Source organism: Urocampus carinirostris, chromosome 7, assembly GCF_059441175.1.
Source record: "Urocampus carinirostris isolate Australia breed hairy pipefish chromosome 7, RoL_Ucar_1.0, whole genome shotgun sequence".
In the NCBI taxonomy this organism is placed as follows: domain Eukaryota; kingdom Metazoa; phylum Chordata; class Actinopteri; order Syngnathiformes; family Syngnathidae; genus Urocampus; species Urocampus carinirostris.
The window spans coordinates 21,359,575-21,503,753 of record NC_142355.1 but is presented as its reverse complement, the minus strand read 5'-3'; the positions used below and the strand labels follow the sequence as shown (position 1 = coordinate 21,503,753).

The following is a 144,179-nucleotide window of genomic DNA, read 5'->3' as shown; positions in this document are numbered from 1 at the left end:
ATATTTACAATTGGTGACAGGTTCAAGGACTTGGTGGTTGGATGATGTTTGTGGTGGTACCTTGGGGGTTGTTGGTCATTACTTTTACTTTTTCTGTGCTGACCTCCATCCCATACTGGTTGCTGCTTTGTCTAGGCGATTGACTAGGTCTCAGACTTCCTGTTCTTCAGCAAGTCTGTCAATATCATCAGTAAAACGGAGGTTAGTGACGGTAAGTCCCCCCTTTGACTATACCTTCGGTTTGGACCAGGGCTTTGGTTATGATCCTCTCCAGAACGATGTTGAATAAAGTTGAAAAGAGAATGCAGCCTTGTCCCACACCGACTGTGGTTTAAAACCACTCTCCAATGGTTTCAACGATCAGTACCGCGCTGTTGGCATTGGCATACAGCTGTTCAATGTTGTGAACTAGTTCCTGGCCGACGTTGTACTTCCACAGGGTGGGCCACAAGGCGACTAGCTATACTGTGTCAAACGCCTTCTTGAAATCAACAAAATCTAACAGAATGCACGGATTAAAAATCTGTTTAGGGTTTCTTGTTCCCTCCCTGAAACCTGCCTGCTCTTCAGCTCGGATGTTTTCAGCCTGTGGTTTTAGTCTGTTAAGTAGGACCTTTAGTATAACTATACTTGCATGGGTGACAAGACTGATGGTTCTATTGGTATAAAGGCTGTTCTTTTAACTAAGTTTAGCTAAATCACTTTTTGACGTCTAAACCAAAACTAGGTTCATTGTCTTCTTGTATACAACAACTGTCATCTTCCACAGCCAAAATTAGCATTGTCTGTCTTCTTCCACGGCAAGAATTAGCTTTGTCTGTCTTTGACAAAAATATTATTGTCTATTTTTTTGTTTAAAAGGGCAGTGGTTCTTAACCTGGGTTCAACCAAGCCTTAGGGGTTGGCGAGTCAGTGTCAGGGGTTGAGTTGAGTCTCTGTTATGGAGGTCAAGACCCATTGACTCATCACATCCATACGCAATGACATGCCCCGCGTTCGACGGATACTTGCCTGCACAAGACTTATGTCCAGGATGGGTGAAACAGCAATTCAAGTTTGACCTTAAAGCAGAAGTCATTGATGGAAACCTTGACTAAATCATTGAAAATCAGCAGAACCAGGTTCAACGGTAACTCTTCATACCAAAAACGCTCTAGTCTAACCAATTTGCTGTCAACAAATAGAAAAATTTACAGTTAGTGCCAAGAAAGCCCAGAGTTAAAGTTTGTTATACCATTTGTTTTAACATATCTTTGAAAACAATTCTTTTTGAGGATGCTGGTCATGAAAACCAAGAAAAGAAACATAATTTGCTTTGAAAATAGCATGAGAGTAGCACAATGAACTGGTTTCAAAAAGGCAACAACAGAGGTCACGCAGATTTACAGTTATGTAATTTTCAAGATCATACACTGTGTTGGTTTTGTTGTGCATGGTTCATTTTGAGCACCAGTAGAAAAAAATCTGTATATTCAATCTGAAAATAACATCATCCAGTAAAACGCTACTGTAATCTGGATTCAAATGGACCGGGAAAATTATGCAGATTATCCGAGTATCCCGCTCAGCCGATGTCTGGTATTCTCAGACCCCCTGACCTCAAAATGATGTTTAGTCAAAAATACATTAAAAGCTCATCTGGTTTTGATTGAACATGAATTCCTGCATTTATATTCACGAGATAAAATTAGAATATCTATGAAACGTACGTACCGCGTTTTTCAGAAGATCTGCCAGTGTGAAAATATACCGCAAAATCGTTCTTTTTCATGCCAGTGTGATCAGTACAGTATTGTATCATCTTTAATTTTTCTTCTAATGTCCGGTCCTTTCGACTCCTCTTCTTCACTGACGCAATGATATGACACTCAGTGTAATCTCCTTCGGTGTCATTTAGCACAAATATATCACATCTTGAATCAAAGCCCAATGAGATAGAGTCAGTCAGTGATAACCGGGAAGACGTCCCACAAAGACGAACGCATAGAGAAATTAGTTTGTCAATGGACAAAAGGATGGCATACAATTTCTGGAAAAGTTGCGTCATCCAGCCTCTTCGGGGAAGGGACGTCAAAGACTGCATCTTGAGTTAGAATACGACTCCGGAATAGACATGGCAAAATGCATAGGAACAGATACCAAATGATTAGGATTTTGATCCGGAATAGCTGAAGATCTAGAATATGAATAGATTTTTCGTGAGAAATACATTACAAAATCATCCGGATGTCACGGTTGCCATGGCGCCCAATTTGCCCCACCTGTGTGGCGCAAGCTGCAGCTTGTTGACAGATTGTCTTTCCCACTATTTAAACCCTGTCCTGTCAATCCCCTGTTGTCAGTCTGTCTGCGAACCTCTGTTTTTCATGGCATCCTTTTTCGAACCCTGACTCCCGCCTGTCCAGTTTTTGCTCCCATTTGTCTCCGACTATGACCCGTTTTGATTCTGACCACGTATGCTCTCCCGTCTCGACTTACAACCTGTTTTGATCCCGATCACGTCTGCTCTCCCGTTCCGGCTTACGACTCGTTTCCGACCACGTTTTTGCTCTACAGACCAATTTTCCCTTCCCTGACACTGCCATCGCTTGCTACGGAAGATCCACTTCCGTGTTCGGATCACAAGCCGAGTACGAGAGTGACCCGCGTCCAGCGAAAATCGGATCGTGGGCGCAGCCCTTCCTCGTTTCTTCAATAAAACTTGTGGTGAACGTTACACAAGTGTGTCCTGTTTTCGTTCTGGTCCTGACACCAGACCAAACTTTTTTTCCGTACTTTGCAAAGATCTGGACAAATCGAATCCGGATCATCTGAGTCTTACTGTATTTTGTTTGGCATTTAAGGACGAGTTCGATGTTCGAGCATATGCAACTGGTAGGGTTCGGTAGCCCCAACAGGGTTAAGAACCACCGCTGTAAAGCAACTGAAAAAGTAATGAAAACGATTTGTTTAGTAGTGCTAAAATATACTCCTAGTGAGTACTAAGTTGTAGTGGAACTTCGACATCTGGCTATCGTCCGCAGCTCAGCGGCATGAGGCGACAGGCTGATTCAGTAAATGCGGGATCTTCCGTCACGGCTCCGACGGAGGAATTCAACAAGATCCGTCGGGCCACCAAGCGAGCTTTCGGCGCACAAATTTGTGTTCTCTCTCAAAAGGGAAAAAGAGAAGCAGTGGCGACGCTCTTCCACACATCTTCTCTCCAACTTCCCTTCCCGCCCTTGGGTAATTACAGGCTGCAACAGGGGCCTCTCTGACGTACGCAAAGGATTTATTTTTGTGAGTTTCCACAGAGGTTAAAAGAATGCCACAGTGTGAGTGCACGAACACACACAGAATAATCTGATGTCGTTCATCTAGAGAAGGGGTCGAGATGTTGCGGTCCGGGGGCCAATTGCGGCCCTCGAGATGATAGTTTGAGAAACCAGTCACAAAGTGACAAGTATGTATTATTTCCCCCACTAGATGTCACAGTAGTGTGTCGTGCAATCGAAAACAAGGGCTAAAAAGCACAAGGAGACTACGGAGACTCAAAGTGACCAAATTGCACCTTATTATTCTTAAAAATAAGATAAATAAGATGACAAAAAGTCACCTTTTGCATCAAAAATAGCCGGAAAGGGAAACAATTTAAAGAAAGGGGAAAATTAAGAGAAAAAAGAGAAAGAACAAAGAAAAAAGGAAAATAATACAAAAAGAAACAAGAATATAAATATGAGCACAAAAAGAGAAATGAAAGAAAAGGAAGAAAGAGATCATAAGAAAGAAAAGAAAATGGGAAGGAAGGGCAAAGTAAAAAAAATGTTAATTTGTTATGAGAATTTTGTATTTATGTGCCACAAGAAGAGGCCCAGGGCAGCACGGCAGCGCAGTGGTTAGCGCTTGTGCGGCACAGTTCATGTCATGGGAACCTGTCGTGGGTTCAAATCCAGCTCCAGACTTCCTGTGCGGAGTTTGTATGTTCTCCCCGTGCTTGCGTGGGTTTCCTCCGGGCACTCCGGTTTCCTCCCACGTTCCAAAAACATGCATTTCAGGTGAATTGGCCGGTCCAAATTGTCCCTAGGTGTGAATGAGCGAATGAGTTGTCTGTACCCGTGTGCCCTGCGATTGGCTGGCAACCAGTTCATGGTGTCCCCTGCCCACTGCCCGGAGATGGCTGGGATGGGCTCCAGCCCCCCCACGACCCTAATGAGGATAAGCGGTACGGCTAATGAGATGAGAAGATGAGGCCCACCTACAGGGATCTGAGATGATTTCCTTTCATCTTGTGTTTTTTTTTTGCTCATTTTTACTTTATACTTTTCATGTATTCATATGTCTTTCTTTTGTATTTTTTCCTTTCTTTTTTTGTTTTCTCTCGCTTTGTTTTGGAATTTATCTCCTTTTCTCTTCATTTTTTTGTCTTTTCTTGTTTTCTTTTTTTCTTGCTCTTTTCTTTGTTTTCCATTTACGTTCCTTTTTTCTTTTTATTTCATTTTATTTTAAGTTATGCTTTGGTCACTTTGAGTCTCCAGTTTGTATTCTTTTTTGTGCTTTGTAGCACTCATTTTCTACTGCATGACACAATAGAGCGACATCTAGTGGTCAAATAATACACATTTCCTTTTAACGTTCATATTAAGGCAAGGGCCTCAAAATATCATCCCTAGGGCTGCAATTGGACTTTGGGCTGATGTTTAAAATCTTTGTTCTAAAGAGCCAAGAAGAGATCCACAGGTTTGAGAGCGTTCTCCATTCGGGCCCCGGTGCTGTGGAATGCTCTTTACCCTGAGATTTGATCCGCAACCTCAGTGGAACTGTTTAAATCTAGGCTCAAAACACACTTCTATTCTATAGTTCAAATTGACAATATCTGTGTATTATTTGTTATTGCAACATCCATTGCAGCCTGGTCATCCTGGAAGGGGGATTACCTCATGTGTGGTCCCTTCTCAAGGTTTCTTCATTTTCCTCATGTTGAGGATTTTGAGTTGTCCCTTGCCCTCATGTAGGTTTTAGACCAGGGGATGGTGTAATAATAGTCTGTGGTTTGCAATAGTTCATGGTCTGTGCAGCCCTTTGAGACCCCTTGTGATTAAGGGTGTCACAAATAAACATGGCTTGACTTGACTAACAGTGCAATATTTTTATCAACACTTTTCTTTTTTTGTGGAAAACCTGTTTAGTCCAACCTCACCTGGACCTAAGATCCAGCGGCCCCTAATTCAATCTAGTTTGAAACCCTTGATCAAGAGCACATTACCATGTTTTGTTCTCTACATGCGAGCACAACGGGCTCCTTTGTTGTGCGGAATTATGCTGCAAAAATGTGGCCGACTTTTCGCAAAGAAAAAAAAAGGAAAAAAAGAAAAGGAAATCCAACTTTCTGCTCCTCCTGAATCCTGTTGTTGACCTTCCGGGAGTCCGGACGGGCGCCTTTCTCCCATTTCTCCAACAATTCAATTTGCTTTGAATCACTCTGTTGCAGAAACTGCTTTAATTGTGTTAACTTGCAAAGGACGCCTGCTCATTTTTTTCCGCACGTTTGCACAAAAGGAGTTTTACTGAGAGATGCGTGTGTGTGTGATAGTGTGTCAAAAAGGCCCCTGTAATTTATAGGATCCTTTAATAGAGCTACTTTACAGGCTATAATCAAACCTTTTCCAGACCCTGCTATCTAAATTGTGAGGTAATGGCACATGAACGCTGCCATTCTCACAATTATTTTGCTTGTGGGCATTTTTTTTTAAATGGGAGGATGTTTTTTGTGCACTCTTGTAAAGTACTGTTTAATTATTGCATTTGTAGGGTGAGTTTTGAGCTTGGGAACAAGACAGTGTGTCACTCATTGTCTCTAAATCAACTTCATTCATTATTTCAATGTTGATCATATTAAATATATATATATCTAAATGTAGCACGGCAGCGCATTGGTTAGCGCGTGTGCGGCACAGTTCTGAGGTCAAGAGATTGAACCTTCCTGTGAAGACTTTGCATGTTCTCCCAGTGCTTGCGTGGATTTCCTCCAGGCACTCCCGCACGCTAAAAAACATGCATGTCAGGTTAATTGGCCGGTCCAAATTGTCTCTAGGTGTTAATGAGCTAGTAAGATGCTAGGGGGTAACTAATACACACCCCCTACTCTGAACTTATTTGAGAGTATTGGATCTTTTTTTTTTTTTTTTTTCATTTCACTGTGTTTGTTTTTGAAGATTCATGTTCTCACTTTATTATTTATTTTGCAGGGCAGAACTGCAAGAATTTAATGAAAAATTCTGAAATGAGCAAAACAATATTCAAAAAATAAATATATTCAAAAAATAACTTAGTTATCTAGTGAGATATTTACATTTCATTTGGAAAATTGATTTATTTGATGAAAATTGCCAGTTTTTCGCACATTTGTTTGCAGTTGAACCTGGGTTAAAATGTATTTTAAAGCAGTTCAGTTTTGAATTCTAAACTTTTGAAGAATAATCCATCCATTATTCCCGTCTCAAGGGACAGACATATTGTCTTTTGACAAGTTGTTGGCTTCACTCGATTAAGTGGCAAAATGGCCGCCTTAGTGCCTTAATCCTGTTGACTTCAGATCAAAATGACCTGCCATCATGTTGTTAAAAACACAGAGAAAAAAATCCCCTAAGTGATATTTTATTTAACTTTAAATGTTTGGACTTTTCCAAGATTGATCCAAACAGAAGAAAAAAAAAGCTATTACCGTAATTTTATTCACATTCTCATGTGAGCTGTACAAAAAAGTAGAAAAATAGTCCTTAAAAATGAGGACAACACCAGGGTTAAAGTGATGGTGTGTATTATTTAGCGCCTCCTATAAGTAAAAAATATTCATTAAATAAAAATACATATACTCAGGACATTTGAATTCAGTTTAGATACCACCAGAAGGAGTTAAGTCAAGTCAAGTCATGTTCATTTGTATAGCCCTTAATCGCAAAGAGTCTCAAAGGCCTGCACGGATAAAAGACTATTGCAAACTACAGACTATTATGACACCAGCCCCTCATCTAAACCTATATGAGGGCAAATAATACACATACTATCATCATGAAATATAGTTATTTCATATGCTATGGAGTAGAAGTGTGTTTTAAGCCTGTATTTGAGCAGTTCCACTAAGGTTACAGATCAAATCTCAGGGGGAAGAGCATTCCATAGCACCGGGGCCCGGATGGGGAACGCTTTCAAACCTGCGGATCTCTTCTTGGCTCTTGGGATCACTAGCCTTTTAAAGGATGAGAGCTACTTTTTATCACTACTGACATTTAACATTTACCATTGTCCGCCATCTTGCTGCTACAGTCACCCCAAAACTTAAAAAAGGCTAGGCAAAAAAAGAGAAGTAAAATGGTGCCATTTGGTTACTCTGGGTCTCTGTAGTTTGTATTTCTCCCTGTGCTTTTTAACACTCATTTTAGGTTGCACTACACCAGAGGGCCCACACTTTTTTTAAGGATCAGAGCTACTTTTTAATCACTACTGACATTTAACATTTACCATTGTCCACCATTTTGCGGCTACAGTTACCCCATACCCTAAAAAAGGCTAGGCAAAAAAAGAGAAGTAAAATGGTGCCATTTGGTTACTCTTGGTCTCTGTAGTTTGTATTCCTCCCTGTGCTTTTTAACACTCGTTTTTGGTTGCACTACACCAGAGGTCTCCACCCTTTTTGAAGAGCTACTTTTTATCACTACCGTTTGATATGCATATCTATACAACAATCTTCATGGTATTACTATCTCGTAACTATGTTATAACCAGGTTAATTGTTGGAATTGGGTTTTAAATAGACTCAGTCAACCACTAAAATCAATTATTTTACTAGAAAACTACTATGACCCAGCACTGGTGAGCTATTTTCAGAACCGGTCTGCCAGTTACTCAGCTGTCCTTTTGGGGGTACGAATGGAGACCCCTGCACTACACCATACAGTGACATCTTGTGGACAAATAATACACACTGCCCATTTAACACTTAAAGAGGGGTTCTAATTCACATGTATAAAACCTAAATAATGCCTAATTTCGACTAGTAGAGTGCATACAGAAGATGTGATTGATATTTGATATGGTAATGCTTTGTGTTTTCTATTCATCCGTTTCATTACCTTGTTGTATTTCTCTTTTTTTAGCGACTCCACAGTAGTTTGCTACTTTGGCTCTCGTGGGTTCAAAGATGGGAAGCTCCTTTCCAAGAAATCATAAAAGAGAAGCTCGAAGACCTCTGCCCCCTTTGCCTCCTCCTCATCCTCCGGCTAATATGTTCCATATTGTGAGTTTAAATGGGGTGGATTCAGGAAATGCAGTCACACTGCCTTGCTTTCCAAGCTTCCAGTCTGAGGTTTGGCTTGCAGCGCCAGCGGTCGAGCGCAAGGCAGGGCTGATTCGATTCCGCTCAAGAAGCCGTCCTCTTTAGTCGTTTTCCCGTTTTCCTTTGCAAACATGTCCACGTCACCGCTTTCAGTGTTGGGAGTAACGTGTTACAAAGTGACCTTGTTACCTTTTTCGGTAACTTGTACTGTAATGCGTTATTAATCAACATCTGCACCTCAAACTTCGACACAACACAATTCAAGAGAGTCAAGATTCTATTTATTGTCACCCACAAAGTTTTCAGCTGGTTCAAAAAACAGCTGCGAGAATTTTGACCAAGACATGAAAGTTTGACCATATCACTCCTACATTAACTTGGACTGGCTCCCAGTCCACTGAAGATCTGACTTAAGAGTTCTCTTACCAACTTACAAATGTTTGAATGAACTTGTCCACTTTTATCTCTCTGATTTGATTCAGAAAATGTTTGTCTACTTGTGACTCCAAGAGCCAAGAAGAAATATGCAGGCTAGAGAGCCTTCTCCATCCGGGCCCCGTTGCTGCGGAATGCTCTGCCTTCAAGGATAAGCTCTACAACCTCAGTGTGCATTTTTAAATCTAGACTTAAGACACACTTCTATTCTATAGCTTATTATTGATGCACACCCCATAGATTTCAGGTTTTGAGTTTTTATTTGTCGGCATGTTGTTTGAAAATCAATGGGATAGTGTAGTTGTGGTCCGTGCAGTCCTCTGAGACATTTTGTTTTTAAGGGCTATACGAATAAATGTGGCTTGACTTGTGACATGAAATGCTAAGAAAACTTTCTTTGCAACCCCGGTGTACATTGTTAGGAATTAAATATTAAAAATGTATCGTTTACCAAATTGTTCGAATTAGTTATCTGACTCCATTAACCAAACACAACTTACATTCTCCTAACAATGCGTGCTCGTTTCTTGAAGGAAAAGATGGACAAGAGGCCGGCATTTCCGCACGGGGGCATATTTAATTTCTTAAACAATTTAACCAAGTGAACTCCATTGAATTAGCCAAATTAGCCGAATTAGCGTTGCTCGAGTCTCCGTCAAGCCTCCTCTCTCGATCTTCTGCTTCGGCCCACGTTTTTTTCCGTAAGCTGGTGTGCTGGCTCCTCCCATGGGCGTGCCAGGAAAGCCCCCTCGCCTCGATGTCTGTAGAAACTCAAAGCAGCAGAGCGTTTCTATGTGATCAGGGCCTTGTTCTCCAAACATCACCTGTCGTCCCCCGTCAGAGTCCTGTTATCAAAATTCCCCAGCCAAAACATTCCGCATTTAGGAACAGCGTGACCTGAAGCCCACTCAGTGAAAATCTTCATTGCACTCGATAAATGTAACTTGTATTTAATCGTATAAAATCCTTTATAGTAAAATGTATAAAATCCTTCAACATCCATCCATTATCTGCACCGCTCATCCTCAGTAGGGTCGATGTGAAGTTGGAGCCCATCCCAGCTGTCCTTGGGCAGTGGACATGGGACACCCTGAACTGGTTGCCAGCCAGTTGCAGGGTACAAAGAGACAGACAACTCACTCGCTCATTCACACCTAGGGACAATTTGAACCGGCCAATTAACCTGTCATGCATGTTTTTGGAACGTGGGAGAAAACCGGAGTGCCCAGAGAAAACCCACGCAAGCACGGGAAGAACATGCAAACCCCGCACAGGAAGGGTTGGATTTGATCCCACGACCTCAGAACTCTGCCTCGGGCGCTCTAACCACTCAGCCGCTGTGCTTCTAACAAAGATGCAAAAGGAAAAAACTATATGCATACAGTATCTTTTGTGTTGCAGTGGCGGCCTGTGAATTTCCCCTCTAGGCCTCTAGCTTTTAAAATTCCAACCATCCATTATCTGCACCGCTTAACCTCAGTAGGGTCGCGGGGGAGCTGGAGCCCTTCTCAGCTATCTTCAGGCAGTGGGCAAAGGACACCCTTAATTGGTTGCCAGCCAGTATTAGGGCACAAAGAGATGACGATTCACTCGCTCATTCACACGTAAGGTCAATTTGAACCGTTCAATTAACCATGACATGCATTTTTTTCAATGTGTGAGGAAACCTATGCAAGCACGGGGAGAACATGCAAACTCCACACTAGAAGGTTTGATTACATGACCTCAAAACTCTGCCATGCACGCGCTAACCACTGCGCCGCCGTGCTGCTCTGGCGTTTACAATTGTTTAGTTAAAAACAGTTGAACATTCTAGAAAATACATGTTTCCAAGAAAACTTCTGAAAAAACTGCTCTTTTGAAAGACTGTATTTCAAGCAGAACTTTAAGAATGTGCTTTTTTGTATTTGTGATTCCTCTAATATCTAAACAATGCTTTTTATAGACACAAGGTCAAAACAACAACATTATATTGCAAGAACACTAAACTTATGCATGAACGATGCATAAACTTTGCAAGAACTTTTTAGTACCTGATTTTTCCGGTGACGCGATCACACGATTTCGGTCACTCAGGGGTTGATCACACACTGCAAATCGCTGGCAAGCAAAGCAACACCACTGAGTGGGGGCTCCACAATGTGTGGACAAATATTAGATCAAAGCCATTCCTGGCATCTAGTGGTGACTAGCGAAATAATTCCCAGAGGCTTGATACTTATTTATCAGCAATGCCAAAGCTATTAGAATAGTTTTTTAAAAAAACAAACCATATTTTTATGCCACAATACTCCCAAAAACGTATTTAGAGTGGGTTCCCTTTAAGAACCTTTTTTTTTTCCTTGTGGTTTGTCAATATGCATTTTTTTTTCAGGGATACTATATTTTTTACCTTAAATTTGTATTAAAGAGTTTAACATAGTTTTTTTAGTTTATCCTTTTTTACATCTGTAAATAATTCAATGTACGTTTTCTGTGTTCACAGGAATATTGTGTTTTACAAAATAAATGTAAGTTTATTCTTTTGTTTCATAGTTTATGGAAATGTGTTATTGTTACACTGAAAAGTCAATATTTTTCATCAAAATTTTGTTTTGGGTGTTTTTAGAGTCAAAGTTTCTTGACATTAAAATTGCTTAATATAAAAACGTTAAAATGAGATAAAAGTTCATTTTAGAGTTAAAAAATAAATGCTATTATAATTCAGTAGAAAATTTGATTTTAGACTTTAGTGCAATATTGCATCCTAGCTGACGTTTCTTTATGCCCAGAAGAAGGCCTTGATGTGGCCAACTCTAAATCTAATTGCAAAAAAACCAAGTTTTATCAAACACTGATGTTATATTTCAGGGCCTTCAGAAAGACTTGTCAGAAGTGTGTTACTTTCTACTTATTAAAAACGCCATTTAATCGGTACATGTTCCCCCTTCACGCAGGAGGAATTATTTAATCCTTTGTCTGCCAGCATCACAGCACTAAACATGTTGTAGAAGCAGAGTTGGTATATTGACATTGACCTGTAATGTCCAATTCAATAAAGTTACAGTGGTACCATCTCAAGCAGAGTGCAAGAATTTCTTCCGAGTGATATTCTCCCTACTTTGTATACTTACATCCAAGCTGTGTTTACAACTATTAAATAAAATACCAAAAACCGGGGTTAGCTTAAATGCAAATTTGATTGTGTTTTGCCAGTGGCGAATGGTAGGCAGGGCGTGGGAAGGTGGCGTGGCTTATTCAGTAACAACAAATCAATAGAAAATTAATGGGTTGGAATCACAAGGACAGAATTTACGGCAAACGTGTTTTGAATTTTGGTCTTTTTATTTGTAAAACTAGTTTTGCAATACACCATGAAAAAAAAGGTTTTGAATGGGACTCAGTAACGGAGGAGGTAATCTTCGAGTGTTTTGGAACCCAGAGACAAAATGGATATGGGGTGTCTCGCCTAAGAATTATGGTAGACTTCACTGCCTCCACAGGTTGAAGTTTTATTCTGTTTCTTTTATTATGTGATTTCCTTAAAGCAGTTTATGGGGTTGGCTTCAATGCAAGGGTACACAGTAATTTGTAATGAGCTACTTTTAGGTGTCAGTAATCCCAAGGGTAAAGGAATTCGTTTTTAAATTAAGGAACTAGTAATGGTAACTAATTAATTTCTTTTAGTAATGCACCCAAGACTGGTTGCTTCTCTCCAGCCTGGGTTTTGTAGTTTGCTGTCTTCTCCTTCAACTTGCGTTTCCATCCTGTTGCCTTATGTCAACTTGTCGTGTACAAGTTCTTAAGGGAAGGTTAGAATTTAGAGGGACTGGGGGAAAATCCCTCCCCACATGTCTCTTTTTTTTCCTAATGATTAAAACCACATTTAACGCTAGGGTTTGTTTAACCACGTCAGCTCTTTAATTAACCTGTTTGTATTATTTTAATTATCTGTTGGTTGCACTTAGTCATTTCCTGCTGTGCAGTTAAATCATGACACACGCCACAAAAAACGCAACAGTGCCCTGTAAGGGATTTTTTTTTTTTTAACTTTTGTTGAAGTAAACTGAAGTGCTTTTTTAGCAGATTCTAGCCTCAAAAATATTCTCTTTTTGTTCATCAAGAATAATGCCTTTGAGTGTCATCTTTAACTTTTATGAACAATGTGTACTGCTTCCAGGGGAGAATGGTCTTCACATAATTTACATTTTGGTTTATATGAAAAGGCATCAACATTCACAGTGTTAGGACTAACGCCATTACAAAGGAACGTGTTCCTGGAACACAATTACTTTTCTCTGTAACAAGTACTGTAACGCATTATGAATAACATTTGTAATGCTAATGTCATTACTACATAGTATGTTACCACGTTATCCCATACTCATACTGAAAAGGTAGGCGTGTAGATATTTAAAACTGAGTCTGAGTATGGAAGCACTGAATTTCTCATCATGGAGATATTTTCTCTACCCTATATACTCGCATTTAAGCTGAATTTACAACTATAAAATAAAACACTCTAATCAGGAGGTCCAGTTATGTGCACATATTTGGTTGTGTGTCACCAGAAGCGAATGGTAAGCAGCACATGTGGAAAGGGTTGTGCCTTAAACAAGAACAAATAACAAACCAAAAAGTAATAGGCCAAACTTAAGCACAGAATTTATAATAAACATGTGCTGAATTTTGGTCTTTTGATTTGGAAAATGATGTTTGTGATAAACCATGCTACGAGAAAAAAAAATAAAGGGTATTGAACAGTACCCAGAAATGGAGGAGATCTTCAAGTGGAACAAAAAATGACATAGTTGTAATACTGTTTTTCTTCATTAAGCTTAGACAAAATATGGCATCTGAAGAAAAACAACCCAAATGAGACGACCAGATGCCTTTGAGTGTCGTGGTTTGAAAGTAGGCCATGGGAGTTACTTCAGCGCTGGCCATCGCTTGTTGTTGCGAGCCGCATCTCGGAGAAGGCAGAAGATGAGCGAGGAGGCGCCATAGGTCAGGTTACACATTCCACAGCCGCGCTCTACAGCCTGTCTCCACGCTAGAATACCTGCTAAGTGTGTGAGAATGCGTCAGTGTGGGGTCTGGAACGTCTGTTTGTGCATACATGGATGCAAACATGCAAACTTTGCTTAAAGGGGATACTTAAATTCTAAAACATGCAATATGTGAGACGATGGTAAATGTTTTTTGCAAAATATCTATATATATTAAATAAGTATATTCAAATTATTTTCCGAGATAATCCATTTTGAATACAGCAGTCTTGTCTTTGACTCCCTGACAAAAAAACATGCCGTAAGGAGCCAGGCTAACCGGGAACCGACAACGAAAAACGGATACGGCAGCAAACATGAAACAAGCCGGAAGTAAATGAATGGACATGGCAGGCTAGTTGGCTGCTAACTGGGGCTAACTGGTACCGATCAGCAGAAACACAGGAAGCTTGGTCACAGTAAACATACAGTAAGCCGCCAGGCTAACCGGCAACCAGCAATGAAAAGCGAATACAGCAACAAACATGAACCAAGCCGAAATAAACCAATAGTAACGTCTGGGCGGCTAGTAACGGGGCTAACCAGGACCAAACAAAACACGAAGCTTTTGGCAGGCTCAATGCTAAAGGGAAGCTAGACATATTATACCAAACGCAACACACATGGCGAAAAACATAGAAGAAGAGCCACAAATGAGGCGAAGGCAAAATAAGGAATGAACATTGTAACGGTGGTAGGAACACTTCCTCACGCAGATATCGGAGGTCGAAACACGCAACTCGGACAAAACAGTCACAAGTCCCCCAGTGACACAGTAAGCAAAATTTCAATTTCTTTAAGCATAAATGAGCGCTATGCAATCGCTATTCACTACAATCACTGTCTGTTTTGGAGCTTCCCCTTATGTTGTTAAGAGTCTTGTTTTCAATGGTGTCACAATATACTTTCTGTGCCTAATTAAAAAAACATTGGTCTTTTAAAATCCCTTTATTAGGACTCTCAGATATTAATATAGCATTAGCGTAAACTACAAAGGTAATATGAGCAAACAAACACTGGGATTATACGAGAATTTAACCAACATTAAAATCAGGAATTTGAAACATACAAGTTTTAAGATCATTATTTTGATAGGACCTGTTCACAAACGATTACATCATGGCGACCAATCACTGTTCCCGTATTGTGAAGCAGTGCTCTGATTTGTCATGATGCCGTCTTCAAATGAGAGCAATTCTCAAAAGGGTCACCTCTAGACAAAGACAATTTTGCTGCCTAATTTATATTCCACGAAATAATAACAATGATGCTGTGTTCAGAAATATAGAACATTAGCAGAAAGAAAATGTATTTGTTTATAGCTTGTATACCTCAAAGTTCTAGGGGATGAATAAAGTATCTATCTATCTATCTATCTATCTATCTATCTAGTCCTTTTGGAACAACACATGTTGTTTTACATCAAGTCAAATCAAGTCATGTATATTTGTATAGCCCTTAATCACAGAGAGTCTCAAAGGGACGCACAGATCAAAGACTATTGCAAACTATTTTTACAGAATATTAACCTACATGAGGGCAAATGATACACATATTATCAACATAAAGTACAGGTTATTCATATGCTATAGAGTAGGTGTGTGTTTTAAGCTTAGATTTAAACATTTCCACTGAGGTTGCAGATCAAATCTCAGGGGAAAGAGCATTCCACAGCACCGGGGCCCGGATGGAGACCGCTCTCGAACCTGCGAATCTCTTCTTGGCTCTTGGGATCACTAGTAGAGCAGCGTTTTCAGAGCGAAAGCTCTGGACCGAAACATAGGGGGAAATTAAATCTGAAAGATATGAGGGAGCAAGTCCATGTATGATTTTGTATAATACCAACAGAACCTTAAATTCACATCTTAAGCTAACAGGGAGCCAATGCAGGTTAGCTAAAATCGGGTAATGTGATCAAACGTTCTTGTCTTAGTTAAAAGCCTCGCTGCAGCATTTTGTACCATCTGAAGGCTATGGATTTTGGACTTCGGGAGACCGGAGAGTAGTACATTACAGTAATTGAGACGGTAGGTAACAAACGCATGAATTATAATCCCCGCATCTGACTGAGACAGCAAAGGACGAATTTTAGCAATGTTGCGAAGATGGAAGAAAGCTGTTTTAGTAATATTCTTCACATGTGTTTCAAAGGACAGATCGGGGTCAAATATGGCACCTTCATTTTTAACTGAGTCACACTGGGGGATATTACATTTGTCAATGTTAAGAGCTTTTTTTGAGAACAAGTTACCGCATTTAGATGGACCAATAACTAACATTTTGGTCTTTTCAGAGTTAAGGGGTAAGAAGTTGAGTGACATCCACTCTTTTATCTCAGTGAGGCAGACCTCAAAATTTCCACAATTTAGTGTGGCAGATTCCTCTATCGGAAGTTATAGTTGAGTGTCATCTGCGTAGCAATGGAAACTGATGTTATACTTGCGAATAATATCACCAGATGGAAGCATGTAAAAGCTGAAAAGAAGGGGGCCAAGTACTGAACTCTGCGGAACACCACAGGTAACACAAAAGGGCTCAAATGTCATTTCACCATATTTAACACAGTGCGTCTTATCTGAGAGGTAGGATCTGAACCATAAGAGGACGATTCCTGAGAGACCAATCAATTTTTCCAACCGTTCTAGTAAGATATTATGGTCCACAGTGTCAAAAGCAGCACTAATATCCAGCAGCAGCAAGAGTCCACTAGTGTGTCCTTACTTGTTTGTAACTTTAGTATGTCTTGCAATAAATTACTATACATTTAAAAAAATGAGCTCTGTTTCTAGAATCTACAATGCTGTTCATTAGTCATTTTTATGTATTTATTGCCTTTGATTCAATCTATGCTTCCATTTATTATAACCCAAGCCAGTGTTAGGAAATAAACTATTAAAAATGTATTGTTTACCAAATTGTTCTAATTAGTTATCTGACTCCATTAACCAAACACAACTTACATTCAGCTAACAATGCATGCTCGTTTCTTTATGAAAAAATGAACAAGAGACCGGCATTCCCACACAGGGGCAGAGTTAATTTCTTAAATAATAAACCAAGTGAATTCCAGCGAATTAGCCGAATTAGTGTCGCTCTTTGTCGAGCCTCTCTCTCGATTGTCCCTCAATCTCCTTCCTTTCTCCCGGCCCATGCCTTTTTCCCAAGCTGGCGTGTCGGCTCCTCCCATGGGCATGCTGACTCCTCCCATGGGCGGGCCGACTCCTCCCATGGGCGGGCCAGAGAATCCCCGCGTGGCCCCCACCTCGTCGCCACCTCGTCGCCTCGATGTCTGGACCGGTCTAAACATCTCCGCGCGTTTCCACATCATCAGGGCTTTGTTCTCCAAACATCGCCTACCATCTGCGTCAGAATTCTGTTATCAACAGAACTAAACAAAACATTCGCATTCGGACCGATGTGACCTGCACTTGAACTAAAGCCTTCTCTGTGAAAAATCTTCATTGCATTCAATAAATGTAACTTGTATAAAATCCTTTATAGTAAAATGTGTAAAAATCTTTCACCAGTCTCTAAACACTACGTTGTAAATATAGTTTCATATTTATCCCGACAGTCTTTTATCTTATTTTTCTCTTCGAAATCTTGATTACGTATTTAGCTTGGAATGTCGTGTCTAATTTCTTTGCATATAAGTGTCACAACGTTGTTGTGAATGACAATAAGATGACAAGATCATCGAGTGCTGGTGGAAAACATCGAAGCGCACAGGGAGCGCAGTTGCTGTGTTTTGCAGAAACGTGGCTCACGTTTAGCATTCCGGACGCTAACGTGTAGCCACCCGGAGCTACCCGGAGCTATCCGGCTTCAACGCCGCTAAACAGAGACACGAAATCCGGGGGGAATCGGAGAGGAGGCGGACTTGCTAACACGAGGTGGTGTATCCCTGGATTTTCACAAAGAAAAGTTTTCCATCTGCCGCAGGGATGTCGAACTTTTGGACTGGCGTGACGTCATCCATTCCGCTACAAGCACCCCTAGGGCATCATGTTAATCTGTTAATAAACAACGGGGTAGACTGCTGGAAGTGTGAATTTCCCTACGGGGATGAATAAAGTATCTATCTATCTATCAATAAAGCCAATTGAATATGCATGGCTTGCCTTGTTCACACTAGCGCTAAGCTAAGTTTCTGAAACTTTACCCCCCAAACTACACCAACCGGTAAGCTAAGCTTTATTCACTTACTGCTAACAGCTCAATCGAATACTCATTTCAATCATAATTAATGTCAGCACTTATATTTCAAATTTGAAGTCACACACACTGTACCCAGACAAAAGATAATAATTAATTGTTTGCGCTAGGCTGTAAAACCTAGCGAGATGCAATAAAATGTACATTAGCCAAAGCTTGTGTTTTGAGTTTCCTGGGATGTGTCATGGTCTCAGACTTCAAGGGAAACATTTATGACGCTAACTCAACAGCGTGCCGTAAATCATCATCACGGTCCGCAGTAAACTTTTACGTTTGCTCGCTGCCTGGGAAGACACATGACCGCTGAAGGTTCATGAAAAAGCCAGCCTTTGCATATTCTGAAAACGTATTAAACACTAAGTGGCAGGATCTTGGCCTTTAAAGTGTTTCGCAGGAGACGTGTTTAGTCCCCCTGGGCGCGGGGATTTAGCAGGGAGGCCCCTTTAAGAACACAAGTGTCCCTCGAGGGCCGCCCGGCCACGGAGAGCAGCCGTTCCTAATAGTGCCTCTTATTCCCAGAGGGCCGAGCAACACGATCCCTGCGTTTGACATTCTTTCTGCTTTTGTTGGCCTCCGTCCTCACCGCCTTCCCTCCCTTGTCCCGTGCCGTCCCGTACCCGATGTCTTAATCTGCTGCCGTCTCTCATCTGTCTTCTGTTAAAGCCCGAGCGGAGAAATTGGGAATGTTAATATTGACCGCTAGATGCCACTCTATTGTCTAATGCGAACCAAAACCAGTTCCAAGAGCACAGCATAGAAGCAAGATGCCAGACAAACATGGTGGCGGTAGTGGTAGGGATTCTGCTATGTAAAAGAAATACAAATTTCTCGTCCTATGATTTTTTTTTATAAAAATTAACATCAGCATAAAAGTTCATGTGTTTTTGCCTAGCATTCAAATCAATAATTTTTACTGGATGAAAGTTCTTTATTGTCATGATTACTGATGCGACTCAGCTGTGCCCGCTCATTTGGCGCCAACCGCCGCGGGTTCTGATTGGCTTTCTGTCACTATTTGAACCCGGTCCTGTCAATACTCTGTGGTCAGTCCGACTGCGAATCTCCGTGTATACAAGGCAAGCCTTTTTCGACCCTGACCCCCGCCTGTCCCGATTTTGCTCCTATTTGTCTCCAACTACAACCCGTTTTGATCCCGATCACGTCTGCTCTCCCGTCCTGGCTTACGGCCCCTTTTTGTTCCCTATTACGTCTACTCTCCCCTTCTGGGTTACGATTCGTTTCCGACCACACCTTGTTCTCCCTGTCCCGGTAACCAACCCGTTTTTTCCGTCCCTGACACCGCCATCGCTTGCTACAGAAGATCCACTTCCGCGTTCGGAGCACAATCCGAGTACAACAGAGACTTGTTTCCCGCGACCACCGGATCGTGGGCGCAGCCCTTTCTCTTTCCTCCAATAAAACTTGTGAAAAATATAACGCAAGTGGGTCCTCTTTCTGTTCTGGTCCTGACATTTATAACACAAGGAAGCACTTAATAATGCACACTGTCACTTTAAAGATTAAAAAACGGCTTCTGTTTTAAAAATACTTGTAGGTCGAGAAAATGTGCAATCATTTTATATATCATGAGACTCACCAAGACGGGGATGACATAATGACAATCATGGCGGCAAATTCTAGGTAGGGATTTCACTGGGTAAAAGGATTACAAATTTCTTGGCCTATGATTTTTTTTTTAATGAGAATTAACATTGGTATGATAGTTTAGGTATTTTGCCTAGTACTCAAATCAATGTTGTTGTTTTTTTTTGACTGATTAAAGGTTTTTTTTACCACTAGGAGGCACTAAATACTACACACTGTCCCTTTCATTTCCGCCAGTGCTTTGATGAGAGCAAGGGCAGGGGGAGTGCGTATTCTGAATACGGGAAGAGGCTGGGAATGAAAAACTGTTCGTTTGGGAAGAATTTCATTTTGCTTGTTGGACTGGTTACGTTGGAATAGAGGGATACATCTTACCCGCACTTGTGTATCGTGCAAAACCCTTTTTTGGATTAAAAATCGGTATGACATTTTGTTTCACTTTATCTAAGCTCAAACTGAGCATTGCAAGTGACAAATGTTGAAATCGGTAATTGACAACATAGCCTAAACTATAAACACAATACCAACAGAAAAGTTACAATGGCTATATTTAATGTCCTTCAAAGTCCGATTCATCATCATAGACAGTAATAGTTGTTTCCCTCGTCAAGTTTTTTTGCGTTCATTTATATCTTTCAAGATGACTTTCTGTTTCCCTGAATGAAAATGGTGTAGTCATTTTCAAGTCATTTTTATTTGTATAGCCCTTAATAACAAAAAGTCTCAAAGGGCTTCACAGGTTATTACACATGAGAAGTTTAGGTTATTCATATGCTATAGAGTAGAAGTGAGTTTTAAGTTTAGATTTAAACATTTCCACTGAGGTTGCAGATCGGATCTCAGGGGGAAGAGCACTCCACAACATCGGTTAGAGAACGCTCTCGAACCAGCGGAACACTTCTTGGCTCTTGGGGTCACCAGAAGACCGGCGCTCTCAGAACGAAGGCTTCGGGCCGGAACATAGGGGGAAATCAGATCTGAAAGATATGAGGGGGAAAGTCCATGTATGATTTTGTATAATAATAAGAGAACCTTGAAATCACATTTTAGGCTAACAGGGAGCCAATGCAGGTTAGCCAAAATTGGGGTCAGACTTTTTTGTCCTAGTTAAAAGCCTCGCTACGGCATTTTGTACCAGCTGAAGACTCTTGAGTCTGGTCATCGTAAGACCGGAGAGCAGTGCATTACAATAATCGAGACGGGAGGTAACAAACGCGTGAATTATAATCTCCGCATCCGACTGAGACAGTATAGGACAAATTTTAGCAAAGTTATGAAGATGGAAGAAAGTGTACTTTTGGAATAAAGTTCAATGCCTTTTTTATGTCATCCATATAACTGGTGTTCTAATGATTCAGTGGCATACAATGTTAGGGCGCCCCAACACGGTCCTAAAGATCCTTGCGTCCACCCTGGAAGACAAGCGAGTAGCCACCAGCTCTCTTCAAACACCACCACCATCAGTCAACTACCATCTAGCCACTACCTTTGTCCGTGAAGGGGCTAAGGTACCCAAGGGCAGCTCCAAACCAACTGAGCAAGGCTAGCTACATTTGGCCTGGGGCTGGAAGATGCTAGCTGACCGCGGCCGGCAGCTTGTGTTTCCTCCAGAGATCGCTATAACCACCCTGAGACCGGACTAGGTGTTGTGGTCGTCTTTACAGAGAAAGGCCTTCATCAGAGAGCTCACAGCATCCTGGGAGGACTCACTGGATGAAGCTTACAAGAGAAAAAGCCTATGCTATGCCGAGCTTGCAGCTAAAGCACAACAACGTGGCTGGAACATTGAGGCCGCCCAGTGGGGGTAGGCTGCAGAGGCTTCGTCGCAAGATCTACCATCAAGTTATTGGTTGACCTGGGAATCCGGGGCCGAAGCCTGCGTAAAGCCATTAAAGCGGCATCAGAAGCAGGGGAAAAAAAGCAGCCAGTGGCTGTTCACCAGGAGAAAAGACCCCTGTTGGGCCCCCAAGTAACAAGTCAGGAGGTATGCGCTCAGCTTTGGCTTGACTCAGGGAAAAGGAGGTCCCTGCCATGCATAGTCCCATGAGAATTGTGCTGCCCCAAAAAAGAAACTCTCATGAAGGACAAGCTTGGGACCGACACCCCGTGGCTGGCCACTCCTGGTGAAGGCGTTTAGTGTTGTGGCCAAAACTGATGATGCGTCCAAACTACAACTTAGTCATCCACCATTCCACCAGTAACCATCAATAAAACACTTTCAAGTATGTGCCAGCACAAGGAATCAACATCCATCCTGTGTTCTGTAAATTGGTCAGCGATATTTTCGACTGATCAATTCTTGCACAATTACGGTAAAATACTAATGTAAAATGTCGTGTTTAACGCGCAACCAAACTTTGAATTCCTTTTTAGGTAAGAGAAAATAGGTGTTACACATGATTAAATACAGTAGGATGTTTTTAAGGATGATTTCTCTCATTTTATTACGTTTTTAACATTTTTCACCAAATAAAAAGAGCAAAAATATTCGTATGTTTTAAAGATTATTTTTCAAATTTTTTTAGGTTTAAAAAAAACATTTTTAAATATTTTTTTATCTTGAATCGAGAAAGAAACTTAGAATGAATATTTTCTGGTGACGGAGTTTTTTGTTTGTTTGTTTATTTATTTAATAATGTATTTCTCTTTTGTCACGGGTCCACTGTGCAACTTCTTAGGGGCCGGTCACACAGCCGTTTGCGGCTGAATCACGGCTAAAATTTTGAGTTTTTTTTTTACCCGTGGTTGCCCGCGATGGAAAATGCGCAAAATTGGCCAACCCGCTGTTCATCGGTGGTATGCCCGCAAAACAGACGCCGGCGACTGTTCCGCTTCCTCATCGCGTCATTTCTGCGTCATTTTCTCGTGTGGACCACGGGTATAAAAGCTCCCGAGCCGGTGTTGTGCCCAAATCCAAATTCCTACGCAACACCCACACCTCCCCACCCCCTCGCGTGACTTTTTCATCCGCGTTAACAAACGCAATTTGTAGAATACAATCGCACTTTATTGTTTAAATAAACGCGTTATATAGACTAGGATCTCCCAATTGTTATAATTAGCTCGCTTTATTGTTTTAATAAGCGTTTTATATAGAATACGATCGCTTTCGTTGGAAGCGCAGCAGAATGCGCGTTCACGCGAGGGGGGGAGGATTTACCGTTCGATTACGTTCACAACAAAAACAAAGACGGAATGGTTTAAGTTGTAATATATTTCCAACAAACGCAAGACGAAGTGGTTTCGGTTATATATTCGCCATTACATTCCCTAAAAGTGAGTTAAAACGAGGTAAATGTGGTTGTAGTAGCGAGGGGATGCAAATCTCGGCACCGGGATGTAGAAATCATAACCGCACAAGACACAGTCTCGTGAAAATCAAGATTTCAAGCTATGGCATCATTTTCATTTTATTATCTTGAAAAGAAATGTCAAGAAATAAAATTGGATTAAGAAGAGGTCACTACGCTGACGGGGGGGGGGGGGGGGGGGGGGGGGGTTAAGAGTTATTGGTCTATCTTCTTTATTCATTATCCATTATCGATCAGTTCATAATACGCTACAAAGCTTAGGAGCTGGAACTCTTACTCTCAGCCAAAAGGCCAAGCTAAGGTCCTAGCATTAAAGCCTTGCTGTGACCATTGCGAATGCACCGAAAGATTTATTCGAAATGAAGAGAAACTACGCTGACGGGGATCCATGTTCACCCCCTTGACGTCACAAGCACAACTGACGTGTGCTCGGCATTCGCGCTGTTTATACGCGGAGAAAGGCGTTTGACTGTCACACGCGTAACACGCTAATTTCACGTAATAACACCGCGATACAGGCGCAGAACATGCTATTACCATGCTCCACCCACGATTACCCGCTGAAATTTCCCGTCCTACCCATGTGTAAGCACGCCATGGCCGCGGCCAGAGCACTTCGTTCCGCGTCATTTCCGCGTCATTTCCTCGGCTGTTTACATAATGAGATTAATTTCTCAAAAACTAAAATGTCTGTAAGCCCATTAGTACCTAATCGAAGGGCTACAAACACTGTGGTCAGTACCAGTATCAATAACCGAGTGCGAAACCTCAAAGTATCAGGCGGATAAGCTCCCTGATATTGATGCTCGCCTATGTACTGTATTAATCCCCCCAACATGGGTAAACTCCTAATGGTACCATGTTTGTGACATGTTCTACATGCCACTTGATTCCTCTTATAATTCTTTTAATACAACGCTTAATCCTCTCCATCACTACATAGATCTGTGTGTTGCCCCTGCAGCCATACCTGAAGATCAAATCCCTATCGTCATCGTATCTGACGTTGAAGTGAAGCGAAGCAGCTCCATTTCTTATCTCCTTTCTTATCATCCCTCTCATAAATTCTCTGGCAGGTTTATGCGAGTAGACTCACCCCCACCCCCAAACTCACCTCGTGTCGGCCTGTGGCGGCAGGTCCAAGTGTCAGAGTCTCTCATCTTCTTGGAGTGGCTCGTGTTCTTACAGCCATTAACACGGCTGCCTGTTGCAAATAGTTGGAATAAGCCCCCAGGTGGTTGCGGCGGGGTCATTTGGAGCACAGTCAACGTGTCAAAGTTTTTTTGGTGTTGCACAGCAACGTAAGTGTGAAAGTTAAAGGAAGTTAAATGGCTAGGTAACACTTATAAATAAATAGGACGATATGAATACATCACAGAACCTGAAGGGGATCCCTAGTTAAGGGGTACTCACACTTTGTCATCTTTCGAGCTACTTTAAAAATGATCAACTCAAAATGATCAAGTCAAAATGATCTATCAATAATGAAAATTGCTAATCATCATCACTTAGAAGTTTCTATTTACATTCTTAAATTAGACTAAAAACTGACTCGAACAAATGATGATTCAAGAGCAGTCTGCATCGAAAAAAAAAAGTGTATTTTGTGTTATTAAAAGCTGACATAATTTCTCAGGGCAAGCCTACAAAAATAAAATATGTTCATTAAAACAAAACAGCAATTGTAAAATGTGTCAAGTCTTATTTTCAAATCCGATGAAGTTGCAAAGAAAAAATACTACTAATGTACTGCTAACATGCTGCATTTGACTGCTATATGTCGGCATGTCCCTACTCATACGAAGCACTCAATACAATTTCCCGTAATCTACCAGAACTACTTCCGGCATCCACCAGTAGATCGCAATCAATGTAACAAGCACCTCCGCCCTAGATCATGTTCAAATAAACCCCTAGTGGATGAGTAAATTATAGATTATGACATTACTGAGGGGCAACACGGCAGGGCAGTGGTTAGCGCGTGTGTGGCACAGTTCCGAGGTCGTGGGATCAAACATTTCTGTGTGGAGTTTGCATGTTCTCCCCATGCTTGCGTGGGTTTCCTCCGAGCACTCCGGTTTCCTCCTACATTCCAAAAACATGCATGTTGGATTAATTAGCTGGTCAAAATGAGCGAGTGGATTGTCTGTCCGTGTGTCCTGCGACTAGCTGGCAACTGGTTCAGGGTGTCCCCTGCCCACTGCCCAAGATAGCTGGGATGGGCTCCAGAACCCCTGCGACCCTACTGAGTATAAGCGGTGCAGATGATGGATGGATGGATGGATGGATGGATGGACATTACTGAGATTTATCCACTAGCAAAAGAGAAAAATCAAAATCAAAATAATATAAAGAGCTACAGAAATATTCCAAGATTTATCGTTGGACCTCCCAGCGATATTATTGCCCACTAAAACTAAATAGCACCCTTTTTTAACTTTTCTTCTATATTTTCTGATTTGGTGCAAATTTATCATCTTTGTTCTTTTCTAATTAGGTAATAACTAGCATAATTTCCCTTTGTAAATAAGTATCCAAGAACTAGTCAAATATGTAAATAATGAGTAACTATTTTAGTGAGTATTTAAATTGTCTTTGTTGTAATTGATACAATGTAATGAGCATTGTTTATGACGATTAGATGTAGGACTCCAGGATAAACATGTAATGAGGACTTAAGATAAAAAAATAAGATAAAAATATTGCAAGGATAAATAAAAAAATATTTACAAGATAGTGCTTGGAGACTGACCCAAGATGCAAATGCATTAGGAAAAAAGTGCAATTAAAAGTAGAACAATGACTTTTAGCAGCAACATATTTTCAACATGGCTTAGGTTCCATGAACTAATACTGAGGATAAGCAGTGCAGATAATGGACGGTTGGATGGATGGATATTTTCAGCATAAGTCGAGAAATGAGAAATAAATACTAATTTTTCTATACTTGGGCAGGATAAATGTTAGATTCTAATCCTCCAAATCCTTGGAATTTTCCACCTTCTTAAATATTTGCGGAAATACATTTTCCTGGTTTAGCTTAAAAAAATGGTCTCAATTTGTTTGATATCATATAATGTCCTAGTTTCATGATATGAATCTGCCGAAAAGACTGGCTGATAGTTTAGCAATCTATTCACCCTAATCTAAATTTAAAATGATGTTTTATTGGTGGAACAAACATATATAATTTATTCATGTATTCTGCATTTATAATTTAAAATTATGTTCTTTCTTTAATACTACAATGACTCAAATGGAGATCTTCGTTGTGATTAGACTGATGGAATTGGAATATTGCCAGGATTCGGATTGGGTAAAGCAATATAAACACACACAGAATTCTTAAGAAGGTCTTATCCAGGCTGTTAATATTCTGATTGAAATGGTTGGGTTAATCCTTTCATTTTCTCGTTACCCGTGCATGTATATGCATTCGACTATTCTGATTGCTGGTGTGCATTTGTATGCATGCGAAGTTTCCTTAACCCGGAATACAGTATTTTTGACGCCGCAAACAACTGTGGACTTGTAGTACTGAGACGAATGCTACTCTGGCAATCTCGCGAAAATGATTCATGTGTATTGGTTGATTTGATCTGGACAATTAAATTTTACCTTCTAATCCCAAATCAAAAAAGCTACAATTCTTAGATAGTAGATGCCACAATTGCATCCATATTTATCATAAGTCTTTGCTTGCGTACAAGCACACCATGTACTGTATACTCAATTGCAATTGAGTTAACTTTTAGAGCATGGAGAAAATAAGCAAAGTAATTTGTTGATTTTGGTCAGTAGCCTCAAGGAAATTCTTCTTTATTTGATGTCAAAAGCTAAACACGGAAGCTGTGTCTATTTGCGTTATAACATTGGTTAAAATCTACCCTTGTAATCTGAAACCAGTACTTGCGCACGTCATGTACATTGGGGTTTTTCGTTTGTCGCTAGGCATCTAAATAATAAGTTCGTATCTCTCCAAAAGAACAAATTCTGATCCCATTTGGACCGTGCCCTGCACGTTAACGTATTCATTGATCCAACTATAGACTTTCAGATGTTGATGTAGAGTTATAGATAAACAGATATATATGATTGATGGCACCAATAGATGGCACCATTCTTTTTATTCATTAGTTCTAGGTATGTTTTCCCTTCAACCCAGCATGCATGTCTCCGCATTCCATTCACTTTTGACAAGCTAATTGAAATTTCTGGCACTTGGAGAGTGGCTCCTTTGACCTGCTCTGACAGAAAGGGATGATCCCAAGGAATTAATACAAACGCACTAATAACTTTCCCGCAGGGTGCTGCTAATCAAAATAATCGCAGAGGCGCCTTGGCAAGCTCGCTAAAAGACAAGTTTTTGTGAACATGCGACGGCTTGTCGCCGACACCGATCTTAACACTACTGCACTTCATTCCACAACATATGCAATCTTAATGAGGGGTTTGGCAGGTACATTTTATAGCCCCCTGGTGGTTTGCTCTCAATTCTCAGGTCTTTTTTACTATTAGACAGTGTCTGGAGTAACGTGTTACAAGGGAACACAATTAATTTCTCGATAATGAGTACTGTAATGCATTATTATTTACATTTTATAACTCAACTATCGTAACAACACGGTCTTGTTACTCCGCTACTTTTTAAAAGCGGACAAAAATTACAATGAATTTTTTCTTACGGTCCCTGCTCAACAAGCCAGCAACACAACGCTGAAAACAACATCCGAAAGGGTTGGGAATGTTTATTACTGTGTACAAAAGACAAATGAATAAAGTTATAGTATTCAAGCACAGATTACGAGAACGTGTAATTTCTCCTTATTGATATTCTGACATTCTGCCTATTATATAAACTCACATCCAAGCCAAATTTCACAGTTCATGGATCCCTTAACCACCCAGGTCGTACAATCCCACTTCCTGTGGTATGTTTTGGGCAAGTACAGCATGGCCGTGTCCATCCCTGTTCAGGTCGATTTTTTTGGTTTGGGGTTTGCTCTCACACATAAAACACATAGTACTGGCTTCCATGGTTACCAATAGAAAGGTAAGTCTCCTGATCTGACTCAGATACAGCACCTTTGACAACTGGTCTCATTTAATTTTCAGGAAAAGCGTGCTTATCGTGCTCTTCAGAGATTGGCCGGATCTTCACATTAAAGGGCAACTTCATTCGCATGGCAATACTGATACTAGATCCTACATCGCTGGGGAAAAACAATTTCATTTAGAAATTTAGAGTAAGCCTGTTTAGGTCATTTTCACATCATACAATCCTGATATTAGATCCTAAATAACTGAGCAAAAACGCTTTTGTTCCTATTTTTACTTGCAGGCTACCTGAATTTTGTTGTCAGGCCATTGTATTTATGAATCGTTACAGCTGGCAGCTTTGTGTTACACAAGTGCCTTCAGCACACGTGCGGTCTGTACGCAAGCCCAAGATTTACCACATGACAAGCCAGAAATCTGCTGGATTTTTTTCCCCGCGATAAATATTGGCATGTCCATTATGTGGTTCCATTTACAGGCTACAAGGTTTGACAGACATTATGAATTTGTTTTCATCCATTTTCTCTCCCACTCATCCCTCCCGGACTCGGCACCCCCAGCAGACTTTTCATTTCAAAGTGTTCTTTCTATCAGAAATCTCAAACTCAAAGAACTCTTTTGTTCGCTTCTCTTTCTGCAGCCAGGAAAAACTTGTCAGCCCCTCTTTAGCAACAGAGCAAGATGAAAAGAGGTGAAGGGGAATCCACACGGCTACTTTACCACATACCAAAAATGTTGTGTGTGACAGTGAATAGAAGACAAAATGCATTCTTTTTGCTATTTGATACTTATCATGCTTGGACTGGACATTAATTTTGGATTTTTCATTGTAGTTGTTGAGTGTGGTTTTTTTTCTTTCTTTTTAAGGAAAATGTGTATTGTTGAATATTTCCGAGTGGTGAAGTAATACTTATTTTTATTTATAAAAGCTACAACTTATCAGAATTATTTTGATTAGTTCATATATCTATATACCCCCGCGACCCTACTGAGGATAAGCGGTGCAGCTGATGAGATGAGATGAAATATATCTATATACTATGCTTGATTGACCTTTAAATTATCTGTATCAAATGACAGTGACCAAACTGCACCCCTAAATAGATTCAGGCAGTTCTTTGAGAAGCAAAAATGTTTCATTTAAGAATGTGTTGCCTCGTTGGTGTCCAGTAGCTGGGTTGATCAAATATGGAATATCAAACCTAAAGTCAACCTTTAAAAATACTAACAAGGGACTCGACAATATAGCCTATTTATGTTAGCTTTTGATGCACATAAAAAAAAGTTCATTTGGCAAATCATTTTGCATATTTGACCAAGCATTTTTCCTGTTTTATTTGCGGAAATATTAAAATGATCCTTAAATGAGCAAAATTTTGTGAAAGATAGTAAACAGTTTTGTAGATTTGCTTTTCTTATTTCAGTAAAAAAAGTTTGTAAAAAGAAGTGACTCTTCAAAAGGCATTGTTACATAAATTTGCTCATTTGAAGGATTGTAGGGAACACCGCAACAAATACATTTCCCCTAACCTATTTCAACCACTGACTGCCAACGCAAAAAGAGACTCTTATTCCTCACACAAGCCCTTCATTTACAGGAAGAGACCAGCCTCTCTAGCTATTTAATAAAGTTTTGAGCCCCTAGGGAGTTAATTTGTAGTCAAAAGATTATTTATGTGCCTATGTATGTTGTGATGATTCATGTCAGAGATCTATTTTGTTGCGTGCCTGTTAATCAACCAGTCAATTATAGAACTTTATTTTGAAAAGCATCAACACGAAACTTCAACCGGAAACCAATGGCGCCATTAACATTTGAAAGGGCGGCTCGAACGCCTGCTCGTCGTCTTTCTTTGCCCTCCTGCTTCAAGGACAGTGGCCCGAAGGGGCGCCCTGGCTAGCCTTTGCCCCTCAGACGATGGGGAAGAAGAAGGCCTTGACCCCTCGACGAAGAAGCCTAGTGCACTCCAAGCACGAGGCTTGGCTCGTCAGTGGTTCGTTCCCCCCATCTCGATCCGGTGAAAGCAGCAGCTACATGGGAGAAAAGTCTTTCATTTCTTCTGGGGGGGTCATACTGCACCCCTCCCCCACGAGATCCTATCTCTTACCAAAAGGTAACCCAATAAAAGATTTTTCAACAAACCGTTATGCTAGGCATAAATAATATCATGCTGACACGGTATGATATAAGGCTGCAAGATTAACCGAAATCTAATCGACATTGCAATGAGACGTAGTGCGATTGGCAACTCGTATGTCACCTCAGTTTTTTCAAGGATGTATGTACATGAACCCTGTAAAATTCTCATAAACTCTCAATCCAAGACATGTCCAAAATAAATTGAATGCTGTTTTTATAACTGTTTGAAGAATCTGCACCATTTTGGTCTCTTTCTAAAGGAATGGTAAATGGTCTGCATCTATATAGCGCTTTTCAAGTCAATGAAGACCTCCCAAAGCGCTTTACAATGTGCTTCACACTTACCCATTCACACACACTCACACACCAATAGGGAGTCAGCAATGCAAGGCGCCTACCTGCTTATTGGGGGGATTAGGGATTCAGTGTCTTGACCAAGGACACTTCGACATATAACACGGACGTCCGACTAACATGGAATAATCTGAAAAAGACCCCATGAGTTGATATTCTTCAAAGTCTTTAGAAATAAAAAAGGTGCAATCCTGTCATATTGCAAGTATTCCTCATAAAACATGTGTATGATATGATGCCATTGGTATTTTTCACCACTAATTACTGACTCCACTCATGGAAGAATGTACGTACTGGAAGATCATGCATTCAAAGGTTAAGTGCTTAAAAAAATAACAAAATAGCACAGAAAATGCACTTTTCTTTTAAAATTGAAAATCGCAGTACTGGTCTGAAAAATCTACTACTACTATGAAGTAATTGCTAATCAATGAAATGAATTTATAATCTCAAAATCTGGCTTATTGACCCCCCCGCCTTTCTTTGCCAACGTGAGTTTTTTTTGTCAACAATGGCTTTTGTTTTTTTTGTTTGTATTGTAAACAAATCTTAGTTTGTAGAACCAAACTACGATTTATTGTTTGTGTTTCTATATTTTTGCATAAGATTGATCAATCATTATTAATAGCAATGAACTTCTGAAATCAATAATTCAAAGCTATAATGCAATATGTTAGGAGACTTGCTTCCTTCATGATACTGCGGAGTCAAAAAAAGGATATTTTGGACTATTTCTGGGTTTGCCGGTCACCTGCAAATCCAATTTTAATTTACTGTTCTTTTTTCAATTAGAAATATGTTAAACAGAAAGTCTGATATGAAAACTAATTTTAACATATTATTTTTGTTCAATTTAATACATTTCTTATTTTGTTAGAATAATGAGTTAAACATATAGTAAAATAAGTTACAAAATGCCTTTTTAAAATTCATATTCATTACGTTTCTTTTTTTTGTTTGAAATAACAGCATTTTAAGAAAAATGTACATGAAAAAATATATATTTTTATATCTTGTAAGAACATGTTGCTTAAGTTTAGAAAAAAAACATACTAATTCTTAAAATTGGCAAGAATTATCTGACATATAATGTTCTCTCTAGCTTTGCTGGCTGCTCTCCGCTAGCCTCTCTTGGTAGGTACTGTAGCATTCAATAGTTAGCCGCTAATTTGTGACTAGATGATTCTAAATACCACAAAATGTAGAGGATCCCTGGTTTGAATTTTGCTAACAGTATTTGTTTACCTGAAGAAAAAGCGTGTTTTATCTTTAACGTCATGATTCAATGCCAAGGCAAGCAATGTGTCATCTAAATAAGATCATCAAGCAGATTACCATATTGACATTCCTCTTTGGTCCTGCATAGACAATGAGATGGGGGTCAACGTTTTAGCAGAGAGAATATTCTTCAAGTGGGTCACCACATCAGCAGAATATTTGTGTGCGACAATGGACTGCATGACGCCTGTGACAATCTTTTACCAAACTAAGCGTCAACTTGAGTATGTTCGTCTGTTTCCCTCTATGAGATGAGCCGGGAATGAACGTTAACATTTCCTTTTGATGTAGACCAAGAAAACGCAACGTGGTGGCTGGCGAACATCTGAGGTACCAGATGTTGCTCGCTAGTTCGAGCTTTGTCCCGTCATGTTGTAAGCATATCGAGCCGGGCCGGCTACCGGACACACTTGAAGGATCTGGGCGACAGATGAAGACTCTGAGCGTGACAGCTAACAGGCCAACTAATAAGCCTTGAGAAGATGCAGAGGAAAATATTTGCTTCCATCAAAGAGGAGTGATGCAAAGGATTATGTGGAGATAACTTTGATATTTCACTTTCAACGTGAAGCTTATTCAATAGGATGTGACACTGTCAACAGTTTGTGGTGAATTCATGATGCCTTCAGATCTGGCCTGAGGCAAAGATAATTGAAAGTCTTGATAATATTTTTTCAATGTTATTAACTCAACTAGTGCCATAATCTGATCAGCAAGTATCTATCCTCTGGAAATGATTTCAGTCGGATAAATCACCACTAAATGGCAGAAACGGCGTTGTTGAAATTTTGGACGACACATCGAGGAGATCCTCTTTTACCATCGGGCGGTCGATAGTGTGTTGTTGTCCCCTTAGTAATTGAAATCGTGTGATCATGTCACTGGAAACACTAGGTTCTGTAAAGTTCTTGCAGAGTTCATGCATGGTTCATGCATAAGTTCAGTGTTCTTTCAAAATACCCTTGTGCAGTTTTTAGATATTAAAAATGTTGCAAATGCAAAAAAAAAAAAAGCATTGAAGTGAAAGTTCTGTTTGAAATGCATAATTTTAAATCAAGTCAGGTTTTTTTGTATAGCGCTTAATCACAAGGAGCCTTGAAGGGCTGCACGGACCAAAGATTATTTCAAACTAGACTATTATTACATCATCTGATCTAAAACCTACATGAGGGCAAGGAAAAACTTAAAAACCTCAGCATGGGGAAAATGAAGTACCCTTGAGAAGGGAGCGCACGTGAGGTAATTCCCCTTACAGGAATACCAGGCTGCAATGGATGTTGCAATAATAAATAATACACAGATATTGCCGACATAAAATATAGGTAATTCATACGCAATAGAAATAGAAGTGTGTTTTAAGCCTGTGGTTATTGAGTTTTTCCCTGCCCTCATGAAGGTTTTAGATCAGGGGATAGTGTAGTCTGCAGTTTGCAATCGTCTATGGTCTGTAGAGCCTTTGAGACTCTTTGTGATTAAGAGTTATGCAAAAAAACATGACTTGACAATTTTCTCGAAAGTTTTTGGGGAAACGAGTATTCTCAAAAATCTTAGCAATGTTCAACTGTTGTTTAATAAAGAATGGAAAAAGCTAGAAACATACTATTTTACTAAAGATGAGGATTCAAGCAGTCTTTTTATGTGTCCTAGCCTATATAGCCTCAGAGCTAAATTCTCTTTATGTCTTTTAAAATGAGTCAAAATGGCAAAAATTGGCTGGGACCCGGACGTCGCGTTGAAGAAAAATATCTGTCATTGAATGAATTAAAATAAAAAAATATCATAAGTAAAATACAGTAATAATTATTTGTACTGGCCCGCTTTCCTCCTGCTCTAACGTTGTTTTGCATAGTTCTGTATTTTAAAGCTGTGCCTTGCAAAATAAATTGATTGCAAATATGAAGAACGTTGTGGTGCATTTACAAGTTATAACATGAATGCACCAAGTTGTAAATCTTAAAGTAATTTCGACCTCTAAGCATCTTTTAAAGTTGTAGTTAATAATAAAACAAGAGTTAACTACGGTACTGTACATACATGTTAAGTTTCAAGTTTGATAGCAAAATATGGAGAGAAGGCATCAATGGATTTTGAACTCTCAAGGAGAACATGGGGAGCCCACACATCTGATAAGAATTCCCAACCTATTCAAAAGGCCCTCCCCTGAGCCCTTTTTTGTATTAAAACTCATAGGTCAGAAAAGTACCTTAAATTATGTGGATATTAAAGAAAATCAACATGATTGGCCTATAGTAAAAGTGATGAAAGATTTTCATAATAGTCAGATAACAGACAATAGCATGCAATGATTGTCAAAATAACAAACTTGCATCTTTTGCGATCTGCTTTGCGGGTGTCAAATATTGAAAACAGATTGCAATTATCAACACAACAAAATAACTACATCCACTCTAGATATTCATATGGCCATACACCTTTTTCAAGCCTAAATTCAAGGACGTTAAAAGCCTATTTTCGAATTTCTCCAGTACCATCAAAAAAAGTAATCCAGTGTGAAACACGAATATAGCTGCGATTCACAGATGCAAGTGTGTTTTTATTAAGACATGTGATTTTTAGATGTTGAGTAAATCGCAAATATCTTTGTGGATCTGAACAGTACATGCTAAGATATTGTTGAGCCAAATCTCTGGGTAAAAATGTGGTATGTAGCCCACATTTTCAGTTGCAGGAAGTTCTCCCCATTACAATCTAATACTGGAAAACGCTAGCTTTATTATTTGCATGGACCATAATAAATGTCCATAATGGATATGTAATCCTTGCACTAATACACGTCTGAAAGTATTTTCACGACCATAAGGTGTACATAAAAGATTTTCTTCAAATTATGTGGTGCGCCGTATCAAGCAGTGCGCCCTAAATCTCGTGTAAGGCAGCAGTAAGAAACCAGCTCGGTGGTTTTAGGGTCAATCTATGAAAAAGAAGTCTGTGTCATCAAATGTTATCACGGGTTTCCTTCTTTTTTATTTGTGGAGTGTACACTGTGTGTGGATGCAATGACACTTCCCCTTGGAGGCCAAAAACCGCCAGTAGTTGTTTCTACATGCTTGCAATGTTTTTCCTGATAAATCATATTTAAATCTGAGTTTCAAAGATGTTTCTTAGAAGACAGGGGGTTATCACCATAATTTCGTTCCATGTTGATATAGGCTAAGATGACTGCTTCAAGGATCTTAGTATTACATCCTTTTGAGCACCAAAACACAATACAGCAGTACCTCTACTTACAATTTTCGTCGTTCTGGGAGTAGCTTTGTAAATGCACTAACCATTACAAGCACTGCAAAAGTATGGCATATTTTTTTTAAATAAAACATAGAAGGGCACCAAAACATGTAACAAATACATGTTAAAATTAGATTACCGCACAAGAAACATAAAACGAGATATTCATGTACCTTTTTGCCTCGCATTTCTTGAAAAGGTGATCCAATGACATCTGCTTTTCCTGGCTTGGAAATCTGCGAGACAAACATAATCATGAACGATAGCCTAACTCGTCAAAACCTTTTCTGAGTGATTCATTTTCACAAATCCGGAGATTTCGTACAATTTTGGTAAAATGTCTTTAATTTGGGCTGCGTCCTCCTCCCCGCCATCTTGCCGGAACCCCACCTCCCACTTATTTCTAAAATCTGAACTGTGACGGTGAAACAAAGAGCATGCTGGGACACACGCAGGCACACCATTTGCCAGGCAGCGCGTACCGTACTGTATTTTTTACTTTAAATCCTGTAACGACTTTTTAACTAGAAGCAATATTTTCCTGTTTAGGTACTTCATAACCTGAAACTTTTGTATGTAGAGACATTTGTAAGTAAAGGTACCAATGTACTCTCTAAGGAAGCAAAATTAGGCACTGAGAAATGGATATAAAATGAAGGAGATAATCTTGGGTAACACAGTATAATGTTTTTTGCTACCCTTTAGCACTGTAATCACAATGAAATAGAAAACAATAAGGTTCTGGACCTGGTTTGGCATAAACATAACAAAACTTCAAAATCTATTGGATCATCTCTCAGTCTTATTGCTGTGACTTGGCCTGTATGGTTTTAAAGTTGGCAGGACACCGCGAAACATTCTTGTCCGATGAATCCCCTTCTTGAGTGTATTCAAAACTTTCGTGTCCTCTTTTGCCCAGCGTCTTTTTTTCCCTTTTTTTCCATTTAGTCAGGGAGAGAGAAGTTTGCTTGTTTCCAGTTCAACCGTGTTTGCGTTTGACCTTGTGTTACACACTGAATCACAACTTGAACTATTTTGAGACCCTCAACACGGGGCAAACACTCCACCCTGCGGGTTACGTAATTTAATTCACGTAAAAAGTTTCTTTTTTTATGAATGGAAAATAATTTCCCGTGGGCCACATGTGGAGGCTTCTGCTGGCAAGCCAGACTAAAGAGCAAGCAGACGAGTGGAAGTCTTCTGTCATGGTTAAACACCACCGCCTGGTGCTGATTAGAGACCATTTGTTTCTGTCAGAATACAAAGCAATAGCCTCCTCTCCGAATGATAAATAAGTTGCTGGAATTGAAGTAATGGGGAGGATGAAAGGGGCATGTTTATCAATGAAATATTTAGATGATGGGAAGTCTTGCTTGCCGCTGTGAAAAAAACGTTTTTTTCCCCAAAAGTAATCGTCGTTAGTTATATGTTTCTGTCTAGAGAAAACACAAGTTTTGAAATTAGGTTTAATTGTAAAATCAATCCAAGTTCAAAGGGGGACCTCTGGAGGTAACTAAAAACAAGGTAATATCCGTGCCAAGCTTAGTTAGAACATTTGAGCTTACAATGTGTTATTCTAGTTAGCATTTGCACATAATTTATTTTGGGGCTTTTAATCATTGATTAAATTTTTATATCGTATTTTCATAACTGTTAGGCGTACATATAAGTAATTAATCTTCCTCCTAAAGTGTGGCGCGCCCTATAGTGCGATGTGCCCTGTGTGTGTGATGAGAACCTAAAAGGGGAAGTGTGGAAATTGATTATATATGAAATAACAGGTATGTGCGTCAGGCGTCACTGTTTTTTTCCACGCACGACCATCGCTGTTGAACTGTGACTCAAGCCCCGCACAAACAACGCCAACCACGAGTATTCCCACTGAATATCGCTTGTAACAGCTGGTGTTAATGGTGTTAATGCAAAAGCAGAATGTCAACAACAGTGAAAGTGTTGAGGATGTAGTCGCAACAGTACTTTTACATGTTATCTAGCACATCATCATGCTGTCTTCTTCTAGGTGCTTTACTTCTCGCGTACATCAAACTTTTAATAAAGCTGTAAGATTGGGAAAATATAATACGTCACCAATGTAGTCATCTTGAATGGCCGCGTGATCCCAAACACATGAACTTGAAGCATCTCTGAAAATGGCATCTGCAAATGGCACTGATTACTATGTATTCTTTACAGGTAAACAAATGGCCAACAGGACTTTTGTCCTTTTCACTTAAAGGGACACTGTGCATAATTGGATCACTAGATCATGATGTATTGTGTAGTGCAACTGAAATCAAGAGTTTCAAAGCACAATACAAGGAAAATTGCAAAATAGGGAGAGTCAAATTAACCAAACCTCACCATATTTTTCCGATTCGTTTTTCAGCTTTTCACAAAGTTTTTTGGGGTGGTTATCCTCAGCAGCAATCATGTTAACGCCCTTCTAGGTAAGCCTCGTGTTAACTTTTAGGCATCAGCTACATCACGGACGTCTCCCTCGGGAGGTGTTCCGGGCATGTCCCACCAGCAGGAGTCCCCGGGGACGACCCAGGACATGCTGGAGAGACTACGCCACTAAGCTTGCCGAGGAGTGCATCGGGATCCTGACGGATAAGTTGGATCAAATGGCTGGGCATAGGGATGTCTGGGCTTGGGATGATGGATGGATGGATGGATAGATGGATGATGGATGGATGGCATCAGCTACATAGCCCATGTGACTAACGAAACAGTGCGCAACAAAAACTGCAGTGGTTTTGGTCACATCACAAGATCATCAGGACTGAACTAGATTATTCTCCAGGGCACAGTCCAAAGGGGCAGAGGAGAGGAAGTACTCAAAAGAACAGGGGTGATAACATTAAGAAAGGGAATTATGCTAGCAACTTGCACCCTCAGGCGGTTAAGGGATGCATGCCACCGTGAACCTCACCTTTAAAGGGACACTGTGTATTATATGACCACTATATGCCGCTGTATTGGGTATTGCAACTGAAAAAAAGTGTTTCAAAGCACAAGGAAGATTACAAACAACAGAGACTCATAGTGACAAAATGGCACCCATTTTCTTACTCATTTTTGCCCAGCTTTCAACAAGGTTTTATTTTTTGGGTGACGTTTTGCAGCAAGATGGCAGACGATCATGTCAATGTCCTCTGGGTGAGCCTCATTTTATATGAATAAATATGAAATTTTTCGACCTACAAGTGTTTTTAATAAATACATTTTGAATCTGTGCAGCCCTTTGACACTCCTTGTGATTAAAGGCTTTACAAATAAACATGACTTGACTTGACTAGTTCTTTATTATTTTAATGAATGAAGTGTTCACCACTAGGATACTCTAGATAAAACACAATGTCCCTTTAAAAATGGCTTGACAGAAACAAAAAAATCCCACTGTATATGCTAACACAGTCATAGCATTGCACAATAAACCAAGTAGTTGATGAGTGGCCTAATGCTCGTCTTGGTCTAAATAGGCAAGATCAAGACGCAGATGAGAGTAGCGAGCAGTAGAATGGCCTCTCGGCCCTCCCCTCTTGTCCTCCCCGAGGGGATCGGATGTTCTCAGCCGTTATAAGCAAGCAAAGCTGGCGGCCGGCAGACCGTCTGGCTCCAGAGCAGTGCGGGCACACACAAGCACACACACACAATGGCAGGCCTTCTGTCATGAGGTTTGCTTTCACTGAGGTCAGCTAAACAAGCCCGGAGGCCTACAAGCGTGGTCGCGAGGCTCCGCCGGCGTCACACGCTCATGACAACACACTTGGCTTTATTTCCTTCCTTGGGGTGTTTGGGTTGTTTGGGTGTACAAACATGTTTGCAGTGTCACACTGCCCTGTGCCTGGTTGCATCACATCCAACCTCTCACCTTAATGTTGTGACTAGACCAGAGTATTCCTGGAGCACAAATAATTTTCCTAAGAAGTACTGTAATGTATTATTAATATAAATGTGTAACTCAAACGTTGGTACAAACTTGGTGCGTTATTTCGCTATTTATTGAAAACAGTTCACGAATTTCATCGGTATCTATAATTAATACCACTTCCGCCTTGCTCAGTACGGAATAATGAACCCTTAGTCCGCACAGCTTTGACAAAGTGGAGTTAGCGTGTTTATTTGGCCGTACAAGTACAACTCAATTCAGTTAGTGACATGGTCCCAAGTGTAGAATACAAAAATGAATCCCTACTGATAATCTCCCTACCATATATACTTGCATCTGAGCTATATTTTCTACTATAAGATAAAATACTCAAATCAGGGGGAAGGCTCAAATCCACAAATTTGCTTAGTAAGTCACCAGTGGCAAGTGGTAGGCAACAAACTAATGAAAAATGAATGAGGCAATACACCATGACTTGAAAACAAAGACGTCTCGTATAGTACTCGGTAATGGAGGAGGAGATCTTCAAAGTATTTGAAGCTTATAGACAAAGTGGATGTGGAGTCTCTCCTGGCTTTGATCTATTTGATCTCCGGCAAAACTAACATAATATGCGACAGAAACAAAATGAAAATAAATCCAAACAGCTTGCCAACATCATTTTTGCCGTTCCATGTATTCCGTTACTCCCCAAGCCTGCACAAAATTTTGTAATTTTATTCATACTTACCGGATAGTTTCTTTTGTATTTTATTAGCATATTAGGTATTGGAGTAATCCAAAAGTAATTGAAAGTAATCAGGTTAAAGTAACCCTACCTAACCCTGATTAGTAATGGTAACCAGCTCAGTAGCCTAGACGGTAGGCTGCCCGCTCTGAGACTGGGAGGTCGCTGGTTCAAGCCTCGGCTGAGTCATACCTAAGACTTACAACATTGGTACTCATTGCCTCCCTGCTTGGTGCTCAGCATTAAGGGTTGGAATTGGGGGGTTTGGTCACCTAATGACTAAAATGGCTGCGCCCTGTTTGGCTGCGGCTGCATCGGCTCGCTACAGTTTCACTGTACGGGTCAGGTGTATCGACATTTCGTTCTGTGTGCATTGTTACAAAGAATGACAATAAAAGTAAATTCTATTCTATTCTATTCTAATCACTTACCCAACATTGGACTAGATAAGACTCAGTTGGTGTGTCTTCTCTCTTTTAAACTCATTTTTAATATTTTTGGTTGATTTTACAGACACATTTATTTGCATGTAAACAATATATTATTTTACAAAATATCATGATAGGAATGATGAAATAAAATTTATGGGATAATACTATCACAATATTAGGAAGGGTTGTCAAAATAAGAAAGCTGACAATATTAGGTTTTCATACATAACAGCAGTGACAGAAAAGGCTTGGCCATGCCATTTTTATTGATTAATTGGCCTAGCATCGTGAAGCATAGTGATAGTTCAACAGGATAGGTTCAGTTGAAGCATGCAAAAAGTCATTTATTTTGACAGAACAGTTGAAAAGTATTCCTAGTTATGATTGATTTATGTAGGTAATAACTGACTGTGGCCAAAACATTCCTAAATAAAATGGAGCTGCAAGAAGGATGCTAAAACTGCACAGGTTGAATACATTTATGTTTCTTTACTGATTCCAATATATACTATTGTACTAATATTTATTGATGGTTACACTATCCTTGTGATATATTTTATATTCTGTATATTGTTACATCCTAACTCTACTATCTCAGCTCCTTTTGGCTCTTCTTTTGCTAACTCAACATTTTTTCATTGTAGTAGTTTTCTTTTTGATGTTGAAGTTTCTTATTAAGTGTGACCATCACTTTAAACATTGTCCTATGCTCAACACAACTTTACAGAATTCGTGGAACATATAAACAATTTTTTGATCGTTACTTATTTTTGTTTTTAATTTAACATTTGAATCTCTTTCTTTTGGCCTACCTTTAACATTGACTTATCTTACCTCAGCTTTTCCGGTGTCAACTTACAACTTAAAACAGCTCTACTTGCTGTTTCGTTGACAGTCCCTTCTTTGTGGGTGGTTGGAATTCAGGGAAGTTTTTTCTTTTGTGCAGTTTTTTTTCCTGACTCAGTTTAGTGTCCTCATTTTTTCTCCAACATAGAAGTGGTCTAGAAAGAAATAAATTGCAGCATTTCCTCAACAATCTAATAGTGGAACAGTTAGTTTTTAAGACACATTTTATATATAAATATACATATATGTGTTGCAATTTACAATTCTTTTAATATCAGATCGTAAATTGGACATTAGAAGGCGGCTGATACTGGTCTTGGCTATTATCCCGAGTAACAATAATTTTTAAAAGGCCGGTGTTGGCATCAGTACTCGTCCATCGCTTTTTGCAAAGTTTTCCTTTGTAAATTAAAGAAAAAAAATGCCATTACTCATACCTGTTCCCTTCTTTTTCTCCTCATTTTCCTTGTTATCCACTATGCCCACTCTCTTCCCTCCCCAATGAGCTGGCCCTATATTGGTAGCACTTGTGGAGGTCTATCAGAAACATGTGTGAAAGGGTTGAGGGAGGCTGATGGGAAGTCCTGAATCAGCTCAAACAAAAGAAATAGAAAAAGGGAAATCATTGTAAAGCACAATTGTCAGGTTCAAAATGATGTCTGGATGACTTTTGAGTTACAATCAAACTAATTTATTAAAGAAAAACGAGCACATTGAAACAAGGCATAATTGCGTTCTTGGATTGCAATGAAATAATCCCACGGACTGAATCGTGACCCTCTTTTCTTATACCGTTTCATAGATTTCTGATTGGAGGATAGAATAAAACACGTGCACGTAACCGCATTCTGAATGGTTTGGACAAGGGATGACATATTTAAACGCAGTGTATAATGTTGGTCTTTAGATGGCGTGCGAATATAATAAATGATACATCACATCAGTTTATTGTTTGAAAACAGATAGGAGTTTTGAGAAAATTGTCAGTCGCCTCCAAATTGTGGAGACAAAGTTCCTCCGGCTTGGGAAGCTCATGCTCTTGTCCTTGGAAGCTCTTGCTCCAGAAAACAACTCAAAAAAGCAACTGCACAATTATTGAGTACCGTATTTTCCGCACTATAAGGCGCACCGGGTTATAGGGCGCACCCCCCAAAAATAGTTTTTGGTCCTATATTTTCCATAAATGAGGCGCACCGGATTAAAAGGGGCTACAATGGGAACGTCGACAAAACAGTCAGATAGTTCAGTCAAACTTAATACCCCCTTAATATTCCGAAAGTTTGCAAAGAAGCAAATACGTGTCTCAGACATGTACGGAAACAGTGTCTGTACGATGTCACCAATCACTCAAATGCATCCTTCCAAATATCATTCGGAAGGTTAAAGTCTTGGGATTCAAGAAATGCCAAACATTTCTTAGTTTCCATTTTATTTTTTGCTGGCAACTGTGTGGACAGCAAAGTAAGAATTTTATTGTGCAGGGAAATTGGGTTCTTTACTCTGCATATGACAATAAACACTTTGAATTGAATTTAGTTTAAAAAAGGGTCATCACAGAAACATCAAGATCGTTCTAAAACAAGATACCGGGAAAATATAAAGCCGCATAGCTCACCTAAGTTTTCTTGCAGCCATCACGTTCAATAATGATACGTAACCATGGTCTTTTTACAACCGTGAGTGTAGTAAATCCAGGAGAGTAAAATATTTACAAATACAGAATAGTAAAAAATGTTTTCTCTATGCCGTAGTGCAACCCAACGTGTGATTCACATTCATCTATTTCGGCCAATTGCAGGCTTTGTTTCGCCCCTTTAGCCTATGCGAGCCTGTAAATGATAAAAAGGATCCGCCCCCTTCACCTCCGAATAACTTTAGCCAATAGTGACTGATTCAAATGATGATTGACACATTGGTTAGGAAATGAAACGCCGGTATATAAATCCCAGCATACACCGCAGACTACTTCGCCTTCGGGGGAAAATCTAGTCGGCGGTTGCTTGCCTTAGTTGCAAGACTTTGCGACTTAATATTGATCCATATATAAGGCGCACTGTATTATAAGGCGCATGGTCAGCTTTTGAAAAAGATAAAGGCTTTTAGGTGCGCCTTATAGTGCATAAATGTATAAAAGTAAAAGTATAGAATATAATATAAAAGGCACACTTTGACCATAATTTCCCTTATAAAAATGTTGGTGGGTGTTTTATAACGTAGTGCAGGGGTCCCCAACGTGCTGCCCGAGGACACCAGGTAGCCCCCCAAGGACTGTGTTGCCGTCGGACTGGTTCTAAAAATACCTCACCAGTGCTGGTTAATTTTGATTTTCTAGTAAAATATTTTGTTGTTGTTGACTGAGTCTATTCAACTCTACATCCAAATACTAACAGCAACATAGAAATAACACGATAAGTGTGTTTTTTTGCAATAAATGCATATGAAACTTTTAGCCTTTTGCGCTAATTAGAAACAAAAGAAACTCCCTGCTTGAAAAAGGATGGACTGCTGTAGGATATGATTGAGTGCCAAATAGACAAGAGAGAGAGAGAGAGAGAGAGAGGGAGAGAGAGAGAGAGAGAGAGAGAGAGAGAGAGAGAGAGAGAGAGAGAGAGAGAGAGAGAGAGAGAGAGAGAGAGAGAGAGAGAGAGAGAGAGAGAGAGAGAGAGAGAGAATTTTACTCTTGCTGCAGAAAGTTATCATAGAAAGGCGGTTACACTGCCATCAAGTGGACTTTCTTTCTTGTAAGAAATGAGCAAATCCTAATCTTAACAGTTCTAGACTAGGTAGGCACGAAAACATGGATGGAATATTTTACTATTATCCTTTACATTGCTCTACTATATTTTACATTATTATTAAAATGCATTGTGATTCTATGATATGGGATTGGTTAAAGAATGCTGCCAAGACGAGAAAACGTCCTTCTCCCCCTCTCCCAAGCCTGAGAGAGGGCCACAAAGCAGAATGGAAAACGGAATGGAAAAATCCACAGCATTTAGGTAAAGCCGCATGTCATAAAGGCAACTAATGAGCCAGAGGTTTTGAAAGGGGGACAGGGTTGGGGTGGGGGGTTGCAAATGGTTCACATATGGATTTGAAAGAGGGTAGGCATCACAGCTATGTTGTGTTTTTAATGAAAGTCACCAAGCTGCACACTTTTTCATGTCTTTCCACTTATTTGATGACCACAACTACCTTCTCAAGAGATGTGCTGTTGATATTTGGACTATAATCTGCCAATTTTAAGCGCCTTACTGAGAGTAAGAATTCCACTTCTAAATGAGGTGTGTTTCTGTCTCTTAACTCTGCTGATTGTGCGAGCATTGACCACACAATGCATTAAAAAAGCATGATGCAACAAGCTTGATTGCTGTTTTTCTTCCTTTCCTGGAGCCACATTAAATCCTTCACTAAGCCACATTAAACAACATTTTCTTTGGATCCTTAAGATTATGAGACACAAGTCTTAACAGGGGACGGCAGGCTGATAAAACTTAAGTGTCTTGTGAATCCAAAAGTATCATAAAATGTTGAAAACCTGCATAAATGTTGTTTAACTCAAGATGTTCGTTAACATGGGGGAAGAAAAACTACAGAGAAGACATTATTTAATTTATTTACCGTAAATTTCTCAAGATTGAAATAGCCATAATCCCCAAAGGAATGTATGCACGATAATTTAGGGTTAGGGTTATAATTTTGGCAACATTTCTACGATTTTAATGGAGTAATGTTTTTTAACATTTTTTTCTTTTAAAAGGCCGGTTTCCCACCCTAACCTTAACCCTAACCCTAACCATAAACCCTAACCCTAACCCTAACCTTAACCCTAACCCTTACCCTAATGCTAACCCTAACCCTAACCCTTACCCAAACCCTAACGGACGCAAGAAGAAAGACGCAAGGCAGAAAAACACTGGATAATAAAACTCAACACTCTCTTTCCAGATGGACTAAACAAACGCAGGTATAACAAGAAAAGCTCCAGTTTCCTGAATGGCCAGTGCAAAAACTTACTTTCCCAAGGGCCTCAGATTTAGGGGACCTTGGGAAAGAAAGATTGCTTCCTAACCTAACCCTTACCCAAACCCTAACCCTAACCCTACCCAAACCCTAACCCTAACCCTAACCCTAACCCTAACCCAGCTTTTTAATACAGCTATTTCCATATTTTTTGGCCTTTTGTTATTTATCTTTATCTTTTTTCTTTTGTGTCTCCCCCCTCACTTTTTACTCATATCTTTTCCTGCTTTTTTTCTTCGTATTTTTCTTTTTTATACTTCTCTTTTTTCATTTTTTACTATCCTTTTACCTGTTTTGCTTGCCTTTTTACCTTCCTCTTCTCCATTTCTTATTTTCTTTTTTTCTTTTAGTGCTCCGTTTAACTATTTTTTTGCTTCTTTTTTGTTTGCTTTTTTCCCTCTTTTTCAAATATCCAAACAAAGCTAAGAGCCAGGAAATAAAATAAGACTAAAATAAAGTAAAACTAATTGCAATTGTAATTGTTTTCCCCGCAAATATATGTGAAGCTCGGATGTAAAAAAAAATCTCATCGGTGGCATTAGCTCAGGAGGTAGAGGGCTCGCTCGTCTTGGGATCAAGAGGTCGCAGGTTCGATTCCTGGCTCCTCCGTGTTATATGTCGAAGTGTCCTCGTGCAAGACACTGAATCCCCAATGCCCCCAATGAGCAGGTAGGCGCCTTGCATGGCTGACTCCCTATTGGTGTGTGAGTGTGTGTGTGAATGGGTAAGTGTGAAGAACATTGTAAAGCGCTTTGGGAGGTCTTCATCGACTTGAAAAGCGCTATGTAAATGTACCATTTACAGTACATTTTCCAGGCTAAAAGTGGCATTCAACTTAAGTAATTAAAGACTATGCTACATTTTAGAGCTGGAGAAGAAGACTGGGAAACCCTTCAGCAGAGAAGACAACGCTAGATTTAATTTTAGGAAGATATGCTGTTGTGTATTGTGAGAAAGCGCGTGGAGCTGGCCCACAATAGTTTAAAGACATACAATAGTTTTGTAGCAAAGAAAATATTCACACAAAGTACAAGAAACCTACATGTTTACAGTTGCTACAAAACAAATACTAATGGGAGCCCATTAACAGTGAACAGGATTTAAAAAAAAAAACAGAAAAAGCCTAATAAGCGCTTGTAGTGCCTGAAGCTCACTAAAATAAGCAAGTTTTAATGTTCAGGAGCAAGGCTTAATTATCCATACACTGCTATTCCCAAGCATATCGCCAAAGGGGCTGCAGCTCCCACAATCTAATAGAAGCCGGGTTCGAGAAGTGAAGTCGGAATTATCCACTGCATTAGCCACCATTCATAGCACGTATTAGCACAGGCAATTTCATGCACATGGATACAGTGGCTCTTAGCGAGAGAGCTTTCTGATTGCTCGGAAACTCATTTCACAATCATTAGTTTTGGAGGTGGAGTATGGCAGATTTCATTTCAGAACATGATAACTTCCTCGGTGAGATTTAGCAAAAGGTTGTTAATGACACAAAAATTAATTTTGAGAAAAGTAGGAATTAGTCGTTAAAAGAAAGAAGACATTTCATAAATGTTGTCAACAGAGAAGTGTTTTGAACATGCATGCAGAACATGAAGCCATTTAGCCCAAGGGAGGAGTTAATGAGTCATGCCCGAGTCCAACATCCCATCCATATGCAAGACATTTTGTAAATCCTCAACTTAATTCTTTTATGGACCATTGCACGCAATAAACATGTAAATCGAGCTTATGAGACAATAAATTGGACGCCTTTATTTATTGATCAAATTTGAATAAATGTTAACCTTAGGCAGAGAGACTAGAGAAAAACGTCGCATTGATTTACTGCACAGGGAATAAAATAATATGAAATGACAGCAAATTGATCATTGTGACTTCTGTGGCACAATAGAAGGCAATAAAATGTGAACAAATTCAAACCATTCCGAACTCGGTGAGTGTTGACTTCTACAAATAAAACAGGATGGTAATATTGACTGAAGTTCACTAGGTGGCAGTGTTAAGTTGGGACCATCTTACAATCATTCAAATGGGTTGGGAATCTTGATGTGTAAAAAGAAATCCTAAAAAATACTCACAAAGTAAATAGGGCAGTTGATGCGGATCTGTTTCCAAAAACAGAAACATCATAAGATCAGGAATATCATTATCATTATTAATTATTTGCAACAATGTGAGCAGCGAAGTGCACAGAAGTTACTTGTTTTGTTTTTCCACATAAAAAAGAGAATCTCTATGCAAATGCACGTCTTGTCAAAAAGTAATTGTAATGTTTAAAAAATATTTTTATTGATTTACTGTATTTTTTTTAATTATCTTAAAATTTTCAACAATCTGGAATATAACACAAAAAGTAGAATAGAATAGAATAGAATAGAATAGAATAGAATAGAATAGTCATGTTTATTTGTACAGCCCTTAATCACAAAGAGTCTCAAAGGTCTGTACACCACAGATGATTGCAAACCAAAGACTATTATGACACCATCCCCTGATCTAAAACCTACATGAGGGCAAGGAAAACCTCAAAACCTCAACAAGAGGTAAATGAAGAAACCTTGAGGAGGGACTGCACATGAGGTAATCCCCTTCCAGGATGACCACGCTGCAATGGATGTTGCAATAACAATACACAGATATTGTCAACATAAAATATAGGTTATTCAAATGCGAAAGAAAAGAAGTGTGTTTTAAGCTTAGATTTAAACATTTCCACTGAGGTTGCAGATCAAATCTCAGGGGGAAGAGCATTCCACAGCACCGGGGCCCGAATGGAGAACGCTCTCGAACCTGCGGATCTCTTCTTGGCTCTTGGGATCACTAGTAGACCAGCATTTTCAGAGCGAAGGTTTTGGACCGTAACATAGGTGGAAATTAAATCTGAAAGATATGCATGATTTTGTATAATACCAACAGAACCGTAAAATCACATCTTGAGCTGACCGGAGCCAATGCAGGTTAGCTAAAATCGGGGTCATGTGATCAAACTTTCTTGTCTTAGTTAAAAGCCTTGCTGCAGCATTTTGTACCAGCTGAAAGCCCTTGATTTTGGACTTCGGGAGATCGGAGAGTAGTACATTACAGTAATCAAGACGGGAGGTAAGTAACGCATGAATTATAATCTCTGCATCCGACTGAGACAGCATAGGGCGAATTTTAGCAATGTTGCGAAAATGGGAAAAAGCTGTTCTAGTAATATTCTTGACTTGTGTTTGAAAGGACAGATTGGGGTCAAATATGACACCTAAATTATTAAATGAGTCACTCTGGGTTATATTACATTTGTCAATGTTCAGAGCAGTTTTTGAGAACAGATTAAGGGCGCAAGAAGTTGAGTGACATCCATTCTTTTATCTCAGTGAGGCAGGCCTCCAAATTTTAACAGTTTGTTGTGGCAAATTCCTCCATCAGAAGATATAGTTGAGGGTCATCTGCGTAGCAATGGAAACTGATATTATACTTGCGAATAATATCACCTAATGGAAGCATGTAAATTGCTGGAAAGAAGGGGGCCAAGTACTGAACCCTGTAGAATACCACAAGTAACACTAAAGGGCTCAGATAGAAAAGAATAGAAGAGAATAGTCATTGATAAAAACTTAGGAAACATTGTTTGCAACAGTATTAGACACGACAATCCGAAAAAAAGAAACAACAGATAAAAGAAAGCCAGGATATATGTATCCAATTTGTGACTGGTTGCTGAATATCTCCTTAAATCCCATGAGAAGTGATTTGCGCACCAGTATGCGGCATAGTTTTACACACACATTGTACAGTGGATCAAAATTCATAAATATCAGTCAATGGTACAAAAGTGTGAGTTTTAACCGTGTTGCTGTATGAAACTGCAAACTGCTGCAGTGGTTAAGTAATGATAGCATGGTACCATTTTATACAAGAACACCTTTTACACAACTCTAGAAAATTTGAGCTCTCTTGTGTTTTGTGTTTCTTCTTTTCTATTTGTTTCTACTTAAATAGAATAATGTCCCAAAAATGTATGCAATCTGCACTACAGTTAAACATGCTTTTATAAGTAATAATAACCTATATAAGCTGTTTATTTATCGTACTACACGTTATTTGAATACATGAATGATGGGCAGGAGCTCTAGCTCTACCTAGTGCATATCTTTTCACACAACTGCAACTTAGTGTTTGTTAAAGGGTCATACTGTGCTATACAAATAAAAATGACTTAACTTGACTACTATTAAACTCCTCCAAGTGCCAAAAAACGTAATTAATTAAAAAACAATATTACCGTAATTAGAATAGGCGTCTCCAACGTGGTGCCCACAGGCAGCAGGGTGCCCCTTTAAGACAGCTGAAATGCGTGCAGACAATATTTCACCATTGCTTGGTCTTTGTGATTTTCTGGTAAAATGTGTCTTTTTTGTGGTTGGATGAGTCTATTTAACCCTACCTCCAATAATAAACCTGGTAATACCATAGTAACTACATATTAATGAGATGATGAATTATTATTTTAGAAATGCATATCTAACAGGGTGCCATTTGCCCTATTTGGTAACAAAAAGTAGCTCTCAGTTTGAAAAATGCTGGAGGCTGTTGGATTCAAATGATAAACTACAATACATGAACTAGTATATAACGTGTCAACACTCGTAGATCAAATACATTTGTATTTATTTTACACAATATGAGGCACACTTAGAGGGAGCTGATCATTGTCCACCATTTTTCTGCTGCAGGAACCCCCAAAACAAAAAACCTTGTGAAAGGCAGGCAGGAAAAATAAGATGGAAAATTGTGCGGTTTGTTCATTTTGACTCTCCGTTGATCGTATTCTTCCATGTGTTTCTTACCACTCGTTTTGAGTTGCACTACCTTATACAGCAACATCTGGTGGTCAAATGAATACACACTGTCCCTTTAAAGGTAGTTATCAATATGATCGTGTATGTTGAGAAATTTTACCCATGCGGTATGTTTAAAGGTCCGTAAAAGTGTTACACAATATTTCAGGATACAGTGTCTGTTTATGGATTGGTAGCATTACTTGACAAAGGACATGACCCTGCAAAACAATTTACAGTATGAAGTGTTTTTAAATGAACAGCAGGATTTGGAAATGCCCAATTGATTCCATTACTTGATCAAGGAGACACAATCATGAACTGGTTGGAAGCCACAGGAAATTGATTTGGAGGGAGGGTGGAGTGGGGAAAAAGTGTCCCACATTTGCAGGTGCCACCATCTGGGAAGGAAGCAAAATAAACATGTTGAAATAAAAGGCAAAACTAATTGGGTGAAATAACAAACCCGGGGCTAGGCTATTCATACGCAGCACATTGGGCTGAAAATGTCTTATCTGAGTCAATATAATGATACCATTCCCACATTAAGACACAAAGGCTATATTTCTTATGATTGCTGGTAGATCCTTGTCAATGAATTGTGATAGCCCCCCAGCTGATCACATGCACCCCGTTTCCCACGTTGCCCTTGAATGCTCCGTCATAATGCGATTGTTGCATATACGATTGTGTGCACTCATTACTTATTCACACAGCCGCCGGGTCTTTTGTCCCACATCATTCCTCACTCGCTCCGCAAGACCTCCACTGGGCCTGCTGTGGCCCATCTGCCCCCTAGTCTCGCCCAACACCCCAACTAAAATCCCATCGCATGGACACACGCGACGTTTCTCCATGCCAGCTGTCCCACTCCTCTATGAGAGGCCGTTTGAGAAGTAAATCATACTTGCTCTCACATTAAACATATTCTCACAAATGCACAATTATATACTCTCTTACAGACACATTCATAGGATGCACAAACACGACTATACTCTTTCATACACAATATCATACTCTCTCACGCACACTATTATACTCTTATACATACACAGCTATGCGTTCACACACATACTACTATACTCTCAGAAACATACTACTATACTCTCAGAAACATACTACTATACTCTCACACATCCCACCAACCCCTCACCCCCGAACACTATAAACTTTCTCACGCACTGTTATACACTCTCACACCACTGCTATACTCCTCCCTTACACACACTACAATAGACTTTCACACACACTATTACATCCGTCTCACACGCTATTATTCTTTGTTACACACTATAAAAAATGATAATACTAAAAGTTTTTTACACATATCACCTCAATGTTGTTTTACCTTGGGTACTTTTGGTAACCATGGTGATGCACATTGATCTGTGTGTACATGTTGTACCGTTTGATTTTAAACTAGAGTTGCTCTCACTATAGTAGTATGTGTGAAAGAGTATAGCAGTAAATGTGAGAGAATATAGTAGTTTGTGAGTGACAGCATAGTGGTGTGTATATGACAGTAAAGTAGTGAGCGTATCAGTCTATAGTAATATGTGTGAGTATGAGAGTGTAGTGGTACGTTTGAGAGTGTATAGTAGTGTGGTTATGAGAATATAGTCGTTTGAGGGAGAGAGTATAGTAGTGTGTGTGAGCGTATGGTTGTGTTTGTGCATAGGTATGGCCGTGTGTGTATTAGAGTATAGTTGTGCATATACTAGAGTATGATGTTAAATGTGCGAGAAAGTATTATTTACTTCTCAAACGGCCTTTCATACTTCTGTTCACCTGCAGCAGCCTTTCCTTGTGACAGCAAAAAGTTGTTGAGGTATGAATGATTCATTCATTCATGTACCAGTACAATTTTTCCTCATACGGTTTGATTTGTGCGTTTTGTAAAATAATTGATTCTTTCAAATAACCTAAGGTTAAAATTCAAAGAGAGGCGCAAGTTGTTGATTGGTTCAAGATACAAAAAAATAACATTGTTGACTGTTGATATTCTCCTTGATGACCTTGAGAATGTTATGTGTGCACCAGTATGCTGCATGAATTTATCCGATTTGACTCAACTGATCAAATTTCTTTACAGAAAAAGCTAAACAAATATCTCTATTCATCTCACATTCACATCGATGACTAACTTGTTTATTCACAGATGGCCATTTACGAAACAAAGAAATAATTTGTTCAAACCAGTAGGACCGTTACTCATTGAGTAAACAAGCTCATCATTATTTCTGCATGGAATACATAATTTTAGGTGGGCATGAATAATCAATGTAAAGGACTTTATGCATCTTTTTTTGCTTTAACATTGTATGCATTGCAAACACTTCTGATAATTTTACTCAAATTGAGTAGTAGTTTTCTTAGGGTCATCCCGCTATTTAGAGACGACCTGAATCTTGGCATGGTTGGGCAACAGTGTCTGTGACAATATTGAAAGTAGATATTAAACCACTGGGGGGCGAGATGGGGGACTGTTGGTGATAGGGATGAGTGGACGGGTGTTGTAGAAGGATAGTGGGATGTTTGGACGCATTCTAAGGGATGGGCAGGGCACCTGTATGATGTGGCAGGGGTAAACCAGTGAAAGCTGTCGGGCCCTGCTGTTGAACAGAAGAGTGTGTTGTGTCACCCTGACCCGAGTGATATGGCCGCCTTCTTGTGTCCCGTTTCATCTTGAGGGAAGAAAGCATGACCAACTTGGGTGCCGAGGTGCCTAACTTGTTTGGGCGTTTGGGCATTTGAGTTGGCCATGGTCCAAAAATGTTTGTGTGTGTTTTTTTGCCCTTTTCTTCTCTTTTTATATTTCTTTATTTTCTTTTTATTTTCTTTGTTATTGTATGTGTTTGTCTTGCTGTCGGTCACCTCTCTTGAGCGATATGACCAAGATAGATAGTAGATAGATATTATATTTTTCTTAAAAAAAAAAACCTTGTGGTGATGAGGTTATGTCTTTGGCGTTTGTGACATATTAAAGGCTCAAAGGCTCTTCGTCTAGTAAAGGACTTTGTGTTTTGTATATTGTTGTATTTATATTCAAATAATTTATTTATTTCGATTAATGAATAACTGTATACATAAACAATGAAATGTTCCCTTAAAAATAAAAAATTGAATGATTTAAAGTGAGGCACATAGGAATACTTAAACAAAATGGTTCTATTAAAGGGCAGCACGGCAGAACAGTGGTTAGTGCGTGTGTGGCACAGTTCTGAGGTCATGAGATAGAATCTTCCTGTGTGGAGTTTTCATGTTCTCCTCGTGCTTGTGTGGGTTTCCTCTGGGCACTCCAGTTTTCTCCCACATTCTAAAAACATGCATGTCAGGTTAATTGGCCAGTCCAAATTGTCCCTAGGTGAGAATGAGCGAGTGAGTTGTCTGTCCCTGTCTGTCCTGCGACTGGCTGGCAACCAGTTTAGTTCAGGGTGTCCCCTGCCCACAGCCCGAAGATAGCCGGGATGGGCTCCAGCACCCCCACAGATAATGGACGGATGGATGGTTCTATTAAAGACACATAAATAGTCAACAAAAATACATGAACAAAGACACAAATATCTAAAGAAATAATTGTGAAATTAAAACGTAACCACTAAGCGACTATAATGTGGGGTTCTTAAATGTGTACAGTACTTAGTGCTACCTTGTAAATATTTTTGGTTATTTATCCTGACATTCTTTTGAAATTGCGGTCCCTTCTCAAGGTTTCTTCATTTTCCTTATGTTGAGGTTTATGAGTTTTTCCTTGCCCTCATGTAGGTTTTAGATCAGGGGATGGTGTAATAATAGTCTGTAATAGTCTGTGCTGCCCTTTGAGACTTCTTGTGATTAAGGGCTATACAAATAAAGATTATTTGACTTGACTAGATATACAGAAATAAAACAGGGTTACTAAACGAAGATTAGTCATACTTAGAACTTTGCATTCAACGTGTCAAACCAAGTAAGTGTGTTCTTTTACTATATGACCAATTGTATCTACTGTCTTATCCATTTTTCATTAAATCGCGGGCTTTTGTTCAAATTAATTTTGACCCTGGTGTTTCCTCTTTAATCATATCACTTATCAAAACTACTTTCTCTTTAAAGTCTTTATTAGGCTACGTGTTTATCCCGAAGTGTCATGCCTGGTCTCGTTGTAAACAATGTCCACTCTGTTATTTTCGTTGACAATAAAAACAGTTCTAATTTTATATTCTAACTCTTACTCAGAGCAAAACTGTCATCGATGATTGTATGTGTTGGGCGCAGGTGGAGCTGATGGAGGAGGAGAGGGGAGAGGAGGAGCACCCAGGCGGATGTTCTCCTTTCCCTTAACCGGCATTCGACCGTCTTGAACGGACAGAGAGCGCGAGCTCCTCCCGTCAAGCGGCCACCTGTGCGCCTGAGGGACGTGTTAGCTTGTACACTTATTGGACACGGAGAAACTGCTAGTGCTCTGTTTAACAGTCGAATAAGTCCGACATTTGAAATGTCCATACTGCCTTTCACGCCTCCGATAGTGAAGAGGCTTCTCGGCTGGAAGAAGGGGGAGCAGAACGGCCAGGAGGAGAAATGGTGCGAAAAGGCTGTGAAAAGTCTGGTGAAGAGGTTGAAAAAGAGCGGACAACTGGACGAGTTGGAAAAAGCCATCACGACGCAGAACGTTAACACCAGATGTTTAACTATACCAAGGTAAGGGGAACGACGCTAGCTAAACGGAGCTAATGACAGCTAGCATCTGTCCACTAGCTCTTTTGCTAGTTTTAGCATCGATAACAGTACTGTACTATCTTGAAAAATAATGTTCGGTTGTGTTTCTAGCATCATTGCGTGCAAAATGAAGAAAATACGTACAATTACGGTTCTGTATTGTATTTCAACGTCTGCGCTTGCCTCCATAATATCGTAGGTCAATAAATCTAAATGAGTGTTATGTATCTATGCATTTCTGCGGACTTTGGAGAAAGTAAGTGTTATTTGCTTTGCATAGTGAACTGTTATACATGATCCAAGGATGGACTTAAGTCTGACTCCGTGGATGTTTATATACTTAGTGACGTCCTGTGAGGTTTGGGTCTGGTGAGGCTTACAAATAGAGAATTACAAATAAATGAAACTACATTTCATTCATCCTATGATTGACAGCGCAAAAAAGCAATATTTAAAGTGGAGCATAGGAAAAAAAACTTTTATTGTATTACCTTAATTTCTAAATAAAGTCTAAGCGCTGTTCCTTTTGGATAAAACTGCAACAATGGAAAAATACTGGATTGCTTTAGGTACTGTTTGTTATGCAAATACCAGTACAAATTCTATATTTTGGGGAGGAGGTGTGCGCCAAATAATAATACTGCCATGAGGTAAGAGAAAAGCGGGCCCCATTCTGCATCTGCAGATGCTCAGCTCAGTAATACGTTACATTCTAATTGTATAATTAATATTCATAATATTGTGACTGGGTGGAAACCAGTTTAGGGTGCCCACTGCCCAAAGTCAGCTGTAATAGGCTCCAGCACCCTCGCGACCCTATTGAGGATAACCGGCACAGAAAATGGATGGATGAATATTTATAATAAAGGTAAACATTCATCAATTTGAAAAAAAGAGAAAATCCAAAATTGTGAAGTCAAAAGATAAATAACTTTAAAGGATGTCGTTCTTTCTTAAAGGGTTCTTACAGATCCTTGAAAAATTCCTCAAACCTAATGTGTTCCACTCCAAACAGCTACGATAAAGTAAGACAAAAGCAAATAGACGCCTAGAAAACAAACATTTTAAGCATTTTTAACACATACTTTTTAAAGCATTTTAACACATACTTAATCAAGAAAACATTTAACTTTCAACTTTATAATGGTATCACTAACAATGTTCTCCACCATTATGAATAAATATGACCATATCATATATTTTTTAATTTTATCTTTCCATGATGACAGGTGAGGCTCTGCTTCACTGTTTACCTCATGTGTGGTTCTCCCTTCTCAATGTTTCTTCATTTTCCGGATGCTGAGGTTTTGAGTTTTTTCTTGCGCTCATGTAGGTTTTAGATCAGGGGATGGTGTAATAATAGTCTGCAGTCTGTAATAGTCAGTGCAGCCCTTTGATACTTCTTGTGATTAAGGGCTATACAAATGAACATGATTTGTTATTCTTTTTTTTAATCAGATTTATTTATTTTGTAAAATAATACACATTATGCATACAATGCCCACCTAGTCTGCAAATGTAATGATATATTTAACTTGTTTTTTATGAAGAGATACATTTTAAAAAACTTACAAATTAACAAAATTATCTTTATATAGGTGAAGACTTAATTTAGTTCAATTTATATTTAAAAAAAAAATTAGATCAGAAAAATGTGATACATCCAAATACAACAATTGCGTAATAATGCAAATCCAACTATAAAAACAAATATAAATAAAATAAGTACAATTATCTACCAAGTCAGACTTCTTTTTTCTTGTTTTTGTTTAAGATACCAAAAAATCCTTATGGAACCGCTGGCTTAAAAATGGTTCACAGGGGGTACATAAAAGTTCAAAGCTCAACGTTTGCAAAATTGTGGCCTAGACAATGACAGACTACAAGATGGGAATTCCCCTGTTTTACACCTTTTTAAGATGTGGGTGGTAACCTCAATTAAAATAGCCTTCCTTGAGTTTGAATGCTCTCCAGGCTGTGGGAGGAGGGTGTGGGTCACTGTTTGGATTGTGGGTCAGATGCGGCAAGTTTAGACAATAACAGCTGTCTGCTACAGACATGACAGCAGCTCTTGGTTTTATTCCCCAAATCTTTACTACTCCTTTTCCATTTACTCAAAGAGCTTGTGAGCTCTGAGACAACAAAATGGACATGCAGTGACGCTTTCTCCGTCGTCTTTGCGTTTCAGATCTTTAGATGGTCGACTACAAGTCTCGCACAGGAAAGGTCTCCCTCACGTGATCTATTGCCGCTTGTGGCGCTGGCCTGACCTGCAGTCGCACCACGAGCTGCGGGCCCTTGACCAGTGCGAGTATGCTTTCCACACAAAGAAAGATGAAGTTTGCGTGAACCCCTACCACTACCAGAGGGTGGAGACGCCGAGTGAGTGTCATTTTTGTGACTCGATTTGAGTAACTTCAAATAAGTGGTACCTGATGAAAAAACTTCTCCCTGTCCAGTCTTACCCCCTGTCCTAGTTCCACGACATACAGACATCCCAGCTGAGTTCCCACCATTAGATGATTACAGTCCATCTATCCCTGAGAATACAAATTTCCCCGCTGGAATTGAACCGCAGAGTAACTACATACCTGGTGAGAAAAACATCTGTTCATTGCCTACACAGCATTTAAAAATGCTAGATTTGAATGTTAGTAATTCCTTTGTTTTTATTAGCTGTCATCTGATGTAAGTAATGTGTGCAAATTTTTCTTTGTCCGTCTTAAATTATTTCATAGTAATATCTTAAAATTGAATAGCAGGATTCAATAAAATGAAGTATAACACACTTTTTTTCTTTTACCTAAAAATAATTCAAAAGCTTAGGTGCGCGTTTTACCCAAGGGTTTATCGTATTTGTGCAATGATTGATCATATCGCTGACTGATCATATCACTGATCGCAACCGGAATCAAACCCGGGTGGCGGCGCTGAGATATGGATGCCATTTGAGAAGGCATTAGCTTCTATCTCATTATCAGACTATTTTTTAAATCATGATACCAGAGACAAATATTAGAGAATGGAGAAAAAAGAAACCCGTCCTAAAAAATGTAAATAAAGGCAATAAAGCACGATGAGGGAAACGACTTAGTATAGAAGAAAAATAGATACAACTAAGGGGCCGGTCACACAGACATTTGCGGCTGAATCACGGCCAGAAATTTCTGCCTTTGAGGCGGACGCTATTGGGCGCATTGAGATCGCCATTCAGACGAGATACAGCGGTGCTTAACACGAGGTCGCAAATTCGCGTGCGGGTGGCAGCGCAAAAGAGTTTTGCGCTGCTCAATTCTTCAGAGCGCGGGTACACAGCTTTTCACGAACGTATTGAGGCTGAACCACGGCCAGAAATTTATGGCCGTGAGGCAGATGATGTTGGGCGCTGTTGGACGTTTTGAGACCGCCATATAGACGAGATAGAGCAGTGCTTTACTCGCGGTCGGAAATTTTCACGTGGTTGGCCGCGCTCAAAACTTTTGAGCTGCTCAAAAGTTTGAGCACGTGTTAAACCGTGTGCCGCACACGTGGTCAACACGAGGAACTGACGCGGAAATGACGGCGGAACGACGTGCTCTGTCCGCGGCCAGGGCGTGCTTACACATGGGTAGGACGGGAAATTTCAGCGGGTAATCGTGGGTGGAGCATGGTAATAGCATGTTCTGCGCCTGTATCGCGGTGTTATTACGTGAAATTAGCGTGTTACGCGTGTGACAGTCAAACGCCTTTCTCCGCGTATAAACAGCGCGAATGCCGAGCACACGTCAGTTGTGCTCGTGACGTCAAGGGGGTGAACATGGATCCCCGTCAGTGTAGTTTCTCTTCATTTCGAATAAATCTTTCGGTGCATTCGCAATGGTCGCAGCAAGGCTTTAATGCTAGGACCTTAGCTTGGCCTTTTGGCTGAGAGTAAGAGTCCCGGCTCCTAAGCTTTTAAGCGTATTATGAACTGATCGATAATGGATTATGAATAAAGAAGATAGAACAATAACCCTTAAAAAATCCCCCCCCCCCGTCAGCGTAGTGACCTCGTCTTAATCCATTTTTATTTCTTGACATTTCTTTTCAAGATAAAAAAACAAAAATGATGCCATAGCTTGTGATCTTGATCTTCACGGGACTGTGTCTTGTGCGGTTATGATTTCTACAGCCCGGTGCTGAGATTTGCATCCCCTCGCTAACACAACCGCTTTTACCTCGTTTTATCTCACTTTTAGGGAATGTAATGGCGAACATATAACCAAAATCACTTCGTCTTGCATTTGTTGGGAATGTAATACAACTTAAACCATTCCGTCTTTGTTTTTGTTGTGAACGTAATCGAACGGTAAATCCTCCCCCCTCGCGTGAACGCGCATTTTGCTGCGCTTCCAACGAAAGCGATCGTATTCTATATAAAACGCTTATTAAAACTATAAAGCGAGCTAATTATAACAATTGGGAGATCCTAGTCTTTATAACGCGTTTATTTAAACAATAAAGTGCGATCGTATTCTACAAAATGCGTTTGTTAACGCGGATGAAAAAGTCACGCGAGGGGGTGTGGCGGTGTGGGTGTTGCGTAGGAGTCGGATTTGGGCACAACACCGGCTCGGGAGCTTTTATACCCATGGTCCACACGAGAAAATGACGCAGAAATGACGCGATGAGGAAGCGGAACAGTCGCCGGCGTCTGTTTTGCGGGCATACCACCGATGAACAGCGGGTTTGCCAATCTTGCGCATTTTCCATCCCGGGCAACCACGGGCAAAAAAAAAACGCAAAATTTTAGCCGTGATTCAGCCGCAAACGGCTGTGTGACCGGCCCCTAATACTCATGGTATCATTTGAAATAAAACAAAATTAACGTCTGTCTCTGGTACCATAAATAAAAATCTAATGCATTTTCAGAAATCATCTGAACTGTTCATGTCCAAGTGCTTAAGATTTGGTCTTTTGCTGCCGCGACACAGGTTTGATTCCCCACGCATCCGACCGCAAAGTCTGAACTTATAAAAAGTTAAATACAATTTTATACAGATTTTCAATCAAAAAGTAGGGGTGGTGCAGGTCATACAATATACGGTAAGCAATTTTTCTTTTTGTTTCTTTAGAAACTCCCCCACCAGGTTACTTGAGTGAGGATGGCGACACAAGTGATCACCCACTTAACCACAGCATGGACACAGGTGATTCAGTAAAGCACACAACTTCAAACCATCTCAATTCCTCACTGCCAAATATGCTTTTATAGAATTAGTGGTGAATTGGTTAATACAATGCATACTGTCTGAATGTAGACCCAGCATATTGTTCTGTGTTTTAGGTTCCCCCAGCCTGTCGCCTAATCCTGTGTCACCTACAAACAACAATCATGGTAAGCACTCGAAGATACCCGCTTTAAAACTGTGTTGTTTGTTGTGTGTATCACTAACTGCAGAATTAATTGACAAAGCATTTAATGTCTCATTTTGACGCCCGTCACAGTAGCGTAGAACCACAACATTGACTTGTTTGTAATGTGCCCAAAACCTCATTTAGTAGAATGGGGCTAAAATTATGTTGTGTAATTAATGATACATAACTAAACTGTGCATTAACTTGTAGGTCTCTTTATGCACAAAATTGACTTTGGTTACATTTCCACCAAGAGGTTTGGTTGCATCCCCATTAGCATGATTTAGTACACTATACAGTATGTTTATGAAGCTTGGGATAAATGTAAATAGTGTGACATCATAGCAGCAGCATCAGTTGAAAGAAGATACAAAAAAAGTGAGCGAGTTGCACACGAAAGTCTGAGGTCTTGCTTGAAATAACTATTCTTTAAACAAGCCAAGCCCTGAGAGCCTCAAATAGTTCTTTCTTCTAAATAAACACCTTGGACTTGAATGAAAAAAACAAAGGCAAACTTGTTTGCTTAAGCATCAGTAAGGTATTATACAGTTCCGATGTGGCTATGAATAGTAACCGCACGGGTTAAAGCCTTTTTGTTTGCTCACAATTTACCTTGACAAGGTTTTCATCAGGTGATGTTCTTGAGACATACACATAGAGAACAAGACAGTGACTAGTATGTGTGAGACTCATGCCTAAGTCAGGAACGCAGCGAGTGTAGTATGAATGGGGTCATTGTCTGTCGAGTTGTAGTCTGCAGGGAGATCAGGTACAGACGGCCCCAGGTAATGTAATAAAGCTAATCTCCGGTTGTCATGCTATTCAATCTATGTGAAGAGCCACAAGGAGGTCAATGTTTGAAAAAATAAGTAAATTACGTAGTGTCTCAGCATTCCTAGGTAGGGTCGTGGGAAAGAACTGAAGAAAATGAAAGGCATGCATCTTTACAACTATATGCTAACCACGTTTGCTTTCACTCACACAGACCTGCAGCCCGTGACGTACTGCGAGTCGGCCTTCTGGTGCTCCATCTCTTACTATGAGCTCAACCAGCGTGTGGGCGAAACCTTCCACGCCTCACAGCCTTCCCTCACGGTTGACGGCTTCACTGACCCTTCTAACTCGGAGCGCTTTTGTCTGGGCCTGTTGTCCAACGTAAACCGCAATTCCGCTGTGGAGCTCACACGCAGACATATAGGTAATTGGCAAAGGGTTCCAGTTCGGTTTGCCTGATGTTTCGATTTATGGAGTTGACTAATGGAGGAGGTTGGTAGTTTTAGTCAGAGATCAAAATAACATGTTTCCCGTACTTCATGGCACACTTGATTATAAGGCTCTCCCCTCAAAAACAGTCTTTTGTAATATAATTTACATATATATGGCACATGGAATTATATGTACAGCAAGAGTTACCATATTAATTTGTGTATAACAATTGCGCTACGGTATATATTAGTCTAATGATTAATCAGCAGACTAGTGTCGCAAAACATTGTAACAATGGGAATCAAACCCGGGTCGCAGCGGTGAGAATTTCATAACTTAACCACTAAACCACTTGGCATTACATTTTATATTTTTACTGATAGTGACAGAAACAAATGCTTGAAAATAGATGAAACAAAAAGTCCTCTTCAAAGATATAAATTAATGCAAAATAACAAGATGAGAGAAACAACTTAGGTCTATCTGATGACTGATAGGACTTTGTGTCAATTGATATCTTTCGAGACTACATTTTCTCCCTTCTGTCACATTTATTTCCGGCACCGTGAGTAAAAATATTGTGCTAATGAGAAGTTTTAACGCCTTATCATATATCATCTGTACTACTGGTGATCAAGTGGTTAGATGTCTGCATTGAGAGTACCAGCCCAGGTGCGATTCCCATTGTATACCGTGATTTGAAATTATTATCAACAATCTTTTCTGATTGATCAATGATTGCACAAATACTGTAGTCTCATCTAATCTGATTAGCCGTACCGCTTATCCTCATTAGGGTCGCGGGGGGGCTGGAGCCCATCCCAGCCATCTCCGGGCAGTGGGCAGGGGACACCCTGAACTGGTTGCCAGCCAATCGCAGGGCACACAGGGACAGACAACTCATTCGCTCATTCACACCTATGGACAATTTGGACCGGCCAATTCACCTGAAATGCATGTTTTTGGAACGTGGGAGGAAACCGGAGTGCCCGGAGGAAACCCACGCAAGCACGGGGAGAATATACAAACTCCGCACAGGAAGTCTGGAGCTGGATTTGAACCCACGACAGGTTCCCATGACATGAACTGTGCCGCACAAGCGCTAACCACTGCGCCGCCGTGCTGCCCAAATACTGTAGTATACCGTAAAATATCAATCCAATCTTATCCACCTTATTTTGCGGTATTTAAGGCGCGATTTCAAATTTCTGGTCAATTTGGAGTTTTAAGGTGCGCTTTATAGTCTGTAACATACAGTAGTTTTTTAAATGTATTTATCATATGTTGAAAACAAAATAGATTGAGGAGGCACATTTGAAGCTGTATTAAGAATAGAACGTCTTCATAGGTAATGTTTTGGAGCTTTTTGTGACGGTGCATTGAAAACATTGTGACATCATATTTCTAGGTCGGGGTGTTCGATTGTACTACATTGGTGGAGAAGTCTTTGCCGAGTGTCTCAGTGACAGCGCGATCTTTGTCCAGAGTCCCAATTGCAACAAGCGCTACGGGTGGCATCCCGCTACTGTCTGCAAGATCCCTCCAGGTGGGAAAACATAGCAAGATAAACACACATTTTCTTGATGACTACCATTCTGAACCTAGTGCTTGTTTTATTAAGGCAAGTTGGGTACATGAGTGTGAACAGTGCTGAGACTGAGTTCTTGTAAAAATCCTATTTGTTTTATTAGGCTGCAACTTGAAGATCTTCAACAACCAGGAGTTTGCCGCCCTTCTTGCCCAATCGGTCAACCAGGGCTTCGAGGCGGTTTACCAGCTTACCAGGATGTGCACCATTCGCATGAGTTTTGTCAAAGGATGGGGTGCTGAGTACAGGTAAGCAGACATTTTGATTTCCTTGTAGTGTGCCCTCATTGCACTTTTAGATGTCAGTCAAGATCATGAGTGCTCTGAGGAAGGAAGCAGGGAAGGGGAGGGTTGCGCTGCAAGTGAGTAACGACAAAGGAATGTGGCAGGCATGCAGTGGGTGTCGAACGTATACCAAAGACACTCGCAGTGGGGGATTCAAAAGGCTAAGGCCCTGCTTATGTTTCTGGCAAGCCGGATGACTTTAGAAGAGTGCTGTTAAAATAGAAACTTGGAATGAATTCACAATTGCAATGTAGTGGAGAAGGCAATTTTCAAAATATCTTATGTTTCCGTAGTTCAGTGATTTATACATTTGCCTAACATGCAAAAAAGTTCCCGGTTCGAGACCGGGTGGAAACCTATGATGACCACCAAGGCTCTACTTGCCCAAGACTTAGTCTTGCTTCAAAATAAAGCAGCAATAGACTAAAATAATAATAATCTCGAAGAAGGATTTTAAGTTTTTTAAATTTGAAATAGGGGTAGATTTTTTTGGGGGGTTTATGGGTAGGGATTTTTGAGGGGAGAGGAGCGGTAGTCTAATGTGTAAAACAGTATTGTTAGTACGTATATATAAGTAATCCATTTAATCAAAATTTAGGCTATGCTTTAGTAATTGAATTCTCTAAATTTCTAATATAACTACAACACACGCCGTTTTACTATATCAGTCTAAGCTATGTTACGGTGGCCCCTTCACCTACAGGATTATTTTCTTCCCAGCTCAAGCTGGTATCTAGTTTTTTGTATCTCAAACACATTTTCCCAATCAGAAATAACTGAAAACCCATCAATCCATTCCTGGCCACAAAAAAATCACCCAAGTTAACCATAAATGGCTATAAAACACATTGTTCTGATCACAAAAAAACAGATTCAAATAGTGCTTAAATGTAAAACCACAGTAATGAGATACTAAAGAAATCAACAGCGAGTTTCCCTGGAGTGCTACGTCTAATCTCGTTGCATGCAATGTTTCACAACCTGGATCTCAATGACAATAAAGATAATTCTAAATCTAGACTGGCCTACTGTTGTAACGGGCATCAGAAAAATAGTACAATGAAATATGTTTCTTCTTATGTTATTGCACCATTTTTCTAATGTACTTACAACTTATGCCCGTTCACAAGGTCACAAATCACTTTACCGCGTGAATCGCCGGGGCACCACTTCTTGTGGTATGTTTTGGGCGAGTTTAGCCTGGCGGTGCCCATCCTTTTTCAGGCCGTTTTTTTGAGGGGTAGGAGTTGGGTTTACCATATTATAGTAACCAGTAGCAGGAGAAGCCCACTCATCCGACTCAGATACAGCATCTGGTTATACCATGTTGTCAGTGTACAGCATCCTTCTGCTCTTATTCGACAAGTGTGACAATACTAATGCCATACCTTAAATCACTGGGGGGAAACTTTTTTTTGTCTTTGACAATTATGAAGGAGAAAAAAAATGATTTGGTTTGAGTAGGCCTGTTTTGTTCACAATCAACATTGTACAATACACATTGCATCACTTGTAGCCTTCATATTTCTGTTGAAAAACTCCATAGCAATGACGTTATGTCCTTTGCTTTTGTGACAAAAGTCTCTTTGTTCGGACTTTCCAGTCTTTATATTTTTGTGTATATATTCGAATTTTTATGTATTTATTTTAATTGCTTGAACCTTGATAATGTTTTATTTGTATTTTATTAAGGACAATATCTAAATGAAATGTGTGTAAACCTGGATTTAAAATGATTCACTTTGTGAGTAAACATATTTAGAATGATGAATTAATAATGTTCAAAGAAGATATAATTGTTAACATAACGTAATACTTAAAAACAAATTACCAGCTCAGGACCTTGTAAATATTGCCTATCCTAATACTGTAATCTATTTTTGTCACATTTTTTTCTTGAAGTTTTTTATTACGTGCTTAACATGCGTGTCATGTCTACTTTTGTTTTACACTACCTTATTATCGATGTTATTAAAGACAATTGTAATTCTAATTTAATTTAACGCCATTAACTTTTTTTCCTAGACGTCAGACAGTGACCAGCACTCCCTGCTGGATAGAACTGCATCTGAACGGTCCTTTGCAGTGGCTGGACAAGGTTCTCACACAGATGGGCTCTCCCAGCATCCACTGCTCCAGCGTGTCGTAGAGGCCACCGCAAAACTAGTCTGGCTTATGCTCTCAATGTGACAAAGGATAAACATTCTTCGGCCTGGGCCTCCCTCACTGTAAACGTTGAACCTCATACGAGTTGCTTTGCACTGTTAAAGTGTGCACCCATGTAATGGCCCAGCGTTTTCCGAATGCAGTCACCAGGTATTATTTGTACTTGTCAGACACGCGTCATTTGCAGTGACGCATAGTGACAGTCTTGTGTTTTATTGTGCTGTCACTGTAAGACATCTAAATGGCACTTGACGGAGGAGCTTCCGCTTACGTATTCATTGATTTCTCAGGAAGTACACAAGATAAATTTCAAATGTTTCTGAAAAGGAGCCACACCCCCTCTCACCCGCACTTCTTAACTATACCAGGTAAGCGTAACAATATGGTTTATTAGAATTTAGAACTGATTCTATGAATTAATGAAATAGTTGCACTGGTATTGGTGTTCCGGTAAAACTCATTTCGAATAACAGTGATGTGATTAAATTAATTCAATGTTTTAAGTACAAAGTACTCCCCACAATAATTCATCATATTAATGAGAATTAGATGATTGCTTTTAACGTTTTTTTAAACATGACCGTTTTATGATTATCGGGGGGAAAAAAATACGTATAAACTATATTGCTCAGTGAAAATACATTTTATAAATTATTTTTGCACATTGTCCTGCATTTGAACTATATTTTTAATGAATGCCTCAGTATGATTGTACATACGTATTTATAGCTTGTGATTTGTTGTAGTTATCCATCAATTGAAAACAATACTGCACATTATTGACATTCACGAACAGGCAGATGTATTTTTTGACTTCGCAATTCTTGTCAATTTATTAATACATAAAATGAGTGCACATAACACTGAGTGATTACACACTGTTTTGCACAGTTACGGAGTCATGTTTAGATGAAAACAAAGGTCTTATATCAGCGTACCAACCAGTGGCTGATGTTCTCTATGTAAGAGAGTTATGAAATTATACTGTTGATTGGTGTACAACTCCCATGTCTCATTTTTCCTTCCTCCGGGGGTCTAAATATCTGTTTAATTGCAGTTAGCTCGGGTTCTTTTGTCATAGTCATTGAAGTTTCCATGTGAATGAACAGCCTCTTACAGCTAACACAATCTATTACTCCCGCAGTGTAAAACATAGGAGTAAAAGAGGGCTTTGTCTGCTCTTGTGGTCTTCAATATGTGTTTTGTCACTAAGTGAAATCTTAAACAGCCTTTTATTTTGTTATGCAGAATGTTATAGAGGAAAATAAAGTTGAGGTATTTGCTTCCAGTGTTCCAATGATAGAATTAAAAAACATTTTGCAGAATGGCTTTTTTACAGGGTGCAGTGAATTATGTTTTACTAAAATGTATTTTGAGGAATATAATCTTCCATTGCCATATGAGGCTCAACTTTTGCGCCTTCGGTGCTTCAGATTTTTTTCTATTAGTCCTGCAGTTATTTGTGTACTTTGCCGAATTCTGGCATCTCTTTAAAAGAATGTCAGTACTCTCAAACTAAAACGGATTTTCCATTACTTCTGCAGATATTTGCATACATTAAGGGATTTTGGTATCTACTCAAAACTACTGTAGACTTACACTACATATGGACTGGAGAATTTTTTGCCATCAAGGCAAATAAGAATAAACAAATATACAAGGCTTTTGTTTGGCAAGTAAGCCAGAATTTTCTTTCATTTGTCTATGCACAACACGTTCCACAGTGCTTTGTTGCATGAATATAAACCGGAAGAGATGAAACTGCACGATGACAAACAGGTAGTCTCGCAGTCTGAGTACATTATCTCTGAAATTTATTTGATATTTAACAAAGTGAGTATCATCCACCTTGTCATGCATGTAATAAAACTTCCAAATTCCCCCATAAAGCTGACATTACATTAATCTTTTTGTATATTTTGTGGCAATTGGATGTAGTCTGCTTTTGCCTAATATTGCCAGGGAAAAAGCAATATGGTAGTGTTATTTTTTTTATCTATATACCAAAGCCATATCTCCCTTGTGGGAGGTGGCTAGAGTCAAGAAAGCACTTACATTTACCAAACATTCGTTCCTCCAAGCTCTTCCCAACTTGACACTGAACATTAAGCCCACAGCACAAGGGTGAGTTTCTGTGACATGCAACACTACATCAGGCAGAGGCCCGACATCATATACTGGTTTACCCCCTCCACAGCAAATGGTTCAATATCAGCTCGGCCCCCAAGCAGGACACTCAGGAGCCCAGGTTAGCCAGTTCGAGATCAGTCATTTTTGACTATCCATTACTATTCACATCTATTCCAAGCACTCTCGCATCTATTAAATTTACCCACCTCATATCCTTCAATATTATGGCCTTCATCTCGTTCTATTTCCCACCATTTCTGCACTACATACTCAAAATGACCTTCATCCATTCTTCCCATATGTAAAAACTTCAGAAATTTTTCATTCACACTCTCAGCTAGCTTTTTCACAGCAGTTTTTCTCCTTACCTTCTCATTCCTTAACCTATCCAGTCGTGACAATTCAAATACTCCGCAAACATTTAATTTCAAAGACATTTAACCCATTACGCTCAATTACTCTCAAACCCCCACGCCTGTGAACCATACATCACTGTTGGTAACACTAAACCTTCATACAATCCTCCCTTAGCATCTATTTGCAAATCTTTACATTTCAACAATCCGTTCAGCACACCCATTGCCTTGCACCCTTCACCCCCTCCCTCACATCCTCCTCCAAACCACCAATTGCTGCCACATTCCTCTATTATCTGCACAGCTGTAGCCCATCCCAGCCCTCATTGGGAAGTAAGCAGGGGACGCCCTGAACTGGTTGGCAGCCAGTCGCAGGGCACTCAAAGCCGACGGACAACTCACTTGCTCGCTCATTCACACCTTGGGACAATTTGGACCAGCCAATTAACCTGCCATGCATGTTTTTGGAATGTGGGAGGAAACGGGGGTGCCTGGAGAAATCCCACGCAAGCACAGGGAGAACATGCAAACTCCGCATAGGAAAGCTGGTAGCTGGATTTGAATCAATGACCTCAGAACTGTGCTGCGGACTCACTAACCTAACTAATACTTAAAACCACTTACTTCCTGCAACTTCACACCATTCAACAAAATTTCCATTATATGTACTTCTGGAAATAAAAGAACAAATGAAATGAGGCATTCACAACAACTTAAGACAAATTTATGATGACAATACAGACAGTTCATTATTCTGCTTCAGTTGATAGTTTGTTATTTGACAAATTATCTAAAATGAGGTCCTATTTGTCAATTAAGTATATTTGTCACAATCGAACCCCTAAAACTGGATGTATTATTCTCCTTCAATATATGGTGGAAGATGAACATTGTGTAAGAGTCTGACCCCCTTTTTTGCTAAAAGAATGCCACTTAGAAGGTGTCAACCCAGTTAAAAGTCCTTAAGTTCTCCCACTTGCTAAATGCAAGCAGCCATTTGTGGAGGCTCCGGACTTTGCGCAAGGACAGGTAGCAGAGATTTGTTGACAGAGTCACATCTCACTTTGGTTAGCTTTCCTCGCTGGACGATAGGCCGTTTATCTCATCATCATCACCGCCTATGGCCATCCAAAAAGCTTTTGCTACCTGCAATGACAAGCGTACCATGTACAAACTTGAACTCATAGTTCATCGCAAGAATCTGGTTAACCTTCTCTGCGTGAACTTTTCTCTGGTCATGAGGTAATGATGAAGCTTTGTCTGCAAGGTTGCCAGGCAAAAAGACATTCGCTTATTTATTACATTGCATAGATTAAGTACCATCAATTTGTTTTAAAATAGCAAATACCCTTCATTTCTTTTAATTTGGTGAAGAGACGTTCAAAGTTGTCCACATCTGCATCCCCAGCTGTAAGATTTGCAAGCTCCTGAATGTCCAAATTCGTCATTGCGTCTGAAATGGTTAACAGGTGGTTTTTAATTTGAAATTAACCAAAGCATTGAATACTCTTTGTATCTCAAGTTACAATGCAGATATCAATGCGTTTTGTAATCCAAAACAACAGTCTTCTCACCAACAACTGCGTTCTCTGGTAAATTCTCTCCCTCTGAACTAGTCACTTCATTACCAAGTGTGACCTCTGCTGGTGGATTCGAAGACTATAACACAATAATGAAGCAGTCAGTTCAACCAAAAAACGATGACTATCTCGCGAAGGTGACACTAACTTGATCTTGACAGCTGCGAGGATTGTTTTGTCTAGCAGCGACTAAACTGCTCATTAGTCCGAAGCTTGAACTGTTTTCTGTTATGCAACACAAAGTGAGGATAACAAATGTAGTCTGAATTTGTAGTCCATAATAAAATTTCTGACCGTCTTTCATTTCCATGCTGGTCCACACATTTGCATTGAGTGCCTGAACAATTCTCTTTACTCCCGTGGATTCTGGAAAGTCGTCTACAAAACATAGCCACAATAAATGAAGTTATGCATGAAAAAAATGAACTAAAATTAAAATGTTCCTCACCGTCTTCATCTGGCAACTCTTGAGGATTGAGCTCGACCAGCTCAAAGCTGTGTGCCAAACACCACTGTTGTGCTTCATGTCTGGTAACACCTTAAAAATATATGAAGTTTTACAAGCCATGCAAATAATAAAAATGTTTTAATATGGAAGAAACGCACCGTCTTCACAAACTCGGTCACAAACAAGAATCAGCACCTCTGGTGCAATGTCCTCCACTATAGATATCCATGGATGAAGTTTTTCCAGAGCTCCCTTCTGCAAAAAAAAAACTCCAATCTCTTAACCTGTCAACAATTATCGGTTCCAATGTCCAAACACAAAATTCCATACCTGCGTACTATCAAAATAGGCAACAAAGGCCTGCATAGATTGCGCAATCTCTGAAGACATCTGAAAAGTGGTTGGCACGACACATAGCCTGACATCTGCTGTATAGTACTTGTTGTTAATGGTCCAAGGATACCACACTACGGTTTGCTCTCGTTTGCTGGGCTCTGGCAAAGTCTTTGAGTCGATTATTTCTGGAATTAAAAAAACATGTAAAATTAGATCATTTGTAAAGTAAAACGAACAATATCTGTTTTCTGTAGTGCAGTAGAGTATCCAAATATAAATAGCATGAAGTCAAGTCAAGTCATGTTTATTTGTGACGCCCTTAATCACTAAGAGTCTCAAAGGGCAGCACAGACCACAGATTATTGCAAACCACAGACTATTATTACACCATCCCCTGATCTAAAACCTACATAAGGGCAAGGAAAAACTCAAAAACCTTAACATGATCAAAATGAAGAAACCTTGAGAAGGGACCGCACATGAGGTAATCCCCTTCCAGGATGACCAGGCTGCAATGGATGTTGCAATAAGAAATAACACAGATATTGTGAACATAAATTTAGGTTATTCATATGCTATAGAGGGCAGCACGGCGGCGCGGTGGTTAGCGCGTGTGCGGCACAGTTCTGAGGTCTTGGTGGGAACCTCCTGTGTGGGTTCAAATCCAGCTACCGGACTTCCTGTGCGGAGTTTGTATGTTGCGTGGGTTTCCTCTTTCGTCCGGGCACTCCGGTTTCCTCCCACATTTCAAAGACATACATTTTAGGTGGATTGGCTAGTCCCTAGGTGTGAAAGAGCGAGCGAGTTGTCCGTCCCTTTGTGCCCTGCGATTGGCTGGCAACCAGTTCAGGGTGTCCCCTGCCCACTGCCCGATGATTGCTGGGATGGGCTCCAGCACCCCCGCGACCCTACTGAGGATAAGCGGTGCAGCTAATGAGAAATGAGAGATATGCTATAGAATAGAAGTGCGTTTTAAGCCTGGAGAGATTTTTAGATTTGCAATTGTTTTCTCTAGTAACATTCAAGACTTTAACCCATCTGGAGGGACAAGAACATAGCAGTGAAATCAAATATAAGGCTCATGTTCATATTTGTTACCATCAACGTGTTTGCAAAAAAAATACATTTAGAAAACAATTAACATTGCTCGATTAATTTCGATTTTTGCTCTAATTCAGCGTAGTAAACTAGTATCGTTTCTTCATCTTGCTAGCTCCGGATGCCAGGGTTTTGCGTAGTTGTTTTGTTGTGGCCAAGACTAACCCTACTTAAAGGCATTGCCTAAAAATGGCTTTTTCCAAGATCTTGTTGGGTGCAGCGTGTAATATTTTGACAGATGCCAGAACGACCGGAGGTAAACATGTTCGCTAGCATTAGAATGTCATGCATCTTTTACCAAAACATCGCCTATCTAATATTTTATTTTCAACACTTACGTTTGACAATTTCTTCTTCTTTAAAAGCGGAATCACTACTCGTGATAACTACACAGGGAATATGCACTGCAGCCTCATCGTCCGTGTCTGACATTTTTGTAAAAGATGTTCTCAAGCTCAGACTCCGTAGCTCCTAGCGTCACGTGACATAAAAGGGAGGAAATAAAGCTATGAACTTTGAACTCTAATGAAGGCTTCCGGTTAAATGGCGGACTGTATTTTTTAACCCTTTAATATTCTTTTTTTCTCTAAGCGGACAAAGTGGACTTCTTCTGGAATACCCGTTTATCAAATAATAATGGTAGTCGTGTAACTCTGAAACATAAAATTATCAACTATTTAACATTCGTTTTCAGAACCAGTCAAAACACAGGTGTCACAACATGCGGCCTGAGGGCGGAGAGTTCTATTCTGGCCTGAGAGACAACGCCGAGAGAAGTGCAAGCGAAAAACGAGCGGCACTCAAATATGTCCGCTTGATGATGTCAAAAGAGGCACCACTTGCAAAGCAACTGGAGCTGTATTTCTCTTTCGCTCTTTCTCTTTCTCTCTTTTTCTTTATCACTTTACCCATCACATTTTCTCTTCTGTTTTCGGTCCTTGTCTATTTTTCTTTTATTTATCCTTTCTCCCCTTTCTCTTTTTATCAATTTCTTTATTTTTCTATTTATATATTACCCTCTTTCTTACTCACTTTCACTTTCTCACTCTTTCCATAATTTTCTCTCTTTCACACTCATTTCTCTCCTTTTTTCTCTCTCTTTTGCCCTTTCTTTCTTCACTTTCTTTCTTCATGCCCCATTCTGTTTCTCCCTCTCTCTCTCTCACTTACTCCCCTCTATTTCTCTTATAAAGTCAGCACAATGCGTCCTAAGTCATGTCCAAATATGCTTGTCAGTGTTTTCTCGGTGTATCGTTTTGTCCTCATTTGAAGAAAACAGCAGTCACACGAGTGGATAATTCAGCGGCACTTACATAGTAGAAAAACCATAAAGACGAACATTGTAGTCGTTTGTATTTATATATTTATAATATACACGCGTTTTGCCCATCAATTCAAACAAACCTCCCACATATTGACTTTCAAGTCCAGATGAATTCACATAACTCACAAATGTTACCTGCCACGTTTTCAACGACACTTGAAGTTACATACTTGATCTTTTCTGACTTTCTTTGACTCTCAATGTACGACATGCACCCATTCTCTTGCTTTCTGTCTCTTCTCTCCTTTTTACTCTAACTCTCTATTGTGCTCTCACTTTCTCTCTCCATTTGTCTCTCTTTCCTTATGCCTCTCTCTTACTCGTCTACCTTGGTCTCCCATCATTTCATTTTATCTCTCTTTCTTTCTCTTTTTCTCTCATTCTTTCTTTCTCTTTATTCCACAAGTCTGCTCTTTGTGATATTTTCTTTTCTAGCACCCAGCTAAAAGGAGTTTGATACCCATGATGTAAGGTATTTAATTAAAGATGAGCATAAATATATATATATATGTAACGGGTGTAATAATAACTTTTGTTTTATTGAAATTCCTGCTGAAATATGTTGTATAGTTTTTGGTAAGTGGCCTGCAATGATGAGTCCAACGGTGCCACCTGCTGGTATGGGGTAAAGTTTGGTTTTTGGCTTTTGACATCTGACCTAAAGGCGGGGTTTGTTGGCAGTACAACGGCGAGCTGTCAACGGTAAGACACCATCTTTTGGTGCTCCGCAAAAAGTTAATTTTAAACATTAAAACCACAACTGACAAATCTCTCAACATGCACAGGAATGTGATTGATGTTGTCAAGCTGTTTGGATTTATTTTCGTTTTGTTTCTGTCGCCTTTTAGGTTAGTTTTGCCGGACGTTGCATATTGTGCTAAAATGTTAATTCTCCTTATAGAGATCAATGCCAGCAGAGAAGCTTACCAAGTGTTGCGTTGTGACTCATTAATTTGCAGCAACTGTAATAAAAACCTCATCATCCAGTCCAGCGTGAATGTGGATCTTTGGTGGTACAGGCACACCGCGGTTACACATATATATATATATATATATATATATATATATATATATATATATATATATGTATGTTTATATATATGTATGTGTGTGTATATATTCATAATTATTTATGTTATTATAATTGTATAGTATTTGATGTTCATTTAAACTCACATTTATTAGGCTATGAAAATAGTGAAAAGGCTTTCTTCTTACTCCATTTCTACCTGTCAACCTCAGCTAATTGCTCCCCTTTTGAATGATTGCAGATCCCCTTATTAAGCTATAGTAAAATACACAACACAATATCTATTTACTTACAGCAAGACAGACTATGTAGAATAAAAACAAACAAAAAATGGTGTAAACAACTTTATGTCATTTAACAAAAAACACAATTCTTTCAGCATATTTTTTCATTCTTTTACCACTTGCAGTCGTGTTGCTTTTTACACAAAGCGGTGCAGGATTTTGCAGATTTCATCTATTCTACATTAGCAACCTACAATGACGTTGTTATCTTCTACTAGAGACCAATCGAAATACAGCTGAAATAGGCAAGGAAAGATCGGTGTAACAAAGAACGTAGCTTTATAAAATATACCTGTCAACCTCAGCCAATTGCTCCTCTAATTAAAGATAGCAGATAATAAACTTCACAAACACAACGCAGCACCGATTTACTCAAAGCAAGACTAACTATTTGGAATAAACAAAACAAGTGGATTCTATCTACCATATAGAAACTTACTCGAGGGTAACATTTGCTAGTGTACCTCAACAATTTTAGCAATATACAATAACGTTGTCATCTACCAGTGACCGAGACGATACGGATAAAATAAAATGTACTCCTTAAAAATATCAAACACAAAGATTGTTTTAGCTCAAACACAATTTGAAATGATCAAAAATACAAAAAAATACTGGGATTCATATATATATTCACATATCAGTTGTCAGGTATGTCCATTAAAGATGTACAGACTCTATTATCACTTTAAAACAATCCAAACTAATTAATGATTGAGCGAGTTCAACTTAATGTATTCATTGCCCATCTTGCTGTTAATAAACAACAAGGAATCCAACAAGGATCTGATTTTTTATAGAGCTCCACATCAAGGTTGCGGTAGGAATTGGATTATTCCTTCGGTCTTGACTCTGGAGTACTAAACATTGAGAAGCACATACCCATAGATTTGGGATACTCTAAATTGGAGAACGTCTACGTTTTTCTTTTTCTCTTTTTTGATGTACCCTCTTGTCATTCGTCTGAATTGTATTGGTGTAATAATAGTCCGTAATAGTCTGTGCAGCCCTTTTAGACTTCTTGAGATTAAGGGCTATACAAATAAACATGACTTAATTCTGGGTTGATATAAGATACAATTGGGTTAGTGCATTGAGAATGCCTCCCTCAGCCTCATATTTACGAGTTTCTATAGTTTGACTTTTTTTTCTTTGCTGTACTTTGTGTCTTTGTCATTGTGGAGCAGGAGTCACCAACCGAAGAGCTAATTTTTGTTACTGATTGGTGCAATGGGATACTATTTTGATATATATTCCTAAAATAAAAACTTACATTTTTACTATGTTGTTATCTTAATACCAGGTTTTAATAATGAGATGTTAAGTCAACCACTTAAACACCACATCAGTTCAAAATCAGTTTCACTTGAAACCCACAATGAACTATCACTGGAAAGCTATTCTTAAACCTGTCCATGGGCTACGCAGGTGTTCTTAGGGGGCTACCTGATGCTCGTGAGCACCATGGTGGTGACCCCTGTGGTGGGGGAATGTAACATCCATCCAGCCATTTTCTGCACCGCTTATCTTATTAGGGTCGCGGGGGTGCTGAAGCCCATCCCAGCTATCTTCGGGCAGTAGGCAAGGGACAACCTGAACTGGTTTCCAGACAGTCGCAGGGCACACAGGGACCGACAACACACTCGCTAATTCACACCTAAGGACAATTTGGACCTGATAATTAACCTGAAAGCAGACTGCCCGGAGGAAACCCACACAAGCACGGGGAGAACATGCAAACTCCAGACAGGAAGGTTCGATCTCATGACCTCACTACTGTGGCGCGGACGTGCTAACCCCTCAGCTGGTGTGCCGCCTAGCATATGACATACAGAATTTTTTTTTTGCTGATGTTGAACTGCTGTTCTATTTTATCTCATGTTAAAGCCAACTTCCCCAACCAAGGACTTTTTCTCGACTTTGAATGTTTTGGTCATCCAGACTCCCATTTTTCAGAGCTGTGCGTAGTATATCAAACGAATACCTTGAAATGTCAATAGATGTAACAGATTATTTTTCTGTATGTGACCTGTATGACCCAAAATGATCTGAGATACTTCCCAGCTCCAGTGCAACGCTAAAGAGAATAAACGGTTACAGAAAACTATGGATGTTTAAAGCGACGTCATATTTTCCAATTATGGACTTTGAAAAGGTTTACATTGATCCCCTTTGTCTGGAATGTGTTGATATTAATTGCCCACGTAGCCCATCCTTCAAGACACATTACCCTATGATACAACGAAGATGAATTGGGTCTCATTGCTCCTTTCACTCATATTTACTCCTCCATTCTGTAGGATCCACGCTTCATGCTGGAGTGAAGAGTGATGGTGGTCCTCTGCATTAATGGACGTTTAAAGGTCTCACGCACACAGCACCGGTAAAGGTCATTGGCCATACCCGCTGACAGCCTGCCCCTGTCACAACAAACGCATCTATCTTCGGAAAGGTCGGTATTCTTTTTAGCTGTAGTTTACACACTTCTGCAGTTATTTTTCTGGGCAACGCGCCGCCTGACATGACGAGGAGGAGGCCATGTCTCTTATGATGATCTTGTACAGATGGAATCGCTGGCCGCAGAACACAGCAGATTGTAGCACATCAGCATTCCTCGAAAGAAGCAGGCGCTTGATTGGCGCGCTATGGGCTAGTGCGCTACAGCTGTCTCAAGACAGACGCTCGTACCTGCTCTAGCATGCCAATAAGACAGCCGTAACTTCCCCAACTGCTAATCACTGGCTACCTGCCGACTCCTGAGAGTCGCACTAGCTTTACAATGTGCTGCAACGATGCCAAAGAACGAGGCGGTTTCTCTTGTGTGGTGACAAAAAGTGGTGCCATGTTCTCACAACCCAGTAGAAGACAGATGTTTGCCTTTGAGCGGAGCATCTCTCAGCACCTGGGCTCTTCTTGTGGTCTGTCAAAGAGCTCATTGGTCTGCAGAAAATAAAGATGGGGGTGAGTGGACATCAGGTGGCGTTAGGAGGATCTGCACAAACTTATGTTTGATGACACGTTAGAATATAGGTAGAGAATAACAATAGAAAAGAGCCAGAGAGTTCTGAAATTGTAACTTAAGTTTTGTGCTTTATGCACTTGAAACTGCAGTTTTTAGTCTGACCCCGCTTCCTTTAGCACCCTTTGATTAATATTTTGTAGCTAATTTTGTCAACTATTGGTTTCATCCACAGCTCATGGTTTCCCCTAACTGAATAATCCACTCAAACACTAAAAACACCTAAGGGTGTATACTGCAACAATACATTTTCGTGTGTTGTTTTTGTTAGTTCTCCTTTAACCACGATTGTCTTTTATGCTTATACAATGAGAAATTTAATTGTCTTATTCAGTAAATATAAAGTGACAGCAAGAGTCCAAATAAATAAATGATTAAATAATAATAAAAGAAAACATACCGCTGATAAAACTACTGGTATCTCTGGATCAAATTAGCTCTTCTCGATGTATTTATTTCAGCGCCAATGCATCTCTTTAAAGGGACATTGTATGTTATTCAGGCCTCCTAGTGGTATAAAAACTTAATTCATTAAAAAAAACAGATTGATTTGAAACACAGGCAAAAAAACACAAGCTTTCATATAAACATCCTTTAAAAAGTGTTCATAGGTTACATGAACATGGACTCTCACAGCAAAGCTGGAAAATAATCCAGACTGTGGGGATGCAATGCTACTGGAAAATTCTAGGCATCGGCTACAGGGCCCATGTGACAATCAAGGGGCACATTGGACCCTTACGAAGAACCGTTGTCAACTCTGCACAGACAAAAACTGCAGTGGTGTGGTCACGCCACTAGATCATCAAAACTGGCTAAGATCATTCTTCAGGGCACATTCCAAGGGGGCGGGAAGAGAGAAGGACGTAAGAAACCTGGGCCGACAACATCAAGGAATGGACTGGTGCCCACTTCGCCAGAACCCAAACTTAGGCCAGGAACCATCAGCTTTACTGCCCAGAGCCGCGTCCTCAGTGGTGCCCCAACGACCAAATAGGTCAAGGGACCCATGAACTGTATTATACTGTATGCTTCATTTTGACAATTTTAAGACCTTGTGTTCGATCATAAACAGTATATAACATTGATATATATTGATTGATATTGTCTCAAAAAACATGAACAAATTTAGTCTATCGTGGAACTTTTCAAGGAAGTCTCATCTCTACAACTGCTGTCCTGGTTTCTTTTATCATCAAACATCTTGCACTCTCATAAGAGCACTGACATTTCATTAATTAACTCCTCCAAGTCAATTTACTTTAGCACCACTCTGCGTGTGTGTGTATATATGTGCAAAATGTATGTTTACTCTCTTTAAACATTCAACGCTTGTTAATTAAACCTGCTTATCTTCCCCTGGCAGTGGCATCATGTACCTCACTGATTGGGTTAATTGTGAGAAGATCCTCCTAAAGTAAACACCTAAATTAATTAAGGTGTTTTTTTATGCTTGGTTTGTTTCTGTTCGCCCTGAGAGAGAAAGATGAGCTTGATGTGTTTGAACAATGCAGCAATATGATGATTTGTGTGTGTGATTGTTCCCTCTCCTCGTGTTCAGCATCTGGCATCCAAGTGGAACCACAGCCAATCTTCCAAATGAACTATTATCCATATCACTTCATTAAGTCGCGTTTGTTTCTGTTTACACGCTCACACTTCTATCCAGCAAACTCCAATTTCGCCTCAGTGTGGCCATGCAGGAACTTTTACCTCATTCAAATGATTCTCTGCTGGAAGATGACTGTCCTCATGCAGGGGAACAGACCAATTTTGTCTCAATTGCCCTTTAATTTGCAGATTAAGCAAATGAAAAGCCATTACGTTAAATATTTGCAATTGACGCAAAGGTGTCTTTTGCCCGCTGTGATAAAATCTAATAAAAGCGAGGAGAAAATTGTCTCTGCAGTACAAACTGTGATCCCTGTTCCGATTGAACCGCCACACTCACATTTAGACTGTACAGGTAATCAGGCCTCACCATTGTAAATCATTTTGCAGATGATGAAAATTATTGGGCCTAATTACTAGCAGATGGAATGCTTTATGTGCACTTGGGGTGGCTACAGAGGGTGCTGTGTGAACAAGGATAATTAGAAAGTTGAACCCCATTGTTGTTAATTAGCATGAATCCAATCATTTAATTACCTTGATTCAGTTGAGGATTCCGGCTCCGGCACAGATCCAGACTGCAGTCCTGGAGGTGTTGGAGGACGGAGCCCAGTGGTGGCTGGACATGATGCAACAAGTCATCCCCTGCTGAAATATGAACTCAAATTCATCAGCAGAAGACAGCGCTGTATGATTAGACTTAACGACCCCCTCTCCCAAGGTCTATTAGCGAACTCAACAGGGGGGTACTTGTGCCAAAATACGGATTCTGAAGAAAGGCAATTATGGAAGATAGGAAACAATGGTATTGACATATTTTGTGGCCTTGTTCTGACAGGACACCCTCAAGAGTTGCGTGGATGAGCTTGAGGCAGTTTGTCGTCCTGCGGATCATCTGCATAGGGAGACCCAGATCAAAAATAAAGGTAGGGGGTTGTCAAAGTCTCATACCTTTGCATGTAGCCTAATTTTCTCCATGTCTCATTTTCCAGTGAGAAACGCAATCCTTATCATGTTGAGGACATGTTGTGCTCTTTGTTAGCCAGGATCTCGTTAACAATTGATTTCATCTTTAAAAGTGGGGTGCGTCGTTAAAGGTGTACCTAAATATTTTTTTCTATGAAGTATGTGTTAATAATTCCCAACTGAACTCAAAGAGCCTTTATGCTTTATTTTCCACTGTATCTATCTGCTTGAATTCTAGTATTAGCAAAGCTGTTAGGGGTGGGCCACATTATGTAGGAGGGATGAAGGGTGCGAGGAGTGCTGGAGAATGACGTCATGCTTGTTCCTGCAAATTTTTGTTTTTTGTTTATATTTGTTAATGTGTCATAAGAATGGTGAAAGTAAGAAAGGGCCTGCTTCATATACAGAACAAAACAGCAACCCAAACCGCAAGAAAGATGAAAAAAGAAGATTTTATTCGAGCATGTCTAAGAAATGAACATAATGTGCATCATGAATGAGGTGACCGAGGCTGCAATGATGACACGAGTCAGGAGATGGTGGCAGCGGGTAAAAAAAGTTCCAAATTCCTTCACGCTATTTTAACTATTATTTTTAGATGTCATTTTATTATATCCTGATACACATAATTTATTGTAGTGTTCATGATAATTTTTATTTATTTTAGTTCAACGATCAAGACAGCAAGTGACAGAAGCTAATGGTAGTAGGATTAATCAGCGATCTTTGCTCTTGCCATCCAATTGCATTGTAAGAAAAATAAATTTCAGAATATTTTAAGTGTTATTTTTTTTTTATTTTAAAATATTTTTTTCCAAGTTTTATAAAAAATAGCAGATGGTAGATCAATTTGCTCATTTTTAGTATTTGTCTTTAACTTGATCTTTTTTTAAATGAGGAAAATTATTTACCATTTGATCTGATGAATAACAATTTTGCGTATTTAAAAACATGTTTTTTTTTACTTTATTAGAACATTATTTTTTTCGTTTTTATGCCAATGGAATGGGTTATGAATGTAATTTTTGTAAATTTAAAGAAGACATTTTCAGAATTGCACATAAATTAATTAATATATTTTCAACTTGTATTTAAAGTAAAAAAGAAAAATCATACACATAATAAGCTCAATTGTCTACAATGGCGGATTGTTATCTCGTTTTAAATTATATTTTTCTTATCTTACTTTTCTTTACTTGAGAAAGAGGATAAAATATATTTTAATCAGGAAAACTAGTAAAATGAGCCAACTTTTTTTGCGAATGATGAAATAATTATGTATGGCAGAAAAAAGGCGTTAATAAATTAAAGAAACAATCTAATTGTGAATATAGTTAAAGTAACATGTGGGTTGTGGTCAGGTTAGACGTGGCAGCACATCGAAGCCTTAATTGGATTGGACGAACGGAAAGAGAGAATACCAATGCATATTTACTGTTATCCGTGCAAGAAAAAAGACAATTGGAATTAAATCGTTAGGATTTAAGATTAAGATAAAAATTCACAGATTGCAAATGGATCATTTCTTTGCCAGAGAAGTCCAGTTTAGCCTTGAGGGCCAACAACTGCCATCCATTCAACAGAATAAAACCAACAACAAAAAGCAAGCCAATTTTTTGAGGAAATCGTTTAGATGTTTTTTTTCATGCAGAATTGTGTGCATTGGTTTAAAATTTGGAGCAAACATAGTAACTGTAGTTTGAGGTATCTCCTGTAGGAGGTGGTAGAGGAAATGAAACCCGAATTCCCCATTATTTTCAGAAGAGCTGAATACAAAGAAAAAGTCCCTTTCATTTTAAATACTTTAAAAATTGAACATCTGCTTTGTTTTGGAGTAAACACATCAGAGGGATATAGTTTGATTTAATTATTATATGTTTAATGGTTTACATCCCGCTTCCTTTGTTTTGATTAACTGCATTTAACTGCTACATTTTTAGAGTTTGTGCATTGTGTTTTTTTATGGGCTCAATCCGACAAAATTGCTGCATTAGCATTTAACATCCCATCTACGCATTTATTACACCCTTTTGTATCACCACCAAGTGGTATACTTCATTTATTTCTATTGATCTCCCCACTGTTTTGTTGTTACACTGCACCAGACGTGTTGCTGGGATAAATCACAGCTACCTATGGCGGCCAGTGAATTCTGCCAGTGACAGAAGGGATAATTCCTTGTGGATCAAATAAATACAGATGTGGAGTAATTAGTTGTATTCCCAAGGAGCTCGTTGCTAACACACATTAAAGACGTGAAGGATAGGACGGGCTTCCCATCGGCAGCTTTTATCAATTCAACCTGCTGGAAAACAGGAGAGGTCAAACGCCTGGTAGCTATTACAATAATAGATCTGTTGTGTGTACACGGTGATAAATCAGGTCATGAAACAACCCTTGGAAAGTAACTTTGAAGCTGCAGTAATCTTTGTGCCTATTAGATGTGGAATTAGTATGTGGGACAGTTGAGAAGGGAACAAACTCCAAGATACATAAGGAATTAATTGGAGATGGAGCATCCGATTATAGCTAGAACCTTGAACATCCTATTTACAGGTTGGTCAAATGCACCAAGCCTGCATAGGAGATGATGTCCAACATGAATGATGGGGACATACCTGGCAGTGTAATTATATGCTCTTGAGCAAGTTAGAAATTACAAATATAATCTAAATTGAGAGCGTAGACCTCACCAAAAGAAAGTGATAATAAGAATCATGTGCAGCTGATTAAGAAATTGTGAGCTATACTGCTCCACTCCAGTCTATTACCTCATCCCAAAAGTTAGGTAAGTTCTATGCCCTCATGGCCTCAATGCATGTAGAATATTTCTTTTTACCGGGACAATTCAAATTTCCTGCATCTTGACTTTTCTATTTCAATTATTAGTTACTCACCAGCCAACCTACAAGGAGCCATAATACTCACGTTACCCAAATCACTTCTGGTGAAAACGATTAATGTCATATCAACAAACAGATGAGATGATCTTTCAGAATTCTATCTTAAATTGGAAACATTTGCTTGATTTTTAATCGTTTGTCTATTTAAAGTTAAACTTTGATCAGGCTTTTCAATTATCTTGTCTTTTCTTTAAAGTTAGACGAAAATTAATTGTGTAGAAGCAATTTCTAATTTTATACCTTATAAAAAAAAATGATACTTAATTAAAAGAACAAAATTAGATACATCATTCATTCCAATTTGGCTATAAAGAGTAAGCATAATAGAAACAAAGACTTTAACAATTACCCTCAAAGACTTTTGAAGTTCCAGGCTCTTTTTTTTTTTTTAGCAGAAAATAAAGAACGGTTAAGTGTATCTTTTTAAAAAACAAAAAACAAAATGGCGTATACCTCTAAAAGACGTTTTATTTCAATTGTTAAAATAATATCACTGTCAATATCAAGCTTCTCTTGCATTTACAATGTAACCTTATCGGTGGTCTTGTAAGACATGCAAATCTTAAGAAAATATTTCATATCTAATTTCAAACATGCTGCTTTGCATCAATTGGCCTACACAGTATAACTCTATATATTGTCATCCAAATGGCTTCATTTCAGATTTATATTGTCGTCCCTGAATTGCTAATCATAAATGTGATGCTTTGTTTTTATAGCTCCTTCCACAAAGCATGTTTCTGAAAATCTTCACAAATTACAGTTTATTGCCATTGTTTTTTTTTTCTACCCCCACGCCAATAAGAAATGAGCCAGTTCGAGTTAACATCTTAGCAACTAGATAAACAGCAGATGACATTACAGTAACAGCTTGATATTGAAATGAATATTGTGCACATTCTTGAGATGAGGCAGTTAAAAATTTGACTGTAAACGCACAAGAATAGGTCACTGTGCACTTTTAAGATGAACAAATTGTACTATGGTTGTTTTTGTTACACAACACTTAATGTAAGCTTTTTTTTTGTAGAAACCTATAAGTATAATATAGAGGTTTTATTTGATTTTAATAGAATAGCTGAAATAAACAAAACAAAACACCACATGGATGCTTAACAAATGCAACAATATTACTAAATATACATGCTCTAAGATGAACATTATGAAATACATTTTGTATTTTAATACAGAGAAATAGTATGCAGTTATTATTTGTTTTTGTTTTTTTTTTGCTGGGTTTTACATTCCTCCGCAAACTTAGATGAAGTCTTGACTTTAAACACAGGAGCTCATGGAATATTTACGCTTAAATTTAGATATGGATGTGAACTGTTAGCTTCATCTAATAATATAATTCTATGGGAAGTCTTCCAATGTAGTCAAACTAATGCGCTGTAGGGTAAAATGTCCTATATATTGCATCAGTAATGCAATCAAGAAGCACCCTAGAGGCAAGAAGCACCCTAGCGGATTGCACTTGAATATGTATTTGAGTTGAAACAAATACCAATAACCACAACAGATGAATAGAACTCCAACTTCTTACGATGTTGATTTATTGCTGTGTCGTAGGCTTTTTGATAAAGACGGAAGACGACGATGTTTATCTGCAATCAAATGGAGGCACAACACTGGCAGCCCTAAAGTGTTCCGAGGATTGGCAGCGAACAATTTTTACAAGGTATGTTAGATGTATTTCCGAGCTATTTTATGTTAAGTAGGTATGAGGCAATGAATAGTATAGGTTTTTCTGTTGTTGCTGTTTACTGTTTACTTGCCATATCCACTGTTTACTACAGTTCAATGCTGTCTGTCATGGTGTCATCACGTGGTTAAGTCACTGTGTCCAAAGGGTCTATACATCCACCTGTCCTAAACTACTGTCTTCTGCCACCTGTGGTCAAAATTGGAAGTACAGTGTACAAAAAATGCAAACTGAAAAACAAAAATTGAGTTGACGAAAAACAAATGTGTTAAATATTTGGACAGTGACTATGAAACCCACTTAAACTATGTGCTAACAAAACTTCTTAATTTGCACTCCTGGATCTCAAATGGCGCTCATGCTTTTGAAAAACATAGCAGCATTTGTTCTCCAACAAAAACCCAGTCCAAACAAATAAAATGTGTTTAATGATTGCGAAACAATTAATTCACTACAACTGTAATCTGCACAAGCTCCTGGCTCCTATGTCTCATATGCTTACAAATAGCCTTTGATTTCCTGTCATGCGTTAATTACCGCATTTTGCCATTTAACGGGGGAGCTTTGTGTAAACTATTTACAGGCTAATGACTGCAAGCTTGCAGCACAATGGTTTTACTTTTTATTCTTTCTGAAAGGAGGAGCATCCATCTCCAACCTCTCGTTCCCTGATTTGCTTCCATTAGCTGGTCGCCTCATTCACGGCGTATTTGCAGGCGAGGGGCTGTAATTGTTCTAGCATTGGGCCTGTTAATTACGGCAAAGGGAGACTGAGCCGCAGCCAAGGTCCGTAATGGCGGCCGAGGAAGCATAAATGGAGTCTGTTTCACCAGCTGGGGTCTCACGGATAGGGAAGTGAGCTGGGGCCCCTGAGTGTAGGCCCACAGCCTCGGGGCCTAGGGGCCATATGGACGTAACACTTTAACTGGCCTTTATTCTAAACCTCGCTCTTTTAATCAAAGCAAAGCCCACATCCTGCGTTCCACATTGCCTGAATCTTTTTATCATCCAGACATTGTTTTCTCATAAAATGCATTAACCGCTCTCGTGCTTTACGACGGCCTTCTGCTCTTCTGCCAGTTAATAATCGAGCTTGCGGTTCGGAACGCGCCAAAAGATTATGAAGGTTCAAACAAACAAGCATGAATATTTGATCGTTCACAGCAGAAACTCTAGATGGATGTTTTGCCGCTTGTTCTGAGATACAACTCTCATTAGACGCGGTCTCTGCCGAAAATATGCGCAATAACGGCGAATCTAAATACATTCATTATTTTAGGAGAACAGTTACGAGTTTCTCCTAAAATAACACTGATGAATATTTCATGAAAAACTAATTATTACTGCCAATTAATATTTAAAATCCTGAAACTGTTTTCCTCCAAAATAATTTTTCACTACAACGTGACAATTAAAAGTCTACGTTAAAAATATTCTAGTGTTTGATAATATTTCCATTAACATACTCAGATGCATTTGTTTGATTAGGACTTGTTGAAGATCAGCATGAGGAAGCTGACTCTTGACAATATTCAAGCATGTGGAATAAACTATGCATCCTATCCCCGGCTCTCTACAACAAAGCCTAAAATGGAAGGAGAGGAAAGTGAAGAGGTATGCCGTGAGGGGTATGTGTTTTGGGGGATCCCCCCACAGCATGATGTTTGAGTGACCCAAAAAGCCCGGAGCCCGTTTATTCTTTTGCACACACAGAGGTTAAAGACATGTAGATCTGTGGCCATGCAATGCCTGAAGGCGGCCGTACGCTCTTAAGCACTCTTACAGTACAGCTTTCATATGGATCATTAGGCACAAGAGGGTCAAAATTACACCTCATAGCGTCACCAGATGGAGTCTATCCTTTTATAAACAAATCTCAAGCAATGTCTGATTTAGCTTAGGCTCATTGAATGGGCCGTCTTACAAAAAATGAGATGTTTCGATTGTGGTTTTGGCATATTTAATTTGATCAGTCGATTCTTGGCACAACTCAAAATGAATAATGTGGGTGGAAAATAAAATGTAACCTCTTGAGACCCAAGCTTTTGTTTGATGTGCATTGATATGTATGCCAGGTCTTAGGAGGATATACCTACACCTGTTATGGTGTTTTTAAAACCAGGTTTTGTTATCCCCCCTACACTCATCCTGCATGCGCTCATAAAACACCAAACTATCAAAATGGCCATGCTGTATAACTAAAGTAGGAAAAAACTGTTGTTGTCTTTTTCGAGCCTTTATGATAAAATTGCAGAAACATGACACTTAAAACCAATTTGGTGTATTATCCAGTGATCTGCATGAATAGACACCAGGTGGTGCTAAAGCGTCTGCCTCTTTCCCCCTTTGAGGAAAAAGTGGTCTTTATCAAAGTTCCTTTTTTTTAATTTGAAATGTGTTTAATTTTTCAAAGACATGGCACCAGCTGCACGAAATATAACACATGAATTATTATACTTTAAACAAGAGGAGACACATTATTTTCTACATTTATTTGTGATGCCCCTAATCACAACATGTCTCAAAGGACTGCACAGGTTACAATTTCACCTTTCCCTGATCTTAAACCAACATGCAGGCAAGGAAAACTTAAAAACCTCAACATAAAGAAAATAAGACTCACAAGTGGGAATCCCCCTTGCAGGATGACCAGGATGCAACATCAAGAGTGTTTATTGTTTCAATGTTTTATCGACTTATTTTGTTGACATAGGAAATAGGCCTATACAGTTGGTGGATTTGTTTGCTCAAAAGATATTTGTACAAATAAAATTAACATATCAATCAATCGATTTAAATTGATAACTATGTACACTTTTACATGTAAATGCATGCTTTCAATTTAGACTGCAATTTTTTTTCTACATGTTTTGACATTTTGCCACAATAAAAAATAGCAAAATTATAAAAACAAAAAAGCTATTTTCCACCAGACATCTCATTTAATCTTGTTTAAAGGATTAGTGATTGTATTTTACTAGAGGAAAAAGTTAAACGTATAGTAATTTTTACAAAATAAATCTTCAAATTAGCCATTTTTTTGCCAAAGAGTTAAATGGACAGTGTGTATGTACTGGTACCTCGTAGTAGTAAAAAACCTTCCACTCCTTGAAAAGCAATATTGAATCAAAAAACATCAGAAATACATTAACTATCAGATATACGTGCATTTAAAAAAAATAAAAATAAAAACATTTGCCTTTATTTTATATTGTACAAGATAAATATATTAAATGTATAGTAACGTTTAAAAATAAATACTCAAGCCCGCAACATTTTCTGCCAATGGGTTAAAGGGACAGTGTGTATGATTTGCCTCCTAGTGGTAAAAAACATAATTTCATTAAAATAAGAATATTGAATTGAATAATAGGCAAAAATACATCAACTATCAAATAAAAATGCATTTTTAAATGCATTTGTAGATCGAGAAATTTGCATGTATTTTGCCGGCCAAGGCAGCGTAAATGCACAACAGGAACCTCACCTAGATGGAACTGACATAATTGTCCACCATCTTGCTGTTACAGGTACCCCAAAAACAAAAAAACCTGGCGAAAAAAAAATAGAAAGAAAATAGTGCAGTTTGGTCACTTTGAGTCCCCGTAGTTTGTATTCTCCCTTATGGTTTTACGCACTCGTTATCGGTTGCACTCTACAATACAGCGACATATAATAGTCAAATAATAGTCACTGTCCTTTTAAGAATTGCTGTTTTTTTTTGCACTTTGATTAAAATATGTTCTGTAATGGCTACCCACTAAAAAGATGGAACTGCAAAAATACCAAATTGTACTTGACATTCTTCTTGTCACAGGAGAGCGTTACAGTAAATTAACATTTAGACAAGAGAGTGAACCCTCCAACACTCAAGAGACTCACGCTAGTTCCTCGGCGCTGTTGTTTCACGGTGCGATAGAGAAAAGCAAGTGGCAATCATGGAGGAGAGGAAACATCTGTTTTATTTATGGGCAGATTGCAGGGCTCTTTGTGGATACCAAGCAAAGTGTGAATCCCATCACGGGCTACTGTACGCAGTTTAAGTCCGTAGAATTTATTGCACAAGCGTCTCCTGTCGTTGTGGCCTGCTGTTTGGGCCAACTGCATAGGCAAAGTCTCGGGGTGTGCTCGCCCTAGCGTGGCAAATGACAACAGTTCCCTTACACTTTTTGCCGCACCATTGTGTGCTTTATGGTTTGTTCAGGGGGAAATCACTGTGCAGCGTTTGACCTCTCCTCTTACAGTACTTGAATATGATGATGGCTCTTACATGACTGGAATGGCAACGGTATAATCTCCAGCGAATCCACTCAAAGGGCGAATAACTCCGGGTGGATCGATGAAAGAACAAACAGGATGTTCTTTAAGTCACAGTGTGATGCTTTTCTTGACAAGTTAAAAAAGGCGCTTGTTTTTTCTCGTGTTGGATCAGCTCGCGCGGCGGTTTGTTGTTATCTTTTGATTAAATACTCTTCGGAGAGCACTCAACCCTCATCCCAATCAATAGAACTCAGAAATGATCCTTTGTTGCCAGCTTTCAGCATATTGCTGTCAATGGAGGCTACCAGGATCTCAAACAGGAAAACACATTTTATCTGCGTTTGATGGCAACACTTTGAGATTGAATGTAAATTTGTAATATTGACATTTTTCAAACATTACCATTACTATGCATTTATGGATTTGTGAACATTTTGAACTGGGTACCAATGCAGAACCTGTCATGAACCAGAAAAGGATCAGGAACCAAACGCGTGAGGTTACTCACACAAACCTTTTATTTTACGGGAAATGGGGAGTCATGCACATTAGGAAAAAGTCTGGCGTGGAAAGACCAGAAGCCAGAGACTGACGAGATCGATAGCAATTGTCCGACCATATCGAACAGATGGCGTCGATACCGGACAGGACGGCACAGAAAGGATAGATGTTGAAACAGGATATCAAAATAAAACAGGACAAACTAGACGGGAACGAAAACTGGAGAGAGTAATAAACAGGGCAAGAATAGACGGGAACGAAACTGGAAACCAATATTAGACAGGACAAAATAAACGGGAACAATACCGGACAGGAAATACCACAGGTAACAGCACCGAGTCAGAACCCACGTCTTGCGGGGCAGAGGTTAGTTGACGGACTGACAAAGGAAAAATGAGAGCACTGAGCTTAAATAGACGGAAAGCCAATTTGTCAATGAGCCGCAGCTGGCGCCAAACGGGCGGGGCCAATTGGGCGCCATGGCAGAACCGATTCGATTTTCAATCTATTTTAATTCAAGTCAAAGTCAAAGTCAGCTTTATTGTCAATTCCATAGCATAAACAGATAATTTAAATTTTGTTTCTCTCAGCCCTTCGTGTCTAGAAGATAAAAAAAAAACATATGCTAGGACACACTAAAGTTAAACACACAAGTAGACAGTACAAAACATAAATAGACAGTGCGGACACAGACTTCATAAAGTGCATTTGCTACCTTGTAAACAAAATTCAAATCCATTTTAAATACAATTATATGTTTATTCTGTTACTTAATATTAGCAAGTGAGAGTTTATAAATTACATTTTTTTTTATTTTGACTATTATTGCACACTGCCGTTCGTTGTTTTTACTAATACGAACTGCTTACATCATTATCACTATCGGCCAATCATGTTGCTGTTGTTTTATTTCCCTTTTGGGTGGTTCTGATTTTGTAATCTAGAAGATTTTGTAAGAAGAAATTATTTAAAGGAGGGCTTTTAGGACAGGTTGGAATTTCTTATCTGAGGTTTGGGCTCTCTCTCCCCTGTTCTCTTCTGAAGTTAAAAATCAATTAATGCCTTCTCTCTTAATTTGAGTGTCTACTAAAAACTTATCATGAACATGAAAATACGAGATAATATAAAATAATTCCTCAAAACTCCATCCTTAATGTCATTGTCATTATGAAAATACATTATTAAATACAACATTTATAATTTTAGGTAAAAACGTATATATATATATATATATATATATATATATATATATATATATATATATATATATATATATATATATATATAATATCAGGGGGGAAATCGCGGCTCTGGGCAGTAAACCTGGTTCCTGGCCTGAGTTTGGGTTCTGGCGAAGTGTGTATGTGTGTGTGTGTGTATGTATGTCTTTGTATGTCTTTATATGACGTTTCCTCATACACTGATCACAAAAATCCATAATAAAATAATCAATCCACTGTTTTATGTATCAATATCAATATAATAGATTTGATATTGATTAATTGATTGTACAAACGCTGCCTTATTTAATGTGTATTTGTGATGAGAGTCATCAGCAATTCTCTTGTATGGCTTTATGATAAAATGTAGTCTTGGTCACTAAATCTTTTTTTCATTATTGTTTTTTTAATTGAATTCTCAAATGCGTTAATTTTATTATTGATTTTATTATTGGTACCCACTTTTTAAAAGACTGTTTTCCTGTTCATTTCATTTCGGTAGATTCACCGTTTCTAATTAAATGAAAGTAAAGGTTGGACACCTCTTTCCCCAGTGCGTCCCAACATTGTCAAAGCAAAGCATGCACTCATGCTCCCCAACTGTTTAAGAGAAACCTGAAACAAAAGTTCGAAATTGACAACGTAATTAAGTGGCGAAACCATTATGGCACCTCCTAGTTACAGAAACAAGAGTGCTATCGATCGCAGTCGAGGCCCTGATTGATCCCCAGATAGATGGGCTTAGCTTCAGTATTCATCAGCTGCCCGGATGAGAGAGACTTGTTATTGAGGGCAGGTGCCGTCTCTCTGCTTGTGACTTTAAAGCCATTAGACTCCGGAGGCCTTTTGATAATAGGCTGTCACTCACCGATTGACCCCTCCCACTTTGTCCATCAGACCCCCGATTCAGAAATTGAAGCAGCTACATAAGGTCTTAAGGATAACAAGAAGTTACCGGAGTCATCCGGGATGATTCAAGGGCACTTGCAGCAAGGCGCTTAATACTAGTTGGGAGAATGATCAAAACATGACATTTAGCTAGGACCTTTTTTCTGTATATTAGTTGTTAAAGGAGCAGTACGAAGTTTGGAACTTGCTCAAGATGCGTGTGCAAGGACATGCATTTCTTAGACATGCTCGAAAAACGTTTTCGTCTTCCTTGGGATTTGGGTTGGCGTTTTGACTGTGCCTGAAGAAGGCCTCTTCTTAGATTCACCATTTTCATGCCACACTATCAGATAGATGAGAAAAAGCCCACGGGGACGAGCATGAAGTTATCTAAACTGTTCTGTCCTGAACTTTGCTAAAAGTATATAGGCTTGGTGGAAAATAATGAAAAGGATTTTTGAACTCTTTTAGGCATTGTTAAAACACCACTAATAGAAAAAAAAATATGTAACTTTCAACTTTTTAAGGACACCTCAAACGACGAACCCCACCTCTTGTACTATTTGCACAGTTCAATGATACGGATTTAAACCCTGGTGTCCTTCCTTGTCCTGGGAGCTCACTCAACCATTTGTCATAGACCCAGACCAAAAACTAAATCTGCCACTCAAAGACTATCAAGTATGGCTTTAAACATGATTTCTTTTTTTTTTTGTTTACAATTTTCCCTGCAATTGTGTCATGTTGTTGGGACTAGTCTACCATGTGGATCACATTGTACCCCTAACTGGTGGATTTTGCATTTGGCAATTTGCTAAAAAAAGGTAGTTTTGATTTCAAGTTTTGTAAAGCCCAACATTTATCTGGAACGGGATGATCCACCTTTATTGGCATGGACCCAACTCTAATATTAAGTTAAAAATGAGTCAAGAGTCAAACGATCCACTACCGAGCATAATTTACCCGTGCTTTTTTGGTTACTACTTCCAACCAAATAGGCTTTTTGTACAACAAACCATAACATTTGGTTATTGTGTTTTAAACTCTGGAACTCGTTACCACCTGACCTCCAGAATTCTGCCCCTCTGTGCATCTTCAAATCCGGACTCAAAATCCACCTCTCCAGACTTGCCTGTTCTTGCTAAACTTTATTGTGCTGAAAAATGTTGTACCGAATGGATTTTGTTGTGGATCAGTCCATTTTGACACACAATGGGGGGTTTTTGACCCCAGTATAACCTTTACCCTCCATTCCTCATTGTTTCTTCCATCCACCTGTCTTTTTTCATATAGGACTAGCTGCAAAAGGCAAGGTTCACATTAAGAACTCATGTACACCTTATGGGTCACAAGGTGAGAGGGTGTATGCTGGCCGTTGTTATGGATGCGGTTTAGAGCGTTGCAACTTGTGGTGTCAAATCGCTCCATTTCTTTATATTGTAGAAGCCGATCAATGTTTAGGTAAGATCAGGGAGGCATTTGAGCAGCAAGGGGCCTCTCTCACAGCCCCCGTGGGACATTCAGAGAGGCAAGTCAAACAGTTGGCGAGGGGAGCAAATGTGTCACATGACCCTCTAATAAACTGTCAGGTTTTATTGTGTCGATACACTGATTCTACCATTTAAGGTGTGCTCTTTGACCTTACTATGCAGAGACATTCGGAGTCTCCCCATCTTTCAGACGATAGGTCAATCTAAAGTGCTCTCTACTTCAGAATGTCGTGTCATTGGTTAACCCCTGGCCGGTCGACTGAAAATTGTTTTGCCACAGAAACCCACTTTCATTTGTCAGAATTAAGTTTCACTGACAGACGCTTGATTTATGATACTGGAAATGCGTTGGTTTATGATGGTTTAACCTTTGCTCCCATCACCACGTGTCTTCACTGTCTAATGATCCGCACCTCACTTAAAAAATCCAATCATTTTCTTCACATTTATGATTATTAATCAGTAAAAATGCAGTAGTAAAGTGGATTTGACAATAAGTGACAGTCATCAAAAATTAAGATTTCGAATTTACCATTTTAAATGACTGTGAAATTAAGGAAAAACAAAACCCAAACTGTAGGTGTCATGTTTGCCGTAGCGCCAGCTGCGGCCCGTTAACAGATTGGATTTCTGTCTATTTTAAGCTCAGCGCTGTCACGCTTCCTTTGTCAGCCCGTCAATGAACTTCTGCCCCAGAACACGTAGGTTTCGACTTGGTCCTGTTCCTGTTGGTATTTCCTGTCCGGTATTGTTCCTGTTTATTTTGTCCTGTTTAATTTCGGTTTCCAGTTTTGTTCCCGTCTAGTTTGTCCTGTTTACTTTCGATATCATGATTCATTATCTATCCAATCTGTCCCCTCTTGTCCAGTATCGACCCCATCCGTCCGATATCAACTCGGGCAATTGGAATCGATCTTGTCGTTCTCAGGCTTCCGGTCTTTCCACACCAGACCGCTGTCTAACGTGCATGACTTCCCATTTCCCGTAAAATAAAAGGCTTGTGTGAGAACGTCACGCGTTTAGGTCCTGATCCTGTTCTGGTTCTTGACAGTAGGGGGGAATAAATAATGATTTTAAAAATGAATTGGCGATTGATTCCATGTAATATTTTTTTCTTATTTTTTGTTTAAAAAAAACATCCTTTGATATTTGCAAAATTATTTGATCGACTATATTTTTAATAATTGTGCTCATTTCATCTTCATGGCTGACAATGTTGCTGATATTCAGAGTTTCCTTAGTAAGTACGATGGTGAATTATTATCAGTATTTTGGTTCTGATTACTTCTTTTGGTAGTAGTCATTACAATACATTGAAGGGACATAGTATATCATTTCAGCACTAGATGTCTCTTTATTGTGTGTTACTGCCGAAACGGTACTAAGAGACTCTAAGTGCACAAAAAGAGCAATTTTATTAGCATTTTTTTCTGGCTCGCCTTTAACCACATTTTTTCCCCCTCCGGTTACCGGTAGAAGAGAGATGGCATAAAAACATTTCATCTCCCTCTAAATGAGACTTTTGTTATGTAAAATAGCTGCAAAATTATCTACCTACAAGTATTTTTTAAAAAAATGCACATTAATATGATACATAGTGTATTTTTGCCAATTATCTGAATTGGTTTTATGTTATTTTGTCCAATGTGAATGAAGTTTTTTGTTTCTTTTACCTTTAGGTCAAGTCAAGTCATGTTTATTTGTATAGCCCTTAATCACAAAGAGTCTCAAAGGGCTGCACAGACCACAGATTATTGTAAACAACAGACTATTATTACACCATCCCATGATCTAAAACCTACACAAGGGCAAGGAAAAACTCAAAACCTCAACATGAGGAAAATGAAGAAACCTTGAGAAGGGACCGCGCATGAGATAATCCCCCTTCCAGGATGACCAGGCTGCAATGGATGTTGCAATAACAAATAATACACGGATATGGTCAACATAAAATATACGTTTTTCATATGCTATTTTAGAAAGTGATGAATAACAAGCACAGTCCCTTTAACAGAGCAGACTCATTTGAAGACTTTCTTATAATTCTGTTGGATGATTTGTTATTTGAAATTAAATTGGATATTAAATAACATAGTAATATATAATATATAACAAATGAATGTGATACAATATTACTCAAAATGTGAAGAATTATCTGGAATTGAAGCTTTTTTGCACTGCACACTGTTGATGTCCGTTCGTTTTAGTAAAATCAGAATTATTTTTTGCCACGGCATGGTAAGATCTAACAAAACTAATAATAAGTTGATTCTCTTCAAGAATGTGTCAAGAATGTGAGTGGGTTTTTCACTCCAGCCATCTCCCACTAGGGGGATATGGCTCCGGTACATACATACACACATACGCACATACATACTTACTGTACATACATACTGAACATACATACATACTGTACATACACACATGCAATAATAAGTTAAAGACAGTTAAAATAAAAAAAAAATAAAAAAAAATATATATATATATATATATATATATATATATATATATATATATATATATAATTAAAAAAAAAATTCACATGTGAATTTCTTTTTTAAGGTTGCCTTTGCAAAGCGCTAGTCGATCAAAACAGACCATATCAGAGCTACTCAAACTGTGTCCATGCGCATCTGCCAAGGGAACCATTGTGCTAATAGTATGTGGAATAGACATTGTTCAAACAATGTATAATTTCTTTCAGCATTTAAACAGATATCTACTGTACAATTTTGCCAACAATGAGAAAAGGATGCAATGACGCTCTTCAAATCGAATTTCAATTTTGATCATTTTTCCATTTTTGAATGGGGAGCCACTGACAGCATAATTAAGAGGCGGTCCATGAACAGTACATGACACAATGGAGGCAGCTGCATTAAAGACGCGTCTCCGTGAATTGTGCGCTGGGCCACATGGGCAAACCTGTCTGGATTTAAACATCAATTTAGATTCAAACCTGTTGCTGAAAGCCGCATACTTTATTTGATGGGAAGAAGTGGGTCACATATGTTTGCCCTTGCGCCACCGTACCTCACATTGTGCGGCGGCGGGGCCTCAGCTGCAGCTTGAGGCTTTTTAATGAAAATCCAAGGCAATAGAACGCAGGTAGGACCCAGACTTAAGTTTCCCATGGCTTTGTGAGGATCAACAATGGAACATCAGAGGTGGGGTTTTAGCGAGGGATGTGGCTGGGTGCTGCAGAATATGACTGTCTTGCAGGTATCTGCACGATGTATAGAAATCGTAGTCACTTGTAAAGGTTTGCTGAAGTGGTGTCTTGCCATCACTTATAGGGTTCATGCCCACTTATGCTATGTATGTTCATTCATCCGTTTTCAGACGAAACTCTTTTCAAGCAGCAGTTCCAAAAGTCTACTGCATTGTATCTTTTTCTTGTTATAAGTGAGGTGCATTCAGGGGAGGCAGGTGTAGGCTGTGCCTCACTTGTCATCAGAGGAATATAAAATTACGAATACTTTTTATGATTCTATTTATTCAGTGTTAAAACATTTTAACAACAGATTTGATGATAACATAACAGTGCGTTCATGGGTTCAAATCTAGCTACCAGCCTTCCTGTGCTGAGTTTCCATGTTCTCCCCGTGCTTGCCTGGGTTTCCCCCAGGCAGTCTGGTTCCTCCAACGTTCATCCCTCCAAAAATACGCGTTTCAGGTAAATTGGCCTTTAGAAATTGTCCCTAGGTATGAATGAGCGAGTGAGTTGTCTGTCTCTGGGTGCCCTGCGACTGGCTGGCAACCAGTTCAGGGTCTCCCCTGCCCAATCCCTGGAGATAGCCAGGATGGGCTCCAGCACCCCCGCGACCCTACTGAGGAAAAGCGGTGCAGATAATGGATAGATGGATAATATTGTGTTGCTCATTTTGCTATACCTTCAATCTGTTTTTCTACTTTAGTATCATCACTTACATCCTATCAATATAATTTAGATTATTTATTGTGAGATTCCTATCGAAATTTTCGCCTATTGTTACATCCCTGTTGACGTTACTGAAATCGTTATGGATTTCTGCATTACTTTTATACATCCATTATATTTCAGAGCCAAAGCATCATTGGTATTAAGTTGCTAAAAATGAACAAAAGGAAACTTAAATGAGAATCAGTAAGCGCAGCCCCGAGCCGATGCATCCATCATCATTTGACCACATGATACAGCGTCACGATTATACACAGTCGGAATAAATACGTTCGTGGCCGTCAAGTAATAGTGAAGATGAAGTAGGCAGGTCCAAGAGATGGACTTCTGACACGCGATCATTTGCATTTTCTGGCAGGAATGTTTACCTTGACAAATAGGGACAGTATAAGGGGGCAGCTAACTGCCATTTAGTTATTAACAACTCCTTCACTGGTGATTTATTTGCCACATTTAGAGAGAGGGCAGAGCTATTAGGACTTTATCGGGAAAATTAGCCCCTTTTAAGCAGGAGACGATGACCGTACCTGACCCCTTAATATACTTCTAATGACACCATTAACCATACACGCATTCCATACATATGGGAACCTCACATGAAACTAGCTTACAGCTAGTGTTGGATCCCCAGATTACTGACACCAAAAATGAGCATTTTATTCTCAAAGTAACTAGCTAGTTACAAATAACCGGATAAACTCGCATGAAAGCCAACCCCCTAAAACTGCTTTGAAATAGCCACTCAATAAAGAAAGAGAAGGAAACGATCACACAAACATGTGGAAGCAGTGGATCCTTCTTTGTTCTTGGTTCAGGCAATCGCTTACACATACTTAGCCGAGACACTCCATATCCATTTTGTCTCTGGACTTCAAACCACTAAAAGATCTCGGTTTCCGGGTATTGTCCAAGAGGTTTTTTTTCTTTCTCCAGGCATGGTGTATTGCATGAATATTTTTACAAATTAAAATACCGGAATTCAGCACACTTTTACCGTGAATTGTGTGCTTATCTTTGCCCTCCTTGATTTACTGTTGGTGTGTTGTTCCTGTAAAAGCCACGCCCTCCCTAGTCACGCCCTGCTTTACATTTGCTACTTGTGACCTACAACCAAATATGCGCATATACACATGTAAACAGACTCCCTGATTTCAGTATTTTATTAGTTGTTGTCTTAGATCCGAGTACATACAGTAGGGAGGATATACGTTATACATACTCTGTGCTTGAGACCTGCCTCCGTAACTGTATTCATTTGTATTTTGTAGGTATATATAAACAGATTTCAGAGGTTGCTTCCAACAGATTCAGGGATGTATGTGACAACGCAAGTGAAGCAAGAGTAAACAACCATCAGAGGAAACTATAATTCATAATTCGCATTTATAAAGTGGCGGAGTAACATAGCAGTGCACCAAGTAGTAACAACAGTAGAATAATAATAATGATAATAATAATAATACAGTACTCGGGCAGGACAGCGACGCAGTGGTTAGCGCTTGTGCGGCATAGTTCTGAGGTCAAGAGATCAAACCTGTGTGGAGTTTGCATGTTCTCCCCGTGCTTGCGTGGGTTTCTTCCGGGCACTCCGGTTTCTTCCCACATTCCAAAAACATGCATGTCAGGTTACTTGACTGGTTCAAATTGTGCATAGGTCTGAATGAGCAAACGAGTGAGTTGTCTGTCCCTGTGTGCCCTGCGACTGGCTGGCAACCAATTCAGGGTGCCCCTGCCCACTGCCCAAAGATAGCTGGGATGGGCTCCAGCACCCCCGCGACCCTACTGAGGATAAGCGGTGCAGATAATGGATGGATGGATACATTACTCGTTACGGGGAAAAGTAATTGTGTACCTCTGCAATGTATTAGTCCCGACACAGCTCATAGCAAACGGTATCCACACAAAAAGTGAGAGATTTTTATTTTCGTCCAAATTTTTATCGGTAGGGCTCAATTAAAACACATTGAGGGCAGAGCTGAAGCTATCTTGTTTTCAGATGTGAGCGATGGACCTTTGCAGGGAGAACACAAAATGTCAAAACCTTTACCATAGACTGTCGACTCGATTGCTTTTTCTCAACCGCATATTTCAGGTCTTGGCACTTAAATCAGATTTAGAAAAGGATCGACATCAGGAGTAGTGCAATGTTTTGTATTAAACATTTTGAGTGCTTTTAGCCCGCTGTTTTCTGAGGTTTAGGGGGGCTTTATTCTGTTGGCCTTTGGCCGACAGCAAGCTTTTTGACACTGGTCAGCAAATTTAGTCCCAGAATACCTCTGTAGTATGCCTTCAATGTCGTATTTTTAATATTTTATTGCAACCTACAGTAGGTTAGCAACTTTTTAATTTTACTAACTTGTGAATACACGTGGAAGCTAGATTATCAGGCATCATCATGAGTGTTGATATGTTCATGAATTTTATTTTCAAAATAAAATGTATTGTATAGCAGGCAAAAATTGAAAGCAATATTTTTAATGGATAGAGGATTTACTGATTATAAAATAGTTTCCTGTGTCAAGACCAGAACAGGAGGAGGACCCAGATGCGTAACGTTTACTCACAAGTTCATTGAGATATAGAGGAAAAACAAACTCCAGCGATCCGGTGCTCGCCGGACAAGGGAAGCAAGCCACTCACGGGATCGGAGCGTGTTCGGAATGCCTAAATGGATCTTCAGGAGTGGGTGATCGTAGCATGGTCAAACGGGAAAAAAAGTGTTGATAGCTGGAGCTGGGGATCAGAGCGTGGTCAGTGGTCAAAAACGGGTCCTTAGCTGGGACGGGAGATCATAACATAGTCGGTGGTCAAAAACGGGTCGTAGCCGGAGACAAACAGGGAATCAGGAACAAACGAGTGGGATACGGGTGAAAAAAACGGGACAGACGGGAGTCAAAGTGCTTGCCTTGTGTAAACAGAGGTTCGCTGACCGACTGACAAAGGGCGAGTGAAAGCACTGAGCTTAAATAGGAGGGGGAACCAATCAGGTAACCAGCACTAGCTGGCGCCAAACTAGCGAGCACAGGTGAGTGCAATGAGTAATAATGACATCCTGAGTACTATTTTTAAGTCGAAAGTAGTTCTTACACAAAAATAAACCACACACCAAACCTGCTGTCAATGCAAGTGTCAGACAGATGGCCCTAAAGCACATCAAAGAACCATGAAACAATCAATTATACTAAAATGAGGATTTCTTCATTTTTTAAATTTTTTTATTTTAGATTTTTTTTTTAGATTTTATAGAAAATGTATGTTTTCTTAGTCGCCATAAACTAGCATATGAGTCGTACAATTTGGTAGGACTGATGTAATATGTATCTTGTCTTGCTAACTAGTCAATCCAAAGGATTTCTTTAAGCAACGTTTTATGGACACCCACTAGTCTATACATGGCATTTTGGTTAGATTATATTTGCACAGTGCAGTACTGAGGAAGACCGAAAAAGAACCGACAACATTAGGTAATGTACTGGTTCGCTGTATTAGTAAACATAATTACTATACATAAAATAAAAGGATGGTTTTTGCTTTGGTGGGCGCTTGGGGAGGACCTCGCCCAGGGAGTCATTTAGTGTAGAACCGCCACTCCCCATACAACATAATTTTCTCAGGAAAACCTTTGGGTGGACTTCCACTTTAAAATACGCTAAAAAAAAACCCAAATGTGATTTTTTTTTAATGTCACAACACTGTTCTTTCTAACAGAAAATGTAATTAGACATGATTAAATAATCATCATCCTGGAAATAACGGTTACAATCCAGCCAATGGAAGGCAATTATGGAAAGAAGATGTCCACTATAGTAGTTCTCCAGAAAACTCTGATGAGCACAAACTCAATTTTGAAGTAAAAACATATTGGCAAACATATTGAACAATATAACAACTGTGAGATGAGACTTTGGAGACTAACAACCAATAAGTACTGCAGTAATTACAAAGATAGATCAGTGTTTTGCTGTTCATTTTGGTTAAATACAACTAAATACTGTAATTACGCAGAGGGCTCGATTGGTGTTTAGGTGCGGCCTTCATTATCATTTTGATAGATGAGTCTAAATAATCAACACATTAATAATTCATAGCAGTTTCATTATGCACGCTTATGCATGCCTGAACACCTCATCAACCTGGTGCCAGGCCTTTAAACAATAGACATCTTTTATTAGCAGTATGCCCGAGTTTACGCTTGTTAATCTGCAACTTGTATTATTTTATCAAACATTGATTTAGTTGGTGGCCCGGTGCCTCAGACCAGCAGTTGAACCACCGCAGTGGTTAATGGTTTCGGCGGTGGCCCTCATTAGGGGCCTGCATATTACAAACACAATTAAGTCCCTGTTGGACACTTTTATTGTTGTGTGAGGTGCATGCGGTAGACAAGAGCAGAATTATTGGCCCCCGTCTCCTGCGCTCAGCCGAGCTTAGGCCCACGCTTTTTGTCTCCCGAAGGTGCTCGAGTACCTGCAACACTTTTATCCTCTTGAGCCTCGACAGTTTTAAGTAATCCACTCATCCATTGTTACCTATGCGCCACCCGTGCGTGTTTGGCAAAGGGAAAAAGCGTCGCATCGCTTTAGTTCTTGTTGAACCGAAGATAATTTCTTTGATTGCCACGGCCTTCTCGAGTTTGGCGCGGTTTCTGAACCTTAATTGTTCATCTCAGCAGTTAATTAAGAAAGGTTCAACAGTTTACCACATGCGCCCCTACATTCATACACCCTCTCCAAATTCGGCAGTGACCCTGAAAACATATGTGTGGGGTACAACAACCAAACCTCGTCACCATTTTAGCACTTAACACGGTGAACAATATACCTGATGAAGCTGAACAAAGTAGAATTTGTATTCAGAAACATTTTTTTTTATCTCAATGTGTGAATGTCCTTGTAAAAGCAAATTGAAGGATATGAGCTAGATCTCAACACCGGCAAATGTTGATATTGTAATTACAACCCTGTTCCCCTTTGTCTCCCCTTTTACACATTTTGTACGCTGGTGTAAACCATACAGCCGTTTCTTAGTTATTATTTCTCAATTTGGTGTTTGTCATGATTACTGATGTGACGCACCTGTGCTCGCTCATTTGGCGCCAACCGCCGCAGGTTCTGATTGGCTCCTTGTCACTATTTGAACACAGTCCTGTCAGTCCCCTGTGGTCAGTCCGTACTGTCACGACCAGCACACAGGATAGACCCAATCGGGTAATGTTTTCTCACAATTTCATTGAAAGAAAGAGAAAGGGCAGCGCTGGACGCGGGAAGCAAGTCGCTCTCGCACTCGAATTGTGATCCGAACACGGAAGTGGATCTTCCGTAGCGAGTGATGGCGGTGTCAGGGACGGAAAAACGGGTCGTAGCCGGGACTGGAAGGGCAAGGCATGGTCGGAAACTAGTTGTAAGCCGGAACGGGAGGGTAGACGTAGTCGAGGACAAAAAGAGATCGTAAGCCGGGACGGGAGAGCAGACGTGGTCAGGATCAAAATGGGTCGAAGCCGGAGACAGACGAGAGCAAAAACGGGACGAAAAAGGCTTGCAGAGTATACACTGAGGTTCGCAGATGGACTGACAACAGGGTATTGACAGGACTGGGTTCAAATAGTGACAGAGAGCCAATCAGGACCCGCGGCGGTTGGCGCCCAATGAGCGAGCACAGGTGCTTCACATCAGTAATTATGACAGTGTTATGATATGCTACTAGCACAAGACCTAACCATTTTAAGAATGGTAAAACATCCATCAAAACCTGTAGGAAATTGTAACATAATTTTCATTTTTGTTTTGTTCTTTTTCTAGCCACTGTTTTTTCTTGTCAATCCGTTTAAAGTGGATGCGTATCAAATGATTCGCTAACATTAATACGTTGTGGGCTACCACTGGTTTTAACACTGCACCTTGGTCAAAATTGTGATTGCAAAAATAAGTTATGAGACAAAATACACCTTTTTTAATCCAGTTCAACTCTCTTGTTCTTGGGTCAAAATCACCCGCCACTGTGTTGTTAACTCATTTAGTGCCATACGTTTCTCTTAAATGGGATATGTGGGTGCCACTCAATTTTTGCCCTTTTTTTTGTATTTTAAGGTCAACTGAAATTGAGTTATGTACTGTAGCTATATAGGTATAGGGGATATTGAAATATTACTTGAACTGTCATCATTGTTAGAAAAAAATAAATATTTCTTAGCTTTTATAATTGTTTAGTAAATAACAGTTGGACCTAAAAATGTTACTTAAAAATATTTGTTTCCAAGAAAAGTTCCTAATAAAAACGTGTTTTTGTGAGAAGATGTATTTCAAGCAGAATATTTACTACATGCCTTTGTTTTGCATTTGTAATACTGCCGATATCTAAACAATTCTTTACATAAACGCAATGGTACTTTGCTTGCAAAATGAATGTTCAATGCAAGAACACTAACCTTATGCATGAGCGACGCATGAGCTCTGCAAGAACTTTTCAGTGCCCGATGTTTCCTGTGACATGATCAATTGATTTTGGTCACTTGGGGGCTGCCCACACACTCTCAGTCGCTGGATACAGGAAGCGACGCAACATGAAGAAGTTGGGGCTCCTTGATGTGTGGACAAAATTTTAATCAACGGCCTTCCTGGCATGTAGTGGTGATTGTACATTCCCACCATATAGTGGTTATCATGCTAAACCCATTCCCAGGCTTGATACAGGTCAGCTGTGCCGAAGCCTTGGCAACATTTTACATGTAAGGGCAGCACGGCGGCGCAGTGGTTAGCGCGTGTGCGGCACAGTTCTGAGGTCGTGGGAACCTCCTGCGTGGGTTCAAATCCCGGCCTTACTGTGCGGAGTTTGTATGTTCTCCCCGTGCTTGCGTGGGTTTCCTCCGGGCACTCCAGTTTCCTCCCACATTCCAAAGACATGCATTTCAGGTGAATTGGCCGGTCCAAATTGTCCCTAGGTATGACTGAGCGAGTGAGTTGTCTGTCCCCGTGTGCCCTGCAATTGGCTGGCAACCAGTTCAGGGTGTCCCCTGCCCACTGCCCGATGATTGCTGGGATGGGCTCCAGCACCCCCGCGACCCTACTGAGGATAAGCAGTGCAGCTGATGAGATGAGTTGAGATGATATATATATATATATATATATATATATATATATATATATATATATATATAATGTTAATAAAACAAATACAAATATTTTTACGTTTTGGCACTCAGGGACTGTCACGACGAGAACAGAATTAGGACCCAGGTGCGTAACGTTAACCACAAGTTTATTGAGTTATAGAGGAAAGGCAGAACCCGCGATCCGGTGCTCGCTGGAAGTGGGAAACAAACCGCTCACAGAAACGGAACGTGTTTCGAATGCGGAAGTGGATCTTCCGGAGCAGGGGATCAAAGTAGAGTAGACTGAAAAAAACAGGTCGATAGCCAGGACAGGAGAGCAAAACGTGGTCGGGGTCAAAAAACGAGTCGATAGCCGGGACGGGAGATCAAAACGTCGTCGGGTTCAAAAAACGGGTTGTAGCCGGAGACTACTTCCGGGGGCGGCAGTGGCTCAGGAGGTAGAGCGCTCATCTTGGGATCAAGAGATCGCCGTTCGAATCCCGACTCCTCCGTGTTACATGTCGAAGTGTCCTTGGGTAAGACACTGAACCCCTAATACCCCCAATAAGCAGGTTAGCGCCTTACATGGCTGCACGGCCGCTATTGGGAAATGTGAAGCACAATGTAAAGCGCTTTGGGAAGTCTTGACTGGAAAAGCGCTATATAAATGCAGATCATTTTATTTCATAATGGGGAAATCAGGAACGGACGGATGGAAAAAGGGTGAAAAAGAGGGACCGACGGGAGTCAAAATGCTTGCCTTGTAGAAACAGAGGTTCGCTGACGGACTGACAACAGGCGAGTGACGGGACGGAGCTTAAGCAGGACGGGGAACCAATCAGGAAGCCAGCAGTAGCTGGCGCGAAACGAGCGGGCACAAGTGAAATTAACCTGTCATCATGACATGGACAGCACTTCTGAAAACATACGTGTACGCAATGGCACTTAATGGGTTCAAAACACAGAGAAAAAAATCCCCTGTATGATATTTTATCTAACCTCAAATGTAATAACTTTTCCTAATATGGTCGGAACGGTAGAAAAAAAAACACATTTCCATGAAAAGTGTCTTTAAAAAAATCCCAAAACGCGCCTTAAAATTGGAACAACACAGGCAATTTTAGGACTTGGTGTCAACAAATGACAATATTTCCCAGAGCTCACCAAAAAAACAATCACTGTTTTCCTACTTTGATTTGTTGCTGTTATGTATTCTCTGAGGAATTTCATCATTACTCGACACCAGCTCAAAAAATGGCCACCCATAGATAGAAAAAAACAGATGGATATTCCTTCTTAATTCATATTCTACAATCATTAAACGTCCATGTTTGAACTAGTGGAGGCCCATACAATATAGTACAGCTAAGGAATTAATTTGGTTCACCTCCGCTTTAAGTGGTTTTACAAAAATGATCAGATAAAGAACACATCTTATAGACAATAACTCATAAACAACTCTTTGTAGTTGTTTAACCGATTTTCATGTATTTACTGTGTATACGGCTCCATTTATTTCTGTTGACACGGCCCTTCATCACAGGACATTAGGTGCACCAAAACATTAATTGAACCACATTCTTCTAATGAGAATGGGGTCTCTTAACAAGCAACATGGGGAATCATTAGTTGTTGTTTTTTGTTTGTTTGGTTCCCGTCAGTAAGAGAACAGTCTCAGAGTGTCTCCGGGGAGCCCTATGACCTTTAGCCACAATCTGTCAAATGTCATTCATCAGGAATTTCATCCTGGAAAATGCTAAACTAGATTCCTGTAATTGTACAATGTGTTAAATCTAGAAAAGGGGATTACTTTGCCAACATTTAAATTGTGTAATACAGTTCTGATGAATAGGACTTTATCTATGACCATAGATCTCTTCATCTTTAAGAATAATGACGGATATTCCTGGAAAAGGATTTAATAAAATGAAAAATTTAGTTATTATGTATTTAACGTTGATGTAGACTGTGTATTGTCCGTTGATGCCCTTGCAACGTCGATTGCAGCCTAGTCATTCTGAAGGGGGTGAAATTGCGTTATTTGTGACCCCTTTTCAAGGTTTCTTAATTTTCCTCACGCTGAGGGTTTTATCTGTTTCCCCCCCCTGCCCTTGTGTAGGTTTCAGATCAGGAGAGGTTGTAGTGGTGGTCTGTGCAGATCTTTGATCCCTTTTTTGTGATTTAGGGCTATACACAGTGGCGGTTCTACACTAAATTACTCCGTGGGCGAGACCACCTACAAGCGCCCCCCACACAGATTCACAAATTTGAAAAAACACTAAATAAAATGTAGTTGCATAATGAAAAGAAAATACCAACTAAAACCTGACATTTCTGGCTCTCCCTGATGCAAAATCCTCGATCAAGAAATCTGCTCCCCTATTTCGTGATTTATGCTGATGACAGCAAGGCAAGTGAACCATTCCTGAGACATAGTTGACCATAGGTAAGACGTTATCAACTTCTGTTTAGAAAAGCTTCTCTTTGCTTAAGCCATCGTGACTGGCAGAGTAAGAAATACATGCAGCAGTATTTTCAAAGTTGTGTATAATGTACTTTATTTGGAAGACAGGAGCCACCAACTATTTTTTATGTGTAGTAGTAATAAAGAGAATCTTCCTCACAGTCAAAGGTGAAGTGTCCCCCATGCCGCCCCTACACTACGCTTTTCCTCGTCTCAGTCCCTCCGCACACGTTCGCAGCAAGTAGGGGTGTCAAAACTGCAACGAAGGGGCACTCATTTGACAATAGGCAAAGTGATATGCTGTTGGATAATACAAGACCGCTTTGCGGTTCACATTTATTGTAATTGTTTTTTTTCGTTTGGGGGGAAGATCTCGTGCCACCCTCCATGTGCCATGCTAAAAATGCCCGGTGCAGCTGCCCGCCTCGCCCGTGCCTAAAACCACTAAACATATTTGTGAACATATTCATACTAAGTTTCAGCATTTTGAAATCGAGAGTTTTTTTCCCCGAGCTGCAACGCCCCCTCCGCGGCGCAACAAATTGATGCAGCTTTTTAATGAAGGAAAATCATCAATAAACAAATGCATTTTTTTCCCTTAAAATTTAGTTTTTTATGTAACCACATTATGAAGCAGCTGGTAAAAAAGTAACATAAAAATTATTTTGAACCTACATTCTTTATATATTTTAAACTCATTAGTTCAATGAACAATATAGTTGTCACGGTTCCCATTGCCCTCACTTGGGCCCGCCCGTTTGGCGCCAGCTGCTGCTTGTTGCCTGACTGGCTTCCCTCCTATTTAAACTCAGTGCTTTCATTCACTCCTTGTCAGTCTGTCAACGAACCTCTGCACTTGCAAGACTTGTATTTTGACTGTGTCCGGTATAATGCTTCTTGTGTATCCAGTATCCGGTATCAATCCTGTCTGTCTCGTCCTGTCCGGTATCTTGCTCTAGTCTCCAGTATCCAGTATCGATCCTGCCTGTCTCGTCCTCTTCGGTATCTTGCTCCAGTCTCCAGTATCCAGTGTCAATCCCGTCTGTCCCGTCCTATCAGGTATCTTGCTCCAGTATCGATCCTGTTTGTCCCGTCCTGTCCGGTATCTTGCTCCTGTATCCGATATTGATTCAGTCTGTCCTACCTTGTCCGGTATCCTGCTCCAGTCTCCAGTATCGATCCCGTCTGTCCCGTCTTGCTTGTGTATCCGGTATCGATTCTGTCTGTCCTGCCCTGTCCGGTATCTTGCTCAAGTATCTGGTTTCAATCTCTCTCCCACTGGCTTTCTGTTTTCCCACGCCTGACTTATCTGTCTCATTTCTTCCGCCCAGCAATCGCCTTATCACTGGCGTCTGTGTACACGCGCATGACTGCCCCATTCCCGTAAAATAAAGCTTGTGTGAAAACGTTACGCGTCTGGGTCCTCCGTCTGTTCGGGTTCTGACAATAGTTAAAAATCATAAATAGAGATCATTTAACTCAATACACCTACATATTTTATTTTGTTCATCGCATAATCACAAAAAAAAAAAATCTGAAATTAGAATATTCGTACTGAAAGGTGGTATCCAGTGCATCAAAGACAGCAGCTCCTGTACCGATGTTGCAAATTGGCATGTCCAATAAAACCTTGTCACTGATCTGCCAATTGTACCATCTGACCAAAATTAAAAGATTTATTTCAGATCCCACGTTTTTGGACTCATCTATCAACAATGAAAATGGCTGCTCCACACATTTTTTCACAACTGGGTTAGTCGCATCTGGAGCTAAATCATTCTTGATGAGCATTGTTGTCTTCATTTTCTTACACTTTAACTTTTTGGCGATTTCGCTATCCGGGAACATTGTCTTTACAAGTTCAGTAAAATGATCCCAGATGCTAAACGGCAAATTATGCTGAGCTTTGAAATAAGCAAACGTCAGCTCTACCGTCGTCACTTGTGAGGAGATGTTATCCTTAAAACTTGTTGCAAAAAGAGGTAATCCCGTGATTGCTAGATTGTTGAGTATGGTGAGAAGTGTACAAAAAGCAAACGTGTCACCTTAATCACTGTTACGAATAAAAGGAAAGTGTTTTTACCATTTAGCCTGATATTTGCAATCATATTTCCACTTTTTAGCTGGGTTTGCTTCTGCCATTTTGCTTTCAAAATCACATGTGTTGCAATTAATGACCTAACAGCTTAAACGTAGAAGTTTCGTTTAGGCAAGCTAGCCTTTATCAACGAACCGCTAACTCGGTGTATGCATAAACAAACAGAAGATAGAGACTACATTTTCTATGGCGTATTCTGAGCGCAACATATGGAAGATTGACAATGTAATTTCTGTGGAGTCCTCAAAGTGCGATAATTTTTTTTCAGAGGCCTATCTGGAAATAGGGAGAAAATAATCTGGTGGCGGGAGACTGGAATTAAGCATTTAAATCGGGAGACTGCGGACAGAATCAGCAGATTTAATAAGTATGCCTATTTTCACAGTATACCCTATACAAATAAATGTGACTTGACTTGACAAGTATTTTGTAAGTTAAATGTTTAGATATCTTTAGATGGTATTTTGTCTAGTAATATTTATGTAAAGAAATTCGGACATTATCAACTTCGTTCCGCCAGTTTTGTTTCTTTCCGGATGACTGTAACGTGAACACTCGTTCACGGGTATGTACGAGGAATAACATCTCAGGTCAGCTGTCAATTCCCGTGTTTGTTTTCCTTAATAAAACAATATTTAACCGCACATTACATGTAATTATATATACCAGTCTTTATGAATGTAACACTTTTTGGGGGGATTGTGTTTGTCCCAGTAAGCGAAGATCAAATGCATGCTAACGTTAGCCGACCCGGCCACTTGACAGTTTTTAAAGCGACAGAGCGACTACTGTACTGTGTGCACTTTCCATCGGCGTTGCTGTGGCAACAGTAATATTTACAATACCACTTGTGCATAAGTTGTGATATGAGGGAGATTTTGAAGAAAGTTCACCACGTCTTGGTAAGAACTGCGCTGTTTCCGAGCACTTTGGGGAAATCTGTACCTCGACCCCCCGCCTCTGAGGTGCTCACCTGCCACTTAGTGCAGCGAAAGCTCCCACCCTGGACTTCGTATTGTGTTCGTTACTCTGCCGTCCACAATGACCAGTTTGGATTGTCCAATTTTAACTGGAACGTTCGAGGATCGAACTACCACATCTTGAGAACTGGATGCTTTCCATTTATCAAGTATCACTGCACCAAAGCACCTCCACAGAACCTGGACTTTGAGGACAGATTTTTTACCATACCTCAAAGCTATCAATCTCGGTCAGTAAGTAATAATATAGTGATACCTCTTCTTACGAGCTTAAATCATTCAAGGATTGTGCATGTAGCTCAAATTAATCGTGTAACAATCACATTTTCCCAATATTAAAAAATTCAAAACTATTTGGTTCGCTACAATCCCCTAAAATAAATTTAGGTTCTAAATGCATAAAATAAAACCCTAATGATAAATAATAAAACACATCCTTCTGAGAACATATTCAAATAGTGATAAACACAGTAATAAGATTAGGCCTGTCGTGTATATGACATATTTGTCTAATCAAAAATATTTTTCCACACTCCCGATTACAGTCTTTTGTTTTCTCTCTCACCCCAGCAAAGGGATTTGTTTTTTCAATTAAAGGAAGTCAATGTCAGCTTTATTGTCAATTCTGCAGCAAAAACCGATAATTGAAATTGTGTTTCTCTCTTTGTCTAGAAAATAAAACCAAACACAATGCCAGGACACACTACACTAAGACACACATGTAGAAAGTATGACAGATAAATAGACACATAAGTCACACATAAGTCATAAAGTGCATATTGGTACCCTGTAGACAAAAAGTGCTGAGTTGTACAAAAAGAATGTTAAGTTAATTATTCATTGACTTGATTCCTTGACCATTAATTGCACTACTTTATTAAGGTGTACTGTATATGTAATATTAATTTGAATGTTATTTTAATACTATCTATTTGTCAAACGTGATTATTTGTGTGACAATCATCTCCAGAAATTCCTAATCATGACAGCCCTAAATCAGATAAATAATATTATTGAAATCAGATGCATGCTTATCATGAGCGCCATAACAAATGTGTGTGTATTCTGCATAGGGGGGGTTCGGGAGTTTGCAAGGAATAGTCACGGAGATTGCATACCTGTCAATTTATAGGTTTTCCCTGTATTTTGTACGCTTTTTTCTAATCATTTGATATTGTGTATGACTTATAACAATCCCTTATTGGGATTTTTTTAATTTAATTTTTTTTATTTTCAAAGACCAGTCTTTTCTTGCCAATTTCGGCTCAAATCCGGACTGTCCCTGAAACCTGGAGCAGGCAACAACGTCATTGCAGATCGCTAGTATTGCCGCGGCATTCTACATAGTGTTTTCCTACTGTGAGTAGGTGTTGTGTTTGTAAGGTTTATTATTGCTACATAAGGAGGGTTTGTAATCATTTTATATGGGAATAATTGAAGAAGGTTGACAGGTATGACATCAAAATACTGTTGATGATACGAAAGCATTTACTGTACAATTCAAATTTACGTTACTGTAATTTTAAATAAACGAATGCACAAACATTTTCTACAGCAATTTATTTTTGCCTGTTGTAGTTTGCATGCGCAGACTGGACGAGCTGGCGGTAAGCGGTCACGGGCAGTCTCGAGCGGTCTCCAGTGGTAGCCTCTGGGACTGCTTATGAATTGCATTTTCCTTATTATTGCGAGGTAAATTCTTGTTTTAAAAAAAATCGTATTTATAGGTGCTCGTATTAGGAGGTACCACCTAACATAATCACGTGAAAAAAACTGTTCTTATTAAACAACATTACAATAATAATTGTTTGCTGCAGGTATTCCCTGTCTGGCTTATGGAATCGGTTGCTGGATGGTTGTGGGTGCTGCAGAAACGGTCCAGACCAGCGTTGGTCCTGTCAAAGTCTATTTTGCTTACAAGGAAGAAGAGGGAGCTCAGTATTGAGCCAAAAAAAACAGACATTTCAGCGCAACGTGGGTTATTTACATTTACTAATGAGAAGCTTCAGTGGGCACATTGACAGCAGTGTCATCCTGTGTCTCAAGTGGTCTTTTACTGTTGAATTATTAAAGATTTCAAGTTACAATGGAAGAGTCGGATATGCATGTTATTATGCTGACACACAATACTAACAGTGTTTATTTAGAGAGCAACCCTGATATAAAAAATGCATGAAAAGGTTTAACCAGAACAGATATTTGGTTATGTTTTTTTTTTTCAATATTAAATAAGCAGGCTTGCTCCATTTCTTTGAAAATAAATTTCATGCCGAATTGGCCGAACATTTTCTTTCCTTTTAAGGTGCAGTTGGGCAATACATTTTGATAAATCGTAAAAATATCGGTAAGAATTGAAGACCTTATTTTAAGGTACTCGAACATTAGTTACTATCATCACTTGTTCTTAATTGTATTTAGACAAGTCAAGCAAAATGGATGAATATCTTTTGTTAAATTGCTATTTGCTCAAATGGTAAATGTGCATTAAAACACATTTATTCATTATCATTATTTTTTAACATATTGCAAAGAATGATTTTATTAATCAATGACACTTTATTTAAAGGGACAGTGTGTAATATTTGGGGCCTCCTAGTTGTACACCATTCAGTAACAAATGCTTCTAATACTAAGCAATAACACATAAACTATCATACCAATGTTAATATTTATTAAAAGAAAATCATAGGGATTTATCTTTCATAGTGGAATCTCACCTAGAAGTCGCCGCCATGTTTGTCTGGGATCTTGCTGCTATGCTGAGCGCATTCGGTAATGGTTTTTGTTTGCACTAGACAACAGTCATCCACTGGTCGAATATTAAAAACTGGGGCTTTAAATATTCATTTTAAATTGATTAAAATTGTAATAAGCCATTTGAAGTTGTAAAATCTGAACTTTATTTTTTGAAGGCCATAATGCTCAGCACAATTCGAGGGATTATATTTCTTAAATCAGTTTGAAATAAATAAATAAAAAATATTTTACTTTTGTAGAAAAAAAATAGAATTATCGGATGTTGCGGATGTTACTAACATTTGGCTGATTTTAAATATTTTATAAAAGAACGTTAATAGGACATTTTACTCATTTAACTTAAGTACTATTTGTAAATAGGATAAAAATACTTAAAATTAGCAAAATTATCTGCAATTTTTCTCATTTACGTTTTTCGTTATTCACTCAAAAAGTATGGTAATGTTACAGTGAGCAATGTAACATATTATTTCTCTGTTTAGTTTGAAAAACTAATGCATTACATTTTAAAAGAACAATACTTAAAATTAACGGTGTTTTTTGCCGTGGGGCAATAATTTGGATTTTTAATCGTAAAATAAAACTTTTTAAAAATTGACACAACAAAACAAAGTTGTTTATGACTAATTGTGCTCAGTTGTAATAATATAAAGTATATAAAATCAGACTTTGAATTTTTTTTTGTGCTTTTAAACTGAGACAATTATTTTTTTTGTGCGTTAAGAACGAAGTTTAGAACAACTACCACTATTAGTATCTTATATTATACTTTAATTATTTTATATACATATATATATATATATATATATATATATATATATATATATATATATATACATACCATTTTTTTTAATTTTCATTGTTTGGTAATTGCAGCCTTGTCATCCTGGGAGAGGGATTACATCATATGCGGTCCTTTTTTAAGGTTTCTTCATTTTCCTAATGCTGAGGTTTTTTAGTTCTTCTTTGCCCTCATGTAGGTTTTAGATCAGGGGATGGTGTAAAAAATACTCTGTTGTTTGCATTAGTCCGTGTTCTGTGCAGCCCTTTGAGACTCTGTGATTAAGGGTGACACAAATAAATGTGACTTGACTACTTGAGGGACAAGGTCGACATTACGGGATGTGTTGCCTTGGGGTGGCATTGTATTTGTTTTGCATCTGTTTTTCAGTTTTCAAGTCTTCTGTTTCCTGTACTGATGCTACCACGCCATTGGTGGAACCACTACTCCACTTCCTGGTTCTGCCCATTATCACCACTTGTTGCCAATTGGCTGTTCCTTATGAAAGCCCCCAGTCTTTTGTTGCTCACTCTTTTCCATACAATATTTGTAGAATCCTACACGTTGGTGTTTTGGTATGGGCTGGTCCTGGGGCACGTTAGACCAAGGCCTCTTTACATACTACACATATGGTTCATTTTTTAAGTACACCATGTTAGAGGGTGTATTTAACCCTTGTATGTAATTGGGAAGAGTATTTAGTTAGGGACCTGCTGCTATTGGGGGAGAGGGAAGTTGCTTTGACAGATTAACGGGTTTCCTTATTTGCTGTTTAATATGGTTATTTTCTTGGGCATAATTCCACGAGTCCCTTTACTTGGTCCTGAGCTGACTTGTGCTCTTGATGTTTTGATATCGTATTTTCTAGGTATTCAATAAATGTACCTTTTTGTTACACTGTTACCTTGTTTGAGTCTATTATTTTCTTCAGCGCACTCAGGCTCCCCTTTAGCTGTTTTGTTATTTTCCGTTACACTATTACAAACCTGGTAAAACCTAGGCTTATGAGCAGTAACAGTCGATTATTTTACAATTTTATTATATGTGGCCAATGCATGAGTCTAAATCAACCTTGTTCATTGTTCATTAATTTCAGCGTAAATTAGTGATCAGCCTCCATTCAGCAGCTATTCAATAGTGTTCCTGTGTCAGGACAGGTCTGATAAAACGTCTTTTAATCACCAGAGTGGTGCCCGCATCCAGACACACGTGCTTGTCTTCCTTCAGGCCTTCCTTAGCCTTTGATTTCTGTTAATGTGCTTTGCTGACGGGGCAACCCGCTTACCTTCTGCCGCACGATTCCATTCCCTGGGAGAAGCGGCGTGACAAACTGCAATATTGATTCCTTCACACCTTCTGCATCTTCCTTAATGGCGTTTGTCAGCGACCTCAATTTTCTGGCTTTGGCCTCTTCATTTTCAGCCACAATGAGGAAGACGATATAATTTCTTGTTGAACATGTAAATCAATGTCCCTTCTTGACCTTTTCATTGCACTGGGGGGCTACAAAAAAGCTGACATGCTTATTTGACTTTGGTACTTGCTTGGCAAAGATATGGCCACTTACCTGAATCATTGAAGTTCTATGAGTTAACTACATATTCAAATGTTCCCGGTTTTTATTAATACTTGTGTTTAGCTGATGTCTGCCACCCAACCCTGAGCAATGGGAAGCTAATAAATAAATTGATGGTTAGTCAAGTGGTTTATTTTTCTGCTAGTACAGGTTGAGATATGTAGAATCTAAATTCAGTTTTTTTATCCCCAACCTCACACTTTTTAGGCTTCAGGACATCAATAACCATGCCCAAATAGGTGAACTTACAGGTTTCTGTAAGCCTATAAAGCATGATTAAGGAGAATCCTACATTCAGTATTTGTTTCTCCAATACCTAACTCATTCTAATACTTATCACTAATTTTCTTTCAAATTTAAGATTTTTCTCAATTTCCTGTACCACCGGCAACGAGACACCGTAGATAAAGATATTTGAAAAACTTTTTTCTCACAATTTTAAATGACTAAAATTCCTGTACAACTGTAATAATCAGGAGGCAGAGTACTGCAGTCAGTAATCATACCCTTTAAAAAAATAAAATGGAAGGGGGATTAGTCCACAGCAAAATATATATTACTAAATTTAGGAACATTAGATTTTACTGTATTTTACACTTGTGTGTCATAGTAAAATGAGATGAGCAACATTGTTGTGAATGGCAGTTGGCAGATCATTTTTCCTTATTTTAAGGATTATTTCTCTTGGGAAAAATAAATTATTTTTCAACCCCAAAAAAACATAGAGTGAGGAAAACTTTTAGCCATCTGCCATATCTGATAACTAAGCACATTTCAAGTTTTTTTTTTAATATTAACTCTTGAGTAGTTTAATCCAGTGTAATTGTAGTTTGTATTACATTATTTTCCAATTTGTAGATTTTAGCATCATTTAACAATCATTTTTAAAATATTTAAAACCAGTTTGCCCTAGTAAAATAACTGACAATTCTGGTCATTTAAGTATTATTTTACTCATATTCGTGAAAAACATTTCTTCATTTTCACACACAAAAATGAACTAGAATTTAGCCATATGCCAAATCTGATAAATAATTTTAAAGGGACAATGTGTATAGGAGGGAAAACAAAAGACATACTGATTTGAATAATAAGCGATTATATATGAACTATCATATATTCATCCATTTTCTGCACCACTTATCCTCAGTAGCCTCGCAGGGGGGCTGGAGCCCAACCCAACGATCTTCGGGCAGTGGACAGGAGACACCCTATACTGGTTGCCAGCCAGTTGCAGGGCACAGAGAGACGGACAACTCACTCGCTCATTCACACCTAGGGACAATTTGGACCAATAATGAGAACCATAATGGTGCGGTCTGGTCACTTTTAGTCTCCGTAGTTTGTGTTCTTCCTTGTGCTTTGTAGCATTCGTATTTGGTTGCACCAATCAACACAGTGACACCTAGTGTTTTTTTTTTCCTTTACTTGGTAAAATTATCTGCTTATGGGGAAAGAATATTTTTGCAGTGTGTTTTAATCCTTTCGGGTAAAATAATTTTCAAAAAGTAAAATTTTTTCACTTTAAACCCCTTCCTAGAATTACAAGTTTTGAACTTGATTAAATTAAAAGAAACTGGCCTACTCTAAACAATGTGCTTTAGAGTCTCGTTGTGCTCATCAAATGTCAGAACCTCATCCATCATTCATCTCCAAAATCCCCCTTAACAGTGCGATGTCACCGCGCTATCTTAATCATTCTAATTGCCTCGAACAAGAAACATTTACTGAAATGTGATCAGTGGCATCGGGCTACACTGAAACCCCCCTCCTTTCATTTGCAACCTTTCATCAGGACTCAAAGTGTGCATGGGGAATGCTCAGGCAAGCATGTCTTAATTACTCATTGACCCTTCGACCCCCGAGCCTCATTGATACGGCCGCGTGGCCAGACATGAACGTGTGCGGTTGCAGCTGACGGCGGCTTTTGTGGCGATCCGGGTCCTTGAAATCCAAGCTCGCGAATAGGCTAGCTGTTTTTGTTTTCAGGGTTTCACCTTTTTAAGCGGTTTCAAATGCAGAAAGGGCTGGGCCTGGTGACACCAGTGTTTGGTGCGTTACTGAGAAATAGTAATTGATTACAGTAAATAGGTACTGCATTTCAAAAGTAACTCCGGTTTCCCCCAAATTAGAGACACCAAAAGTAGCACGTTACGCAGAAAGAAGCTACTGTATTTATTAGTGTATAACACACTTTACCGAAAAAATAAAGTTTAGGTGTGCGTTATACACAAGGGTTTACTTTAGTATGTTACCGTATTTGTGCAATAATTGATCAGTCTAAAGATATCGCCGATCGCGATTGTAGAACATTGGATGCAACGAATATCGAACCTGTGTCGCGTCGCGACAGGGGAAATGCCAAATCCTAACCACTAGACCACCAATGACAAACATAACATTTCTTAAATGCATTTGATTTAATTTATATATCACACTATTTACATTTGCAGTACCAGGGACAAATGTAAAAGCATTGGAAAAAAAAAGGGCATTGACTATGAATAAACGCAAAAAAAAGCACGAGGGAAACAACTCTTTGGTGTATCTGATCAATCGGACATTGAAGGCCATTAACTAAATCGATTTTTCATTTTATTTCGGCATTGTATTCATAGTTTATATTGTCAATGAAAAATGTAATCACGGCCACACATAATCAACAATATCTGTCGCAATGCTTGGTTTGAGCTTTAAAAATGGGACGCAATATTTTTAATCGTTTTTACTAAATAATTAAGGTGGCGTGTTATACACGAATGCAGGTTATACCAGAATACATAGACACAAATTACCGTATATACATGCAAAGAGGCCGACTCCCTAAAACTGCTTTAAATTAGCAGCAAAGTAAAATGAAAAAAGAAACGTGTGGACCAAGCTGAGGAAGCAGTGAACCCTTTTTTGACTTGTGCAATCTTGAGAGTCTGCATGCTAGCACTTAAACAAGAAAGTCCATATCCATTTGGTCCCTGAACTTCAAACCACTCAAAGATCTCCTTTTCTATTTCTAGGTACTGACCAAGGCGTTTTCTTTTTTTTCCTCCATGGTGTATTGCAAAAATACATTTACAAAACAATAGACCCAAACTAACCTCACATTTACCCTATTGATTTTCGGTTGGCTTGTTGTTCCTGTGTAAGCCACGCCCCTACCCCACGCACTGACTATCAACCGCTACTGGTGATACACAACCAAATACATGCATATAAACATACCCCCTTAATTGAGTATTTCATTTTATAGATTGTAAATTGAGCATGTTTGCACGTATAAACGGTAAGGAGAGTTTCTCCATGAGAAAAAAATCAGTCACCTCATACTCTGTGCGTGAGACGGCGCCATCAGTAGATATAAACACGCCCACCCTTTAATGAATGACGAATAGAGGGTTGTAAAATGCTAGATAGTCTGCATTTACAGTATATAGTGATTTTCAAGTCGCTTGAGACCTCCTAAAGCATTTTGCAATGTGCTTCACATTTACCCATTCACACACGCGGGAAAATAATAATACTTAAAATGAGCAAAAAGAACAAACAATATTTTAACGGTTAATAGGTTTTAAAATAATAAGGGAGCGTGGGGCGACGTTCATATGACAAAGACTATTTCCCATACTGGGTAAGACGACTTTGATGACTTCACTTATAAGGAGGAAGATGAGGACGGTTTACCGTGAATTCTACAAGTGCGGTATGTTATTTTTAACAGATGCGTGTACTGTGTTGCGAGCGTGTTGGTAGCAGCGTTTTGCTACTCTTCACAGGCACGGTTTGGGATGAAAGTTATAATATTATTATTAAAGCTTTGAAAACTCTCTCGGTGTGCCGTCTTTCTTTGTAAATATGTGTAACCGATGTATAATATGTATTTGCACTTGTATATTTTTATAATGTATTTATTTGAGACACTTATTCTGATATGTTTTGCGAATTAAAAAAGAGGGGCGGAGCAAACGCGGGCTGACGGGAAGTGGGGTAAAGGTGAGTGAGACCTGTTGTCGCGGCGGACAATAGTGGACATATATTTTTCCCCACCCTTACCTTCGGAAATATAGACATTTTTTCTATGGATTCGTTTCAACGAGTACCCGGACTCTGCAGCTCTGCAACAAACGTTAAGTGCCGGTATCATTTTCTGTTCAATTTGCCGGCTGTGGTTTTTGGACTTAACTTTATATTCAGTTACAATCGTGGGACTCAAAGCCGGGTCTGGGCTAATTTTATGACTGTGTTACATGTCTTAAAGTGGGCGCATGCGGCTTATATACAGGTGCGGCTTGTGTAAGTACAAAATCGGTTTTCATCTTAAAATGTGGTGGGTGCGGCTTATAATCAGGTGCACTCTATAGTCCGGAATTTACGGTAATTGAAATCAGCAGAATTGTTTGCAATATTTTAACTTAAATTGAAGTATTGTATTTATTTTGTAGTGATATACAGCTTCAAGTCGTCATATTAACTGTAAAAGAGATTAGGAAGTAGGGTTTTAAACAACGCCCAGGCCATTATGCTTGTTAACGCTAATACCAACTATAGCGCTAAATTCGGTTTCGACTCAGATATTCACTTCAACAACAAGAGTAAAAATCATTTTTTTAATCTCAAAATGAAACGCACAACAGGTCAAAAAATCAAATCTGAATTTACAAGACCATAAAAATAACAGCCAAGAAGGAGCGGGATCATTTTGCAATGTGAAAGATGCAGGAGTATTCAGCACTTTACGGACATTGAAATACATTATCTGGATTTAATGAGTAGCAGAATAATGCTGTAACGTACTATGTAGTAACAACAGTAGAGCTACTGAATTTAATTGATAACGTGTTACCGTATTCAGTTAGTCCCAATACTGGGCAACACTGCTCCTGCTAGTTTGCCGTCAGTCCTGCCCCGCAAATGAAGTATATTTGTCTACATTTGCCACAAGACGGATGCCTTTTAATAGCTGCGCTTGTCTAACACTGTTATGAAACGACCGAATTACCCAACGCGCTCGACTCAAGCGCTAATGAACAAAGAATTAAAGCCTCCATGCCAAGTTTAATTGCGCGCAGATGCCGGTGATGCATTTTGTCAAGGTGAAATCTTTAAGTACTTGTTTAGGATTTGGGTAAGTAAAGCAAAACACGAGCTGAAATTGTGTTCTGCGGCGATGTGTTTAACAATTTAATTGTGAGGTCTAATTAGCTGCGTTGTTGTCTAAAAAGGAGAAAAATAAATAATCGGCACCCGCTTGAAATAGTTGCAGGTCCCTGGATGAATTATTTAACAGGGAAAGTTGCACTACTTCCCCCGCTACCCCCCTCCAACCCGTCTTGTCATATAGATGTATGGTTTGGCAGAAACAATTATTGCGCGTATAACCCCTGCAGCTAACACTTCCTCGGTTATCATTATGAAGCTTCGGGGAGGACCTGCGGCACAATCTCCGCGTTCGGTCCATTACCAGTGGGGGTAGATATCCCGTCCCTTTCAGGATCACACGTGAAACCGGAGGTGTCGTAGATCATGGTTGAAACCTCAACCAATTTTCAAACCACGACTGGAACGCAAAACTCGTTACGTTTCGACTACAAACATGACGGGTGGAGACTGCGGGAGAGCAAAACATTTTGATTGAGTCAGTCAGAATATATTTTTTTAATACCGTCTGTTTTTTATACATTTGGGGGCGGGAAATTAGTTGTAGATAGATAGATAGATAGATAGATAGATAGATAGATAGATAGATAGATACATACTTTTTTCATTCCCGCAGGGAAATTCACATGTGTTCGATTTCTTAAAATTGAACATGTGGTGTTGTAATTTTTACAGATATACCTTCCTCTTTTTGGCATGGAATATATAAATACAATAAGCATTGATTTTCATTTTTCCCTTGTGTTTTTATTCTTTTCAGTTCAGAAATGTATCCAGAAGCAGAGCCTACCAGTTTAATAAGTTATTGTAACATATGAGCCATTCTGGTGACTCCTGCGTCCTTCACCTCGAAGGTGCTTCTTCACTCCCATGTCCTTGTCAAATTCTCCTTAGTAATAGAAATTAAACTTAAGAACTTGTGCCCGTGCTCTTCCGTAGGTTGCTCCAGAACATCAAACTGTAAAGCCAGGAGGTCTGCTTTCATGAAAAAAAGGTTAACAGGTTAAAGCCAAAAAGACTTATCGGTGACACTTCCTCTATGAATCGCCACTCATTATTATGTCTTGCATCACGATATCAGTAACATATGTTCGGCAATTCATAAAAGCTGGGCGAAATACGAATGCTCACACGTAAATGTATAAAACGGAATCAGACGTGATACAACCAAACGAGCGATCCACAAGGGCCCGAGACGACCCACTGAGATTCAATGCCCAGCCCCCTCAAAATTTTGCAAATAACTCCTGCAGCTAACACTATTTTCCTTTAGTCATAAGTAGGGATGGGCCAGAAGCTAGCGATCCCATGTATCTGAGCAGATACAAGTCCTAGTGGACACTCAAAATAAGGACGACGTAAATGAATTCTTAACTTGCAAGGAGAATAGGAGAGGGCTGTGCAAGTAACCGTCAATATGCCAAATTCAAAATCTCTTCTAAAAGCCCTCCCCTGAATCCTCTCCTTTTAACTGAATCTCCTAGGTCACAAAAAGCACATCCACTCTGAAGGGTGTGGAAATCAAAGAACAGCAACATTATTGGCTCATAGTGAAAATGCTGTTAACAGTGAATAATATTTAAGAAATAACAGTGAGGTATAATTCTCAAAAGTTATGAACTGGTATACTATGCAATCTCCTTTGCAGATGTCCAACATCAAAAACAACATTGACTGAGTTCTAGGGGCCATTTAACAAGCAGGAACTTTGAATTAAGGGATGGTAAACTGTTCATAAATACAAGCAATATTAAGGCAAACTTTAAGTTGGGATTTCATTTTTCCCCCAAAGGTAATATTTGTATGGATGACAATTTAAGATTTGGGTATCAGTCTTTAAAAACCTGGTATTAAATATCCTTGGTTATAACATTAGGCACTCGCTACAATGCATACAAATGTTTAAAAGTCACTAAATGTTGATTTTAATCGACATCTTTTATCAAAATAACAAATTCACGGCTATTGAAAAATAAATACATTATTTTCTCAACTGGTATCCTGGGAAAGGCTACTGGACTATAATCAACTGTATATTTTTATGTACAACCACCAGTGGATGACAGTGCTACTGTCCTTCATAGCCAGAAACATCAGATGCTCAGTGCAATGTGTTATCCTGTCACTCACTGGGCACAATGAAAAAACTTACGCTGCTAGAAATGTTTATAGTTGGGTTGTTTCATCCTCAGGACAAATACATACAAGACAAATTCAAAGTTTAGAGTTGAAAAGCTCTTATGAGGCATATGTGCTAGAATCTACTTGACACACTGCGTAGGCTTAGAATGTTTCGTTATCTTTAGATTTTTATTCTTTATATTTAGAGTCTCCTTTTGTCACAATTGTTGACTTAGAGCACGTACAAATAGCATCTAAATTCTTTTTTTTCCTTTAAGACTATGTTAATGATGTTGTTTTCCTTTAGTTTCCAATGTTTTATATCAACTTTATTCATACTTAATGTTTACTGTGTTGACATTAAGACCATAATGAACTTTAATAGTTTTTCTATGACTTATTCTGGAGAGTTAAATGAACTATCCATTTTTGTTGTATATTATGCAGTATTTAAAGTTTCAGCTCATTTAAAAACAGACGCCTTCCATAACCCACCCCCCAGGCTGTCTTTTACCCCCTGCCAGCTTGCAGTCAGACGCCTCTCGCCACAGGCGCTGCTTGATCTGTTTTCCTCACTTAAAATTGAAGTTGTCTTGTATATTTATTTATTTGCTTTCGCATTTTGTTTCAGCTAGCTCGGTCTGGGGAAGGAGTGTTTTCTTTTTGCTTAATTGTTGTCATTTGCGGTAATGTTTGCCATAGCAGACCGGGTTTAAATGCAAAACGATGGCTACATTTGAGCCAGATTTTCGCCTCTTTGGCCATTTAAAAGCTTCGCTTTTCACGTGCGCCACAACCCTTGAAACTCAATTCTAGACTGGGGATTTACATTAAATACACCGATATAGATGCTGCATGCAAACATCGGAATGGAATAAATCAATTTAGTTTCCTGAAATGCTTCACGTGATACAGCATGATCTCCAATCTCGCTGCAAATGAGCTGCGTTCTCTCGTAATGGTTTCGGTTCCTCGTGGGAGGCGGGCGTCTCGCGAAAGCTGCTGATTGAGGGAGAAATGTAATACAGGTGTAAAGCACACTTGATAGAGGTCTAACACGGGGGTTATGCATTTTAACAGTGATATACATACTGTTACATATTTGTCAATGAATATTGAATCTGCTGCCTCGACTCTTTTGGGCCTGCAGAGATTTGCAAGGCACTGCCATGGCGTTGGTAATTTCGGCAGCCAGGGTGGCTATTATGTTGGATTAATAGGAATTAAGGGTTTAAATTGGTTAAGTAAGCACTTCATTAATCTTGAGTGGATTGCTGTGTGAAGCGGCTCTAAGGGTGGTCCCTGGATGGCTGGTGTAAAGTCCTCCTTCTTGCACATTAGACATACAGTAGATAATACAGCATGCCAATCACCCTACCTCGTATTAGGTATAGGTTTTTCATTATAAAGTCCGATAAAATGTAAATCAACATCCATCCTGCGCATCTTATTGTAAAAATGGATCTTAGTCAATAAAGAAGCAAGCAACTATTGAGACGAGAGATTAATAAGGTATCAGCTTTACATGGTTTAATGTTGTAAAGCACATTTTTCAGATGGCAAAGTCTGTAGTAGTGAAGTTTAAAAATACATTGTCATCATCTTGGTCGTTTAATCGGGTAAGGTCAGGATTTTATTCTCCAATAAAACCCCAAAAATCTGTTTATGTACAAGTCATGGATATAGTTCTCAGCATCATTAATAAGAATATCTTAGATACATATAATGATCTAATAAAAATTACACGATTTTAAAGAAAGATTCATATGTCCCAAAATTTCACTTTTTCCCCCAAATACAATTGATTGATTCATATTATTACGATGTAACTAATAATGTACATGGATTTCTGTTTGTTTTTAATTATGAATCTTCCTGGATAGAACTTTCATTTCCTGATTGATGCTATGAATAACATTCCAACATATCCATTCTGATAAATTAAAAAATGCAATACTCAGTGGGTACAAGTGAATGGCACGCAGAGAGAGAGAGTGATAAGAAACACTGGGTGTAGAGAAATGATTGAATGCAAAAGAGGTGTATTGATGGCCGCTGCTGGGTTAAATTTCTCAAATTCTACCGCAATAACAGACACAGGTTTGAACTAAAAAAGGTGTTACAGTATTTTTTTTGCCTGTTTAGCTTTTTATTCAACCACTTACATTCTTTTTATGATGATATAAATCCTACATGGTAACAGCACATTTACTGTCTGGAAAAGACAATCCTAATGTTTTTAAAATGAAAAGAACAACAAAGGTAATGCATCATGACATTGCAAACTACTTCTTATCATTCAACCGTATCTAAAGTTTCTAAAATCAGAATGAGTCAAATCATTCCTCTATTTAATCGAACTGATCTTGATAGGTCAACGCATGTATCTAAAACCATATCATATTGTATTTTTTGGATGGATTGACACCTCTAGAATTTTCTGTATGTGAGGTTTCTGAGGTGCTACAAGAAATATAACTGATGTCTATCATGACAAATACAATTAACTTTAAATAGGGTGGGGGTTTTACCAATGCTTAAGTATCAGTAATCGGCCATCACCATTATGTCGAAAAATGAAGACAGCACTGATAAAACACCCAGGCTATGTCTCGATCCTAGACAAATTGATGAGTGAAGGTCAGTTGCAATAAAAGGATGAACTGACAATTACAGTTGGAGTTTGTTCTAAATGTAATAGACTCAGGATCATAATAGGTGAATGACCAACCTGCAACATGTAAATTGCCTATCTGGAAAGTTTTATTCCTTAAATTAAAAAAAAAAGATTCATCGGACTTAATATGGCTACCAGATACAATTCCCAAAAAATTAAAACGTAGGCTCATGTTTTTTTAAATTATGCAGTTTCTTTCAACAACTGTCAACAAAGAAAACAAAACTGCACCTGGAGAATAATAGCCTGCTCAGTAAAGGTGAATACATTTGAAGATGTTGTTAATCAAATACAACTGGTACTTTGCTTCTCTCCAGTCTTGGTGTTGAGAGCTCGTTCTTGTTTTCAGAGTGAAAGTGTTGTGAAGTGCGGTCTGTAGTAAAAGTGAGTCTTAAAAGGACGTTTGCAGCCATAAACAAAGTTTTCCTTTTCAAAACGGAATTGTAGATTGTCGCAACAGGGCAATGATAAAGTTGTCTTTTTATTTTATTTTTTTGCCAACATGAGTTGTAGGAATGGCTGTGTGGCTCAGAGGGTAATGGTAGTCCAGGCAGATGAACCCTCATCATTAGGTTTGGACTAAATTAAGATCTTAAGCCAATATGAGTGTGAGCCTAATTTGGGCTGGATCAGGTCGAGTCAGAATGGGCCTCTCTTGCTGACTTCTAAAAATTAATAAACATATATTTAAATATAACGGAGCATGCTTCTTAATGAAGTCTGAGCTTTTACTGATGATTTTGTCTTTTTTTTTCGAGTTCAGTGCTATTTTGAACATAGTACTGAACTCGTTTTGCAGAATTATCACATACAAAAAAGTAAATCATTACAAATTTCTCATGGGAGTAGTTTCTGCAAAACAACGTAGGACAATGGTGCCATAGTCTTGCTGTATGGCTTGGTTTTCTCTCACTCCCAACTTCTTATTTTCCCTTTTTTGGTCACTTCCTCACTTTCCCTGATGGTACACTAATCGCCTCTCCTGCTCACTATTTAAGCACTAACGTTCTTGGACACGTTTTCCAGTTTGTTGCCATTCTTGTCTCGTCATAGCGTTTTCTCAGTCCTGTCTTGTTTTCTGTGTACCGAACCCTTGCCTCCTTTCCCAACCACAAATTCTGCCTCCTAAACATTTGAACTGTCGTTTTCTTCAACGTGATTTTACCGGATCACCGACACCTTGCCTGCCCCTGGACCTCGACAACTGCCTCTGATGATCAAAATACCGTTTTGTACCGAACCCGGCCGGAATAAATGATCCATTGTTCCTTTCATCCCTGCTTCTGCATTGTGCTTCCACGCCACCCCGAGCGGGTCCTCGTCAGTTGGGTCAAACCATACCAAGAATTTGATTGGTACATTTTTGACGCAGACTTGGGTTATTTTTGAGTCAACTATTTTAAGAGTGTACCAAACTTTTAAACGTTTTCGTCAATCAAGTTGCCTATTGTTAGACTACATTAACCCGGTATGTAAATTTGAAGCTTTGACGTAGCAAATGGATGGAGCGTTTGTCTTGACTCATAGCAAAACAAAGTTCGGTTTCGTCATGACAAACCATAGTTACATGTCTTTTTACATATCATGGATGCTAAAACTATGTTTGGCTGCTAAAATAACGATTACTTGTAAAATAATTTGGATGAAACAGAAAAGGTGCTGTAAAGAAATTGCAGAAATGAAATAGAACATTTAGGTTTTGCTTCATTCGCAAGTTATTGGTCGGTTTTGGGTTGGCTCACGCTTAAATACTTGTGAGCCTAGTTCGGATCATGACAATTTTTTAGCCCCAATCTTAATTCTAGTGTGGACTAATTGCAGTGTTTTTTTTATCCAAGCCTGCTAATGATTATGAGGGTGCAGGAGAAGTAGATTGTCCCTTAAGGCTGAAGAATAGTATGACTTCTCCAACCTTCTGTGCTTATTGTCCAACAAACGGGGAATTCACTTACTGCAGCGCTTCAAAAACGTGGATAATTGTACTCGCAATCGATAACCTAACAGAGCGGAAAATGAACAAGTGTTCTTCTTGGGCGAAATTGCAAGGACCCAGCTTTAGGTTATTTCACAGTCCTTGTGAGCAAGATGGCAATCATTCACCCGTCATGCATATCTTCGCTGTCTTTACATGTTGGCTTTTCTTGATGTTTGTGGATTGTGCATGATGGAGACTGCGGGTTAGCCAGGATGAGCCACATTGTTGGTGCGCGGCCTGTAGTGACATCGCCGGAGGCCAGAGAGGGATAGAACCTGAGAGGGGTGACAGTGATAAATAGCCCTTTTAATAACATCTACCCCACTTGGCCGTCTAGTCAAAGACGGTGTCCTCTGTGTATTTATGCCCATGTTTATTTATGCATCCATAGCATGGAGAAAATCACCACCTCAGGGGTACAATCATTCTTTATTTTTGGGGTGTAGGCAAAGTATAACAGTTTATAATTTGCCATCTATAAGCCTGTGGACGAGTTTACATTTAAACCTGTTTGTGTTAGTGCTATTAACATTTTTATATTACATGTTGTCCGAAATAATAAAAGCAACCTATTCCAAGAGCTAATCTTCTCTTGCCGTTCTCAATATGCATGAATTTTCAAATGACTGGCTCACTGTGGCATGACTGAAGTCAGAGACCTTTTGTCTGTGGAAATATGACCTCAGGCCTGCATGGTTGAATTTGTAGCAAGGGAGGCTGTAGATCAGAGATGTCACAGCCTCTTCCCGGAGGGTGATACCCATTCTGTTCTCACCCCTTCCCTTTAATTGGTTCAATTAGTTAAGTATCCATATACATTATCGCATATGCATTTTTCATGACTCCTTTCAACGCTGCGTTTAAAAAGAACAACTTCCGGCTATGATTTGCCATTTGGATGAATGTCAAGGAGGCTAAATGATTGCACTAATTGAGTAATTAAAAGCAGAGGTCGGAGCAAGAGCCAACAGCGTACACTTTAAACACTTTGCCCTCCAGATATCCTACAGTGTTTTTGACACCCCTGTTATGTATGGTTGTCCCAGAGGTGCCTCTATTATAACTACAGTTTCACCCTTGTGATTATTCAGTTGAAGTCTTTGCTATTGCACCAAAAATGCTGTTTTATGCTATTCTGACCATGGGAAATGGTCCAGAAAAGAAAAGCCCATCACGGTGCCTAATGGCCAGGAGTCGGAGGCAAAGCGCGAGTCTACCTTTCATGCGTACCCCCCGCTGTCCTCTGGTGGGACACTGCCGGTCTCCGCAAGACTCTTTGGAGGGAGATGATGGTTCGTATAAAGTAATTAACATTGGAATTGAGCCAGTAATGGGAATCAGTGTGCCATCAAGTCACAAAGGCACAAAGTGTATTTCCATGCTTTTGACAGCCGAGGTGATTGGAGTTTTGCTGGAAGGCTTTACAAAGTGCCGATCAATAAATAACAATTTTCCCATTAAAGAGAAATGACTTGGACACTGCTATTAGATCACAATTGCTTGTGGCTCTCTGGTTTCGGGCCTCTGATGAAGAGATAATTTGAGGTAAGGAGATTTGTGTGATTAAGTCTTTTGTTGGTGAGTTACTTTTGTGCCTTTTCAATATTTAATCTACGAGTGGCTGCCAGAGTTCACAAATTCTGCTAAGTATTGCCTTATGTTTTCACCTTCCACCAAATAGCTTTGCCTTCCCCTAGCGGGAATCATTCATTGCAGTGAACAGCTATAGCCATCACAAACCATATTTTATTAGGTTAGCTGTAAATGAGTTGAAGATACTGTAACGTTACCCATTAATATATGAGAATCTCTCATAGGGAGGAAGCTTCAAATGATGACAACGGAGGACAAAAGTGAGGCAAGTAGAAGACAAATCTCATTGTAATACGTGGCTAATGAACTTAGTAATTACTCATCAGTGGTTGGGAGGGCTTTTGCCGGGGCGATGAAAGCAATGGTTGCTGGGAGCCACAGGAATCAAACAACAGGCAACAATCAACACAGTGTCTGCGAAACAATCAATCACGCCTGTCAAGCCCTTAACACTCACAATAATTTGCTGTTGTTCCCCCACAAATGACTACACCTTGTAAAATGTTCCCACTGCCGCTCTCTCGACTGTGTCGTATGACTTTGATTTATTTTTTTTATTTTTTTTTGGAAAAGTTTCACATAGCGGCTTGGTCACTCAGTCAATTTGTTGAACAGTCATAAATCTTTGAGTAGTATTTCTATTATTGTTAGTATTTTCTTTCAAATGAGTATTATTTTCCAATTGTGGCATTTTGTTTCACTTAAATTGTGTACGTATTCTAACCTCTATTTTTTGCAAAAAAACTACATTTGATAAACTTTTAATTGATTTATGACCCTTTAATCAAATCAAGTCACATTTATTTGTGTAGCCCTTGATCATAAAATGTCTCAAACGACTGCACAGGCCACAATGACACCATACCCTGATCTGAAACTGGCATGCGGGCAAGGAATAACTCAAAAACAGCACGAGGAAAATAAGAAACATTGAGAAGGGGCCACACAAAAGATGACCAGGCTATAATAGATGTTGCATTTGGTAAAAATACAAAAAATGTAGTCGTTATAAAAAAAAATAAACATTGGTATTATGTAAAATGGTTGAGGAAGTTGAGGACAGCGATGACGCAGCTTCATATCTCGACATTGTGGTCTTTCAAGATGGCGGCGCCCTCTATGGCGGCGGCTGGATCTGCTCCCGACAGTTTCTCACATTCTAGTCAAAAACCCCAATCTTCGACTCAGTTTATGAGGGCGAACAAAGACAACTCTAACTGTAGATTAATATACGGAAGATAATATCGAAACACTGCTCACGAGACATTGAACTTTTGACGGTGATCTGCAGACCATTCTACCTACCGAGGGAGTTTAGCGCGACCATCATTACTGCCGTGTACGTGCCCCCCAGCGCTAATACGAAGGAGGCAATGGACGTTCTCTACCGAACTGTGAGTGAACTGCAGCATGCTTACTCCGAGTGCATTTTTATTGCGGCGGGGGACTTTAACCAGGCCAATATGAAAACAGTTCTCCCGCATTTCCATCAGCATGTAAACTTTGCTACAAGAGGTAGGAACACATTAGACCTGGCCTACACAAACATCAAAGGTGCATATAAAGCAGCCCCCCGCCCCCATCTTGGCTCATCAGATCACCTTTCTATTATGCTAATTCCAGCATACAAGCCCCTGCTGACCAGAGAAAAACCTACAGTGAAGCAGGTGAGGGTGTGGTCTGAGGGGGCAATGGAGGCACTACAGGACTGCTTTGATTGCACTGATTGGGACATGTTTAAATCGGCTGCCACTTACAACAACAAAATAAATATAGATGAGTACGCCATTTCTGTGTCAGCCTACATCAGTAAATGCGCAGAAGACGTCAGTAATAACAAACTATATGCACCCGTGCCAATCAGAAGCCCTGGATGACTGCTGAAATACGAAAACAACTAAAAGTACGGAACCTTGCCTTTAGATCTGGTGACAAGGAGGCGCTGTTATCAGCGAGGGCTAACCTGAACCGGGCTATCAGACTAGCAAAGCGAACGCACAGTCAAAAAATCCAGGAACGTTTCCTCAGCACAACCAACACCAGGGATATGTGGAAAGGCATTCAGGCCATCACCAGTTACAAGTCAACCACCGCCCCAGTGCAGAACACTAGCATGGACTTTCTGAATGACCTCAACAAATTCTTTGGAAGGTTCGAGGCACAAAACGGCACCCCTGCAGCGAAAGCGGTTCCAAATCAGGGCGAAAGAGCACTCCACCTGGACTCATCTGACGTGAGGAAGACCCTGAGAAGGGTCAACACAAGGAAGGCTCCAGGCCCGGACAACATTCCGGGGCGGGTACTTAGGGAGTGCGCCGATCAGCTGGCTTGTGTACTAACAGACATTTTCAACACCTCGCTAGACCAAGCCAAAGTACCATCATGCTTCAAATTTGCCAACATCATCCCAGTGCCAAAGAAACCCCAGATCTTATCACTCAACGATTACCGGCCCGTTGCACTGACTCCTATCATAATGAAGTGCTTTGAGAGACTGGTTAAAGAGCACATCACCTCCAGTCTCCCCTCCTCATTCGACCCCTTTCAGTTTGCCTACAGGACAAACCGCTCCACCAGGGATGCCATCTCCTCTGCGCTTCACCTGAGCCTGACACATCTAGAGGAGAAGAACACCCATGTGCGGATGCTGTTCCTGGACTTCAGTTCAGCATTCAACACCATCATCCCACAACATCTGGTAGACAAGATGAGACTCCTGGGTTTCAACACCCCCCTGCGGAACTGGCTGCTGGACTTCCTCTGTGACAGACCCCAATCAGTGCGGATAGGTCAGAACAGTTCAGATGTCATCTACCTCAGCACGGGCTCCCCCCAAGGCTGCGTCCTAAGCCCCTTGCTGTTCACCTTGATGACACACGACTGCGTCCCTAGGTCCGCCACAAACCACATCGTGAAGTATGCTGACGACACAACAGTGGTGGGCCTCATCAGGGATGACAACGACCTGGCCTACAGAGAGGAGGTGGAGCAGTTGGTGGGCTGGTGCAGGGACAACAGCCTGGTCCTGAATGTCGACAAAACTAAAGAGATCATTGTCGACTTTAGGAAAAACCAGCCCAACCATGCCCCACTTTGCATCAACAACAAGGCTGTGGAGGTTGTCAGCAGTATCAAGTTCCTAGGGGTGCACATTACAAACAAACTCACCTGGTCCGTAAACACTGCATCACTGGTGAAGAGGGCACAGCAGCGCCTGTACTTCCTGCGGAGGATGAGGAGAGCCCACCTGCCCCCACCCTCCCTCATTACATTCTACAGGGGCACCATAGAGAGTATCCTGACCAGCTGTATCTCTGTGTGGTGTGGAGGCTGCAGCGCTACCGACTGGGGTAGTGTGAGGAGGGTAACGAGGACAGCAGAGAAAATAATCGGGACTACACTTCCCTCCATTCAGGACATTGGCCAGAAGCACTGCCTATCCCATGCAAAAAACATTACCGGGGACCCCTCTCACCCCCATCATGGACTGTTCACTCTGCTAGCCTCTGGGAAGAGGTACTGCAGTGTGCGGTGCAGGACCACCAGGCTCCGCAATAGTCTAGTCCCCCTGGCCATTAGACTGTTAAATGGTCAATCTAACATATAGTTAACTTAAATCTAAACGGCTGCTAATCTGACTTTTGCACTACTGGCAGTTTTTTTTTATAGCTTGCCACTCCTTGCACACTGCTCTCTGCACTATTGTAATTACAGCGTTATTGTTACAGTGTTAATGTTACTGTGTACCTGACTTGTTAACCTGACTGCCCATATTGCACATCTGGTTAGCTACTCTTCTTGCACTATCGGCACTATGGTAAAATACTACACGTAGCCAAAATACAATACAACATTATTTATATCTGTACATTCAAGGAAACTGTGGGGGTCAGATGCATCGACATTTCGTTCTGTATACACGTGTACTAGAATGACAATAAAGTAGATCTGAATCTGAATCTGAATCTGATGCAGAGGACTGGCCCGCTGACTCATCCCGATTTATTCTTCTTCCCCGTTTCGCTCCCCGCCAGGCAGGCAGAAAGGACAGAAAAAACAAAAGTATGAGGTTGGCATCAATCTTAAACTTCAGAATAGAACTGTGTCTCAAGTCTAGATTTAAACACTTATACTGAGGTTACAGATATTATCCTATCTATTATATTTCAGCACCGTGGCCCAGATGGAAAATGCTATCGAGCCTGCAGATTTCTTCTTGGCTCTTGGAGTCGCAAGTAGTTCAGCATTTTCTGGCTTGAGGGTCCGAGCAATCACATTAGGGGAAATTAAATCAGTGAAATAGGAGAGGTAAAACCATGCAAACATTGATATGTAATTAACAAAACTTTAAAGTCACCTTTTAAAGGAACAGGGAGACAGTGCAAGTTAGCCGTAATTGGAGAGATATGATTAAACTTTCTTGTTCTAGACAAAGTTTCGCTCCAATATTTTCCAATGACTTTTCCAGATAGCCGGCAAATCTCCCAAAACTGTATAAATTGTAGTGTCTATCAGAGCGTCCATTAAACGGCGGCAATATTTAAATATGAGTCAGAGCAGCTTGGTGAGTAACAGTGGTGTACTCATAGACGCTCTTTTCTCCTAAGCTCTATATCATGTTTCCTAATTCCCAGAGCCACATCTCAATCATTCTCCTTGCTAATTTGAGAGTCACCCTCATTTCATTTTTAAACGATTCATTTTTGGCAAATTTGTAAATGGCCCCGATGTGTGTGCTACAATTTAGTCAATTACTCTTGCAGCCAGCAGGACTCATGGGACCCGCCTGGAGGTACCATCTCAATAATTGTTTCAGAAAAGTTGAGAATGAATTGCTAACGCTGTGTTCCACTTATTGAAATGTCAATTGGAGCCAAGCCACCTTTTCTTACTTGTCCTCGTGGAATGATAAGAATTTCATCCATATTTCTGCTTTCTAACCATTGCTGGTATAAAAGTAGACACTTGAATATCATTCTGAATTAATTTTCAGAAGTCCTTCAAGCTTTGTTTGAGCTGAATACATGCAGCAGGGAATTAGTTTATTTCTGTTATCCAATTGATAGCCTGCACCTACGTTTTGTGAAATACTTAAATCTTACTCCACAGTGTTATCATACTTAAAGGCACAGTGTAGGATTTGACCAGTAGATGTAGCTGTATGGTGTGGTGCAACTGAAAACATATGCCAAAAAGCACAAGAAATAATACATCCATTTTACTTCTATTTGTTTTTGCCCAAGATTTAGGTTAACTAGCAGCAAGATGGCAGGCAATTGTGTCTGCTCCCTTTCTTGAAGTATTTAAACGAATGCATGTTAATGTGATAGTTCATGTATTTTGCTTATTATTTCAATTAATATTGTATTTATTGAAGCCAGTTGTTTGCCACTAGGGGCGCTGAACAATACAGACAGTCCCTTTAACTACCAATTACATGCTAAAAATTAAGACATATTATTCATCCAAATGAAGTCTTAATGGGTACTAATTAAGAGGAGAATCCTTTTTTATGGAACCAAACCGTCTGACCCGTAGACCTCAATTAATGAAGTTATTATTAGCCAGTTTGGCAGATCTGGATCTTGCTCAGCAGAAGGTAAACTATGTAAAATATGTTGAACTTTTTTTCCCTCACCCAAACAACCCTGCAAGGTCCCCACCCATGCCCTCAGCCAATTAACCTGTACTGATGAGCCCCTTGGCAAATTAATTAGAGACGAGGGATGCGCGCTGCTCTCAGGTAAGCAGATCTTTGAAATTAAGTGTTTAGGTGTCAAATGTCAATTTCCCGTATAAAATCCAAATAGAGTAAGATTGGCTTTTTATTGGCTTTTGAGTTAAAATACTTACAGATGAATTATAAATGGAAAGAAAAAGCAGAATTACACCCTCTTTAAAGATTTTTCTTCTTGATTTAGTCGTTGATTATTTGAATGATAAAAACACAAATCAAGTAACTCAAGTAAGAAATCCTCAGATATTTTCTTCTAAAGGTTGTTTCAAGTACAAATAGTTCGGTACCAGCCATGGGTATCAGCCCGATACCCAACTTTATTTCAAGGTGTTGGTGCCAGAGTTGTGGTGGCTGTTTTTTGGTGAGGAACAAAAGAAATGGCACATTTAAAACTGAAAAATGCCCTTAATTGAATTAGAATTAGAAATTCAAAATCATTCTGTACTTTTGCAGGGCTCGGAACGGATTGGCGCACTTACATTCAAAATGCGTCTCGGCTTACCAAGTAATCAGTTTATGAAGCTACTCCCAAAATGAATTTAATTCATAAGTAGAGGTACCACTGTACTTAAACTTTTTTTTAATTATCATTCATATACAATCGATAGCTACCCTATACAGACGCTCCCCAACTTACGAACATTCGAGTTACGAAAAACGATAAATACGAACATTTTTTGGGGATGTCGAAAAATATCCGGACATTGCTGTAAGTTAGATTTTGTATTGTGTGCACCTTTTTCCGAGTACAGGACAGCACTGTAGTGCTTCTTTCTGCTGCTTCCAGTGTGTGGCGCTGTGAGAGCATCCGACCTGAAGAAGAAATCTGGCTTCTACTTCCTTGTTAACATTCTATACTGTATCTCCAGCGCGCTACAAACTTTGACATTTTTAGTTTTTAATATCCCGTGCATCTATTCAATATGGTTGGTTTAAAGTGTAAAGAAGAGGCAAGCAGTTTATTTTGAAACAAAAGTGGAAAAGGAAAGCTTGATGCAGTTGAGAAAATGGTTGGATCGCTTTTTTTGGCTACTCTCTACCACGGAGGAGGTAGTCGCATAACTCTTGAAGCTCATTTTAAGTTAAACTTAACTTTATTTATCTTTATTGAGCATATTATTGTAATCAATGTTCTTCAGTACAAAACAATACAGGTTATTTATACAAGCATTAAACATACTTTTATAAAGCTTAAACATACATTCCATACAAAAAATAGCACTGAAGCAACTTACGAACAACTTCAACTCACGAACAATTGTCCGGAACGTATCTCGTTCGTACGTAGTCTGTACTTCATAGTATACATTGTGAATTACAATACCTTGCAATAAAAGAGTGACATCAAAATTAAATTGGGTACAGTCACTGATGTTTTAACAAAGAGTATTTTAAATCACCAGAATCCTAAACAAAATACGGTAAAGAATAAGCATGCAGAGAGTGTGTACCGTATACGTCCTCTCTGATTACCAGACGGACGAATCTGTAGTTACGTGTGTAAGACCTTCAGCTCTATTCTATAATTAACTTTTGCCTGCGCCCATCAGCTCCCATTCCCCACTTGATGTGTCCGTAGCGAGTGTTCTGGCCAAGCGGCTTGCCATTCAGTATGTATTAAGCTGTCAGAGCGGGCCTCTCTCCCGAGCTGCCTGTCTTCCCCGAACAAGCCAGCCTATTAACTCCTATTGACTGTGACACACGTGTCCCTCCAAAATGAGCGGTTCCGTATTGATTTTTTTTCCTCCGCCAGCCGCTGTTCACTTCCCCCTTTCATAGCGCAGAGGGTGAGATCTTTATCTTGACTGATTGTGTATGTTCGTCGTATCCGAGGCGACGCCTCTCTGCAATTGCCATTTTGGGGGCCGCGTGCGCCCTCTCCTTCTTGTATGCAGTCAGGTTTCAATGAGACAATTAAAAGACCTGACTCCCTTGCGTCCCCTCTAACACTGCGGTCAAACAGGGCGTAGGAGCATCAAAGTCTGCCGCCAGTTTAATGCAGCACCCAACAAAAGATGTGTGTAACCCCCCTTCAAAACAGGTCAGAAATAAATAAATGAAATGATAAGTCAAGATTTAGATCAAATATTAGAAATTGGTCATATAACTCACCTATCGGATAAATATTTGTTTTAACAAAAGTGGGCGCCACCAGGTTGTACTTGACCAAGATACACCACAGGAAATGGTGCCCCTACGACCCTAATGGTTAAGGGATCCCAATTTAAAGACTCAAGCATTTTTTTAACAAACAAAAGTACTGAAATTTGTCACTTTTTTAAAATTTACCAATAACGTCTGCATTTTCAAATTATACTTTTAAAAGAATATTGGCGTTTTAATCGGAAATGTATGGTTTAGAGAGAAAATCTACTTCACTTTGATACTTTGCTTACTTTATGTGGAAATCTATAGTTACCTTCCCGTTTGTTCTAACAGAAACCATATGATTTTCTGTGATAAAACGTTTTTTTTTTAATGCGCCAGGGAGCCACAAGGGACCTCCAGAGCAAGTTTATCAGGTAGAGAAGTCCATCTTCCTCTGACTTTTGCTGCTTTTGTGGGTCCCAAAATGTCGTTGACATGATGGCTTGAAAATGAAAAAGACTTGCGCATATAAACTGTATGTTTGACCGCAACATCATTAACGGGTAGGCAGTCAAGAAGAAAAGGGGCTGTTAAAGTGTTAAACCAATCAGAAATCAGAACACAATGCACAATGGAAGTTTTAGCCTTCCTGGGAAATTCCCTGATTCCACCAAGGCATCCAACAAGTATCTAGATCATAATGAAGCTCCACATCAAGGTTGCGGTAGAAATTGGAATATACTTTTCGTCTTGAGAACTTTGAGAACCAACGTGTGCTTACAGCAATTACCTCAACTGAACTGTTCTCTTCTGCTCGTTGTTCTTTGTCCAAATACTCTGTCCGAACACCTGAAGTTGGACATGCGGCAAGACACGGGTTGTCCACGCCAACAATTGTTTTGTCATGATAAAAAGTAAAGGAAGTTTGCCGTTTAATTTTGAGTTGGGCACATCAAGTTGCAACTAAATAGTGCCGAACGCTGAATGTCAACTCTTTTAAGTCAAGTCAAGTCAAGTCACATTTATTTTTGACGCCCTTAATCACAAAATGTCTGAAAGGACTGCAAATGTTATACCATACCCTGATCCTAAACCAACATGCGGGCATGGAAAAACTCAAAACCTCCTCAGCACGACGAAAATGAGAACCTTGAGAAGGCGCCTCACAAGTGGTAATACTGACCAGGGAGCAATAAATTAAGCATTGGGTAACAGTACACAGAACATAGGAAAATCAATCAAAGAAAACATAGATAATATGGTGAAATTTGTTCAGAAAGTGCATGACAGTGCCTTACAAATTGTCGGATTTTCCCTTACAAAATACAAAATAACACCAAAATTACACCACTTTTTTTTCCAAACGTGTTTATTTATGTAGTTTAACATGTTATATTGCACATGTGTTTCATTATATCAAATATATTGTTAATTAACATTTTCTTGTGAGATTCTGAGTTGCTCGACGTGAATGAGGTTTATTATAAAAAAAAATTAAGTAGCTTGGACGTTCACTGAAGAAGGAAAAAAATACATGCAAATATAATTAAGTAGAATAATACATTTTCTTATTCAAATTATGAATTCATTTTCTGAATTAAATTATTCTTGGTAATATACTAATGAAAGGGATAACCACAAACATGTCTTTTTTCATTTTCTCATTTTATACTTCCTTTTTTCTTAACTTCTTTATACAACATAATAATGCGTAATATAATGTATCAAAGCAAGTGAGCCGTTTGAGAGCCCTCTCTCTCTAATGAGTTGAGCCGAAAAAGCCAGTTCTCTAAAAAGAGACGGACTTCCTTTCACAACAGCAAACCGCTCGCTTCGTTTGCAATGAAAACAACGATACCGAGATAATTTGCTGTTTTGTGATAGTAAGTGTATACCGGATGCTACCCATAATTGACAAATTTGCGTTTTTTGCACAGATTTTCTTGTACGTTGTACACGTCTTAAAATGCATAATAAAAGTACTTTGCACGGCAAAACCGTACAGGTTGACAGGTATGAGCTTCCCATCTCTGCCAGTTAGTGCAAACGTTGACATGCTTCAAGTCCAGACACTGGTGCGCTGACTCATCTCAAATCGTCCTCGTATCACCACCAGCCAGGCAGTAGGAAACAGACAGGAAAATAAGTATGAGGTAGGCATCAATCATAAGCTATTGAATAGAAGTGGGTCTAGATTTAAAAACTTCCACACTCTCGAGCTCGTAGACTTTTTCTTGGCTCTTGGAGTCACAAGTAGACTGACATTTTCCGGGCGTAGGCCCCATGCAGTAATATAGGGGGAAACCAAATCGGAGAGATAAGAAGGCGCAAGTCCATGCAAACTTTTGTATGTTTGTAAGAGAACGTTAAAGTCACATCTTAAGCGGACTGGGAGCCAGTGCAAGTTGGCTAATATAGGAGTGGTATGGTCAAATTTCCTTGTCTGCTGACACATTTTGAACCGGCTGCAAACTTTTGATGCTAGACATCAAAAGACCAGAAAGCAATACATTACAGTTCTCAAGCCGAAAAGTAATAAATGCGTGAATTGTATTCTCTGCATCTGATTGAGTCAGCTTCGGGGGGAATCTTCACAATATTACTGAGGTGGAAGAAAGCTGTTCTCGTAATATTTTTCAAATGTAACTGAAATGACAGATTAGAATCCAAAATAACACCTAGATCTATATTGTTTTACACCTTGGCTGCCCTCTAGTAGCAGACGAAGCATTTAGTTTGTATTTATATATAAAAAAAATCATCACTTTTAATGAAAATGAGCTGAATACCAGCAATTGTTCAAATTAATTTGGACCCCGGTGTTTAACCACTAATCAAACCTAGGACTAGTCCAGTAGCTGTTCTTCCCTTCCTAATAGCATAAGTGTTACACGTGACAGGCTCAATTCTCTCCCGCCCCCCCTTTGACACCGCCGCCCCACGATCAATAGAGCTGAATAGAAGGGTGCCATAACCCCTGAGTGAGATGCTTTTCCTGCGGCTCCGGCCTAAATGAACTCTGACAGCGTGTATCGATGTCATATCAAGCCGCGCCTTTGAGAGAAAAATGATTATCTGCTGGTGGAATCTGTTATTGACACGCAGCGGAATAGCTTCCCCTGCCCAGGGGATTTATTGATACAGTTTATGGTGTATAAATATTTATCTAATATGTGTCTGAAATAGATTTGTCTACTTTAGCTGCACAGTTCACGAGTTTCAGCCCGTGGAGGATCATCAGCGTCTGGGCTTCTCAACAGTAACTCCGCCTCGTACGCTTTTTTACTGGCAGCGTGAAATTGCTTGGTCTGCTTGAGATTCCGTCTTCAAGCTAATAGTCGTGCATGTTGTAATTACATTTTATTGCCTCTTTCTCCAGAAAGTCAGGATTGGCTTTGTGGCCGTCGTAGTACTGTAAAGGCAAGTCGATGTGACATGAGGAGGAGACAGCTACAATTTCTTTACTAGAATAAAGTCATTGTAATGTTGATCCCTATTAGGAAAACGAAAGAAAAACCGTGGAATGCTCTTCCCCCTGAGATTCGATCTGCAACCTCAGTGGAACTGTTTAAATTCAGGCTTAAAACACACTTCTATAACTTATGAATGACCTACAGTATATTTTATGTTGACAATATCTGTGTATTATTTGTTATTGCAACGTCTGTTCCAACATGGTCATCCTTTGATGAGATTTTTTATTCTATATCATACTCCATTTATTTTATTTTTTATTTTTTATTGCATTGTTTGGTAGTGTTACATCCATAGCAGTTTGGTCATCCTGAAGGGGGGATGACTTCATGTGTGGTCTCTTCTCAAGGTTTCTTCATTTTCTTCATGCGGAGGTTTTTTGAGTCACAAATAAACGTAAGCAGACGAGTGGGATACGGGTGAAAAAACGGGACCGACGGAAGTCAGAGTCAAAGTGCTTGCCTTGTGCAAACATAGGTTCGCTGACAGACTGACAAAGGGCGAGTAAGGGCACTGAGCATAAATAGGAGGGGGAACCAATCAGGTAACCAGCAGCAGATGGCGCTAAACGAGCGAGCACAGGTGAGTGCAATGAGTAATCATGACAAACCTAATTCATCTGTCAGTTGGAAAAAAAATGGTTTTGCAAGTAGAATACCAAGAATGGTAACAAGCTTTACTCAGATGGTTCGCTTAATTTTTTTTTCCAATGTCTGCCTATTGCTTTGAAGTTATTGGAATTTGGAGCATCACTATATGATCAAAGATCAAAATAAATAGAAAAATTCTGACGAGTATCTTGATTCAAAACCAAAACCTGTCCTTGCTTGCAGTTTTACTGAGAAATATTTAATAGTTAATACATTTTATCTGGGTCAACATTTTAAAATTGCAATCTGAGTACACTCGTTTTTTGTCATTGTACTCTGATAAAATGATATTATTTAACATGGATCTCATTCAAGCATCAGAGATTATCCTACTGGGGCCATTTCTAAATAATTCAATTTGATCCACAATATTCTGTGCCATTTTTTAGCAAACAACCAGCTAGGTAAATTCCCCATTATAAATCAATCCCTGTTGTCCTCGATTGTAGCTCCAATCTAGCTACTGCTAAAGTAGTTTGTTTTGCTGGTCTGGCCAACATAATTGCTTGCAATCTCCTTTTAGTTTATTGTTATTAATAGGTAAATATCCTCATCACCAGTATAGTTATAAATGGCTGCTTACTATATACCATATTTTTATGACCTTAGGGCGCACTGTAGCTGGTTCTATTTCTGTATTTAACACTACACAGGGCACACCCGCATGATAAGCAAATCTGAGTTTCATTGTGGTTTATGTAAGTATTGATTACAAAGTAAAATACACGGATACAACAATTTTTTTTAAAAAAAAGGGCCAGTGCAAAACAAAATTTGTGCTCACATCTTGTTTACCAGTAATCCATATGAAACAAAACCATCGGATTCCCACCTAGTGTTTCTGACCTAAACAGCTTTGCTAAATCTCCATAAAAAAAGTTCACTTTCTTCACTTTCAGAGTCTCCTTCCGAAAGTTAGAACAATAGTCTGAGCTGAAACCTTAGCCCAAGTGTCAACAATCCATTTTTTTCAGTATAATTCGTTGGAAGTTTCTGCACCACATTAGTCCTGGTACGGGTAAAAAAAGGACACCTTTTCATGACACGAAAGCACCAAAACTATGACAAAAACTTTCCAATTTTCGATACGCTACAGCGTTAGCATCTATGAGTACCTCCGCAAACAGTCGATGCATTGCTTGTGATGAACGCGGAAGAAGGCATAAAAGTAGAATAATAAATAGAATACATTTAGTTGAAAACGCGAACAATCTCCAAAAAACATTGTATTTTAGCCAAAAGATTTGTGACTCTTGACTCAGCCAAGGTTCAAACCTGTGACCTCTCAATTTCGAGGGCAGGCGCCCAACCCTAAAGCCATGGAGCTGATCTATGTCCACCGCTCTGCATTAAGCACAGGGCGCACCGCAGAATAGGGCGCGCCACACAATAAAAAAAAAAAAACAGAGACTTTTATGTTTCGCCTTATGGTCGAAAAATTACCATATTTATACAGACTATTTCAAGCTTTTGAAAAATATATTGGTGGGGGATGGGACATCCCATTCAAACCGATGACTGAAATCCAATGGGAAAACTGATTAAGCATTTGTCTTAAACAGTCAATGGGATGCACAATTTTGAAATACGACTAATTCCGGGAGGTCCTAAATCCGACCAACCAAACACATTATTATTAAAGTACCCTCACATTCTTCTGTATATGTTTTTGGTTGTATTTTTTGTAAATCTGCATTGATTGACACTGAGAACAGGTTAGCAAACCTAGTCCGCAAGTGCAGCATTAGCTGCATGTTTTAGGAGATTGGAAACACCAGGATCAATATCAAGCTCCGCCAGATCCTTTTAGTGATCTGATTGTTAGGATCACCCAGATTGGAGAAGAAAAATTCCAAAAACATGCAGGAAATGCTTTTGCGTGCCGGGTTAACCACCCCTAGTCTAAGACCAGCTGCTTAGCTGCTTCCATGGCACTTTAATGATAAAATTTGACCTTTTCTATTTCAATCTTCATACTCTTCATCACATAATGATCCTATGCTCATGAAAATGGATAATTAACTAATAGCAACAGCAAATATTTGAACTGACTTTTACCTGATCACGACAAGCCTCATTGTTGTGTGAGATGGATTCTTGCTAAAGCCCACCACGGCGCAGAATTTTTCATGTCCATGATGCACGACGGCAGCACTACGAACATGGCAGCCAGCTGTTGCCGCCGTCTCCCATCCTTCGCTGTGTCTCTATTACAGTCGGACGGCTCTCGGGTCGACTTATTGACCTGCTCTCATGCTCGTTACTCAACAGAGGAGTAGTTTGCTGTGATTGATACCATGACGGCCCGAGCGCCTCTTTCAACTCACCCTCCCTGGATTCCCCCAAATCCTAGCTGTGGCTGTAAAGCCATGAGTGGGTTTCATTAATGGCCTCTGCTGTTTATGACACCATAATTAGAGTTGAGGAAAAGCACCTAACTACCACAGTTCCACCATACTGAGAAAGTCAATAATGCAAGCCCAACAACTTCTCACACAATTGAGCAGCCCGGAAAATCTATAGTGCTCTGCTGCTCCGTGCCTTTATGGCGCCGTTTCGGAAGCACCCTCTTGATTTGTTGGTTTTTGCTCTCCACTTTTAAGTAATCCAGTAGAATTGATTAGTAACACCAACAGTATTATTTAGCTTGGAGTGGGTCGTGCGTGGGCCGTGCGACGTAGCGTTCGGTAGAAGGGAGACTCTATAATTTGTTTTATGCTTCGCTTCTTGTACATTCAGTTTCTCCTGGAGGAAAACGGCAGCCAGGCCGACCACTACGCCTCTGTTATTTGTGTGCAGCAAGTCATTGGGGATATTATTTTAGATTGCTTTCCCAGGAAATAATTCTGCCAGGGGGCCTCCTGGGCTTTACTTTATGTATCGGTCAAGAACGATCATGTGCAGAAGAGAACGGGAGTTTGACTACACCGAAATACAACTTGCTTTTACCTCGCCCATCTGTCTTTTTAATTAAAACACCATGGGGGGGAAATAAATAAATAGCCCAGGGGGAGCGCTGTAGCCTGAACTTTTGTTGAGAATAATACTTTGACTGGTCAACGTTAGATACACCAGCACAGGATCTGGGACGACCGCTCTTTTTTGGGAATTTTGAGGAAAAGACAATTGGATATGTTAATAGGGTTTCAGTGCTTTAAGTAAAGATACAGTCGTATGCAAAGGTTTGGGCACTGCTGATCATTTTCAAGATTTTCCTTAATAAATCATTGGTTGTTCTGGACAGCAATTTCAGTTAAATATGTCATATAGCAGACAAACACAGTGATCTGAGAAGTGAAATGAAATTCATAGGATTTACGGAAAGTGTGCAAAAATTACTTAGGCAGGTGCATAAATTTGGGCATCCTTGTTGTTTTATTGATATGAATAACCTTAGCACTGTTTATTTGAACACAAAATATGTTTGGTAAGCTCATTGACCCTTGACCTACATACACAGGTGAAGCCAATCATGAGAAAGGGTATTTAAGGGGGCCATTTGCAATTTGTTCTCCTCTTTGCATCTTCTCTGAAGAATGGCAACATGGGAACCTCAGAAACACTGTCAACACTGAAAACCAAGATTGTTCAACATCATGGTTTAGGGGAAGGATACAAAAAGCTATCTCAGGGATTTCAGCTGTCAGTTTCTAATATGAGGAAGATAGTGAGTAAATGGAAGGACACAGGCACAGTTCTAGTTAAGGCCCGGGGTGGCAGGCCAAGAAAAGTCTCAGATAAGGATGGTGAGAACAATCAAACTCAACCCACAGACAAGCTCTAAAGACCTAAACATGATCTTGCTGCAGATGGTCTCACTGCGCATCGTTCAACTATTCAGCACACTTTGCACAAGGAGATGCTGTATGGTTCAGTAATGCGGAATAAACCTTTTCTGCGCACATGCCACAAACAGAGTCGCTTGAGGTATGCCATAACACATTTGGACAAGCCAGCTTCATTTTGGAATAAGGTGCTGTGGACTGATGACACTAAAATTGAGTTATTTGGACATAACAAGAGGCGGTATGCATGGCGGAAGAAGAACACAGCATTCCAACACAAACACTTGCTACCCACAGTAAAACTTGGTGGTGGTTCCATCATGCTGTGGGGCTTTGTGGCCAGTGCAGGTACTGGTAATCTTTTTAAAGTGGAAGGTCGCATGGATTCCACTCAGTATCATCAGAATCTTGCGAACTATGTTCTAGAATCAGTGACAAAGCTGAAGTTGCGCCGGGGCTGGATACTTCAACAAGACAACGACCGCAAACACTGCTCAAATTTTACTAAGGCATTCATGCAGAGGAATAAGTACTATGTTCTGGAATGGCTATCTCAGTCCCCCGACCTGAATATTATTGAAAATCTGTGGTGTGATTTAAAGCGGGGTGTCCATGTTCGGAAACCATAAAACCTGAGTGAAGATGTATACTTATGTATATATATATATATGTATATAGCGGCGCGGTGGTTAGCACGTGTGCGGCACAGTTCTGAGGTCATGGGTTCAAATCCAGCTACCAACCTTCCTGTGTGGAGTTTGCATGTTATCCCTGTGCTTGCGTGGGTTTCCTCCGAGCACTTCGTTTTCCTCCCATATTCCAAAAACATGCGTTTAATTGGCCGGTCAAACTTGTCCCTAGGTGTGAATGAGCGAGCGAATTGTCTGTCCCTTTGCGCCCTCGACTGGCTGGCAACCACTGCCCGAAGATGGCTGGGATGGGCTCCAGCACCCCCGCGACCCTACTGAGGATAAGCGGTGCAGATAATGGAGGGATGGATGGATATATATATATATATATATATATATATATATATATATATATATATATATA

The 144,179-nt window shown here is 39.5% G+C and overlaps 3 protein-coding genes and 1 long non-coding RNA gene across 5 annotated transcripts; 3 read left to right on the top strand and 1 right to left on the bottom strand.

The window, feature by feature from the left end:
- Window positions 1-53,879: 53,879 nt before the first annotated feature.
- smad3b (SMAD family member 3b) lies at window positions 53,880-66,723 on the top strand. The gene is made up of 9 exons (XM_088340137.1): window positions 53,880-54,405; window positions 56,612-56,805; window positions 56,883-57,017; window positions 59,517-59,591; window positions 59,729-59,779; window positions 60,785-60,997; window positions 62,414-62,551; window positions 62,697-62,841; window positions 64,903-66,723. The coding sequence occupies exons 1-9, from the start codon at window positions 54,203-54,205 to the stop codon at window positions 65,024-65,026; spliced, it is 1,278 nt and encodes a 425-aa protein (XP_088196263.1). The 5' UTR covers window positions 53,880-54,202; the 3' UTR covers window positions 65,027-66,723.
- Window positions 66,724-68,237: 1,514 nt separating this feature from the next.
- aagab (alpha and gamma adaptin binding protein) lies at window positions 68,238-71,512 on the bottom strand. The gene is made up of 10 exons (XM_088340138.1): window positions 71,330-71,512; window positions 69,888-70,078; window positions 69,716-69,812; window positions 69,558-69,647; window positions 69,404-69,487; window positions 69,258-69,334; window positions 69,104-69,188; window positions 68,878-68,982; window positions 68,740-68,789; window positions 68,238-68,675 (listed from the first exon to the last, which is right to left on the bottom strand). The coding sequence occupies exons 1-10, from the start codon at window positions 71,421-71,423 to the stop codon at window positions 68,598-68,600; spliced, it is 951 nt and encodes a 316-aa protein (XP_088196264.1). The 5' UTR covers window positions 71,424-71,512; the 3' UTR covers window positions 68,238-68,597.
- Window positions 71,513-78,833: 7,321 nt separating this feature from the next.
- On the top strand, window positions 78,834-113,081 carry LOC148362650 (uncharacterized). Of its 2 annotated transcripts, XR_015850884.1 has the most exons (5): window positions 78,834-78,980; window positions 79,098-79,185; window positions 83,701-83,809; window positions 85,322-85,447; window positions 112,690-113,081. It is a non-coding gene; the product is annotated as an uncharacterized LOC148362650 (long non-coding RNA). The 2 variants fall into 2 exon arrangements; XR_015850883.1 differs by lacking the exon at window positions 112,690-113,081 and having other exon boundaries at window positions 85,322-85,811.
- On the top strand, window positions 108,318-110,853 carry c7h15orf61 (chromosome 7 C15orf61 homolog). Its single transcript, XM_088340139.1, is given in 3 exon segments — window positions 108,318-108,971; window positions 108,973-108,991; window positions 110,579-110,853. Coding segments are annotated over 3 exon segments (471 nt in total). The 5' UTR covers window positions 108,318-108,647; the 3' UTR covers window positions 110,707-110,853.
- Window positions 113,082-144,179: the final 31,098 nt, after the last annotated feature.

Excerpts from the sequence above, each read along its gene's own strand:
- aagab (XM_088340138.1), bottom strand. The coding sequence starts at position 71,423 with ATGTCAGACACGGACGATGAGGCTGCAGTGCATATTCCCTGTGTAGTT. Across the intron at positions 69,648-69,715 it reads TGACCGAGTTTGTGAAGACG|GTGTTACCAGACATGAAGCA; the intron begins GTGCGTTTCTTC and ends TATATTTTTAAG. Across the intron at positions 68,983-69,103 it reads ACCAGAGAACGCAGTTGTTG|ACGCAATGACGAATTTGGAC; the intron begins GTGAGAAGACTG and ends TAACCATTTCAG.
- smad3b (XM_088340137.1), top strand. The coding sequence starts at position 54,203 with ATGTCCATACTGCCTTTCACGCCTCCGATAGTGAAGAGGCTTCTCGGC. Across the intron at positions 54,406-56,611 it reads AGATGTTTAACTATACCAAG|ATCTTTAGATGGTCGACTAC; the intron begins GTAAGGGGAACG and ends TTTGCGTTTCAG. Across the intron at positions 62,842-64,902 it reads GGATGGGGTGCTGAGTACAG|ACGTCAGACAGTGACCAGCA; the intron begins GTAAGCAGACAT and ends TTTTTTTCCTAG.